Raw genomic sequence first — 144,179 nt, 5'->3', positions numbered from 1 at the left:
AAGTTTCATCTTCCACTGACGAAGGCAGTGAAAGTGAGCCATTATCTGAAGAGATCTATCATACTGATGGGTTCCCTATTTCACGAATAAAGTGGTCTGATGTACAGGGAAATTAAACAGAGGAAGTGTAACAGGTCAGGTGTATCAGGACATCATTTTGCACCAGTATGTCCACCTTTTCAGGGGTGCAGTGGTTCCCACCATCCTTCTGATGGATGATAATGCATGGCCCCACCGAGCTGCCATCATGGAGGAGCACCTTGAAACAGAAGATATCAGGCGAATGGAGTGGCCTGCCTGTTCTCCAGACCTAAACCCCATTGAACACGTCTGGGATGCCCTCAGTTGACGTATTGCTGCAAGTCTTCAAACCCCTAGGACACTTCAGGAGCTCCGACAGGCACTGGTGCTAGAATGGGATACTATACCCAGCAGCTGCTCAACCACCTGATCCAGAGATGCCAACCCATTGTATGGCCTGCGTACATGTGCATGGTGATCATATCCCATATTGATGTTGGGGTACATGCGCAGGAAACAGTGGCGTTTTGTAACACATGTGTTTTGGGATGGTTTTCTCAGCTTATCACCAATACCGTGGACTTACAGATCTGTGTTGTGTGTGTTCCCTATGTGCCTATGTTATTAGCGCCAGTTTTGTGTAGTGCCACGTTGTGTGGCACCACATTCTGCAATTATCCTTAATTTACGAGCATGAGTGTAGATACACACAAACACATACAAAAACAATACTCAGAGAACCATTACAAATTCACACACTACCCATTCTTGATGTATGCCAGTTTAGGTTGACCCTTTTTTCATCCTTGCCTCATATTGGGAATTCCTTTTCACTGTCCACATAGTAGTTCAGACAGTTCTCAGTCTCATCATTATTGCCATTTTTTTCCTTCGGTGCTGAGCAATACATTTCCTGGCAGTCCTCATTTTATTACATCCGGTAGTTTACACATTTTGTACAATATATTTCATTATTTTGAATCTGAAACTTACAAACAGGTATTAGCATTTGGTAACAAAAACCATTTCTTTTCAAGATGACATCAGGTAGTATAAACATTATAGATATTCAAATTAGGCATCATATTCATGATAAATTCATTATTACGAGTTTACAAGAGAAGACGTCATGCATTAAGAGTCCCAAATTTGTAATTTTCTCTCCCTACTTTCTCATCCAGCAAAATTTTTCCTCCACAGTTACTATTCAGACTTCATGACTTTACACAAAGTTAGGTTATCACATACATTAAGATCAACACAACATTATTAAATACATTGCAAGTTATTTCTGCCAATGTCTGTGGCACTAGAAAAACATCTCACATTTATTTTATATACATTTAGCAGGCCCATTTCCCCTGCCTTTATCACAAACTTTTTTTTTTCATCATCATATCTAACCCTTTCAAAAACTTCTAGACATATTATAGCATTCTTTTCATCTTATTTTCATTACTCTTCCAAACATATAATAGGTTCTACTCATTTACATTCAACATTTGTTTTCCTGTTACCTCCTTTGCTACTGTACCCACTTTTCTTACTCATGCCTATCTATTCTAACAGGGAAAAAGGAAAGATGATAGATTCAGTTCATAGTGACAGAAGAGGAAGATTGACAACACAAAAAGGTTGTCAACAACTCAAGCACCTGGTGTTCATCAGACATGTAGCATTGCATAGATTACAATGCCCTCTGAAGGTTTCAGATCATTCACTTCTATTGAGATATAGTTTTAAGCCTACAATATTGTGCATCCCTAACACTTTCTTCGACTTTGGGTACACTAGGAAGTATGCATTGGCATGTGGAGTTCCTTGCACTTTGAGTGGGCTATTGTAAATATATTTAAATTTATAAATTTCATGAGTTTTTCGTGAGTTTTTACTAAAACTAAGTCACCAATTTTGAATTTAGTTGTCTTAAGTCCCTTATTATGTCTTTTGGATCTGGCGTCCGCCTTTTCTTTCATTCTTTTTCTAACCAACTCTTTTTTTTTTTTTTTTTCAATTTAGGTCAATAACTACAATAGGTGGAAATTGCAAAGTTGCTTCAATAACACATTTATTTTTGCAATTTAACAGAATTTCTTCAGGTGTAAAACCTGCAGTTTCATGATAAAGTGTATTCATAATTTTCTCAAAATCTCTAATAAACCTGACCCAGGCCATGTGATTATGATGGCAGTAGGTTCTAAACAACCTGCCTAAGTCACACATGTATATTTCTACAGGGTTACTGGCTGGGTGATAGGCTGAAATATATTTTACTTGTACATCATTCTGTTCCATGCTTTCTTTCCATATTTTAGATATAAATTGAGGTCCATTATCAGATAACACCGCTTTTGGTTTACCAATCTTATTAACCCTTTGCCTTACGATTTAAGTTCCGTTAGCGTGAGCCGTAAGTGGCTGCAAGGTACAGATGCGCCTTTCGATTGCCAGCACTTACACATGCTAAGGCTGCGGTGCACTATGCCTGGTGGCGTCCGAAGTCATGCAGACGCCCTCGGGATTTGTAAGTACGTATGTGTGACACCAGTAATGTGACATTTCTACAGGTATCATAAATAATGACAATTACTTGCCCATTGGAAATGAACATTCATTGTCTCAAATGCAACAATATATTCACAAATGTTTTATTTCCCTTTATAAGCAAACATACATTGATGAAATACATCTCAATAATAATATTCACAACAGTGCAATAATCTAAGACTGTATAATATTTTGTTCAAAACATTCTGGGACCTGTTACGTTAGTACGTTGGCAAACATATTTTCGAACGCAACGTCTTCACAATGACATGTACACAAATTTAATAGTCTTCGATTGTATGATATCGCAAGACAATCTGGCACATGTAATGCAACCTTGCACTTTTTGCATTCCCACGTTATTTTGCTGCATCATTTATGCTTTCTGCACACTACACATCTCGCAGGATTTACTTTTGATGGTGTTGTACAAATATGTTTGGGAAAATGCGCCCAATGTTGCGTGTGTAGTCTTTGTGGTATATCGTCGGATGCTAATCGTCCCTTCCGATTATATTCCGATAAAGGTGTAGTTTTCAACAACGATTCTGCAATGTGAATCCTATATTCTGCGTAGTTCTGTCGTTTGCTGCAATGTATTTTGTAATACAAAAAGTATGTGTTAAATAAAGCAACATCAAATAGGTAAAAGAATACCTTGCGGTATCGTTTCATACATTTTCTCATCACAGGGAAGAATGCGAGTATCTGATCTTGGCGATCAATTCCAATCATGCCTCTAGCGTTTTCGACGACACATTTCAGTTTCCATGGTGCATTGTGGAGAGGTGTGTCTGTGGAAATCATTTCTGCTGTTGAATGTTTTGTGGAAAGCATGTAAACGTCTTGTTTATCTTTCCATTTTAGTGCCAATATTCCATTGTAGCTCCTCACTGTACATTCTCCCTTCTTTAATTTTGCCTTCAGGAAGTCTGTGCACATATTTTTTCTGTTTGAGCGCACTGTTCCAATCACATTAGCTTTATTGGTGAGGAGAGTTTTGAGAAGTTTCGGTGAAGAAAACCAGTTATCTAAATACAGAGTATGCCCTTTGTGTAACACTAATGTGATAGTTCTAGAACTACACTTTCAGAGGTACTACCACAAGCATCACATTTGTCACTACCCGTGTATATCTTAAAATCATAGCAGTATCCTGAACTTGACTCACACAATTTATAAATTTTAATACCAAATCTCACTCTTTTAGATGGGTTAAATTGTTTGTAGGATAAGCGCCCCTTAAATTTCATTAATGATTCATCAATGGCAATATTCTCTTGCATTGTGTACATTTCCTTAAATTTTTGCTTGAACATATCTATGACTGGCCTTAGTTTGTACAGCTTATCTGTGTTGTTGGCTAAACTGTTATATGCTAGATGCAGAAATCTACTTATGTGCAGAAATATCCTGAACAGCATCGTTTTCCTAAATATTGGCGTTTTTATAATAGCCCTCCTAGACCAATACATCTGAATCAATGGTTTCCTTACTTCAGCCATGATTATACATAGCACAATGTATATTTTTATTTCATTACAGCCGATAGGAGACCACCTTTGGTCTATTTTTTGTCTCTTCTGTTCACTGTAGAGTACGTCTTGTGCATATCTATTCATCTCAGTTACAATGTTTCCCCAAAATGTACTATTAAATATTAAATAGAAAATGTGTAATTCTCTTACGCTTGAACTCACGTGCTGTAAAGCTGCTTCCTTTATTCCAGGAATTTCTGTATACATCCAGATTGTTGGTTCATTGTCTTCCTTTTGCCACATCCATGACTGATTGTTGCTGGTAGGTTTGCTCTTCTTTGTCAGTATCATCTTCAATCACCAGCCGCTTACACCGTTTTCATACAGGAGGTAAAACGTCGCTACCACTGTCAAAATACCTGCAAAATCATTGTTGGCTATGCCACCACATGTCTCCCTTTCCTCATGAATCCATTTGCTACATGTCAGGAACATTGTGAAAGTATTTTTGTAATGTCAGCGGGTCCAAATGCGGCGAAGAACACTTCGTATATGTCGCGTGTACTCGATCAGCTCGGCAACGTGTCAGAGACGTTCTGTTTACATTTGGTGCAGCTGACCGACGACGTCTCTCACACGACATGCGGTTGTTCAGCGCGGTAGTTGATGTTTGGCCAGGTTGGCAAGCTACGTCTCTCACATGAGTTGCGCTTGTTCGGTGCGGCAAACATATCATGTCTCTGATACGTCTAGGTGATGTTTGGCCAGGTCGGCAACTACGTCTCTCACACGACATTGTAAGCTAAGGGGTTAAAATATTCAGTCATTTAGCTGAAAACTGCGTTTGCAGTAGCTTTTCTAATAGGGAACAATTTAATAAATTTAGAAAAGACTTCAAAAACCGCTACAGTGTAATCAACATTTCCAGAAGTTCTTGGAAGATCTCCATACAAATCTACTGACGACAGATCAAAAGTATCTTCTGGGATAGCATTCTGCATATAACCTTGGTTAGCAACTTTTGCTCTTTGACAAACATCACATGACTTAATCCTATCAGGCATTTTCTTACTGGCACCCACATTTATTGTTCACATCATTCAATTTTTCTATACATTTCTTAGGACCACAATATCCCAAAGTGAGGTGGAAGTAGTCTATAACTTCAGTTTCAAATTGTAATGGCCAACAAACTTTCCACTCCTCTGTACCTGTATTTTTCCTTCTGTGCAATATTCAATTAAAGATTTCATAAAATTTACCAATTTTGGGGAATTTGGGATTATTGAAATTTATTTTTACTGATTTTCATACTTCGTCTTCGTTTTGATGGAAAAGCATGCTCCTGCAAATTTGTTCAATATTCTTCCTACCCTGAACTACTTTAATATACCTAATGTGAAATTTACCGTCTTCATTTCCTTCTTCTGGTAAATTATTCATGCCCTCAGGCAATCATGACAAAGCACCTGCTACATAATTATCATTGCCTTTAATATGCAAAATTTCATAGTCAAATTGCTGTAAATATAGAGCCCATCGACTTAATCTGCTGGTAAATAAATGACACTCTTTCAAGAAAGTTAATGCTCTATGATCAGTATGGATAATGGTTTTGTGCCCCCATAAATAATTTCAGAATTTCTTTAATCCCCATATAAAAGCTAATGCTTCTTTCTCTGAAACAGTGTAATTCTTTTCATACTTAATTAGAGTCTACTTGCAAAAGCTATCATCTTGTGTTCTTGATTATTTAATTCAGTATTTTTATAGAAAATTTCAACTCTGACACCATTCATTCACACTAATGCCTGTAATCACATGGAACGGTTCACTCAAAACTGGGTGATGTAAAATATTCCTTCTTACCAATTTGATTGTTAACTCTTCAAAATCCTTTTTACATTCATTTGTCCAGATATATGCACTGTTTTTCTTAAGTAAATGTGGACTATTAAATGTTTGCCCCTTCACATATTTGTGATAAAAACTGCAAAGACCTAGAAATGCTTTCAATTGCTTTCGGTTCTTAGGTAGAGGGCATTTTTCTATAGCTTTCAATATTTCTGGGTCTTTTCCAATCCCAGACGTAGTTACGATATGTCCTAAAAACTTTATTTCGTGTTTAACAAAATCACATTTCTTCAACATCAAAGTCATCCCTCCTGCATGAAGAGCAGTGAACGTTTTATTCAACAGCTCGCAATGTTCTTCTCAACTCTCAGTGGCAATTAACAAGTCATCAACGTAGATGAGTCTAGTACAAAGTTCCCTATGCATCATGGAATCCAATGCTCTAATAAAAACAGAGACAGAAGCATTTAAACCAAAGGGCACGACTTTATATTGACAGCATTTCCCTGCAAATAAGAATGCTGTACATTTCCAGGATTCTTCAAGTAGTGAGATCCGCCAATATTCTGCAGTGAGGTCAAGGCTAGTTAAATATTTTACATCATGTAATTATTGTAATAAATTGTCTAAATTTTCTGGTTGGTCTACTTCTCTCCTGACAATTTTATTCAGTGTCCATGCATCAATAACTCGCATGCCACAGTCTCTTTTACTTACTATAATAAGTGGACTATTATATTCACTGTTGCTTCTTTCAATCACTCCCCATTCTAACATTCTGTCAATTTCTACCTTCTGCTTCTTTCTTCGCTAGCGGTACTGGATAGGGTCTTACAAAAAATGGATCATGTTCAAGTGCATCAATATGGTATTCAAAGTTCTTAACCATACCAGGTTTATCAGAAACACTTCCTGATTAATATATAGAATGGTAAATAAATCATCTTTTTGTTCAGATGAAAGTTCTTGGATTTCATCAACAGTTTCCCTAAAACTGTCAGTCTTCACTTCAGTAGACATTAAGTTTTTCAAATCGTTAATTTCATACAAGTTGGACAACCCATCGTTTCCGGGTTTCAATTCTAGCAACATTGACTCTACGTTAGTATCATGTACAGTTTCATTTTCTGCAAATTTAATTTCCAAAGTATTAGATTCCATATTAATTTTATCAATTTCATTCCCAGAATCTAAAAATACTCTTTCTTTGTCCAGTCAGTCAATACCTAGGATCATTTCTGCACTTAATTCAGGTACAACTAAGAAGTCATGTTCAAACTTTTTCCCTTGTATCTCAAATTCAATCAGTACCTGCTTACAAACGGGCTTACTGGATTTGCCAGTTGCTCCTATAATCTTTAGTCCATTCACAGACATGACGACTACTCCTGGTTTACTCGAGATATTCTCAAAACACGACTCTGAAATGGGACTAATTTGAGATCCAGTGTCCAACATTACTTGTAAAACAATCCCACAAATTTTTATTGGGATAATGGTTTGTTTAATAACTAGGGTGACCAGATGCAGTTGTTTAGAAAGGAGAACAAATAGCTTCAAAAAGGAGGACAAAATAAGAAAAAAAGAGGACACATCAAAGGGGTCAACTGCAGATGTGGATACCACCTGTCAGTTTTGGACAAGTCACATGACTGCCGGGAATTACCGGTAAAACTAGTAGTTAATTGTTACTGATGGTCAGGTGGTGGTTAACTGAGCAATATAAAAAAATTAAAAACATTGATTGTGGTGACAGCGTGGCGTCAATTGTTTTATGTCAACAACATGGAATTGTTTACAAAGCGAAAAACGTAAGACCGTTCACCTCCCTTAATTCGACGCACCGCTACCAACATCTACAATTCAAGCAGCAGCTGACGACATGTAAACTGCACTTTAACCTTCTGAATACAAATAAATTGAATGACTATGAAACAATGAAACAAAACCATGACAGTTAATCTGTCGAGTTATTTCTTACCTTTATTGGCCACTGAGACGTATGTTCCAGCTCCACATATCTTACATTCCGCTTCAAATTCATTTCTCCCTTCTTAAAGCCAGATATTTGCAGGAAAGGACATCAGAAAATGTACACTTTCGTTTAGGCATAGCCAAATATTTTACGTAACTCACTCAGTTAAAAATTACACTCACTGATCACCCGAGCACTACAGGAAGCCAAGCCAATACAAAGCGAAGATACAAAATGAAAATTTTAAATAATCGATATTTGCATTCGCTTATAACCAGATCAACGATAACATCGACGATCCTTGTGCTACCTACTAACACTGCCTTCATGCGAGTTTATCACGAAGGCTGTGCCAATAGTTAAAGTATTTAAGAAAAGAGCAATAGAATGGGACGAATTGTAAATTTAACTGTATTATGCTCAACTTTGGGAAAAAGCTGGACACTGTAAAAATCCACCTGGATCCCGGACAAAGAGCTAAAATGGAGGACATGTCCAGATTAATCCGGACGTCTGGTCACCCTATTAATAACCCTATGTTCTGTTTCTTCCCACAACAAATCCTGTTCGATCATTATGTCATTCCAGGAAATGTTACCCATGGACCTTCCCTGTATGTCTAGCAGCTTTTTTGGTTTCTTTATCTCTATGTCTTGAGAGATCTGTTGCAGTTTCTGCCCTTCTATAATGTTATCAGGCGGTTCTTTTGGTTTTGGAATTTCAAATTCCTTCTTAACAGTAAGTGAAGCTTGCACCAGGTCTGTAGGTTTTTGCAAATCATTCGCCAACACAGTACTATCTAGTGGTTCTTTCAGTTTCAGTTCGGTTTCACTTTCTGGATTTTATTTCGAAAAAATTTCATCTCTTTTCTCATATTTATTTTTGGTAAAAGTGTATTCATTTCTGTTTGTTTCTATGTACTCTTCCTCACTTGAACTATCACTGAGTTCTTCTTCATTATCAGATTTGAGTAAGAATGCGATTTTTAAGCAATGAGGTAAATCACCAATGGATGTTTTAATAGCTTTGGTTTTCTGATTATCTTCCACATATAGTGTTTGATTTATGTTCTCAGACACTTCTTCAGTATCACTTTGAATGTCATCGGCTTTTACTTCATATTTTGTATAATTGTCATGTACGTCAGTAATTCGCTTTCCATCTTCCTCCCCATCATTATTTTTGAATGATTGTGCAAGATTCATACCCATTTTTACTTCATCTATACCATAGAGGATCTCTTCCTCCACACTAAATTTATTTATACTGGCCATGACATTATTTTTCCTGTTACTCCCTTTAATAATGGTCGCTCGCATACCTTCCCCGGCCCCTTCATTTCTTTCATTTTTCTCTTCTACTAATATTGCACGTGTACTTTACGCAGCACTTCCTATCTTCCTTTCACTTCTACTTACTAAATTCTCATCTACTACTATGCCTTCCCCTTTTATAACATCATTGGTTGCATAAATATTTCCACTTTCAGTCACATCTTCCTGCTCCATTTCATTCCATAACAATGCCTTCTTGCACAGTTCTGCTTTCTGGTTATCTCTGTTACATAACACGTTCGTACTGTTCCCAGTTTTGTAGTCATTTACTCTCGAAACTGGTCTACTGAATTCTTCGATACCACTTGTGTCACTTGTTACAGCCATCTTGTGCGCACGGTGGCCATTTGTCTGCTGTGGGCACCAACCCTTTAACTTGTCACAAGATCCTGACCTGTGCACACCACCGTCTGTCACCACTCCGTGTGCCCCGATTAATGCTGTGTTTTTACTTTTAGTAACTTGTTGTTTGCATTAATTACTCTCATTATATGAGAATGGTTTCTTTACCTTGGGCCTGAAACTGCTGTCTGTGTGAACCTGGCCCTTAACACACACGGTTTTTAGTTTTCTGGTTCACCTCTATCTTGAAAATTTCGTGGCGTGAACCCCCTACTGTGAACCGCAACATTACCTCTTCCTCTACCATGACCTCTCTGTACTATGTTTACTCAAAACCTTTCATTTTCTGTTTGTTCCTTGTGGTCATTGTTTTCTGTCGATCGGTTAGTACTGTTCGGACGGAATTCACAATTCCTTTTCCAATGGTCCTCATCCTCAACTCTTTCTAAAAATGCCAAAAAGCTTCTGCGGTTACTTCATACATATCTTTTTGAAACCTCAGGGAGTTTTTTCCATAGTTCCCACACAATTTCGGATTCAGTTCATCTAGATTTTAAATGAATTAACTTTCGATACCATGCTTCAGAAAACTCTTTCATGGAATTTCTTCGTCCCGACATCATACATCCTAGCCAGAATAAATTATCTCCAGAGGTAAACCTGTTTCTTCTCTGACCAATATTCTTCAATGAAATTTCGTTTGAATTCTTCAAATGACATTTGATTTGTCTCTAGGTTTAGCCCCCATCTTTTAGCATCGCCTGCTAAAGCACTGATCATTATATTAGTTTTTTCATGGTCTGTCAAATAATTAGGAAAATTTCTTTCGCAGTTTTTCACAAAGTCAAGAGGATGCCAACCATTATGCTTTTCAGCAGGGTTGAACCTTTCTTCGCCCTCTAATAATTTACTGTAAACTACATTCTCATTGGCATGATTGGGATTTTCTTTTATTTTTTTTTCCAAGTCATACACTTTGCCTTGGATTTTGGAAGTGTTGTGCTTGCACTTCTTTTCACAAGTAGCGAATTGTTTGCATAATTCCCTGCTTGTTTTTGTCTCTGATTGTTTAATTTGAGCAAACTCGGTGTTACACTCTGTTAATACTTCGGATTTCGGACCGAACATCTTTTCGTCATCCTTCATTACAACTAGTGATTCTACTTGGTCTTCAATTTTTATTATTTCTGAATCAAATCGCTCATTGATGTCATTAATTTTTCTTTGAATATTAGCAATATTAGCAATATTACCGTTGATAGCATCAACTTCAAATTTAAGGTCTCTAATTGCATTACTCACCACACCTACTTTTGTGTCCACCTTTTCGATTTCTTTACAGATTTTTATTCCTTGCATTTCGATCTATTTACTCTGTGTTTGTTAGAGTGTCCTAATTTGGTTATTAATGTCACTACTATGAGCAACTATTTGCTGACCCTGTGCTGCAATCTGCGCAGACAATATTTTTAACAAATCTGTCATAATTGGTGACTTTTTGCTTTTCAATTCTCCTGCACCTTCGTATTCAAACGCTACTTCTCATGGCTCAGTTATTTCTCTTTTGATCTTCGGTGAATCAAACATATTCATTGACTCGTTTGCAAATCCACTATCTTCAGTTGGATCGTCTTTCTTATCTTGTCTTACGTGTGCTACATTCATGGTTTGAATTTGGTCATTTACATTTGTGTGGTATTCCACATAGGCTTGTTGTCATTGTATGGCGGCATCTATGAGTGCACCTGCTGAACTACTATTAGCTAGTGCACTTAGCACACACTCATCCTGCTCATCTTCGTTCATTTCCAGTTTTTTGTCCATCTTAGTTATTGTTATGTTTTTATATCTTTAACTTTCAAACTTAGGTAACTTTCTGTTATTTATTTTTTCTTTTGTGTTACATGTTTGTGCCACTGGACGTTTTGTGCTTGATTTACTTTTATTTTTCGCATAATATTTAAGTTTTTTACAGTCTCTAACTGTAAATTTAAATGACATCCTGTCACGCGGTACCACATATAACACTACTACAACGTTTGTTATATCATTATACAGTTTATCTAGTGACGATAAGATTTTGGTTCTGTGATGGTCGCCAAATATAACATTACTACAACGTTTGTTATATCATTATGCAGTTTACCTAGTGACAATAAGATTTTAGTCCTGTCACAAGGAAGCCAAATATAACACTTACTGCTCAACAGATAGTACTATAGCGGGAAAAGCCAAATACAACACTATACTGCACCGTTTGTTATAGTGGCACAATGTTTACTACCAAATATGGTATTATGTTGCAGTAAATGTTACCCTCTGGGAGGATAGAAGTAAACTGACCATGAGTCAGCTAATGGATTTGGATTGTCGAACCAGAACTTAATATAACAGTAGAAATCAGAAAGCTAAAGATTGAAATTTGGAAAAGTTCTTAAGTAACCAAGTTAGCTTAAATGAAATAAAAATTGTCACCAGCCTAATTAGGCATAGTAATGTGGAACATTATTTTTGATTAATCTGTATAGAGTTATGATAAAGGAAAGCTACTATTGCTTCTTACCCAAAGAAGTGCAATGAACTCTACCATAACCAGACAGGTGGTACAGTGATGCTAGCAGTTATAAATAGTATATGCAAGTTCTCATGGAAATCATTAACGACTTATTTCTTCTTGATAGTAATTACTTTGTTATATATGAATTATGTGATCATCAAAAGTTATGAAAGTCAGCACTTAACCTGAAATTGGACATGGACATAGTCCTATTTCAACAGTTACTTTCCAAATAGAACAAACATAATCAAAAGTCACTTGAAACAGGATTTTTACACTCATTAACAAATAATATTATTTCTACTTTTATGGATAAGGGCAATTACAGTAACTTTATCTTTCATAGCCAAAGACTTAGGTGGAGGCCCTCAAACTGTCTTTCCTAATTTTACTACACAAAGCACACAAAACTATAGAATTTCTTCAAAATGCAATTAGTAAACTCATTGTTCAAGAAAGTTTTCTCATATTAAGCAACACAAAAGTGAGGCCCTTAAACCATCCATTACCATAAAGAAAACTAAACACAATTTTCTGAGACAAATTGTGAGATGCAAATTTTGGTATTATTCTTTCACTAATTTTACTCACCTTACAGGACTTTTAAAACAGTTAATGTCAGTGATCTTTTATACAGTTCCTTAAGTATGACTTTAAAAGCAGTTTACTTTAACTAACCTCAAAATAATGTGCTTGCTTTTGTCATTAGCATAACCAGTAAGTTTCACCAACATAATTAAATGCCGTTAATCTTGGAAACACAAATACTTTGAATTAAAACAAATCAAACATTGTGAAGGTTTTCATAAATGCAATACTAACTACTTCCCTTGAGTTTAGTGAAACCCACAGTGTTTCTATATATCTTGTTGCATTCAGAATTAAGCAACACCAACAATCACTTATTTTCGACCATTTTTCACATACAGGATACTCAGATGTTAGCAATTATGTTGAATAGATCCTAAGAAGTATGATGAGAGGAACCAATTCAAGGGTCAGACACATTGTTTAACATAATTTGCCTTATTATTGCATATTAAACAACATTTAAATGTACTGGTCCATAATCTGACCTCTTAGATTTGCTGAAGTGATGGCGCAATATTGGTGGCGAGTACATAGTGGCTACCTGGTCTTTCCTCTGGATGTAATTTGCTCTATTACTTTCTTCTTAGTGACGAAATTACCAACTTTAGAGCCTTTTACAATAATAGAGCACCATTTTAGAGTCGTACACACATCCGAGACCTTTCCATATTAATCCAGGTACTGGATGCCTCATTCGGCACTTGCGCTGTTCACTCACTTGCTCCTCAGGACCAGACTTTCCAGTAGCTAGCTGCCGACTGACTGTGGTCTCTCACTTGGCACCCAGACTGAGTGCCACATCCATCTTTTAGCCTGCGCCGACCACATTTTGGTGCGCGCCAACTCACTTCCGTTACAAGTGGGAAATACTGTTACCTTTCATTTTATGCAATGGAAGTCCCTAGGTATGAACCAGCTTATACATAGTTGCAAGCAAACATATTTCATAAAAACCCAACATTTAAACACATTAATAAGTCAAAATACCATAACCATGATTAAATACTATGAACCTTCCTGGCAGATTAAAACTGTGTGCCCGACCGAGACTCGAACTCGGGACCTTTGCCTTTCGCGGGCAAGTGCTCTACCATCTGAGCTACCGAAGCACGACTCACGCCCGGTACTCACAGCTTTACTTCTGCCAGTATCTCGTCTCCTACCTTCCAAACTTTACAGAAGCTCTCCTCATATCAGCGCACACTCCGCTGCAGAGTGAAATTCTCATTATGATTAAATACTACTTTTCTCCAATTAATACAAAGAATTTAAATGGTAAGGAAAAAACATTTTACACTTCATTACAATAGGTCAAAGACATTACATAGTAAAAAAAAAAAAAAAATACATACTTAACATTAAACAGAATTAATCAGTACAAAATATTTACAGAATTAATTATGGTGTTAGAAATCCATTGCCTGGCTGCCACAGTTTTATTCTGTTATGGGCTTTTGTGTTTTGCTGGCGCCTTAATTCTACCTTGCCTTTTCTCTGCGGGGGTGTGTTTACATGTTTTCAAAGTTTTTCTTATAGTTCTTTTGCTATTCAGTGTTTTCAGGAGGGTGTTGCAGAATTTTTCTTTGCTTGTGTACTTATTTTTATTGCTTGCATTGTCTGTTTATTACATTTGCCTATTCCAAAATGAGCTACCCACCTCTCCCACCCCCTGCTCAGGCACCTTAGCTGCAAGCGATGGATGCAACGCAGCCAACACAGATGTTTCAGTTTCAGACGCTGCAGATAGCCATGCTGCTAAACACGGTACAGAAGCTACTAACCCATCAAGCCACAGGCAACACCTGTAGCTTCGAGTGCCTTTTCGCCAGTTTAATGAACAAGAGGAATGGCTTGAGTGATTGCAACAGTATGAAGGCCACGTAATTGCTCATAACATACCAGGTACTTTGAAACTACATTACTTTTTATCCACGGTAGCAAGTACAGTCTTTCGCCTCATTCAGAAATTGTTCCCTACTATCACTCCGAGTGAACTTTCCTATGACCAGGTTGTTGATTCGCTAACTAACTATAATGAACAACAAGTGAATATGGTGGCAGCTAGGTACCAATTCTTTCATTGCAAGAAAAGGTCAGAACAAACTTATCATGAGTAGGTAAATATTTGCAGGCTATGATGAGGAAATACAAATTCAAATGTGGCTGTGGTGCTTTATATTCTGATGTTATGTTGTGTGAAGCGATCATGTACAATGTACGTGATGTCAGACTTAAGAGACCAGATTTTGAAACAATCAGATTTATCATATCATAACAAAGTGCAAATTCTAGATCATTATGATACAGGTGCCGTGCTGACAAATTTGAGCAGCCACCAATTTGTCGGTTTGAGCCATCCCTCGCTTGTGATCGGCCCATTAGGCAGCAACAGCATTTTCACGCCAAGACACATGAACAGTTCTATAAACAGAGAACAGAATTGGTGCTATTTACAGTATAAATGCCAACACTGCCCGTCCAGACAAGCACAAAGTTACGCATGTGGCAAGAAAGATCACATCCAATCTGTATGTTTGCTATGGAACAAACAAAAGAACTCTGCTCACTGATAAAAATCTAGTCACAAGGCCCATGTAATCAATGCAGTGTGTTCAAAGCCTGCTGCAGGGATTAGCAAAACTAGCAAGCGAACAGTTTCTTCAGTGCTACGCCAGTCCAACTAAGTTTTTATTCATTTGTATCTTAGTGGAAAATGTGTGAAATTTCAGGTGAACACGGGTGCCTTTGTTACATTGCTGAATTGTAACATGTATGAACTGTTAAGCTCCGCATGCCTGTCTAAAACTAGCACACACCTGATGGCTTATAATGGACAAGACATTGCTGTTCTCAGAAAATGTACTTTGCCTGTCATGTATCGTTTGCATACGCAAAGTGTGACTTTCACTGTGATACAATTATGCGATTTTGAGAACATATTTGGGCTTGATTCGTTTGGCTTTAACATTCAGGAAAATGTGAAGTCAGTAACTGCATTCAACGCAAAAGACAATCTAACTAGCTTACTGAAAGAATTCCCTGAACTTTTTTTGGCTGATTTAGGCAAGGCTAACAATTTTGTTGCACATATCACTATGAAAGACAACGCTTAGTTGAAATTTTGCCCAGCCAGAACAGTTCCCATTGCATTATGGGACAAAGTCGCTGCTGAACTTAAAGAACTGCAAGATAGAGGAGCAATTGCACCCATACACACTAGTCAGTGGGCAAGTTCACTGGTTTTGCTCCCCAAACCTCCAGGTCACATTTGCTTTTGTGTTGACTTTAAGTGTTCACTCAACCCACAGACTGTGACTGATAACTTATCCATTGCTATATCACAACATGAGAATCTCAAAGCGTGTGTGTTGTGAACACTCATTTGGGCTTGTTTAAATTTGTTTTTCCCTTTTGGCAGTGCTTCTGAACCTGCCATTTGCCAACGGTATTTGGCACAGCTTACTGCTCAAGTACCAAACTGTTCAAACTATTTGGACGATATTGTCACAGCAGGTTGTACACCACAAGAACACATTGCAAATTTGCATACTTTGTTTTGTGTGTTATTTGAAGCAGGACTAAAGTGTCGACTGGACAAGTGTCATTTTTTAAAACCTAAGTTGGAGAATCTAGGTGATGTCATAAACAGTCAAGAAGTACATACTCTTCAGTTACATTTTTTAGCCATACGAGACCTGTCAGTTCCTCGCAATGTCACAGAATTCCAGTCAGTTTTAGAGAAAATGCACTATTGCATTCAGTTCCTATCGAATGCTGCACAAATCGCTTGCACCAAAAGAACATCCCCTTCGTTTGGACAGATGAGTGCCAAGAAGCTTTCCCAAAACTTAAATGGTGCATTGCTCAGTGATTGGTTCACTTTGATCTTGACAAACCAGTTGTGTTGCTAGTTGACTCCTCCTTACGGAATAGGTACTTTCACTCAGAGTTGGTGATAAAGACAGGCCTATTGCTTTCACATCAAAAGTGTTGTCCAAAGCTCAGTGAAGTAATTCACCAATAGAGAAAGAGGCATTGGGTATTGTGTATGGTGTCATCAAATTCCACCACTATCTGTACGGTAGAAAATTCTACTTAGTAACTGATCACAAGCCATTGCAGTACTTGTTTCATCCGACGAAGCTGGTTCCTGTACGAACTGCCCAAAAATTGCTAAGATGGGCGTTGTTGTTGTCTCAATACCAGCACAAGAGTGTGTATTGTCTGACAACTCAACATGTTAATGCGGATGGACTTTCACATCTCACAATTGGCCCTGATAGACTTTGACACTTCTGCTGCATCTTGATGTCACATCGATGCTCACGTTTCTTGATTGCTTCAATCCTTTCCTCTGAATTATAGAAAAATTGCAAAGGCCACGAAAGCTGATTCAGATTTGAACATTTTGCTAAAATACATTCGCACATGTTAGCCTTACTCATTGCATAGAATACAGAACTCTGTGGTGTGCCGATACTTTAGCATAGCCATTGCCTCACTATACAGCAAGGTGTGATTCTTGTTCAAAATGACAGAAGACGGTCACGTGTGTCTATCCCCAAAGTTTTGCAAAGAGAAGTGTTGCAGTTACTTCACCAAGGACATTGTTCGTACGAAACAATTAGCGCATTGACACTGTACTTGGCAGGGTATGGATGCCGAAATAGAACAGATGATGTCACAGTGGCACGCATGAGTGGAAAATCAGTCTGCTCCACCACAAAAATTCTCTGCTCGGCTCAAGTCGGAATCACCATGACAACATGTGCACATAGGCTTTGTAGGACCTTTTTGAAACACTCATTGGTTGATTGTGGCAGTCTCTTATAGCTAGTTTCCTTTTGCTGTGCCAATGAACTCAATAACGCCACATAGCACAATTCAGGCATTGTCCTCAATTTTTTTGCCTCGAAGGTTTGCCTGAAGTTAGTGTCAGACAATGGCACTCAGTTCAGGTCAAATGAATTTGAAACATTCTGTGAACATAATGGCATACACCATCTAACTAGAGCACCATTCAGTCTGCAGTCCAGTGGCAAAGCAGAACATTTTGTCAGAACCTTCATGCAGTAGATGGCCAAACTTCACCCGGCACACACCTGGGATTAAGCATAGCAACTGTTTCTCGCCCCCTATCATTCGCATCCATGAGATGGATCATCGCTAGCGGAATTGCTTCACGGCCACTGCCATCGGACACTACTCCACCTGCTCCACCCTCCTATGCATTCGACACTGAAGGAAGGTCATAAAAATCGCTTTGTGCTGCATGATATTGTGTTTTTCAGGGTTTTTAGTGGCAGAAGATGGTGGGCGCAAAGTGAGTTCCTTCATCAACTTGGCGCATACATGTAACTCATTTCAGGTCCAGATGGATTATAGTGCCAGCGACATAATCAAATTCGACAGTCATGGGCATAGTCATCCTTCTGTATCTCTTCCCCCAGGTTCACAGATCCCTAGGACAGCACAGCCACAGCAGCCACAACACTGTGAGATGGCCCCATGGAGACAGAGCCTTTGCCTCCTCTTGTCCTACTGGTGGAGCTGGACCTGCCCACGCTGCAGCAGCCGATATCTTCTACATATGGGTAAGGGCCTCAAGAGGTGGACACTTACCCTTCTGGGTGTTTTCTGGGGAATGTTTCCACCAGAGCGCAAGCCAGATGGTGGGATATGACCGATAGTCTGATGTTCCCTACAGCCACAGCTTCCAGTCCATCACAGCGTCCACCCTCCAGTCTCCCCTCCCGTTGTCTTGTTCCTTATATGACGATGGTCCTTCACTTTGGGGGGGGGGGGGCGAATGTTATGGCATAAAGCCAAGTGACGGCACCCCAGTCGGGAACAATAGAGAAGAGATGGCTATGAGAAGACGTCAGCCAATCGCATGCTGACACACACGACAACGTGACAGTAGTGGCACCTATGTGAAGAGGACATTAGAGCCACAACCGACTGGTGACGCCCCAGTTGAAAAGCAGCTTCAAGATTAGGCACTTGTATAGTAGTGTCAATTCTTGTCAACTCACTTGTTTGTTCTATGTAGCACAGACTTGGAACTGTTTATACTGAACAAGTTTGCTAACTTTGTATGTCACCCTTTGCTTGCGACACGTGTGTGTAATTGCGAAGTTATGTTTTGTATCTTTTTGTTTGGTAATAAAACTCATTAATACGATTTGTTTGAATTGTTTATCTATCGAACTGAGTTCGTAGTATTCCTAGACTCCACATAACTGATGACGGGGGGGGGGGGGGGGGGATGCGGAGACATAATAGAAGGTATTAACAGTTTTTCTACTTCTGGTTACTATGGTTTGTGTTCTATTACCATTACCATTCCTGTTATTATTATTATTATTATTATTACTGTTGTTATAAGTACTATGGTTCCTCCTGTTATCATTCTGTCTATTTTGCTGGTTGTGTTGATACTTGTTAACCCTGTCCTCTTCCTCAGAACCTTTGTCAGGTTTATTAACATGTTTCAAAAAATTCTCTAATGAATCATGGGGGCCGCAAACAAGGCCCCAATGAGCCCTCATTGGTAGACATCTTTTCAAGGCATCAATAAGAATAAGATGGTCAAAAGATTTTTCCAGGTGAGGTGTGTTTCTCAGAATATTCTTGCATCAAGAGATTACCTGATCTGTACCTATTAGATTAAAAAATGCTCATTTGATGCCCACCAATTTACTTTCGGACCAGAATTTCTTCAAAAACATCTGTTCGAATTCATTAAATGTTATGTTTGGCTTTACAATTTGATTAGCTCCTGATAACGCTTCGCCATTAAGGAAACATTTGGCTCGTTTAATTTTTGCAGAATCAGGCAAGTTCAGAGGGAAACTATCCCTACGTCGCTATAGGAAATCCACTGTGTGTATTCTGAAATCCCTGGGGAAGTATTCAAGAGATAAATTGTTACAAAATTTCTGCCAATTTGCAGATGTGACACATTTGTTTCAACATCACTTAATTGGGTGTTAACACTGATAGTATGGCTATGAATTTGATCATTATTTAATTTTGGTTCCTGTTTGATGATTTAATTTTCCTGCTTTATACATTCATGTATAATTTTGAATTCAGAGTTCCTTCTAACTACCTCAGCATGAATAACATCTTCAACACTCTCCACATGCAACCATACGTGATCAATCTTATCGTTTACTGTTTGAATTTCAAGGTCAGTCAACTCATGTAATTGATTAAGTTTTGAAAGAGAGTTTGCTACTTGTTCCTGTGTAGCCTGAATTTTCCTTTCCATTGTCTTAACAGTGTCATTTAGATTAACAATACTCTTTTTTAGGTCATTGTTTTAACTTGTAAGTTCAGTCTTTAAATCATTATTCTGACTTGTAAGCTTATGATCCTAGAGTTGAGACTGACTTGTAAGCTTATGATCCAAGAGTTGTGATAATCTTTCTAATAAACCAAGGGCCTGTTCATTTGGAGAAAATCCTAAGAAATGTGATGCCTCAGATGACTGTTGCAGGTTCAGTGTCAATAATTGAGTATACGAAACCTCTCCAGTTGTATCAAGATTTTCTGTGCTTGCCCTATTTGAAGATAATATTGGGCACAAAAAATGAAAATAAATCTACCTAGCCAGACCATCGCCACACGTAACCTCACAATTATCCTGCATATCAACTACCACACGACATAAGAAAGTTACAAAAATGATAGTCTGAGGAAAAGTAATTTAAAACCTGTACTTATCTCAAATGTGGTCCAATGATGAGTTGCCACACCACACTTTCTGTCTCTTTCCAACTGTTGCCTGATAATTGATAATCACACGTCACAATTAGACTCTGAAATGTAGTGCAAATATCTGTACACAGACTTACACATATCCCAGCTCAGTGACACCATATTAAAATGCCAACCTTAAATGTGTGAGAGGAGGGAATCATTTTAATTACCACTGATGCTGAATGAGAGAAAAAAAAAATACAGTTTCTGGAGTTCTGTCTATGGTTGTACAGTGGTAATAGTGAATTCTCAGTCATACCACCAGAGCAGTTTGGACGTTCACCTTTCACAAGCATAAAGACTAGAAATTTTCAATCACAGTAAATGAAAGTTCACATAACAAATTAGCTGCTCCATATGATGAGATACTGAACTTTGGTATCCTCGGGGTCTGTTGTTTCAGAAAGTCCCAGAATTTGGCTTTGCTGATGTACTAATATTTAAATAAAACACAGGGTATATCACTTTTCTTGTCTTATGTTGTGACCAATTATCGTGTGCATTAGTGGACTATACAGTGGCCGTCTGACAGCCTCTGAAAGACTCTCACACAAACAGCTTCTGTACAACAATAATGACTGACCTCAAGGGTCACGTGCCATTTCCTTTTATATAAAACTAAACAATTGAATACATTGTTAAATGTAAGATTTACAAAATAACAATTAAAAGTCATATTGCCCTACATGTTCTGATATTCAATTAGGAAAAGTTTACTTAATTTCATAAATTTCAACGAATTTTACAATACAACAATTTAAATCACAGTTCAGTTAATCATAAACAAATCACTTTGAATAAAATATTGTTAACAGCATTTTCGTTTGCTCTTGAGTAGAGCTATGATTTTAAGTAATCATACTAAATAAACATTGTAGCTTTTCAGAAATAGGGGAGAAGTAAATTTCGAAAAATATGTGGTGCAACATGACTGCACATTTCGTATCACGAAATTTCAAAGTTGGATTACTAACGAATGGCTTGCTCCCTTTAGTTGCTAATGTAAATCGAGTAGTGTATTAACATGAAATTTAATCTGAGATAGTAAGCTCATTTGTAGTAATTTTTTAAAGGCCAGGTTACGATTGGAACTGGGTATAGACATAACAGTGTAAGTCAAGAAAGTTAAAAATTCGAGCTAAAATGACCTCTTCAGAGAATATTAACATGAGGAAGGAATTTCACACAAGGATGGGAAGATAGTTCCATTTCATAGCCAAACACATGAAGTTATGCAGGCTAAAGTCTGACAAACCCAAATAATGGCAGAACTTTGTAAATTATATAATAGGAAAAACAGTCAAGTGAATGTTACAGGTGAACTAAATATTAACATAACTTTAGGAGATTTTTCTGTGGAGCTGAGGATATTGCTCCTGAGGAAAGCTGCTACTCACCATATAGCAGAGATGCTGAGTTGTGATAGACACAACAAGAAGATTCACACAATTACAGCTTTCGGCCATTAAGGCCTTTGTCAGCAATAGAAACAAAAACATACACACACACACACACACACACACACACACCCCTCACTCATGCAAATGCAACTTGCACACACGTCTGCAGTCTCAGACAACTGAAACCACACTGCAAGCAGCAGCACCTGTGCATGATGGGAGTGGCGACTGGGAGAAGGCTGGGGCGGGGAAGGTGTGGGATAGTATGGTGGGGGTGGCGGACAGTGAAGTGCTGCAGTTTAGACAGAGGGCAGGAGAGAAGGTGGGAAGGGGGAGGGGGGGGGGGGAATAAGTAGCACAAGGGGGGGGGGGGGTGAAAGAAATTAAAAGACTGGGTGTGGCGGTGAAATGACGGCTGTGTAGTGCTAGAATGGGAATAGGGAGGGGGCTGGATGGGCGAGGACAGTGACTAACAAAGGTTGAGGCCAGGAGGGTTACAGGAACATAGGATGTACAGCAGGCAAAGTTCCCACCTGTGCAATTCAGAAAAGCTGGCATTGGTGGGAAAGATCTATATGGCTCAGGCTGTGAAGCAGCCATTGAGATGAGGGATATCATGTTTGACAGCATGTTCAGTAACAGGGTGGTCCATTTGTTTTTTGCCCACAGTTTGTCGATGGCCATTCATGCAGAGAGACAGCTTGTTGATTGTCATGCCTACATAGAATGCAGCAGAGTGGTTGCAGCTTAGCTTGCAAATCATGACTGGTTTCACAAGTAGCCCTGCCTTTGATGGGATAGGTGATGTTAGTGACTGGACTGGAGTAGGTGATGGGAGGAGGATGTATGGGACAGGTCTTGCATCTAGGTCTATTACAGGGGTATGAGTCATGAGGTAAGGGATTGGGAGCAGGGGTTGTGTAGGATGGACGAGTGTATTGTGTGGGTTGGGTGGATGAAGGAATACCACTGTAGGAGGGGTGGGAAGGATAGTAAGCAGGACATTTCTCATTTCAGGGCACGACGAGAGGTAATCGAAGCCCTGGCGGAGAATGTAATTCAGTTGCTCCAGTCCCAGATGGTACTGAGTTATGAGGGGAATGCTCCTCTGTTGCCAGACTGGGACTTTGAGAGATGGTGGCAGACTGGAAAGATAAGGCATGGGAGATTTGTTTTTGTACAAGGTTGGGAGTATAATTACGGTCAGTGAAGGCTTCAGTGAGACCCTTGGTATATTTTGAGAGGGACTAATCGTCACTGCAGATGCATGACCATGGGTGGCTAGGCTGTACGGAAGCGACCTCTTGGTATGTAATGGGTGGCAGCTGTCGAAGTAGAGGTATTGCTTGTGGTTAGTAGGTTTGATATGGGCGGAGGTACTGATGTAGCCATCTCTGAGGTGGATGTCACCATCTAGGGAGGTGGCTTGTTGGGTTGAGTAGGACCAGGTGAAGCAAATGGGGGGGGGAAGTTGTTGAGCTTCTGGAGGAATGTGAATAGTGTGTCCTCATCTTCAATCCAGATAGCAAAGATGTCATCAATGAATTTGAACCAGGAGACGGGTTTGGGATTCTGGGCGTTTAGAAAGGATTCTTGTAGATCACTCCTGAATAAATTGACATAGGACAATGCCATGTGGATGCCCATAGCTGCATCCCTGATTTGTTTGTAGGTAATGCCTTCAAAGGAGAAGTAATTGTGAGTGAGAATATAGTTGGTCATGGTGACTGGAAACGAGGCTGTTGGCTTGGAATCCATCAGCACTGGGAAAGATAGTGTTCAATAGTGGTAAGGCCATGGGCATTAGGGGTGTCAGTGTAAAGGGAGGTGGCATCAGTAGTGACAAGCAGGGCACGGTGTTATAAACGGACAGGAACTGTGGAGAGTCGGTGGAGGAAATGGTTGGTATCTTTTATATAGGAGGATAGGTTCTGGGTAATAGATTGAAGATGTTGGTCTATGAGGGCTGAGATTCTCTCAGTGGGGGCACAGTAACCAGCCACAATGGGGCGTCCTGGGTGGTTGGGTTTATGGACTTTAGGAAGCATGTAGAAGGTGGGTGTGTGGGAGCGGTAGGGGTAAGTACAGAGATGGACTCTGGGGAGAGGTTCTGGGATGTGCCCAAGGATTTGAGTAGTGACTGGAGATCCCGCTGGATTTCTGGAATGGGGTCGCTGTGGCAAGGTTTATAGGTGGAAGTATCTGACAGCTGATGGAGTTCTTCCACCACGTAATCCTTGTGGTTCAAAACAACGGTGGTGGAGCCTTTGTCTGCAGGTAGGATTATAAGGTCGGGATCAGTTTTTAGACGGTAGACCGGTTCCTTCTGCAGATGTAAGTTTAGTATGCATGTTGACAGATTTGGGGAATTACGGTGAGGCAAGGTTCGAGGTTAAGAAATTCTGGAAAGTTAACAGGTGTTTGTTTGGAGGCAGTGGGGATGGATAACGGTTGGATAGAGGACTGTACTGAGTTAGGCATGGTTCAATATTGGTCTTTGGTTGAGTCTGATTGGTTGGGTTGGAGGTCTTTAACTAGTCCTGCATGACTGAATTTGGGAGTGGGGTATAAAAGGTGAGGCCTTTGGATAGGATTGACATTTCTGTGGGACTAAGGCTTTTGGAGGAAAGGTATTTCTCTCCTTTCCGCTACTTACGTCCCCCCCCCCTCCCACCTTCTCTCCTGCCCTCCATTTAAACTACAGCACTTCACTGTCCGCCACCCACACCATTCTATCCCTCCCCCTCCCTGCACCAGCCTCCTCCTTATCACCACCCAGTCGCCACTCCCATCATGCACTGGTGCTGCTGCTCACAGAGTGGTTTCAGTTGTCTGAGACTGCAGACATGTGTGCAAGTTGCGTTTGCATGAGTGTAGTTGGTTGGTTGGTTGATTGGGGTTGAAGGGAACAAACAGCAAGGTCATCAGCCTCTTGTTTCAAATGTGGTCCATTCAGACAGTTTGACATCCCAGAAAAGTCAGAAACATAAAAGGTAAAAGGCCAAAAAATGTAAAAGTGCAGTTGTGTTGTCAATGTGTGTGTGTGTGTGTGTGTGTGTGTGTGTGTGTGTGTGTGTGTGTGTCTATTGCTGACAAAGACCTTAATAGCCACAAGCTATAATTGTGTGAATCTTTTTGTTGTGCCTATCATGACTCAGCATCTCTACCATATGGCGAGTAGCATCTTTCCTTCTCTGATATTGTTACATTCCATTCTTTGATATTCCTCCTGAGTCAGCTGCAACCTCCCCCCCCCCCCCCATCCCCCATTCCTCCAACCATCCAATGCCCTCGGCACTTAGCCCCTACTAGGCAGCAGTACCAGTGAGCCAATGTCTGCAGAGTTCTGTGTGGTCAGGTCAGGTCTATACTTACTGGATTGAAAAGAAATTCCCAGGCCAACAGTGAGTCACACAGCCTGCAGGGAGATGTTAAATTAAATGTCTCACGGATGGTGCACCACGTACAGCCACATTAGGGTTTCACATGACACATGGCAACGCTGTAGTCGGTGCCACAGTATACAGTTACCACCACAGCTTCAAGCTGCAGTTTTGTCTGCATTTCTATGACTACTGCCTACATTATTGTCTCACTACCAAGGACAATATGACTCAACTTATTTACTCTCTTATCTTGTATGGGCTATTAGAATGATTTGACTTTCCTTTGTGATAACAATGTATCGTGTCCCTGGACTTGAGTGTGTATACAGTTTTGGATTTTTATTATTTTCAGCTGACAACCAATGCATTACAGTTATCAGGCTGTCCGATATCTGTATCTGAATGTACAATGTGATGTTGTACAAAACTAGGATGCCAGTCTTTTGAACTTTCATTATTTTGCTAAGGAGTTTTCTTAAATTCACAGGCAGCCCCAGTTTAGTAGTATGCAGCAGCTACTCAATGCGGGGAGCAGCCAACCAGACAGTAATGTCTAATTACTTCTGGAATATATATTGCTTACTTACTATGGTTGCAGTTTTCACAACCAACTGCACCTCTGTAACCGGTTACGTCATCTCAGCACATAGTGCACCTAGTTCAGTTTTGGATTTTTTTTTCTTCTCTTGCCAGATATGACAGCAACAGCCACATCGATTACTGCCAGGAGCCATGTGTGCCAAAAGTTCACAGGTGGTTGCATGTCTCATGGACCCTACCTAGTATCGACACTCTTGCCAAGACCTTGGGCAGACTGGCTCCTGTCCGCAAACGGACAGTCCTGTGTTGGAGATCTTTCCATGCATCCCACAGGCATGAATAAATTTCTATATAGGAAGTTCAAAAGGAAGTATTAGCTCATTTGCTGATTGCACACCCTCTCATCCATCCTTGACATAGATTCTCTGAATTAGCACTTGCAGGGTATAATAAACATCTTTCTGGGAACACTACGTAAGATTAGTGTAGATTAGATTAGATTAGCTGTACTTTTTGTTCTAATAGATTTATAGTGAGGAAATCCTATAGAATGTATAACATGTCTAAAAACAAGAATCCACAGAAAATATTTACAAAGAAGGAAATATATACTAATGTTACTTCCACAGGTCCCAACTGAAATGGTCCTCATGGATGCAGAATAAGTAAAAAAATCTTAAACAATTTTCATTTAAAAGGTAATAGTACATTTATCACAAAAAATGTAAATGTTCTATACACTGAGATGCATATGAGTACTATTAAGACTATTGTAGCCATGCATCCTCAAATAGGATAATCATTTTGCATCACTTTTTACATTAATTGCATTAACACATTGAATTCTTAGATTATAGCAGCCATGTATCATCAAACAGGAATATAATTTTACAACACTTTTTTTAAATTCATCACATTACTACACCGAATTTGTACAGAAATCAGACTGTACATTAATATTTGCACTATCTGATATTATTAACAATATAATGGAAGGAAACATTCCACGTGGGAAAAATTATATATAAAAACAAAGATGAGGTGACTTACCGAACAAAAGCGCTGGCAGGTCGATAGACACACAAACAAACAAACACAAACATACACACAAAATTCAAGCTTTCGCAACAAACTGTTGCCTCATCAGGAAAGAGGGAAGGAGAGGGGAAGACGAAAGGAAGTGGGTTTTAAAGGAGAGGGTAAGGAGTCATTCCAATCCCGGGAGCGGAAAGACTTACCTTAGGGGGAAAAAAGGACAGGTATACACTCGCACACACGCACATATCCATCCACACATACAGACACAAGCAGTCTGCTTGTGTCTGTATGTGTGGATGGATATGTGCGTGTGTGCGAGTGTATACCTGTCCTTTTTTCCCCCTAAGGTAAGTCTTTCCGCTCCCGGGATTGGAATGACTCCTTACCCTCTCCTTTAAAACCCACTTCCTTTCGTCTTCCCCTCTCCTTCCCTCTTTCCTGATGAGGCAACAGTTTGTTGCGAAAGCTTGAATTTTGTGTGTATGTTTGTGTTTGTTTGTGTGTCTATCGACCTGCCAGCGCTTTTGTTCGGTAAGTCACCTCATCTTTGTTTTTATATATGATATTATTAACACATATACATAGTAGTTCTTCCATGGATTAGTAAGCATTGGCCACCAATAAATCCTTTATGCTCCTCTTAAATTGAACTTTATTAGTAGTTAAACTATTATGGCCACTGGCAAGATATTGAAAATGTGCGATTCTCAATAATGGACAACTTTCTGGGCCAAAGTAAGCGACTATAATCTTTGTGGTGGAACAAATATAATGGGAAGCAGTAGTTATTTAAACAGGCCTTTGCAGGACATTCTTGACTTCACACCACAAATAATTATTATTACAAATAAAACTTTAGTTTGCCTTAATGAGTTGCCCCGAAAAATAATCTCATATAATACTGTGGAATGAAGGTAAGCAAAGCATCTGCACTGCAAATAGAGGTTTATTTAGCCACTTCACTAGTTCTGTGGTATGCTTCTCCCATTTGGATTTATTATGAAACTATAATCCCAAGAATTTAACACTATCAAATTCTACTATCTGCTTGTCATGATATTTTAGGCATGTAACAGGGAAGAGTTCTCATAAGTTCTAACCTCCATATAGTGTGTGTTTTCAACGTTTAATGACAAAGAATTGACTAGGAACTGTTTGTTAATGTCCAAGAAAATTTTATTAGCCAATCTTTCTAAGACCACACTTGTTGTGCTATTTACAGCAATGTTTATATCATCTGCAAATAAAAGAAACTTGGCATCTGGTATTGTTACTGTTGTAGACAAGTCAAAGTAAGAGCGCTAAGACAGAACCTTGAGAGGGGTCAATTGTAATTACTGTACTGGCCCGAAAAAAAAAAGAAAGTGAGTGAGTGTGAGTGTGTGTGTGTGTGTGTGTGTGTGTGTGTGAGAAAGAGAGAGAGAGAGAGAGAGAGAGAGAGAGAGAGAGAGAGAGAGAGAGAGAGAGAGAGCATTTGCAACAATACAACCAGCATCTGTAACCAAAATTGGTGGCAAGTTATTTTACTAAGAAACGATGTTAACTTTCAGCAGTATTTAATGGGCGTTAACATCGTGCAAGTCTGTCAATATTGCTTCATTAGCTTATAATTCAGTTTCAGATGAAAACTGGTAAGAAAGCTGTTCTATGCCACAATGAGTGACTGTTCAGACCTAAAAGCATCATCAAGCCAAGGAATCCCGTGCTATTGTGCCAAAACCACAACCAACAGAGACGTTGGAAGAAAGTATGGATTGCACAAATCTAACATAAGACATTGCAATGCTTCAGAAGAAAAATGAGAGAAGGGAGTTTCAACAAGAAAATCTTTCAGGGGACTGAAATGTGGCAAATATTTGGGACTTAAAGAAGTTCTTTCCTACATGCAAAATAAGAAGAAAGATGGGGTACCTATCTCATGAGAAATAGCCCAACTGAAGGCCTCAGAAATCGTAAGTTATAAATGTGCCACAAGCTTGGTTTCTGCAGAGAAATGGCTCTGCTCTCCAATGAAGTACTGTACTAGCACAGAAAATACCAACAGAATTCGATGAGAAAGTAAAGTTCTATGTACTGAGTTGGCAGAAAATCCTAAGAAATTTTGGTCTTATGTCAAAGCGGTAGGTGGATCAAAACAAAATGTCCAGACACTCTGTGACCAAAACGGTGCTGAAACAGAGGATGACAGACTAAAAGCCGAAATACTAAATGTCTTTATCCTAAGCTGTTTCACAGAGGAAGACTGCACTGTAGTTCCTTCTCTAGATTGTCGCACAGATGACAAAATGGTAAATATCGAAATAGACGACAGAGGGATAGAGAAACAATTAAAATTGCTTAAAAGAAGAAAGATCGCTGGACCTGATGGGATACCAGTTCGATTTTACACAGAGTACGCGAAGGAACTTGCCCCCCTTCTTGCAGTGGTGTACCGTAGGTCTCTAGAAGAGCGTAGCGTTCCAAAGGATTGGAAAAGGGCACAGGTCATCCCCGTTTTCAAGAAGGGACGTCGAACAGATGTGCAGAACTATAGGCCTGTATCTCTTAACGTCTATCAGTTGTAGAATTTTGAAACACATATTATGTTCGAGTATGATGACTTTTCTGGAGACTAGAAATCTTCTCTGCAGGAATCAGCATGGGTTTCGAAAAAGACGATCGTGTGAAACCCAGCTCGCCCTATTCGTCCACGAGACTCAGAGGGCCATAGACACGGGTTCCCAGGTAGATGCCGTGTTTCTTGACTTCCGCAAGGCGTTCGATACAGTTCCCCACAGTCGTTTAATGAAAAAAGTAAGAGCACATGGACTATCAGACCAATTGTGTGATTGGATTGAAGAGTTTCTAGATAACAGAACACAGCATGTCATTCTCAATGGAGAGAAGTCTTCCGAAGTAAGAGTGATTTCAGGTGTGCCGCAAGGGAGTATCGTGGGGCTGTTGCTATTCACAGTATACATAAATGACCTTGTGGATGACATCGGAAGTTCACTGAGGCTTTTTGCGGATGATGCTGTGGTATATCGAGAGGTTGTAACAATGGAAAATTGTACTGAAATGCAGCAGGATCTGCAGCGAACTGACGCATGGTGCAGGGAATGGCAATTGAATCTCAATGTAGACAAGTGTAATGTGCTGCGAATACATAGAAAGATAGATCCCTTATCATTTAGCTACAAAATAGCAGGTCAGCAACTGGAAGCAGTTAATTCCATAAATTATCTGAGAGTAAACATTAGGAGTGATTTAAAATGGAATGATCATATAAAGTTGATTGGTGGTAAAGCAGATGCCAGACTGAGATTCATTGGAAGAATCCTAAGGAAATGCAATCCAAAAACAAAGGAAGTAGGTTACAGTATGCTTGTTCGCCCACTGCTTGAATAATGCTCAGCAGTGTGGGATCCATACCAGAGAGGGTTGATAGAAGAGATAGAGAAGATCCAACGGAGAGCAGCGCGCTTCGTTACAGTATCATTTAGTAATCGCGAAAGCGTTACAGAGATGATAGATAAACTCCAGTGGAAGACTCTGCAGGAGAGACGCTCAGTAGCTCGATACGGGCTTTTGTTGAAGTTTCGAGAACATACCTTCACCGAGGAGTCAAGCGATATATTGCTCCCTCCTACATATATCTCGTGAAGAGACCACGCGGATAAAATCAGAGAGATTAGAGCCCAGACAGAGGCATACTGACAATCCTTCTTTCCATGAACAGTACGAGACTGGAATAGAAGGGAGAACCGATAGAGGTACTGAAGGTACCCTCCGCCATACACCGTCAGGTGGCTTGCGGAGTATGGATGTAGATGTAGATACTGGTTAATTTCCAGTAATGTGTCATCAAGTTCCCAAAATGTCTCTCAGTCCCTTTTTATCAAGCTGGAAATGCTGACAAAAAATGCCAGTATTTTCTGACATGCTGAGGAAGACGACAGCATACATGAAAGGGACAAAAAATATCCCATTAAGAGGGACTGGGAGTAATTGTGATATCAGCTGTTATGGCCAACGGGGAAAAGTTATCTCCTTAAATCATTATGAAGAGGAACACTGCAAGCACAGCAAAATTTCTTAAGAAGTTAGTGATTTGCTGCCAGGAAGAAGACTGTATGACAATGCAACAGGTTGTTGACTGGCTCTCTACTGTTTGGAATAACAGACCTCGGAACCACTTTCTCAGAGAGCTATGTTAGTTTTGGATGCTTTGAAAGGACGCCTAGCTGCTGAATGTGGCCATAAACAGTCCGTTCACGGACAATCTATGAAAAATGTATTCAGATGGGTCCCTGGAAGAAGACCATGCCCTTACACTGACTGGTAAGATTAAGAAGCCATCAGTAACCCTTCTGTGCAAGTGGATTCTTGCTTCATGGTCGCCAATATTATCAGAGTCCATCATCAAGAGGTTCAAAAAATGCTGGATACTGAATGCACTGGGTGGCAGTGAGGATAATGTGGCATATTGTAGGAAGAGAATGAAGAAAATGATGAGAGAGTTAGAGTGAAGAAATGAGTACCAGTACTTATAGTGATGACACAGAATAGTACAAAATATGCTACCGGTATGTGAAGCACCAATATATTATCCCATATGTGAGAACAAATGTTTATGGTACATATCTATCCCTTACACGTAACTACAAGTAAATTTCTGGTAACATTTCTCTTCTCAACCAGAGTACTGTTTATTTCCACAAAAAAATATATATTTTTTAATTTATTCTTCAAAATTTAGTTGGGAGAGGGGGCAGATTATTTGTGTTGATGGCTTATTATTGGGTCAATATGGTAGTTCCCAGTCAGATATGCCTGATATTTAATACATGTCTGTTTCCTATAGACACACTCTGTTCCCTTTCAGAGATATAAGCTTTTAACCATTTTGCAGCATTCCAATATTCCACTTTACTTAAAAGGATGTAGTGATTTATCAGTCAACTGCCTCTGACAGATCACGAAATATACCAGTAGCTTTTAATTTATTGTCAAATGAATTAAATACATTCTTGCTGTATGTGTAGATAGTCAATATTGAAACCCTTTAGAAATCTGAACCGTGGCTTTGACAACATATTATTTGTTACCAGATAGTTAAAAAGCCTTTTCTAAAATTTTCTAAAATTCTGGAAAAATTGAAACTGGACAGAAATCTGATGGTGTTTCTTCATTTCCTTTCTAAAACAGTAGCTCAACTTCTGCATATTTCAACCACACAGGAAATGTTCCATTGATAAATGGCTGGTTACACAAATAACATGTTACTAAACTCAGGATCACACTCTCAGTTTACGTTTGTTGGTATTTTAGCACATTCACTAGACCTTTTTATTCCAAAAATTTTATGGTGGACAATACTTCTGATGGTGTAGAGAGGGTCTATTCATATTACAGAATTATTTGTAATGACATGTCTGAGACATTCCATGACAGCATATACTGAACCTGACAATCCATCTTTTCAGTAACAATTATGAAATGCTTGTTAAAAAGTATTGCAACACAGCATTAATCTGTTAACCACATATCATTTATTCTTAATGCTATCTGCTCCTCTTCCTCTCTGGTTCTGCCAGTCTTCTCCTTCACTGTACTCCAATTGTCTTAATGTTGCTATAGGATGTGCCAATCTTTTTCTCATAATGTATTTGTTTCGATGTCTGTATTACTAACTTCAAAACTGTTTTCAAATAAGGTATACACTTTATTAATGAACTTGTTCTTTCATTCATGCCATAAGCACTTTATACGTCACTCCCTATCTTGTTTTGGAGGAGATTCCTAGATTAATCAACTTTTAGCTTCCTGACTACTCTCCTGAATTCATATTTATTAGATTTTATATCATGATCAGTATTAACATGGAACAAAAGGAACAGCACATCACGGGGTAAGAGGCCATTGACAATTAGGTCACAATATAATTTTGTTCATTAGACCTCTCCATAATGATGGTATTAACGGCTGTTTTTGACCAATTAGGTAGCCTAGTTGGGAAGTTCAGAGTAACAGTTAAGTTGAACGATAATGTTACTGACTATAATTAATTCTCCTAGGAAAAATTTTCAATAAAAATCTACATAAAAATCATCTTCATTTTTTGCTATTAAATAGTCCAACAGAGCATAAGGTGATTCATGAACAGATTTAAAGTACTTGCCAGTGCTCAACATACACTTGCTATTGCGAAGGATTTATTATGGAACTCCACTTCTTTCACACATGCTTCCATATGCAGCTCTAGGCAAAATATGTGAATGTCAAGGTTCTTAAATTTATGACCACTCATGATGAATGTCACAGTTACTCCTTTCTCCATTGCTGTTTTACAAAAATGAGATGGTAACCTCAATCCTATAACACTTAACAGCCTACATCAGTAGTCACATGATATTAATAGGGGGGCAGGTTATATAAACTGGGTTTAATGACTAATTCATTGAAGCAGACATCATCATCATCATCTGCTCTGCCCACAGGCAGGTTTTCACATGGCAACTCAATGCTCTCCTGTCTTTCAACATACTGAATGATCAAAAAGTCAGTATAAATTTGAAAACTGAATAAACCACAGAATAATGTAGATAGAGAGGTACAAATTGACACACATGCTTGGAATGACATGGGGTTTTATTAGAATAAAAAAAATACGAAAGTTCAATAAAGCGTCGTCTGGTGATGATGGTGAGCTCAGCCGCCACTTTCGTCATGCTTGACCTTCCAGGTCCCCAGACCTCAGTCCGTGTGATTATTGGCTTTGGGGCTAACTGAAGTCAAAAGTGTATCGTGATCGACCGACATCTCTAGGGATGCTGAAAGACAACATCCGACGCCAATGCCTCACCATAACTCAGGACATGCTTTAAAGTGCTGTTCACAACATTATTCCTTGACTACAGCTATTTTTGAGGTATGATGGTGGACATAGTGAGAATTTCCTGTAAACATCATCATCTTTGCTTTGTCTTACTTTGTTATGCTAATTATTGCTATTCTGATCAGATGAAGTGCCATCTCTCTGACATTTTTTGAACTTTTGTATTTTTTTGGTTCTAATAAAACCCCATGTCATTCCAAGCATGTGTGTCAATTTGTACCTCTCTATCTACATTATTCCGTGATTTATTCAGTTTTCAAATTTATGCTGAGTTTTTTATCACCCGGTACATTTCAGATCCAGGTGATTTTCACTTCTCTTTATATGCCGTCTATATCTTATGTTTCCTCCTCCTCTTCTTCAACCTCCTCCCACAAACCACACCTTCCAAAGTATCTGTTATCAAGCACTCCCTTCTCAATGTCTCATCCAGTTTTTCTTCCTTTCTCTTAAAACTTGCAGCACTCTTCTACTCTCACCAACCCTTTCCAACACTATTTTCCTACTCACTCTTTCCATCCAGCTTATCTTCTCCATTGTCCTCCATATCCACATCTCGAATGCTCGAGCTTTTTTTTCATCTTCTCATCTATGTACCTGTTTCTGTCCCACAGAGTGCCACATTCAAGGCAAAACACTTGCCAAGCCTTTTCTTGGCACCTTTATCTAGTTTGCCACTAACAACCTCCTCTTTATAGTGAATGTCTCCTTCACAATTGCAATGCGAATTTTCACCTCCTGGTGGCTTCTCAGGTCCTCAGTGATTGTACTTCCAAGATATGTAATTGGTCTTACTTGGCTAGTAATAATTTGTCCTATCTTAATATTTGCAATCTCCTTTCTGTGTTGATCACTATATTATTTGTTTTTGCAATATTGATTCTCGCCTCATGCTCCACACAAGCTTCACTCAAATCTTTTAGCATTCTATTTGCAGTTTCTTCACTTTCTGCCAATAATACCATGTCACCAGCAAATGTTATACATTTTATTATCTTCCCACCAACACATATTCCTCTTTTTCCATCTAAGCCTTAATCTGAATTGTTCCTCCCCAATCCATCTGTCCAACTTAGTATATAGCCTTCTGTTCAGTAATCTGAGCAATACTTTTGTTGCATGAGAAATTAGACCAATAGCCCTATGCTTTTCACATGTTTCAGCATTTCTCTCGTCTCACTTGGTATCATCACCATCGCAAAAAAAGTTATTAGACCACTCCCCTTTGTTGTATATCTCATTACAGGTGTAGACTAGTTCCTTCCTTCCCCCGTTTTCCGAACTCTTCAACTCTTCTTCTGGCAAAGTATTGATTCCACATAAGGTCCAATTCTTCATCACAATGCAGATAAGTAGTTTATTAATTTTACTTTTTAGTTCTTAAATATTTTGATACCATAAAGATAGCCAGCATTTCACATTGCATTTGGAGAAAACAATACTGCTGAATGCTACAAATTTTAATAAACAACTGTTTGTGCTGATATGGCATCAGGAAGGGGATCTAACCATCAACTGTCCCTAAAACTGCTAAGTCCAGTATAATAATGCTGACCTCTTAGCGAAACACGAAAATGCAATGAATAGGAGGAAGAGTAAGAAGAAGAAGGAGGAGGAGGAGGAGGAGGAGGAGGAGGGGGGGGATGTGGAGAGAAAATTCTCAAAATGAAGATCTATTTCAATCCTATCCTCTCTTAAAGCTTTATTTCTTTCTGTCCTCCCTACTCTAAAACAGGTTTTCCTCTGATACTTGTAACTAACTTTGTCATTTGTGACAGTGCCTACCCCTGTTAGGTTTCTTCTATTGGCCCAGCCAGTTTAAAGTTCCTGCCCTGTTGAGGTGAAGGCTATGCCTAGTACAATCCCATCTACTGACAGATATAACTTCATTGGTGTGGAAAGAACTATTTCATAATTAACCTGTAGTACACAGAATAATCATCGACAATGCAAAGCAAGCATTGTAATTGCAGAAATTGAAAATATTTTATGAAACATAGTATTCTGTTGCTATTGTTGTGGTTGTGGTGGTGGTCTTCAGTCTCAAGATTGGTTTGATGCAACTCTCCCATTAATCTTTCTGTGCAAGCCTCTTCATCTCTGCATAACTACTGCAGCCTAGAACCATTTGAACCTGCTTACTGGCCTGTATTTCCTATCCACTCTACTTCAGTCATTATCAGTTATTTTTCTGCCCAAACATCAAAACTCTTCTACTACTCTGAGTGTCTCATTTCCTAACATAATTCTCTCAGCATAATTTGCCATAATTAGAGTACATTCTTTTACCCTCATCGTACTTTTGTTGATGTTCACCTTGTACCCTCTTTTCAACACACACATTCCACACACCCATCTTAAGGTCCTCTGTCGTCTTTAACAGAATTACATTGTCATCGGAGAAACTAAAATTTCTATTTCTTCTCCCTGAACTTTAATTCCATTTCCCAATTTCTTTGTTTCCTTCACAATTTACTCAATGAAAATATTGAATAAAGCTGGAGATAGGTTACAAGCTTATCTTACTCCCTTCTCAACTACAGTATCCTTTCATTTCATTTGACTCTTACAAATGAAATCTATTTTCTGTACAAGTTCTAGATGATCTTTTACTCCTTGTATTTTGCCCCTAATACCTTAAGAATTTCAGAAAGTGTACTCTAGGTAACACAGTCGAAAGCTTTCCCTAAATCTACAGATACCATACACATAGATTTACTTTTCTTAAATTTCTCTTCTGAGGTACACCAAAGGGTCAGTATTGCCAGACATGTTCGTACATTTCTCTGGAACCCAAAATGATCTTCCATAATGTCAGCCGGCACCAGTTTCTCCATTCTTGAGTAACAAATTCCTGCCAGCAACCACGAGTTATTATTCACTCCTGTCAGCATCTTCCTTCTTTGGAATTCAAATGATTACACTTTTCTTAACATCTAAGAGTATTTCGCCTGTCCCACATATCTTACACATCAGATGGCTGGTTCTTCCAAGGATCTCAATAATTCTTATCTGCTCCAGGATCCTTGTTTTGTCTTATGTTTAGGTGCCCTGTCAGAGTATCATATATCTCCCATCTCATCTTCCCCTACTTATTCTCCTCTTTCTATAATATTTTCCTCAAATTTGTTTCCCTTATATAGACTCCCTACATATTCCCTCTACCTTTCATCTTCATCTTCTCTGTTTAGTACCGGCCTGCCATCTGAACTCTTGATATTCATACAGTTGCACAGACAATATCTATCTTTCCCTTAGTCATGCATGCTTTTATAGCCTTGCAATTGTCCTCTACTCATTCCTGCTTAGTCATTTTGCACTTTCTGTCAATCTCATTTTCTTTTATGTCTTTGTCCATTTCACCTACTGCATGTGCTGCATTTTTATGTTTTCTCATTTCGTCAATGAAATACAATATCTACTGTGTTATGTGAAGATTTCTACTAGGCCTTGTCTTTTTACCTACTTGATCATCTGCTACCTTCCCTAGCTCATTTCCCAAAGCCATCCATTCATCTTCCACATCATCATGATTTATCCCCATGCAACATGAATCAAATTAACTAAATAAGTAAATAACTTGTTTTCCCCTGTTCCAGTCAATCATTGCCTAATGCTATCTTTGAAACTCTCACCAACTTTCAATTTCTCCAGGTTCCATATCCTTAATTTCCTCCCTCTCTGCAATTTCTTCAGTTTCAGTCTAGTCCACAAGTGTCCCTGGAAATATTTTGTAGTTTAAAATCTGGTTCTGAAATTCCTGTCTTTATCAATACACAATCAATCTTAAACCTTCTGGAATCTCCTTACAACACTAATATTAGGATGGAAATATGAAGAATTTTATTAAAAAATCACACAAATAATAACAATAATTTATGCTGATAACAGTCAAAGTTGTTTACAACAGTACAATTAAAAAGACGTATATCACTGTTTCATTTTCTTTTGTGTGGGTCCCAAATCTTCTTCATCCATGTTCACTTCCTGGTCACAGATGTTTGTTATTGACACTTCATTACTTCTTCCTGGTGATGTATCACTTTGTATACACGCAATGATCTTGCCACAACGTCGGCCATCTGTAGAATAAAATCAAGGAAATTATATTAAATACAGTAAAAATCACTGCCAAATACTGCTGCAGTCAGAAAGGAAGGGAGGAACATTACGGTTTGACATGGCACTGACAGTGAAATCCTTATATATGAAGCACGAGTTCTGATAGGTGGAGGACAATGAACAGAATTTGCAGTTTCAACCCATATGGAACACCCAATCACTGGCCTTAACTGATTTTGTCACTAAACGGAATACCTAAATCTGCATGGTTGGATTTGAATTTAAACCCCACCATTCCCACGTAGGTGTACAGAGTCTTGTTCATTGCACCATCTAACTCAGTACTGCTGAAGCAATAGAGTCCTGCTGACATACGAAAGAACAGTCTGTGCCATATATGCTATTTCCCCCACTACGGGTGGGGGCAACAGGATAACGTGACAAAACCCAGTGCACAGAAGCTTCCCAACCTTAAGCAAGATAATCCACATAGTCCAAAAACTGATGTATTTTGATTTTTATTCATACATTAAACCAAAATGAATGAATAGTAGTTAAAGACTCACAGTGTTTAGAATTCAATACAGTTTCCACTTCTTGTGTCAGCAGCATGGTCCATTTCCCATTCTCTTGTTCAACAAGGAATACAGCAGATGTGCAAGCAGTATTTGTGGCAATAATATAAAAGTATATTGTACTTCATACCCTGTTGATGAAAGACATTTTTATTGTGTACATGAACACAACGTTGGTTGACTGGTTGATTTGGGACAGGGGACCAAACAGTGAGGCCATCGGTCCCATCGGATCAGGATGGATGGGGAAGAAGTCAGCTGTGCCCTTTCAAATGAACCAGCCCAGCATTTGACTGAAGTGATTTAGGCAAATCACAGAAAACCTAAATTGGGATGGCTGAACATGGGTTTGAACCGTCGTCCTCCCAATGCACCACCTCGCTCAATGTAAATAAAAGGCTGCTTGTTCCATAAAAACACGGGAGAACTGCCGGATATCAGTAACGTCCTGCCACGATATTTCGGCGCAGAGTCTTCTGGCCATCTTCAGGTGAGTGCCACTGTAGTAGTACTGGCGAGTACGCGCTGAGCTCCGCTATTTAAAGCTGTACTGAGGTGACATTGCGCATGCGCTGCTCAGCATGCATGTTCATAATGGCTCCGTGCGCTGTGCCTCGCGCCCTCCACTGTGAAAGCCTGGCGTATCGATATCAGGTCGATTTCCGTCTTTATGCAGATAACTACGTCGACTACAAAGTTTCTCTAAACAGGATTCCAAGCAGAGTTTAGCTGATAACCGTTATCTCGATTGATGAGAGTCTCGTTGATAATCGAGCTCCAAAAGTTTGATGTATGGGCCAAAATTTTTGTGTCGTCGTAATTCATGGAATGCTCTGTGGAAATACAATGTTCGGCGATTGCGGACTTGGTGGGTTGGAGAAGGCGAGTATGCCGTTGGTGTTCCACAATGCGTTCCTGCACAGTTCGTGTTGTTTGCCCTATATATGATTTGCCGCATTTTGTAAACACCTGGTTTACGAAGGCCCAGGTCGTCTTTAACGGATCCCACCAGTGATGAAATTTTGGAAGGAGGGCGAAAGATGACTCTCACTTGATACTTTCTCAATATTCTGCCTATCTGTGAAGAAATATTCCCAATAAATGGTAGATAAACAGTCGACCTGAAGGCCCCTTCCTCTTCCTTGTTCCGTCGTTTGTAGGTCTTCATCACTCTGTTCACTTGCCTTGGTGAAAAGCCATTCTTCATGGAACAATCAGTCCGGGAAAGCTTTAAACATCATGAATAACTATGTCTTATCATATGAATATAATAGAGGGAAACATTCCACGCAGGAAAAATCCTTTCGTCTTTCCCTCTTTCCTGACGAAGCAACCATTGGTTGCGAAAGCTATGATTTTGTGTGTATGTATGTGTTTGTGTTTCTATCGACCTGCCAGCGCTTTCATATGGTAAGTCACATCATCTTTGTTTTTAAATATATGTCTTTTATCAATTATATAAAAGTTGCAAGACATCTTGAGGTCATAAGATACTGTTGGGAGCAAGGTAAGTGACAAAGCACTTGTTTAGTTAGACAAGAAAGAAGAAGAAAATCATCTGTGGCCTTTCAGATGAAAAATCTGGACATAGCCCTGAAGTGGGTTAAGGAAGTAATGGAAAACTAAAATCTAGATGGGTTTTTATAATTTTATGCCTACTATTTTCATAGCAAAAACAGTGGTTCAACAGCAGTACACCAGTAGGATCAGCAATGGTTTTTATTAAGAAACCATTCCATGACCCACTTGACACAATTCAAGTACATAAAATGTAACAAACAGCGAAGTAACACTGGTAGTGAAACTAAGGGTATGCAATGCATAGAATATCTATCCCACTATCTTGCCTGAATATCCTTTTAAACAAATAATTATACCTTGCATAGGCAACAGTAACAGTATTATTGAAACAAAGTAAGACAATGAGTGTATTTAGGAGAATATATACTTATCTAATGACAAAACATGAACAACTAAACCAGGTCAGATCACACTTTAAAATATTGATGACTATCAATATCATATATGAATCAGCCTCCATAATCGGGTACCAATAATCCATACTGAATTTGAAAACCTTATTCAATGACCTCATCCCAAGGCTTAACTTATTTCTGCTTTAGTTGGTCAGCATTTATAGCGGAGCAGGTTAGTACCCAGGACGTTGTGTAACATTTGCTCAATGAAGTAACACAGTTGCGTCTTAAGCAGGTAGTGAAACTGAATGAAGAAGAGAAGGTGAAAATTTTGATAAGACTTGATCTTGAGGCCTTATCCCTGGTGTGTAGTACTATAACTTGATCACCTAACTTTCTGAAAAACCTGCCGGCTGCATACGTCACAATGTTTTTCAAGAACTGAAAACAGTAAAAGCTCCAGGACAGTAGAGTGAGGAGAAGCTGTTAAGGGAAACACATTGTAAATTAGTGGGTACAGCATACAAAGTTATGAGATGGTATGAAAAACTGAGGGATGTACTATGTCATTGGAAAAGAAGTCAGTATTACAGGGAACAATAGAACGATATCACACAGAAGAGCAGTGAAGGTCTTAAGCAGTTTATGGATTGGATTAGGAGAATAAATGCTCAGACTTGTGAGTTCAGAAGAAATGGAAGTGTGAATGAGGCAATAACCTACAAAGCACGGTCGTGTTCTCTTTATAAATTACCAGGTCATAGCTAACTGTTTTACTGGATGGACAGCAGTAGTACCCTCTAGGTGCTAAAGCAGAGATAACCACACTGCCACAAGCAATTTCCGAAGGCCCAGGAAGCTAGCTAAACATATGTGGAAGCTAGCCACAAAATGTGTGTGGTCCCTAAAGTTAAGATTCCCTGGCTAAGATTCCACAGGAATGGGGAAGGTACTCTGGATTGCTGCTGGCACAAAATTGCCAGTGCACACATAATGTATGCTAGAGATCCTGCCAGAGAATGAAGAACTGGACAGGAGGAAATGTTTTATGGGGCAGAGCATATCATGTGCTGTAGAAGGGCATTTAGGTTATATAATGCCTGTTGCCGCTGACAATTTTGGTGAAGAGAAAGGAAAGCTATAATGTGATAACCTAATAGCCAGTTTGGAAGTAGTAGAAGTGGATGAATTCAGATGGGAGCTAGATGCACAAAGCCCATACCAGGGAAACCACTCCATCACGTTATGAGAAAATCTGCATGCTTACAGAAAATGGACAGGAAATAATTTGTTGATTTATTAACATAATGTGCTGCACTGTTTGATATGGAAGACCCAGTACTGGCCGCCTCTATAATGTATCACTGTATACTGACTAGGATTGCATTGCCTGTTTATTGGAAGCAGTATCACCACCAAAAATAGGTGGTGGAGGAGAGTCACAGCCTGCAGTTGCATGACAATGTCACAGACACATGCACCAGCTCACAGGTCTCTCCAACTGTACATGTACCTAAAAGGTGCTGAGACAGAGCCAGACCTTATTGGTTCTGTTATGATTACCGTCACTTGTACCAGTGCACAACAAATCACAAAGATGCTACACAATCTGCGGCAATGTAGGTACTTCACCACTGTGACTTTACAAAATATATACCATCAATTACAATTAATGCCATAATATTGGAATCAAGTGAGTGGTAAAATACCAGTGGTTATAGGATTCAGAAAAGACCCTTTTTTAGGGTAGGGAGGACAGAAAGAAAACAAATTTTAAGAGAGGTTAGAACTGAGACAAACCTTCAGTTTGAGAAAGAAATCAAAAAACATAATTCCAGCTTATTACATCAACATAAACAGCCATTGGTTAAGAATTTTCAACTGTCAGCAGATATTTTAACTCCATCCAATTTTAAGTCAGTCAATGTGAAATGTCAGCTATCTTTATTGCATCAAAATATTCGAGGACTGAGAAATAAAATTAATGAATTAACTATCTGCATAGATGAATTAGAGTCTTCAAACCCAGCTGACATAATCTGCCTCTCTGAACATCATGTGACCACTGGTATAGAACTTTTAAGTGTTACAGGGTTTAGGTTAGCATCTCACTATTGTAGATCAGAAATGGAGAAAGGAGGAGTTGCCACATTCATCAGGAACTGTCATAAATTTAAGAACATAGACATTCATAAATTTTGCCTAGAACAGCATATGGAAGCATGTGCAACAGAATTAGAATTTCACAAAAAATCTTTCATAATATTAAGTGTATATCGAGCACCTGCAGGTAACTTTAATCTGTTTGTAAACCACCTTGAAGCTGTACTGGCCCATTTAACAACCAAAAACAAAGAAATAGTGGTTGCTGGTGATTTCAATGTAGATTTCCTTAAAGACTCTCCCAATAAGAACCTATTTGAGTTAGTAACACTATCATTCAACTTAATTCCCACAGTAAAGTTCCCCACTAGGATAACCACTTGCTCACAAACAGCCATTGATAATATCTTTATAGAAAAGTCAAATGAACAAAATTATATTACAAAACCAATAGTCAATGGCCTCTCAGACCATGACATGCAGTTCCTTCTGTTAAATGTTAATACTGAACAAGATATAAAATCTGTTAAATCTGAGCTCAAGAGGGTAATCAGTAAGCCAAAAATTGATTATTTTAGGACACTCCTCAGAGACATTCACTGGACTGATGTTTACAGTGCTCATGGCATGAATGAAAAATATAACATTTTTGCTAATAAAGTGCTTACCTTATTTGAACACTGCTTTCCCCCAAAACTTACCAAGGTTAGAGCAAAGTCTACAAAGAAGCCATGGATTACTCGAGGAATAGGTGTATCTTGTAAAACAAAAAGAAAACTGTATCTGTCAATCCGAAACATTTCCAATGTTGATGCTATAGCACATTATAAGAAATACTGCAAAATATTAAAGACTGTAATACGGATGTCAAAGCAAATATATTACAAGGAAAAGATAGTCATATCAGATAACAAAATAAAGACAATATGGGATATAGTGAAGGAGGAGACCGGTAGAACCAGACATGAAGAGGAACAAATAGCATTAAGAGTAAATGATGCATTGGTGACAGATGTGTATAGTGTTGCAGAACTTTTTAACAAACATTTTATAACTGTTACTGAAAAGATGGGGTTGTCAGGTTCGGTAGATGCTGCTATGGATTACCTTAGACCAGACATTTCAAGTAACTTCCATAATATGAATTTGACCCTCACTACCCCAACAGAAATAATGTCCATCATAAAACCTTTTAAATCAAAAACATCTAGTGGGTATGATGAAATATCAACAAAGTTAATTAAAGAATGTGATTCTGAGCTAAGTAACATATTAAGCTACCTGTGTAACCAGTCGTTTATCAGTGGAATATTTCCCGAATGGCTGAAATATGCTGAAGTTAAGCCACTGTTTAAGAAGGGAGATAAAGAAATAGCATCAAATTTCCGTCCAATTTCACTGTTGCCAGCATTCTCAAAAATTTTCGAAAAAGTAATGTACAGTCGTCTTTATAACCATCTTATCTCAAATAACATACTGTCAAAGTCACAGTTTGGATTTCTAAAAGGTTCTGATATTGAGAAGGCTATCTACACTTACAGTGAAAATGTACTTAATTCATTAGACAAAAAATTGCAGGCAACTGGTATATTTTGTGATCTGTCAAAGGCATTTGACTGTGTAAATCACAATATCCTTTTAAGTAAACTAGAATATTATAGTGTAACAGGAAATGCTGCAAAATGGTTCAAATCTTATATCTCTGGCAGGAAACAAAGGGTGTTATTAGGAAAGAGACATGTATCAAGCTATCAGGCATCATCCAACTGGGAACTAATTACATGTGGGGTCCCACAAGGTTCCATTTTGGGGCCCTTACTTTTTCTTGTGTATATCAATGACCTTTCATCAGTAACATTACCAGATGCCAAGTTTGTTTTGTTTGCTGATGATACAAACATTGCAATAAATAGCAAATCAAGTGTAGTCTTAGAAAGATCAGCCAATAAAATATTTGTAGACATTAATCACTGGTTCCTAGCCAATTCTTTGTCACTAAACTTTGAAAAAACACACTACATGCAGTTCAGAACTTGTAAGGGGTGTCCCAAGAGTATATGTCTAACATATGATGACAAGAAGATAGAAGAAGTGGACGGTGTTAAATTCTTGGGATTACAGCTTGATAATAAATTCAACTGGGAGGAGCACACCACAGAACTGCTGAAGCGTCTTAACAAATCTCTGTTTGCAATGCGAATTTTGTCAGACATAGGGGATATAAAAATGAAAAAGCTGGCATACTATGCTTACTTTCATTCCATAATGTCATATGGGATTATTTTCTGGGGTAATTCATCAAGCCAAGCTAAAGTTTTCCGGGCACAAAAACGTGCAGTAAGAATTATATGTGGTGTGAACTCAAGAACATCCTGCAGAAGCCTGTTTAGGGAACTAGGGATACTAACTACAGCTTCCCAATATATTTATTCCTTAATGAAATTTGTCATTAAAAATATATCACTTTTTCAAACCAATAGCTCAATTCATGGAATCAATACTAGAAATAAGAATAATCTTCACAAGGATTTAAAGTCACTTAGTCTTGTACAAAAAGGTGTGCATTATTCAGGAACACACATTTTCAATAACTTGCCAGCAGCCATAAAAAGCTTAACAACCAATGAAATTCAGTTTAAGAGAAGCCTAAAGGATTTATTGGTGGCCAACTCCTTCTACTCCATTGATGAATTTCTGAGGAAAACCAACTGATTTGTATATAAGTACAACATATCTTCTGCACAATTTCAGTGCAGTAATGTGTTCACTGAAAATTTGTGTGTGTGTGTGTGTGTGTGTGTGTGTGTGTGTGTGTGTGTGTAAGTATAATCTAACTTCTGCACCATTTCAGTGCAGTAATGTGTTCATTGTAAATAAGTATTACAGTAGTTGTATTACATGTTTCTTACCTTATAAATAAATAAAAAACTTTTTTATTTTAAATTCAGTGCAATAGTATTTGTAAAATGACTCTTAGTGTTCATTAAAAAATGACGATCATTCCACTTGGGACCTGTGGAATGGTACATTAGCTTACTTGTTTTAGTTTAAATATTTGTCATGTATTGTTGTTTTTCTGACATGTTCCACATCCTGGAGGACCTCCTCACTACGGATCAATTGGAATGAAAGTAAATCTAATCTAATCTAAAAAAAACATCTCCTCAGGCTATTATCAGTGTCATAGATTGCCTTCCAGGTTGAGAAGCATGCCACCTACACTACAGAGGCATTCTACAATATTTGAAGCCTGATAAGTGCATTGTGTACCTGGATGACATAATAGCATCTCTCAGTGACATTTAGGAACATACTAACCATTTGTGTCACTTAGTGGAAAGACTAAAACATGTCTGACTGAAATGAGCTTAGTGAAATGCCTTTCTCAATGAAATCAGTTATCTACAGCATGTCATCAGCAACAAATGTGCCCTGACCCTTGGTTACTAAAAGCAGTGCAAGGATCAAGAATTACCTACTCCTCTGAACGGTATGCTCCAACATACCACAGATACAGATACAGATATTGTGCAGTGCCCTAACAGCCTGCACATAGCTTTTTTGTAGTATCATTTACCCTTGCAACCATTAAGGAATGGAAACAATAACCTAATGGGACAGGTATAACTAAACATAACCTTAGATTTGTGTGTTATCATCATTGTATCAGGACTGTTGCTAGGCACAACTAAGAATACATGTCTCATGCTTAACATTGAGAGATGCTCAACTAAATAACTATGTACTATTTCTGTGAGTTATAAACTACAAATTATTGATTGTGTGTAGAATGATTACACACAAGCAAGTTTAGCATGTGAGTCTGGTGTACATAAAGAAATAATCAGGAATGGATTAAAGAAGAAAATAACCTTACAAGTTTTGTAAATTCAGTTGAAAATGATGTGGGAATGGACAGAAAAAGAACGGAAATAGCAAAAGACAGTGTATTTGATGAACATCTTTATAGATGGGTTTTAATAAAGCAAAGTGAAGGTGTACTACTTTATGAGCCAACTGATACAGCCCAAACTACAAAATTTCATTTTGATTTACATGGCAATTTGAATCTGCTTCACACTGTCCTGAAATTCTACATAAAGCAATTGTAGATAAAAATTTAAACGATCATTGGCTATATAATAGTGACAAAAGAGCACTTTATTATTAACTGCTTCCTACCAGAACTTTTGATGTAAAATATTCAGGAAATAAGACAGGTTTCAAAATGAATAAAAACAGTACTGTCTTCTCTGCCATAAAGAAATCAAATATTCATAAGTTAAAAACACTGTGCAGGCAACAGGAAAAGTCTGAGATACTTTGTATGTAAACATGTCATCACTATAGTTCAATTATATGCAAAGAATGCTTGAATGACATGTGAAATCTTTGTAGAGAAGATTCAAGAGTTAGTTCCATCAGTCAGAAAGCACCTCTCACCACTCAAGCTGAGAAAAGAAGCTTACTGATCTTGGATCAATGTCTAGTTCACCCACCTGCTCATGTATTGCAGTAAGAAGATAGAAAAATAAAACCTTCGTGTTTGCAAACACACACACACACACACACACACACACACACACACACACACACACACCATGTTAGTATATAAGGTTCATTATCACATTGACTGCTCACTTCAGCAGATAAAAAAAAATGAGAATGTTCTTGAAATTTGTAAATCTGACGACTTGCTTATTCAGTAGGTGTGCTGTGGAAAAGAATCAGTCTGACAAGTATTAGGAATTGCTTGAACAAGTGTTTCATTGAACAAAACACAGCAGATGAATAATGCACTGACACAGGTTTCAACAGCAATGACATCCAGTCTGCACATGAAGTTCTGTAGTATTGTACTGATCTTGAAGGCTTGAACTGTTGAGCAGTCATCAATGAGAAACTGAATTTAAAGATCACAGATGACAAATACATTACTGATGCTGTAATAAATGATGCTGCCAGTGGAGTCAAAAATGAGGAGGAGAAGGATGAAAGCATAGAATATGTTCTCAGTAAACGTGAAATATTGAATAATATAAACAAAATAATTATGTGGGTGGAAAGGCAAGGCGATGTAAACTATACTCAGTTGCTTTACCTAATGGACATAAAATAATACACATAAAAGAAAATTCATGACGTGACTATGTGAAAAAAGTTAGTGGTCTTCTTTACAGCAGTAGAAAAATAAAACTACACAGCTTGCTGACAGTGTTGTAAAAAGTCTGTATTTTGAGTGTATTTTATACATGGTATTGCTGTACAATATTTTATTTGGAGCTACTGTTGTGTTACAGTTTGGTCACCATTTGAGTGAAGTTTATTTAACTGGTGTATTTAGTAAATTTTTTAAATGTTTTATTTCTAATGCTCTTTAAATTTAAATACTGTACAAAATACAGAACCATATAACACTGCATTGTGCACTTTTCCAATCTTTCCATACTTTTTTTGTCATTCCACAGCTCACTCTTTATATACAGCAATTGTAGGGCTTCTATTGTATTACCAATAGGTCATAAGGAGGCTTTCACATAGCTGAAGAGTCATCTGGTGCCACAGACCGTTCTTATATAACCCAGCTACTAAAAGCCATTCATCTTGTCAAGTGATGCTAGCAAACACACTTATACATGGCATTCCATATTTTAACGCTACCTTTCAGGGCAACATTTAAATGTGCTTACAGGCCACACTACACTTAAACGGCTATGAAGGATCCCAACAACTGTTTAATGATGAGGTGCTGAAATCGAGCGAGTCTGAGACTGAAGTGGTACACTGCCTTAAAAAGCAATGGCAAATGCAGAGGTGTTGAGTCACAGTACACAAAAATCCTGTATTCATCTTCTCCATCACAGCATGACTTCTTTAAGTCATGACCTGCAGTTAAATCATTAATGGCTAAAATCCTGCCTGCACAAAGAATTAAAGTTCTTTTATCAATCTTATGAAAAACATTTAAAAATAGAGACAGTGATAAATTAGATTCATGCTTTGTCAGAGGGCACATGATCATCTAACAATAGCATGGAGGCACCAAGATATCAATGCACATCTCAAGCACGCAGTCCCACAGGTTCACCAGGCAGGTGGGTCAGTTGTTTTCTGGCTAGAATCACAACTACGGGCGAGTTGAGGGCTGTGCAGCATTCGGACAGGGACCTCAATGTATACTCTAGCACTACAGCCAACATTTTGACAATGGACTCATATTTCACCCACCTCTTGAACATTTTACTCCAGTATGTAAGGATCTAGAGAATGAAATGGCTTGTGGTTATCTTCTGACATGAAACTGACTGAGCAGGCTTGGGGTCAGTCAAGACTTGCTCAGCATCATCACTAGAACCCTCTTCACATACTGGGTGACATCAGAATGGCTACTGTCCAAGAGTGGGACAATCTTGAGCCGCAATGTCTCGACATAATTGTGGACAGCAAGCCATGGACGATTCAAGCGTGTTCCACCACATTGGAACAATATGGTGTTGAATGTCATCAAGAAGCCAGTTTTTGTTTCACAGATACAAACTTTCAAAACATTGTCTAAGGCTTATTCTCTCATTCCCCAGACCCCTTGAGTCTCAGACACACACACACACACACACACACACACACACCAACAGTCTCTGGCTAGTGAAGCCAGACTGTGAGCAGCAGCGCACGATAGAAGAAGCAAGCCATATGTGTCGAATATTAAAACTTCAGAAAACCGTCATTAGAAATATGCACAATGTAGGGCGAAGAAAATCATGTCACCCACTCCTAAAAAGTCTAAGTATATTAAGTGTTCCCTCACTATACATATATGAGCTGATTATCTTTGTACACAGTAACCCCTTATTTATTTGTAGCAAATCTTTTTCAACATGATTACAACACCATAAATCAAAATAATTTTGTGCTACCCACCCACTATTTGAAACTTTATGCTCAAACTCCACATTATACGGGTTTGAAAATTTATAACAAAGTGAAAGGAAGAGAATTGCTCAGCAAAAATTTAGAAACACTGAAAAAAATCCTTATATGAGAAACTAGTGCAGAAATGTTACTATTCAGTAGAAGAATTAGGACTGTTAATCTTAAAAGTCTGTTACTTCTGCAGAAAAATTATTAATTGCTTAATTAAGTAATTATTCAGTACTGTATATTATATTACTGGTATTATAATGAAAAATGTAAACCAGTTTTTGTGTTTTGACGAGTCTCCTGTACTTTAAGTCAATGGCTCGAAATTGTATGTTACGAGACAATAAACTTCTACTTCTGAGTGATGGAGAGAAGGAAGATGCTGGGACGGCGAGGGGGAAGTGGAAGGGGAGGGATAACAGGATAGGGGCGGGGGACGGTAAAGGCTGCTTGTGGGAGTGTGCAGGGATGAGATGGAGAAGAGGGTAGGGCAGCTAGGTGCTGTCGGCAAGTTAGGAGGAGGAACGGGGGTGCATGGGTGATGAGGCAGCAGAAAAGGAGAGAAGTAAAAAGACTATGGGTGTGTTGGTGGAACAGAGGTTTGTGTAATGGTGAAATGGGAACAGGGAAGGGTCTAGATGGGTAAGGACAATGACTAATGAAGGTTGAGGCCATGAGGGTTACAGGAATGTAGGATATACTGCAGGGAAAGTTCCGACCTACGCAGTTAAGAAAAGCTCTTGTTGGTGGGAAAGATCCAGATGGGACAGGCTGCAAAGCAGTCACTGAAATGAGGAACATCCTGTTGAGCAGTCCGCTCAGCAGCAGGGTGGTCCTTGTTTCTTGGCCAGTTTGTCAGTGACTACTCATGTGAACAGACAACTTGTTGGTTATAATGGCCACATTGAATGCAGCACAGTGGTTGCAGCTTAGCTTATCGATCATATGACTGGCTTCACAGATAGCCCTGCATTTGATGGGACAGATGACGCTTGGACGGGACTGGGGTAGGTGGTGGTGGAATGATATATGGGATAGGTCTTGCATCTAAGTCTATTACAGGGATACGAGCCCAGAGGCATGCGATTGGGAGCAGGGAGGGGTAGGGATGAACAAGGACAATGTGTAGGAAGGATAGTGAATACGACATTCCTCACTTCAAGGTACAATGAAAGGTAGTCAAAACCCTGGTGGAGAACATAATTCAGTTGCTCCAGTCCTGGGTGGTACTGAGTCATGAGGGGAATGCTCCTCTGTGGCCAGATGATGGGACTTTAGGAAGTGGTGGTAGGTGAGAGGAGATATAATGAATTGGAGATCTGTTTTTGTACAAGGTTGTCACCCAGTAACTATGGTCTGTGAAGGCCTCACTGAGACCCTTGGTATATTTTTAGAGGGACCACTCAGGACTTCTCCGTATGGAATGGGTGGAAGCTGTCTAAGTGAACATATTGCTTGTGGTCAGTAGGTTTTATATGGACGGAGGTACTGATGTAGCCATCTTTGAGGTGGAGGTCAACATCCAGGAAGGTGGCTTGTTGGGTTGAGTAGGACCAGGTGAAGCAAATGGCAGGGAAGGTGTTGAGGTTCTGGAGAAATGTGGATAGGGTGTCCTCACCCTTGATCCACATCACGAAAAAGTCATCAATGAATCTGAACCATTCTGGGTGTTTATTAAGGATTCCTCTAGATGGCCCATGAATAGGTCAGCATACGATGGTGCCATGTGGGAGCCCAAAGCCATACCCTGGAATTGTTTGCAGGTAATGCCTTCAAAGGAGAAGTAACTGTGGGTGAGAATATTGTTGGTCATGGAGATTTGGAAGGAGGTTTTAGGTTTAGAATCTGTTGGGCATTGAAAATGGCAGTGTTCTATAGCAGTAAGAATGTGAAGTGTAAAGGGAGATGGCATCAACAGTGACAAGCAAGGCACCTTGTGGTAAAGGAACAGGAACTGTGGAGAATTGATGGAAGAAATGGTTGGTATCTTTTATATAGGAGGGTAGGTTGCGGGTAATAGGCTTAAGATGTTGGTGTATGAGAGCAGAGATTCCCTCCGTGGGGGCACAGAAACTGGCCACAATGGGGCATACGAGTGGTTGGGTTTACGGACTTTAGGAATCATGCAGAAGGTAGGAGTGCAGGGAGTGGTAGGGGTGAGGAGAGTGATGGACTTATGGAAGAGGTTCTAGAATGGGCCTAAGGATTCGAAGAGACTGGAGACCCTGTTGGATTTCCGGAAAAGGGTCCCTGTGGTATGGTTTGTAGGTGAATGAATCTGGTAGCTGACAGAGTCCTTCTGCCAGGTAATCCTTGCAGTTCAAAAGAACAATGGTGGAGCCTTTGTCAGCATGTAGGATTATAAGGTCAGGGTCAGTTTTTAGGTGGTGGATTGCGATTCTTTCTGTGAATGTAAGGTTAGTTTGCATGTTGAAGGATATGAGGAATGATGGTGAGGCCAGGTTTGAGGTTAAGAAATTCTGGAAAGTTAACAGGAGTGATGTGGGGGCAGTGGGGGTGGATCACAGTTGGATGGAGGAATGAACTAATTTGGGCAGGGTTCAACATTGTCCTTTGGTTGAGTCTGATTGGTAGTGTTGATGGCAAGAAAATGTTTCCACTGTGAGGTTGCAAGAAAGAGAGAACGCCTTTAACAAGTCCCACATGACTGAATTTGAGAGTGGGGTAAAATGTGAAGCCTTTGGAAAAGACTGATGCTTCTGCAGTGCTAAGGCTTTTGGAAGAAAGGTTCATGACTGTGTTTCAGGTCCATTTGGGTTCTGGATTCTGTATGGTGGTGGGAGGGAGTTTTTGAGGGCGGGGTACATGTAGTAGGTCTGCGAGAGGGAGATGTGTGGGAGGTTTGTAGGTGGTTGTAGAGGTGGTGGATAGTGGCAGTCCAAGGCAGGACTATAAAGTGAACAGGGTGGAGAGGGCTTTTGAGGTGGTGTTGTGGATTTTGCTCTAGGTCGGGGGGGGGGGGGGGGGGGGGGCAAGAGTTTCAATGTGTGATACGAGATCCTGGAATTTGGGATTGAATAGCAGGATAATTTTGCTGATAGAGAGAGCTACTGCAAGGAAGTTTGGGCCTGATTGATATGGTTTTGTAGGACTATGTTGGTGAGGGTTAAGAACTGGTGGAATCTGAACAGATGTAGATCACTGTGGAAGGATAGGTGGCAGCAGGAGATTGGTAATTTGATAGTAAGGCCATTTGGGGGGATTCCATGAGCCAAGCAACAATGCAGGAATAGTATGTGGAACTGGGTTCTGGCTAGGGATAAGGAAACTTTTCTGTACTGACGCAGATAAAAGGAACAAGGATCATGGTGATGGATAAAAATGCATAAAAATAGGTAAATAACATACAAATATGCCTGAACAAATTCACAAAAATACACCCAAAACGTGAGAAAAATCTTGAAAAGGATGAAACAGATTAAGTAAGGGGAAACAAGATGAAATCTGAGGAAGTAAGCCGATAACAAAAGGCAAAAACCAACTGAAATTGGCTTGAATGCACAAAGAGATCAAAGAAAAAAATAAAATAAAAAGATTGTAATGTGGGTGGATAAGTGTGAAAAAGAGGAACAGATGTGACTAGATTAGATGAAGTTAATAGGTGCAGACTGGAACAGAGAGGAGAAAGGGTGGAGGGGGCGGGGGGGCTTGGTGGGTGGGGCAGAAGTTCATGTGGCACAGGAAGGTACAACAAATAATATGCAAAAATACTCGGAGTGACATAGGAAGAGTGATGAATTTGAAGGTACTGGTATAGGATATATGATAACGGCAGGAGTGATGTGGGACATGAGATGCTGCACCAACAATCAGTGCAGTCTTGTTGAAGTCTCTTATGCATGGCCAAGATGGTTCATATGGTGTGGCTTGTAAGCAGAGCATGCAGTTCGGTTTGCAAGGTAACAAGAGAAAAATACGAAAGAAGAGACACTGAGTATAGTAATGCATTAGAAAATAGTAACATGGGAAAACAGTACTGGGTTACAGGATGAAAGAAAAGCCTTCAGGCAGAATCAAACAATGGAAAACCCAGCACTGAATGTAAACACTATTATGAAAAGGATAGTTGCTACTGACCACATAGCAGAGATACTGAGTTGCACATAGGTACAATAAAAAGACTGTCAGAAAGTGAGTTTTCGGCCAATTAGGCCTTCGTCGGAAATACATAACACACATACACACACACACACATGGCCACAGTCACTAGCTGCTGAAGCCAAACAGTGAGCAGCAGTGCATGATGGGAGAAGCAACTGAGTGATGGGGATAAGGAGGCTGGGATGGGGAGGGGGAGGGATAGCAGGATAGGGGCAAGGGATGGTAAAGTGCGGCTTGTGGGATAGTACAGGGACGAGGTGGAGAGAGGGTAGGGCAGCAAGGTGCAATCAGGAGGTTAATAGGAGGGGCATGAGGGAGGGGGGGGGGAGGGGAGTAATGGAAAAGGAGAGAAGTAAAAAGACTGAGTGTGTTGGTGGGATAGAGGATTAAGTGGTGCTGGAATGTGAATAGAGAAGGTTCTAGACGAGTAAGGACAATGACTAGCAAATATATATAGGAAGATGGTATCGTACCATCTTCCTACAGATAAGGCTTACCAGCCAATGATCTTCTTCAGTGCAAATGCACTCACATTGCTCAAACTGTTACGAGAATCGGTAGATTGACTGCCACAAGTAATGAGTATAGTGGGCAGTGGCACTACAATGTAGTGTGTGGACAGTAATTTGGAAATGTGGGTCTCGTGGGGAGCGTGCTGAAGATAAATCCCTGTAGTTGCATTATCCTCTGTGTCCATGTTGGCTCAGTCGGATAGAGCATCTGCCATGCAAGCAGGAGATCCCGGGTTCGAGTCCTGGTTGGGGCACACATTTTCAACTGTCCCCGTCGATATTTATCAATGCCCGTGAGCAGCTAATGGTCTGTCTTTCATTGTAATTTCATGACTAACAAAGGTTGAGGCCAGGAGGGTTATGGGAACATAGGATATTAATTTTAAGGGTTCCCCTGAAGATACTTCCCAAGGGAGTAGGAGAAACTGATCAACAGAAAGTTCTTTACTTCAGTCTTAAATTCCAATACATTATGCACAAGACATTTGAGTATCTTACTCCTGCGTATCAAACATGTTATGGTGCCCAGTATCTACCTTACGTCAAATTTTTGTGATTAATTTTAATAGTGCTCTATAGGTGGCATCAAAAGACTTTATGTCTCATGAATTTCCATTCACACAAGAGAACTTTTTTGGACACTAGTTTCTGAAAGTAGGTAAGGAAATACTGGTTACTTAATAAGGTTGGTTTTTGCACCTTTCAAGAAGCACATTTGTAGAATGAAAAACTACATTCTGTACCTATTCACAGAAGTTGTTGCAGTTGCAAAAAGCTAACACTGTCATGAAAATTCAACAGCATCCAAAAGTTTGTCAGTAAGTGCTCCTAGGGAAAACATGCATACTTGGAAGTAAACTCTAAATTAGTTTAGAACAAAACACTATAATTACTGGTACCTGCATGTGTAAGTAAGGCTCTGCATGTAGAGCTAACTGCTTTCTTTGTCTGTTCCTCACTCAGTCCAAAAATTAGCCCTCTGAGTCAGTATTAAGGCAAAATATTAAACAAAAAATAAACTAAAAAAATTTCAATTTTTGAGGTCATGAGATGCAGATGTGCATCTAGAAAAGTATGATAAAATGCTAAGCCTCACACACACACACACACACACACACACACACACACAGGAGAGAGAGAGAGAGAGAGAGAGAGAGAGAGAGAGAGAGAGAGAGAGAGAAAGGGGGGGAGAGGGGGGGGGAGAGAGAGAGAGAGAGAGAGAGAGAGAGAGAGAGAGAGAGAGAGAGAATGTGCCCAAGTACCAGCTCGTCAGTGCTAATGAAGAACTTAATACAAATGTTCAGCGCTGTATAATTCTTTTCTACATGTCTCTCTGCTAATTAGTGAATTTTCTATTTTGTGAGCAGTGATCTATCATCATACACGTGATTATATGCTATTGTAGAGAACTGGTTGTCTTTCACTTTATTTCAGTTTCTTGGTAGAATTATGTTAAAAGAAGATACCTGTTTAAAATAATACTATTTGCACACTCACATAAACTCATTACAGTACAGATATATAACTCAAGCATTTGAAAGAAATATATGTTAATTAACAAAATGGAAAGAAACAGTAACGATAAGTTAAACAATATAGCCACCTAAAAAGTCTATGGTATTTTCTGTATCCGGAGAAAAATTTTCACTCAGTGCAGCTGAAAAAACATTTTCAAAACAAATTTTTAGAAAATACTATTTTCAGTAACTTGTAAGTATACATCTCAGTGTTAAAGAAACATAATAAACAGCACAATGACAGGGAGGTAATCAACCACAGCTTGCTGATGCTAAAAGTACTTAGAGGCCCGCCACAAGACTTCTTACCAGTAGGTTCAATAAATACACGGGTATTATGTAAATATTCTGTGAACTAAAATGGAAATCCCTGGAAAGAAGATATTCTTTTTGCAAAATACTATTGAGAAACTATAGAGAATCAGCATTTATGACAGAATGCAGAATGGTTCTCCCATCACCAATGTTTATCTCACGTAAGGACCACGAAGAAGAATAAGAGAAATCAAACATTGTACAGAAGTTTACAGGCAATCATTTATGCCCCTCACTCCACTTGTGAGTGGAACAGGAAAGGGAACAACCAGCAGTAGTACAAGATATCCTTGCCATACACCATATGGTGGCTTACAGAATATGTATGTAGAACTACACTGATCAGCTGGTACGTCTGCCTTCGGCACATACAACAGCAGCGATGTGTTGTGGCATGGAGGCAATGAGGCCTTGGTAGGTGACTGGAGGGAATTGGGACAGCATCTACACACACAAGTCACCTAATTACTGTAAGTTCCAGGTAGGGGGGCGATGAGCTTTGACACCACATTCAATCACATCCCAGATGTATTTGATGGGGTTCAGATCTGATGGGCTGGAGGAGAGCACATCAAGTGCAACTTGCCGCTGTGTTCTCGAACCACTCCATCACACTTGTGGCCTTGTGACACGGTGCATTAACTTGTTGAAAAATACCACTGCTATCAGGAAACATGATCGTCTTGAAGGGATGTAAGTCATCTGCAAGCAGTGTATGATACTCCTTGGCTGTCATGGTGCCTTGCATGAGCTCCACTGGACCTATGGATGCCCACATGAATGTTCCCCAGAGCATAACAGAGCTGCCGCCAGCTAGTCTCTGGGCCGCAGTGGCAGGTGTAAAGCAGTTGTTCCCCTGCAAGACTAATGCCTTCCCATCAGCATCTCTACTCTGCATATCAGACTATGCAATGCTCTGCCGCTGTGTCAATGGTCACACGCTCATTTCAGTTGAAGTTGCCGATGTCACGGTGTTAAGGATGGTACATGCACGGGTCATCGGCTGTGGAGGCCCATCGTTAGGAGTGATCGGTGCACTATGTGTTCGGACACTTTTTGTACTCTGCTCACCATTAAAGCCCGATTTTAGTTTCGTCACAGTTCACCACCTGTCCTGTTTTACCAGTCTGCTCAGTCAACAATGCCGACACCTGTAATGAGGGGTGGCTGCCCAACCCCATGATGTACGGATGTGGTTTCACCATGTAATGAAGACACTCCCCACAGCACTCCTTGAACACCTGAAAAGTTGTGCAGTTTCTGAAACGTTTGTGCTAAACCTCTCGGCCATCATAATCTGTCCGTGGGCTAACTCAGATATATCGCACACCTTCTCCTTTCTACACACAGACAGTACGCTAACTGATACTAAATGCACTGTGCATTTGTCTGACTAGCAGTCCTTCCTTCCCACGTGATGCTGCTGTTGTCTGGATGGGTTTATATCGATTGCAGGTCGGGGGTCATAATGTTCTGGCTGATCAGTATATATTCCGTGGACAATAAGTGTCATGTTGTAACAGGACATCATTAAATAGCAATCTACATTATTCCATTTGATAATAAGCAGTAGTGAGTTTAGAGAAGTCTGACTAAGACGCACTAGTGACAGCTGTTCTCTTTACCAACAGTGTCCTATGATCATGGGTCATAGCTTGTTGATACCAAACAACTTACTTTTTTACAGTTTTCATAACCACCCATAAACATAACCTCTTTAGTTGTAATGAAGAGACGTAGCATCTATCCTTCATCACTTTCTTAATTTTCAGTTGATGGAAATGATTCCCAGTATTTCAGAGTTCTGTAGATTCTGTTAAATATACATGCACATGCACACACCTACCCACACAGATGTATGTTAATACAAACAGAAATATAAATTATATAATACCCCATTCCATGCTAGAACTGAGCTATGAATTACAAAAACTTAATGCTACGTATGCTGGACTTTTAAAAAGAAATGCAAAAGGATACAAGTTCACTATATCATATGGCCCTCTAATATATTTTGATTCTCGTGCGCCACTTGAAATTATGACATTCTGAAATAAAAGAAAATAATTGTAAGAACAGCTTTCATACCAACTTTGAAAACTAGATTCCACCATAGTCTCCATTTTATATGTTAATAAGATAAACTGCTCTTAACTGCTACACAATTAGCAGAGTAGTTAATAATATCTACTTTGCCCTTCTTGTTTTTACTTTTAAGAGTATAGAGGAACTCTGAGAGTAAAAGGATTACATATGGCTCAATCATAAAACAGTAATTTGTACAGCAGCATTCAGTGACATAATATAATGTAAATGCAGCTGATAAATTACTATTCCTAGTACTTGTGCTAGAATAAAAATTACACCATTAAACTGTTAATTACCACAAGCTGACTTTTCAATAATCACTCAACATGAATAGATGTTTCCAGTTATTTGTCATACATGAACAGATCAATATACACTTTAATTCACTGAAAATAAAATATTTTAATTTCTAATTGTATTCTTCATTTAACACAAAAACTGAAACAAAAAAATATACCTACCATGTAAAGTGGCTAATAATTCATTTAAAAAACCAAAATGGATTAAGCAACATGACTTGGATTGCACATGTTTTTAAGGAGCAATCTGTCATTGGTGAATAGGAAAATCTTTTGCAGCCAAGATAGCTCTGTGTTTTATTTTAATCAAAAATGACTGGTTTCGACAGAATCATGCAGAGTTTTTCCTGTGACATGCTTGCGTCACAAATGGGCCTTCTATGGTGCACCTCCACTCCTGGGCACGCAATTAGTGCAATGCATATTTTATATGTTCTTTTTATATGTTTGACAAGCCAACATGATGTCATTTCCTATGAGTGGGAAGTGTTCTCATTGTAACGGTGACATAAATGCATGTTGATAAGAATTTTCCGAAGATACAATGATAGCAGCAAGATTTTGATGAACCAATCATGGTGAAATAAAATAAAATACCAAGTGATCTTGGCCACAGAAAATTTTCCTATTCAACATGAGTTAGTGTTTCCATTTTTACAAACTCACAAACTCATTTCATACGAATGGTGGGTTGTTTTTTCTGATTATACCACTACTGAGAGAACATTAAACCCTACACTGCAACTGCTCAGCAGCCAAAACTAGTAGTCTCCCAGATACCTTCCTTAACCTTTTACATACTGAGTAATCTGTAATTAAACTTTCAGTTTTTACATCCTAAGGCCACTTGATAACTCTGAGGTATCAGAAAATATTTTCAGAAAATTAAATATCTTTAATCCATTGTAAAAGACTTAAAACATTAACAATATAATGCGTGCAACTCAAAATTAATTTATTTATTTTGTTTACATCTCTGACCAATGACGTTTTATTCTGGGGAAAAAAAATTTCAAGCTTGTGAGGGGTTGTTACTTTGGGAGTAACTTCCACGTAAAATTTAGCATTCACAGTTTGTCCAGAAGGCACAACCTTCCATTGAACCACACCACAAAGGGTCAAAAAAGCAAATGAGCACAGTTTTGACCCTTGACTTTTGACCCTTGGCTTGCTTCGGACACGGGGAATTGGTGGTGTGCCACTCAACGCTCTGGCGTTTGGTCTCCAGGTCGTACACAAAACACCAGGACTCGTCACCGGTAATTACATTGTGAAGAAAATTTAGGCTTTCTTGGACACAGTTCAGAATTACCTAGCAAATTTGCACATGATTCAGTTTTTGTTCGTCACTTAGGATTTTTGGCACAAACTTAGAGCACACCTTTTGCATGGCCAAATGCTCAGTAACAAATTTTTCGGATGATACCGTACAACATCCCCAACTCATCAACGGTCAGACAAATGTTTAAGTGCCAGTCGGGGTGCAGGAGTGCCTTCACTTTGGCCACATTTTCATCAATCCTTGAAGCTGATGACCAGCACGCCGGTCATCTTCGATGAGCTCCATCCCCTTCCGGAACAGCTTGTGCCACTCTAACACTGTTGACCGTCTCAGGGCAGCATCCTCATAAGTGTTCTTAATTATTCTGAGGGTCTCAGTTGCGGTTTTCCCCGAGTTTCATGCAGAATTTGACGGCATAGCTCTGCTCGAGATTTTTCTCTATCTTGAAATGTGACTGCACTACTGAACGAAGGATCACAAAAACTGACGTGCTCTCTCTTTGCTTCCCTGCAGGCGACTGGAAAAAATATCGGTCTCTCCGGAAGGCTCCACACTATCACATACAAGCAGTCCAACCCTCTCCATTGCTCCATTCGTACTACAGAAATTCAGCCCTACTACTTAGTGATCACACCCTGTAGATATGGTGTTATTGTGGATTAGATAGGATGAAGAGGGAAAGAGACAATGGGAACTGGAAAAAGATAACAGGTAATAAGCAAAAGGAGAAAGCAACAGAAATCACATTTGAGGTTCTCGTTACAAATCAATTTCACTTATTACCTGAAATAGGAGAGGAGCCTCAAACAGTTTTTGAGCAAAGTAGAGTACCACTGGCACTTAGCAACAAGTTTAAGGTTACGTCGGTACAAAATTCAAGTAGAAAGAAAAAGAGTCCTGCTGCTAGCAGCTGTCGTGGAAGAGGTACAGGCCAAATGCTACTGTTAAGCTAGGTGTAGACTACCAGGTCACAAGCATCATGAAACCTAGTGCCAAATTTAGCCAGGTGACAGAACATACGGTGTTTTGTGTAGAGATTTTGATGAAGTGGAAAATTCTGAAGTGTCTTTCTAAACACCACGTAACCACAGGGATAGAAAAGTTAAATATCTGGGATTATAGACTAGTGTCATTTTTGTGTAGTGTGAACATGGAAAAAGGAGGAGTTGCAACATATGTAAAAGTTGGACACAACCTCAAAAAACATTGAAACAAGCAGCTGTGGTGTAGATCAGCAACTACAAGAATGCACTTTTGAGTTGTTATTGCAGAACATTTCTTGTGTACTTTTAACAGTCTACAGATACCGTCTAGGAAACTTCCAGCTTTTTATGTTAATGACTTACCACTTAACATTTAACAAGCAGAATTGGTAGTTTTTGCACACGATACTAGTGTTGTAATAAAATCCCTTAAAGAGAAAAAACAAAAGAAGAGATTGCAAATGATGTTTTCCATAGAATTAGTAAGTGGTTCTCAGAAAATGGACTATCCCTAAATTTTGGAAAAAACACATTGTATTCAGTTCTGTACAACAATTACAGTCATATCAATAATTGGTGTAGCATATGAACAGGAGTCAGTAAATGGGGTAGAATGCTCCAAGTTTTTAAGTGCATAAACTGCCGAAAACTTGAAGTGAAAGGAGCATATTACTATGCTTCTCAAACAATTAAGTTCAGCCACTTTTGCCCTTTGTATAATCACTAATCTTGGAAACAAATGAATTAACCTCCTGTATGATGTATGTGAGAGGTTGATGTATGTGTGAGTTGCGTTTGCATGAGTGTGTATGTGTGTGTTTGTCGCCTAATTTTGACAAGGCCTTATTGGCCGAAAACTATATTTGAGAGAGTCTTTTTGTTGTGCCTAAATGCGACTCAGCATTTCCGCTATATGGTGAGTAGCAACTCTCCTTTTCAAAATACTGTTACATTCCATCCTGGATTTTCCATTGCTTGAATTAACCTCCTGACATATTTTGCATCCTTCCACTCAACAATATCTTACAGAATAATTTTCTGGGTTAACTCATCACTTAGAAAGAAAGTATTGATCGTACAAAAGTGAGCAGTAATAGAAATATGTAATGTTCACGCACAAACATTATAAAGGTACCTCTTCAAGGGGAGAGGCTTCAAACTGCACTATCACAATACCTATATTTACTAATGAAATTCATCATAAATAATCTATCACAATTTGAGGAGAACAGTGATATCCATACCTATAACACTAAAGGAAGAAACGACATTTATTATCCTTTGTTAAAGCTGTCAGCAGCTCAGAAGAAATCAATATACAGCAATAAAAAATTTTAGTCACTTGCCCAGTACCACAAAATGTCTGACAGGTAGCAAAGCAAGTACACATATCCTGTAAACTGGCTGCTCCACTTCATAACTATGAGAACTCCAGATACATTATTGAGCTACCTATCACACAAGAAAAAACAGTTAGTAGTTTGTGGAGATCTCAACACACATTTCTTAAAAGATTCTTACAGGAGAAATTAACTGAATCAGTATTTGGTCATTTCAATCTTCCAACTTGTATGCAGCAAGATAGCAGGATCCTAACTGGTAACACTTTTTAAAGGCAGTGCTCAGGCTAAAACAATTAATGTGTACCAAGTACAAGAGGCCCTAAACATCATATGTACAATAATACTAGGACAAAGCATGGATGACTACTACACATTGTGCCAACAAACTTATAATATATGGGAGAGTAAGTGGATACATACGTATCATGGGAGCTGAAGTTGGGAGGTGAACAACTGTGCCAGGTGAAGCTTAAGACTGTACAGCAAATGTACACCAAAGACCTCAAGTAGGGTCAAAATATACTGCTCTGTGTCACTAAACATTTCATTTATAAAAAGAGAATGTATGTACGCTTTTATAAAATATGAAGAAGTAACAAAATCTAATGTAAAACTTACAACAATATGGAAAGGACAGATTGTTACTCTTTACACAAAGCAGACGTCCAGTCACATGCAGGCAATCTGAAAAAGTATGCTAGAACTGTTCAGCTTTCAGACTGTTTTAGTGTGCAAAAACAACTAAGTATATGCACCCATGTCAGAACACTAAGAGAAAAAAGGAGTTAAAAGCAAGTGCACCTTAAGCCCAACTGACAAAAGGAAAGACAGCTAAAAAGAAGGACTTACCCTCAGAAAAAGGTCCATAAAATACACTTTAGAGACAATGGATGTCCTGAACTAAGCATTAAATGTCGTTTGCCATATTGCTACGATGAATAAAAAGTAAAACATGGTCAACAGCCCACGCGTCATTCATTAAAACAGCCGACAACTGAGACACAAACATAAATTACAATGTAAGTGGTTAAAAAAGGGCATTCAGTCAGGAAATGGCAAGCTGCCAAAGGTTGATGACAATGAGAAAGAGTGGTGGGGGATCACCACTTACCAAATAGCAATGGCTAAAATCACAGTAGCCAATATGCAACTTAGCTAAAATAATTTACTCGCAGCGAGAGGGCCAAGAGGAGGTCGGCCAAGCTGCTGGGAGAGGTTCAATTCCTCGGAGCTCATTTCCATGAAGGGAACACCAGTGGTGTTGCCAAAGTGACAGATGGCAACATGGAAGATCATCGGAAGGAATGGAAGAACTAGGAGACTGCAGCCTTGGCAGTAGTGTCAGCGGCCTTGTTTCCCATCAGACCGATGTGATGAGGGACCACATAAACATCACAGTGGCTCCATCAAGAGTGAGCAAGTGGAAGCTTTCTTGGACCCATTGCATCGCGGGATGGACGGTGTACAGCATACAGAGGCTCTGAAGAGCACTGAGAGAGTCGAAGCAAATTACACAATCTGAAAGCCTGTGTTGCCTGAGAGATGGTGAAGAGCTCCGCTGTAAATACTGAGCAGTGTTCCAGAAACCGATACTGAAATGACAAAGGCACACCCGACACCACGGTCAGTCTAAGAACCAGCAATGTACCCAAAGGTACTATCGCGAATTCCTGTGCAAAAGTTGAGAGACATATGGTGATAGAGCGAGTCTGTAGTAGTGTTCTTAGGAAGCGAATGAAGTCTAAGCTGAACATGGGCCACTGCATGAAGCCAAGTTGGTGAAGGGCTCATACCCATCAGGTAAGTGGCAGGTAGTGTCAAGTTAACCCTTTCACAGGAGCATTTTTTGTAGCAACTCAGTGAAGATAATTTTTTTGCTATCCTATTAGAATTGTGAACAACTTACTATGTAAATTTTTTGATAATTTTATTTTTGTGATTTAGGATAAAAAACTATGGTAGTACATATATCACCACAGCACCTTTGTGAGGTATTAAAACTGCGGTGGTAAATGGATTTCCACTTCCCTTTTGTGACTTTTTATGTGTTGCCATTATATTACACATAAAAAAATTAATGAACAGTGTTTTCGGTTTTTATTTTATGTTTTCTTTTACTTTATTTTAAAAATATTTGTTACCAATATTAAAGTTTACTTACCAAAATGTGAAAACAATCCTAGAAACTTTATCAAACAAATGTATGAGCTGATACAGATAACAATGGATGTATATGGGAGAAGCGAAGCAATGTACTCTGACAACAGAAGTGATCGCATGACAAACAGAAATTGATTGATTAATTGTTGTAGCAGTTTTCACACACCTGGTGCAGTGTACTACCAACAGATGTCAGGCGTTGACAGAGGTGTTAAGATGTATTCCCAAAAGCTTTGGGACATACCTAAGTTGGTTGTTTAAGTGCTTCCCAAGGACCACAAATGAGAGATTCCAGAAGCTACTTTGGCGGTAATCATAGTATACTTCCCAAGCCCCTCCCAGAAACTACTTTGGTGGTAACCATACTTCCCAATAACCATTAAAATACCGTTGTTTGGTGAGATATATGCTTTCCACAGTCCTAAAGGCTATATTTCACAATAAACAGAAACTACAGCTGGTGCAGTGGACTGCCATTAAATGCCAGTAGTGTACAGAAGTGGTAACACAAATTCCCATAAATGCTGTACAGAAATACATATAGTGGGAAATATATCCCCTACAGCCCATGAATGGGTTAAGCTGCCAGAGCAATAGCCAAAAGCGAACCAGAAGGTAACAGAGAAGAGGTATGTGCCCCATACTGGCGGTCAAAGGAGTTGTTGAAGAAGGAGGCAAGGGTGGATGGCCGGGCATGGCAGACAAATGGCATGCGTTTCCACTGAGGAAAACATCACATCAGTATGACAATGGTAGTTTGGCAGCTTCTGCATACAGACTCTCAACCAGGCTACTGTAAAAATCACCAGTGGCCGAACAGATGCCACAATGGTGGATTGTATTTAGATGGCATAAGATGGACAGATGTCTAGATGGGTAAACAAAACACCCATAGTCTAGTTTCGATCACACAAGGAGGAGGAGGAGGAGGATATTAGTGTTTAACGTCCCGTCGACAACGAGGTCATTAGAGATGGAGCGCAAGCACGGGTGAGGGAAGGATGGAGAAGGAAATCGGCCGTGCCCTTTCAAAGGAACCATCCCGGCATTTGCCTGAAGCGATTTAGGGAAATCACGGAAAACCTAAATCAGGATGGCCGGAGACGGGATTGAACCGTCGATCACACAAGGGATTGGTACTGTTAGGCGTCGCTCATACTAAGGCGACATAAGATAAGTGATATGTAATAAGAAATATATTGTGACGATACATTGCTAGGAAGGTTCATGACAGCGGGCGATAAATCGGTGTGACATGGGCAATAAAAATGTGGTGTGAACACAAGTCTCATTACTTCAGTTACATATAAGAGCTCAAGTGAGGAAGACATTGTAGTGGCTTATTGGCTCAGGCATAGGATGAGAAAAAGGAAATACTGGGCACATCCCTACAATCTTACAAACGTGCACCACAGCTCAGCTCAGCTCTTGTTTCTCGAGAGCTGTCACAACATGAATCAAAATTCAGCGAGTGTTATCGAATGAATCCTGAAAACTTCAATTTTCTGAAGTGCCTAGTGTCACAAACCCTTGAAAAGAAAAAAGATACACACTTCAGGAAGGCTATTTCTCCAGATGAAAAACTTCTGATTACTATAAGGTAAACAGAAATAAATGTAAACAGTAGTATTAATGAAATTGAGAAGTTTTATTTTTATAGTGGTTAATAATATTTTACAAATTGTACCAATTAGTTTCACTTTCTTGTGGCAATGGGGTAATCGGATTGAGTCCCGAAGTCAATGCAATATTGCTCACGTCAGACTGAGTTTGTGAGATGTCATTATGGGATGATGAACTCAAAGTAGAAGGACTGAAACCAGCTGAAACACTGGATTCCACATTCTATTCTTTGTCTTCTTCCAACAACTTATGTAAAAAGATACGTTGTTTTTATTTTGAAAATCCTCCTCTGATGCATGCTAAGATTTTTCAGATCAGGTAAAAGAGAAAGTAGGAAATGCTGATCAGCATCTTCGTCACTTTTATTAGCAGATTTTTTCATTTTCATCTATTCTATAAAAGCATCGTCGACTTGGTCTTTTACCTTTTGTTTTTCGTGTGTTTCACTTGAGCTTTTACAAGAGGGTTTTTCAAGTAATTGGGCGGAAGAAGCTTTGTCAGGCATTTTCTCTTCAACAAATGTGTCGCTTTTATCGTTTTGAGTAATACTGGACTCCTCTACTCCTGTATGTTCAACACGAAGATTGCTGGACGTATTTCCTCCTTTCAAATATGGTTGCAGAAAAGCTCAATGCTTAGTCAAATAATAAGTTTTCTTTGAGTTCTGGTTAGCACCAGACTTTGGTGGTCTCAGCGAATGCACATATGCTGTTCTGATATTCTTCCATTGCTCTCGACAGTTCTTTTCTGAGACAAGATTTTAAAAAGTAGACATCAACAGGATTTATTTAAAAATTTTGTTTGATAAAATGAAAACACAGTGAGACTTATGCAACAATTTATTATTTAAAACCCTCAATTTAGTTAACATATATGTTATAGCTCTAATTTTGTTTTAATTGTAGTGTCAAACTTGTTGAAAACAAAGAAAAAAAATTTTTGTAACTTTTTCTGGTATCTAGCTACTGGAAGCAGTTTTCAGGACCTTTCCTTGCAATGTTACAGAGGTAAATCAAACGTCAGTTACATTGTTCATTTGACTTGTGCTGCTATATGGTCTCACAATTGCTGATATGCCACAACCAATGGAGGAAACTTGGAGGCAAACATCAAAACATTATTATGAGTTATAGAATTTACCAAACTGTATTGGTTCTCTCAATGGCAAACATTTCTGCATTCAGTGTTCCCCAAATACTGGGTCCACAATTATAATTATAAAAGATTCTTTTCAACAATTCTAATGGCTTTGTCTGACGCAGATGGAATGTTCACCGCAAGAGAGGTTGGAGACTATGGACAGAATAGTGACGGTGCTGTGTTCCACAAATCAACACTTGGAGAATTATTGCACAGTAATAAATTGAGAAAACCCGAAGCAACTCCCTAGCCGGATGAGGCAAATGACAATCCTTTTCTGTTCTACTTTGTGGCAGATGAATCATTCCCTCTCTAGCATTATATAATGTGGCCCTTTCCAAAAAGAGTTTTAAATGATGCGAGAAGAATATTCAACTTTCGACTATTGAGAGGCAGAAAAAGTGTGGAATTCAGGTTTGGAATGCTAACCTCAACATTTCGTCTTTGACCAACCAATTTATACCAACAGAAGTAATGCTGTGCAGACTATTAAGGCAGCATGTGTGGTTCATAATTTTATACGCAGACGAGAAGGCCAATCGTATGTTCCACAACAATTGAATAAGTGTTCTGTGATACCAGCATTACCAGATAAAAGTGCTTTCAGTCAAAGCAATAATTTGAATGAAGCAAATCGCTTATGAAATAAACTAGGTGAATACTTTCTGAAACCAACTGGTGGAATCCCTACACAATGGAGATGTGCAGGTTTACAAGACCAAGCCATTTAGTACAACAAATTCTATATATACCTGTAAACAGTTCAAATTAAAATTAAAAAATATGAAAATATAAAATAAAACAGTTGGGCATACTTTATTATTTGTTAATTTAAAATAATGTTAAGTTCTTAAATTTATCATGTTAATGAAAATTTAATTTGAAGGAACATTTTTGTAAATGAATTATACTTAATCTTTGAAATATAATTGAATTACTTATTTCGTGTGAGGATTTCAAAATATTTACAATATGAGTTAATAATATTACAATTTAATTACTTATTTGTCTTTTACGTAATAAATAAATAAATCATGCACTTACCTTCTTTTATTTCTGATGAAATTTCCCTCCATGTGGCATTCATCATATCTGTCTTACTGTATGCGGCAATGGAATAATTCCAGATGCACTAACAAGCTTTCACTAAATTAATGAAATGAAGTACAGATTGTCTTCTCTTCTTCCCATCACGTTAACAGCTCGAAATATCGTACACTACTAATTGCCACAGAGACCGGCAAGCGGCACTCGGAGAGACATGTCACTTACGATATGTCGCACAATTGCGCCGCTGTGAACCTTTTCTATCGCCACCCTTTAGATTTCAAGTATCTGTCCATTCGGGTGATGTATTGTAGGTCGCTTTGATATATCGCTTATCTTATATCACCTTAGTATGAACGGTGCCTTACAGCATAAAGTAAAGAGCTGGCATGCCAGTCAGAAATGGCAGAATAGAGAAGGCTGTGAGAGGAAGTCAGCCAATCGCACGCTGACCGGATCTCCCTCTAAGATGACAACGTGACGGCAGCAGCCCCTAGGTGAAGAGGACATAAGTGCATGCATGACTGGTTGCAGCCCAGTTCAGGAGTAGCTTCAAGACTAGTGACTTGTACAGCAGCGGCAGGACTGTTTATACTGCAAAACATTGCTTATTTTGCATGTTGCCCTTTGCTTGCGACACATCTGTGTAACAAAAAGTTAAGTATTGGAACTGCTCCTTTTGTAATAAAACTCATTAATACGATTTGCTTGAATTGTTGTCTAGTGATCGGAGAAAGCAAGTTTCCTAGACACCTCATATTTGAGGACTAGACAGGATTTAACATTTGGCGATGAGAGGTCGACAGATCCCATAGCAGCAACCCAGTGTCTTACAGTGTTTTTGCTAATCAGTGTTTTCAGGTAGGCATTGCAGAAATTTTCTTTACTTTTGTGTTTATTTTTATTGCTTGCATTTTCTGTTTATTGCATTTGTCTATTCCAAGATGAACAACCCACCTCACCCACCCCTGCTCAAGCACTGCCTTTTCGCCAGTCCAGTGAACAAGAAGAGGAATGGCTCGAGTAGTTGCAACAGTATGAAGCCCATGTAATTGCTCACAACGTACCAGGTACTGTGAAACTACATTACTTTTTGTCCACAGTAGGAAGTGCAGTATTTTGCCTCATTCAGAAATTATTCCCTAACACCATTACACGTGAACTTTCCTATGATCACATTGTAGATTCGCTGACTAACTATTATGAACAACAAGTGTATGTGGTGGCAGCTAGGACCAATTCTTTTGTTGAAAGAAAAAGCCAGAACAAACTTATCATAAATAGGTAACAGATTTGCAGGGTATGGCAAGGAAATGCAAATTCAAATGCCCTTTTGGTGCTTTATATTCAGATATTATGCTGCATGATGCGATCATGGACAATGTACCTGATGTCAGACTTAGAGAAAAGATTTTGAAACAATCAGATTTATCATTTCAGCACATAGTGCAAATTCTAGATCAGTGTGATTCAGGTGCTACAGGCATAATATGAGTGACCATCGATTTGTCGGGTTGAGTTGGACCTTGCTTAAAACTGGCCCAATAGGCAGCAACAGCCCGACTCGCGACACCACGTAAACAGTGGCGAACAGAATTAAGTTGTGCCCTCAGTGCTATTCATGGCACGAACACCGAGACTGCCCATCCCAACAAGTGCAGTGTTACACTTGTGGTAAGAAAGGTCACGTATAATCCAGTTGTTTTCAACAGAACTAACACAAGAATTCTGCCCACTCACAAAAATCTAGTCACGGTACCCATGTAATCAATGCAGCGTATTCAAAGCCTGCTGCAGGCATTAGCAAAACTAGCAAGTGAACAGTTTCTTCAGTGATACGCCAGTCTAACAAATTTTTTGTTCATTTGCATATTGGTGAAAAACATATGAAATTTAAACTGGACATGGGTGCCCCTGTTACATATGAACTGTTAGGCTCCCCACGCCCATCTAAAACTAGCACGCACCTGACAGCTTATAATGGACAAGACATTCCCGTTCTCGGAAAATGTACTTTGCATGCCATGCGTGGCTCGCATATACAAACTGTGACTTTCACTGTGCTACAATCATGCGATTGTGAGAACATCTTCGGCCTTGATTTGTTTGGATTTAACATTCAGGACAATGTGTTATCAGTGACTGCATTCAAAGCTAAAGACAGTGTAGCTAACTTGCTGAAACAATTCCCTGAACTCTTTTCTGATGGTTTAGGCACACATATCACTATAAAAGACAATGCTCAGTTGAAATTTTGCCGGGCCACAACTGTTCCCATTGCATTACGGAACAAAGTTGCTGCTGAACTTAAAGAATTGCAAGATAGCGGGGCTATTGCACCTATACAAGCTAGTCAATGGGCAAGTCCACTGGTTTTATTCCCCAAATATTCAGGTCACATTCGCCTTTGTGTTGACTTTACGTCTACAGTCAACCCACATACTGTGATTGATCCTTAACCACTGCCACGCCCAAAGTATCTCATGGAAAGATTAGACGCTGGTCTCTACTATTCAAAAATTGATTGTGTGGCGCATATCTTCAGGTACCACAAGATGAAGAATCTCACAGCGTATGTGTTGTGAACAATCATATTGGCTTGTCTGAATATTGTTTTTGCCTTTTGGCAGTACTTTTGCAGCCGTCATTTTTCAATGGTATTTAGAACAGCTGACTCCTCAAGTACCAAATTGACCCAACTATTTTGAGGATATTGCCGCAACAGGTCTTACAGCTGAAGAACACATTGCAAATTTGCATGCTTTGTTTCATGTGTTATCTGATGAAAGACTAAAGTGCAGACTGGACAAGTGTGATTTTTTTAAACCCGAGTTGCACTATCTTGGTCAGGCTATAAATAGTCAAGGTGTACATCCTCTTCAGTCAATTTGTTAGCCATATGTGACCTCCCAGTTCCTTGCAATGTCATAGAATTGCTGTCAGTCTTGGGCAAAATGAACTATTATATTTGGTTCATACCAAATGCTGCACAGATCACTGCTCCATTGCATTGCTTGTGTCCCAAGAATGTTCCCTTTGTTTGGACAGATGAGTGCAAAGAAACTTTTTAAAAACTTAAAGATGCATTGCTCGGTGATTGATGCTTGGTTCACTTTGATCCTGACAAACTAGTTGTGTTGCAAGTTGACACTTCCTCACATGGAATTGGTGCAGTGGTTTCGCAGATTTGGTGATAAAGACAGGCCTACTGCTTTCACATGAAATGTGTGTCCAAAGCTCTGTGCAGTTATTCACAAATAGAGAAAGAGGCATTGGCTATTGTGTATGGTGCCACCAAATTCCACCACTATTTGTATGAGAGAAAATTCTACAGTAATGGATAACAAGCCATTGCAGTCCCTGTTTCATCCAACGAAGCCATTTCCTGTACGAACTGCCCAAAAATTGCAAAGAAGGGCTTTGTTATAGTTTCAATAACAGTACAAGATTGTGTATCGTCCGACAGCTCAACATAGTAATGTAGACACACTTTCTTGTCTTCCAACTGGCCCTGATACAGACTTTGACGCTTCTGTTGTATCTTGTTGTCACATCGATGCTCACGATTCTGAATTGCTTCAATCCTTTCCTCTGAAAATTGTACAGGCCACGGAAGCTGATTCAGATTTGAACATTTTGCTAAAACACCTTCACACAGCTTGGCCTCGCTCATTACATAGCATAAAGAACTCTGTAATGCGTCACTATTTTGCACATTGACATAGCCTCACTATATAGCAAGGTGAGATTCTAGTTCAAAATGACAGTGGACAGTCACATGTGTTGATCCCCAAAGTTTTGCAGAAATAAGTGTTGCAGTTACTTCACCAAGGACACTGAAAGGTTTGCTTGTGCAAAACAGTTAGCACGTTGACACTGTATTTGGTAGGGTATGGACACCCAAATAGAACAGATGATATCACAGTGTCACGCTTGGCCCAAGTCGCAATCACCGTGGCAACGTGTGCACATAGACTTTGCGGGATCTGTTTGAAACACTCGTCGGTTAATTTGTGGTAGACTCTTACAGCAAGTTTCCTTTTGCTGTGTCAGTGAGCCCGACAACGTCACATAGCACAAATCAGGCATTGTTCTTTATTTTTTGCCTCGAAGGTCTGTGTGAAGCCATAGTGTTGGACAATGGCCTTCAGTTCACGTCAAATGAATTTAAAACATTTTGTGAACGCAGAGGCATACAGCATCTAACTAGTGCAGTGTTCCATCCACAGTCAACCCAAAGTAGAACATTTTGTGAGAACCTTCATGCAGCAGATGGCCAAACTTCACACCACACACACCAGTGATCAAGCACTGCAACTGTTTCTCACCTCCTATCGTTCGCATCCAGGAGATGGAGCATCGGTGGCACAATTGCTTCACGGCCGCCGCCATCAGACACTGTTCCACCTTCCTCAGCAACCAGTGCCGAAGGAAGGCCGCAAGTATCATTTTGCGTCACATGATATTGTGTTTTACATGGTTTTTAGCGGCAGCAGACGGTGAGCAAGAGGCAAAATCCTTCATTGACTTGGCGCATGCATGTATCTCATTTCAGGCCCAGATGGATTGCAGTGCCACCATCACAATCAAATTTGCCACTGTCATGTGCACGGTGATCCTTCTGTATCTCTTCCACAAGATTCACAGATACTGAGGACAGCACAGCCACAGCAGCTGCTAGAGGGTGGCAGCACGACACTGCAGGATGACGCCATGGAGACGGAGCCTTCATCTCCTCCACCTCCTCTCATCCTACTGATGGAGCTGGACCCGCCCACGCCACAGCACCAAAACCTTCTACATCTTGTTATAAGCCTCAGGAGGTGGACATGTACCCTTCTGGATGTTTCCCAGAGGCTGTTTCCACCAGAGCGAAGGCCAGATGGTGGAGTACGACTGGAAGTCTGACGTCCCCTGCAGCTACAGCTTCCAGTCCATTACGGCATCCACGCTCCTGCCTCCCCTCCTGTTGTCGTGCTCTTTATATGATGATGATCCGTCACTATGGGGGGGTTACGGCATAAAGTCGAGCATCAGCACACCAGTACACCAGCCAGGAACGACAGAACAGAGAAGGCTGTGAGAAGAAGTCAACCAATCGCACGCTGATCGGACCTCCCTCCAGGACGACAATGTGACAGCAACGCCCCTAGGTGAAGAGGAGATAAGCGCCACATCCGACTGGTTGCGGCCACATTCAAGAGCAGCTTCAAGACTAGTGATTTATATAGCAGCAACTTAGGATTGTTTATACTGAAGAATATTGCTTATTTTGCACGTTGCCCTTTTCACGCGACATGTGTAAAGCAAAGTTAAATATGGTAATTGCTCATTTTGTAATAAAACTCATTAATATGATTTGCTTGAATTGTTGGCTAGCGATCCGAGAAAGCGGGTTTCCTAGACACCTCATATTTGAAAGCTATCAAGCTTAGAAAGCTACCAATTGTGTTTACATGTAGGTGGGGTAGGGGTCAGAAATAGGTGGGGCAGGGGTCAGCAAATGGATAGTACACGTGTCAGAGAGAACAAACCACTTGAGATGACGGGCAAGCTGGGCAGTGCATAAAGATAGGTCCAAATGGGAACAGGAGTCCGAAAGGAATGTGGGTGCTTGTCTTAAGGCAGATGGAGTGAAGTTGGTTGAGAAGGTCGGCCAAGAGGATTACCTCTGTGACAGATTCTGGGAGAGCGCCAAAGGGGATGGTGTGCATGGAAGTCTGTCCTGGTGACACTGAATGATGGAAGGATGTAGGTGGTACAAAGAGAAAAGGTGAAGAGAGGAAGGAAAATATGGACTGCAACAGCTTGCAGCCGGGTGTTCAGTGAGATGGTTTAACTATGAACATAATTCTGGATGAGCAGCATGACTTCCACATGAGATGGAATGCTATCCTTGGGGTGGGGAATGGGGTGGGGGGGGGGGGGGGGGGGGGGGGGGGGGGATGGTAAAATTGTATCAGAAAGAAACGCGAGATGTCAAAGTGGTCATGAGGATGCAATTTAGTTTCCTGGAGGCAGAGATCAAGTGGATGCTATGATTCCAAGAGCAGCCGTAATTCCTCCTTGTTGGATCTAAGACTGTGAATGTGTCATTGGGGGTGGGGGGTGGGGAGTCATGATGGGGAAGGGGAGGGGGGAAAAATGAAGGGGTGTCACCTCAGCAGTTGCCAAGTGCCAACTTTTAAAGACTCTCTGCTACAGGGCGCAGAGGCTGGAGGAACCTACTCCATGGGATCTACAGAGGCATCTGTGTTCTCTCGGCTGGTCTGTAGATTCCACATGTGCACCAGCGACATGGAGGTCGGCTGGATGAGGGTATCACATGGCGACATTGATGAAGATGATATCCAAGTTGACGAAGGAGAAGACCATTTGCCTTTGTTGGATTTCTTGGAGTCTTTGCAGTTGTCAGATGAAGATTCAGAATTTTTTTTTGGCTGGAGGGGCATAAAATGCGTTCGCGTGAGTATTCTTTCCATCCCGTCAGACCTGCTGGATGCGTAGCAGATGATTTTGCTGTGTGAGGTGAAAATTTGGTGGCTTGTTGCACAGCTGGAGGAGAAGGAGACGGTGATGCTACCAGGACACTGGGCAATTTTACAAGTGTGGTGGTGAATTTAAGGTCGCAAGTCTGCGTGGCCATGTCCTTTGTGGAGTGAGTTTGTAGCAAGAATGGGACTGTAAGTGCCACGTGGTAAAACGCATGGCTTCCAACTAGCCATCAAATTGCGAATGATAGGGTAACCCATTTTTCCTTGACCTGGATCTCCTGGATGGCCTGCTCATCGAGATACATAGAACATACTTGGAAGGATGCTACACTGTCATTTTGTAATTGATACAGTGGGGAGACGAATGCAGGCATCGTCCTCGTGAGCATCCCTTCCAAAGTAACACTTTTGGCCAGGTTTCAACAGAACATTTGAGAGTGGCTGTAGTGGTGACACTGGTAGCAGTGCATTGGTTCGAAAAGTATGGTCTGCTTTGATCCTTGATGGAAGCACTACTCCATCAAACATGAGAAAAAGAGTGCACGTGAGCAATAAGGATGCATTAAACTCTTTATCACTCAATGGACTGCAGTGATGCCCTGATCAGAAAGATAAGTTTCGATTTCTGCCATGGTCACACCATTGAGCAGCCTAGTGTAAATAACATCATGTGAAGAATTCAGCATTTGATGGGCCTCGACATGAAAGGATAGCCGTGGAGAAGCGAAGTTGCAAGCAGTTGTTGTGCTGGAGAATCACAATTAGTCTTCAAAAGCAAAGTGTCATTGCATAAATGAGAGCAGAATTTCACAGGGCAATTGCATCAATACCTTTCTGAATAATAAGTGGATTAACTGCAGCGAAGCCACACGGGATTAGCTGAGCGGTCTAAGGCGCTGCAGTCATGGACTGTGCGGCTGCTCCCGACGGAGGTTCGAGTCCTCCCTCGGGCATGTGTGTGTGTGTGTGTGTGTGTGTGTGTGTGTGTGTTTGTCCTTAGGACAATTTAGGTTAAGTAGTGTGTAAGCTTAGGGACTGATGACCTTAGCAGTTAAGTCCTATAAGATTTCACACACATTTGAACATTATTGAACTGTAGCGAAGGACTGACCGTCTTCAGTATGTGAAACCACGAGGAACCAAGGTGCAGCTGGGAGGGGGTCTTTGAATCATTAGTCTCATTCCATTTATGTTTAGTAGACGTAGACTGAGAAGAAGGTGATTGGCTCATTGCAAGAAAATCCCCCATGATTGCCAGTATCTCCAATGACATACTCCTTCTAACTGCCCCCCCCCCTTCCCCTTCAGAGGCGGGCTCACCTGTCTTAGGTTATTGTCACACCTCCCAAACTCCTGACAAAGGGACTAATTGGCAATCTGGGAAGGTAACAGCTCAGCAATCACTTCTCCCTGGGCCTGGCATGTACCAGGGATACATGTGAACCCTACCTGTTGACCCGGGCTGGGAATTACATGTTACCCAGCCACCTGTTCTGTATCAGACATGTGAGCAGGCCTTCAGGAGCACACAAAGAGGAAAAAATGGAACCTCAAATGCCGAAATAGAGGAAAGATAGGAGAAGGGGAATGAGGAAAGGGAAATAAAAAGGAACGAAAAAACAGTGGAGGGACTGTTCCGGTGTCAGGCCCCAAGGGAGGGGAAAGGGTAGCAGAAGGGTAGACACGCAGCACGGAAGGGAAAAGTGGTGAAAAGGCTGGGGGCCCATGATGCCAAGCGCGAATTCACCAAAGCATGGTGAGCCCCCTTGTGAGAGGAGACGGGGAGAACAGAGGGGAGAAAGTGGGGGAAGAGGACTGCATACATGCATCAGAAGGCTATAAGGCGTGTGTAGTACTGGAATGGAAGCAGGGAAGGGGATATCCCAAACCTACAAGCTCCTTCTTGGTCCCCAAAATTAACTATATCCTCACATACAATTACTTATCCTTTGAAGGCATCACTTACAAACAAATACTTGGCATAGCAATGGGCACCTGCATGGCACCATACTATGCAAACGTGTTCATATGCCATCTACAGGAATCCTTCATAGCCACCCAGAATCCCAAATCTCTTATCTCATTCAGATTAACTTATGGCATCTTTTATGATCTGGAATGAGGATGAGGGCACCATGCCTACATTCCTCCAGAACCTCAATACCTTCCCTCCCATTCACTTCACCTGGTCCTCCTTAGTCCAACAAACCACCTTCCTAGGTGTCAACCTCCACCTCAAGGATGGTACATCAGCACCTCAGTCCACATCAAACCTAATACCACTAACAACACCTATACTTTGACATTTATCACCCATTCCATCCCAAGTGTCCACAAACAGATCTCTGGTGCCTTGTCTCTGCAGCCACCTACCAACCCCCAACCCTCACACGTCAACTGTCTGATCGCAATGGAGCACTCTTCTTGTGACTCAGAAACACCCAAGACTGGAACAACAGAATCACATTCCTTGCCAGGGTTTCAACTACTTCTAACATGTCCTGAAATGAGAAAAATCCTCCTGACCCCTCAAGCAGTGGTATTCTGCCATCCATCCAACCCACACAATGTCCTTGTCTGTTCCTACCACAACCCTGCTTCCAATGCCTTGCCTCATGGCTCGTATCCCTGCATTAGACAGAGTATGCAAGACATATACCACTGTCTTCCCACGGCCATCCAATCCAGTCCCATCACAGGCATCTCCTATACAGTCAAAAGTGGGCCATCTATGAAAGCAGCCACGGATCTACAAAATTGGCTGTAACCCCTGTGCCAAGACTACCAATAAGCTGTCTGTCTGCATGAATGGACTTCATCAAATTGTGGCTGAGAGACAAGGTGGGGCCACCCAGCTGCTGACCATGCTGCTTCAGTCTGATGACTGCTTCACTGCCTGTGTCACCAAGGTTGCTTTTCAGAACAACACACATGGTAACTCTCGCTACAACATATCCTTCATTCCTGTAACCCAGCTGACCTCAACCTGCTCTACTCCTTGTCATCCACCTGCCTATCCTCTTCCCTACTCCCCCTCCAGTATTACACGCGCCTTATATCCCATCAATGTGAGTACATAGTCCTTATACCTCCCCCCCCCCCCCACCCCCTCCCCAACTCTACAGCAAAACATTCTGATACCCACCCAGCAGCCCTATCCTGTCCTCACTACATTCCTACATGCTCCTGTAGGCCATCCTCTCCCTCTTACCCTGCCCTACCACTATTTACCCCAGGTTGATTGCTACTCACCATACATGCAGTTGCAGTCAGGCCTTAGTGTCCAGAGACGACTGTACCTTGTGTGTGACTGTACCTTGTGTGTGTGTTGGTTTTGTCTGTGTGAATGTGTGTGTGTGTGTGTGTTCTCTCTTATCCAAAAGCTGAACAGTTCTAACATGCTTTTTACTGTGCCTGTCTGTGACACAATGCCTCCTCTATGTTGTGAACAGCAGTCTGTCCTTTCCATATTGTTGTTATTCCTTCCTGGACTTTCCACTATTTAATAAATAAGACTTACCTTAGACTTCCCAAATGTGTGGTACATATGTGCCACATATATAGTGTTTCTTCTGGCTGTTGAATCAAGAATAGCAGGTGCATACATTATTTCAAAGAAAGTTCCTCTTTCCACTGCTAGGTTATACATTTTCCGGTTAATTCGTATAGAAGTTCGGCTTTCACAATCTAGAGATATAATATCAATATCCAGATTACTGCAGGCACTCTGAAATGTTTTAGATATTTTCAGTTAAGTCAACTAATAAGATTAATTTTGATATTTAATTCATTCACACACTACTTTCTATGGCAATGAATGATATAAGCACAATTCAAAAAATTGCCTCCAAAATTATTTATGGATGAATGAGTTATGGTGGGTCAATGTTAGAGACATTATTTCTTTGGCACCATTCCATACTATATTGATATAAATACTTAACTCATTCAAGCATTTATAATAGTACAGAATGCTGTACATAGTGTGATTGCACAAAAGAGCTTACAGTCCATTCTACCAATGCTTCATGATGGTTAAATATTGAATATGGTTTTCCCTTTTAAAAACAGGTAACTGTCCAATACCATGTTATCATACGGATAGCATGAAGCAATTTCCCAGTGTTAGCATGTTGTTTATGTTATAAAAATAAAGTAACATAACCACAGATCAAGTAATAAAGGGTACAAAATGTATAAGGAGAATATCTTATACATCAAATGTTAAGCTCGGCAAAACATATAGATTGTTTTAAAGCAAAGGGTGCATAATGTGTGAATGTGACAGAAAAACTTCCTCATGCATCTACTAATTTCTCTTAATGGTAGGTATCACAGCCATGAACATTAGGACACAGACTTTTCAGCCAAAGCTAGATAGATAGATATTCAGTGATCACTGGCCCTGCAGAACATGTGCTGCTTCCACAAACTGCCTCCATTCCTTCCTGTTTTGTGCCCGGCTCCACCAGGTGTCTTCAATTCCCAGGGCTGCTAGGTCCTTCGCCAGGTGGTCCATCCAGTGCTGCCTTGGTCGTCCAATGGGGCGTTTGGTTTTTGGTTTCTACACTACTGCCATCTTCGCCTGTCTTCCATCTGGCATACAGGCTAGGTGGCCCACCATTGTATTCTTTTGCTCTTTATCTTCTGTAGGATAGCTGGTTGTCGCATCAGAAGGTAGATTTCCTCATTTTTCCTCCTCCTCCATTCTCCATTACCTAAAACTGGTCCCCATATCTTCCTCATTACTCTTCTTTCAAATATTAATAGTTTATCCCTTTCTCGCTTAGTCATGCTCCATGTTTCTGAACCGTACATTACTGCTTGGCATATCACTGTGTCATAGATTTTCATCTTCTTGTTCACTGAGATCGATTTAGAGCCAAGCGTCTCTCTAAGGGTATGCATGCATTTTGTTCCCACTGCTATTCTTTCCTTGATGTCAATTTTTATGTTGGTGCCCGTGGTAAACCATGATCCCAAGTATTTGAACTGGTCTACTCTCTTGAACCTCTTGCCATCTATCTCAAGAAATTCTATCTGCTCTTGTCTTCTTCCTAATTGCATGAACTCTGTTTTGTCTCGATTCACTTTGAGCCCTACCTTCCGTGCATAATTGTCCATTTGCTGATACATTTCTTTCAACACGTGCTTTGATTCACTTAATAGTACTATGTCATCTGCATATGCGAGACAATTGAAGTTACCGTCCATCTCTACTCCAGCCCACTCCTGTTGCCTGCACTCTTTTACTACTTTCTCTAAGATGACACTGAACAGAACACATGAGAGCATCCCCTTGTCTGACACCTGTCTCAATCTCAAATGTTTCTGATGTGGCTCCTCGGAAACATACTGCTGCCTTTGACTCTTCCATACAAGCTTGCGCCATTCTCACTAGCTTCTCAGGGATTCTTAAGTCCCGCATTGCATTGTATAGGATATTCCTGTGGATGCTCTCATATGCACATTGAAAATCGACGAACAGGCTGTAGATATCTTTATCATATTCCCAATGTTTTTCAAACAATTGTCTTAGTGTGAAAATGTGATCTATTGTCGATCAGTTTGGTCGAAAGCCAGCTTGGTACTCCTGTGTGTTGTTCTCTAAGTTACCGCATTCCATTTTGCTTCCCTTCTTGTACAAAGCTAGTTGTGTAAATAAGAAGAGGTCTTAATACACAAGGCTCTACCCAAAATATCCAAGAATTTCACTGTACTGATCGAACTAGTGGCAGTACAACATTCTTCTGCCAGAGCTCTCGAAGTACATGGCTTTGCTACTGTGTAATAAATTTATGTCATCTTCGGTGCACACCGTTGTGACTTATAGTGGTGCATGTCAGGACACGTTTCAGTGCTTCTGCAAATTGTGAAATGGATAATGTAAAGCAGCAATGGATTTGCATAAAATTCTGTTTCAAGTTGATGAAAACTGCATCCAAAACCCACCGCATGCTGACAGAGGCATTTGGTAAGAATGCACTGAGTCAAGCAAGATCATGTGAGTAGTTCAAGTGCTTCCAGGAAGGCCAAGAATCTGTGGAAGATGACAAACATTCTGGTCAACTGTCACCATGCACAACATCAGAAACAAACATGAAAGTGCATGATGTGAATCACGAAGACCGAAGTCAGTCAATTCACAATTTCTGTAACACACTTAACCTGTTCTATGGTACATGTCAATTAATTCTAGCCATTGAACTGAACACGAGACAAATTGTACTAAAGTTTGTCCCTTGCCTTCTCAGGATCAACAAACGAAACCCCAGGATTCATACACGCACTGGGCTACACTAAAGAGTTTGAGAGTGTCCAAAACTCTTATCCAGAACCATAATAGATAATGTATCTTGGGTCTACAGTTATGACTCTGAAACAAAGCAGCAATCGTCACATTGGAAAATGCCATTTTCTCCAAGGCAAAAAAAAGCTCAACAAGTTCACAGCAACATGAAATCAATGCTGATTTCCCTACCCCCCCCCCCCCCCTCAATGTTTTGGGAATAGTGCATAAGGAGTTTGTTTCACGTAGTCAGACTTTCAATGGGCAGTTTTACTGCGAGGTTTTGAGGTGACTGAAGGAAAATGTTTGTTGCAAATGTCCAGAGTTATCCAAACAGACAGACTGGTTGACACACCATGACAACACATCTGCGCAAACCTTGCTTGCTGTGAAGGAATTCCTGGTCAAAAACAATATGGCAATGGTCTTCCACCCTCCCTACCTGCCAGACCTAGCCCTGAGCGATATCTATCTGTTGCCCAAGATGAAAATTGCATTGAAAAAGGTGATTTTTTGACTTGATTGAAGACATCCAAGTGGAATTGCAACAGGTCCTGAACACCCTTCACCCTGCAGACTTCCAAGAGTACTTCCAAAAATGGGACCAATGCTGGAATCATTGGATACATGTTCGAGGTTAGTACTCTGAAGTTGATGGGGGACATAAGTACAGTTTTCTAATTTTTACAATGAAATTCTAAGATATTTTGGGTAGCACCTCATATATACAGTACGAGTGGGAAAATGTTGCCTTCATTCATCTACTAAATGCATCATCAGCCCATCTATCCCACTGCTACTATCACAAATCAATATACTCAATATCAATATACTCATATATTATATTTAGTGCAGCTGTTGCTCAGCAAAGTGTGTGTGCACAACTAAAAACCTATTGCACACTTTTATAACCAGCCATAGTGGTTGCCTTCAAGTGGGCGAGCTTGCTACACACAACAAAGTGAGAAATTTCAATAACTGTTGATTTCCAACAAGCGCCATTTGGTTCCACGTCTTCTCAACACAGACTCCTCTATGATTGACCACTAGAAATCATCTTCATTCATCCTCTTCTTCTGCATCCTTTCTGGCCAAAATCTATACTAGGATCCTGTATTTGCCCCTCACTGTCTGGACTTTATCCTACTTCATTTCATTACATTACACCCCTCCCTCCCTCCCTTTTCCTTTCCCTTGTTTATTTCTTCTATTGTTACTCTTCTTGTACTTAACCCAGTTCCTTTCTGGGCCTATTATGGCTTCTCTACCTCTTTCCACACAGATTTCTTAATAGTCTTCCAATATTTAGTTTGTTGTCCTTCCCTCTCCCCCTCCCCTGCTACCCACAATCCCAAACCCTACAGTCTTGTGGATGACCTAACACTTTCCGCTTGCGAATGTAAGAGCTTCCCCACCTTAGATGAGATGATTATTCAGCCACCAAAGTCACAGCACTGCCCCCCCCCCCCTTTAACATAAAGTAAAGAATTTTCTTGGTTCATCTCTCATCCGTTCACCTGGTTACATATGCCAGTCACCTCCTTTTCATTGCCATTCCATTCACCTGGTTACATGTCCCATGTCTCCATTTCATTTTCATTACCATCATAACATCTTCCACCGTAGCCTGTTCCCTAAACCATTCGTTTGTTTTCCTGCCTTTCTTGATAGTTCCCAATATGCATATTTCCATTGATCATTGGGCACCCCTTGATTTTTGAATGGTTTTCACATTAAAAGTCTATGTCTCACGCTGATAACTCAAATATACACTGACAATAGACTTTTTCAGACACTTAGGAATTGCCAATTCTGACAATTCTACTTAATTTTAAAAAAGTGCTCTGCATTATTACTATTCTTTGTTTATTTCTTTTTCTGGTGATCCCACCATTCTCTTTAACTACCTTAAATACAAAAACTCATCAACTTGTTCTATGACTTCACTGTCAATGTCTACTTTTTTCTGTATGTTTTTAATGTTTTGTATATTATCTATCACAGTTAAAGATGCTTACCAAAATTACAAATTGATTTGGTAATGGGCCACACTTAGGTTGTTGTCAGGCTGTGATTTGTAAATGAATTACCAGTAATGATCCTGAATTGTATTTACATGAATTTTATTTCAGTTCCCAGAGAGTGCCTATGGGCTGGTCTACTTAGTTTGTTGACAAAGGAGGTGGACAATATCTGCACCACATTCTCTGGCTGTGTGGGTAGGTCAATGTTCATCTAGTACTGCACAGTATTTGTACTGTGAAATATACCCCTGTCTTCTTGTTGAAGGATAGTGTATGCATCATATGTTTCACTTAGTCACAGAGAGTGTCCACTTGTATTTTTATCTGAGAAAAGTATGTCATACTTTTATGTGAAGATTTTTGTAATATAAATCAGTTGCACAGCACATTCTGGATGCTACCATATTTCTACATCTGCGTCTACATCTATACTCCACAAACCACCATGAAGTGAATGGCAGATGGTATGTCCCATTGTACCAGTTATTAGGGTTTCTTGCCATTCCAATAATGTATGGAGTGTGGAAAAATGATTGTTTGAATGTCTCTGTGCATGCTGTAATTATTCTAATATTGTCCTCACGATCCTATGTGTGCGATAAGGAGGGGGGTTGTAGTATATTCCTACAGTCATCATTTAAAGCTGGTTTTTGAAATTTTGTTCATAGACTTTCTCAGGATAGTTTGCGTCTATCTTCAGAGAGTGCCAGTTCAGTTCCTTCAGTATCTCTGTGATGCTCTCCCAAGGAGAAAAGAAACCTTTGACCAGTTTTGATGCCCTTCTCCGAATACATTCAATATCCCCTGTTAATTCTATTTGGTAGAGATTGTACACACTTGACCAATATTCTAGAATGGGTCACAAGAGTGATTTTTAGGCAATCTCCTTTGTAGACTGATTGCTCTTCCCCAGTATTCTACCAACAAATGGAAGTCTACCATCTGCTTTACCCACGACTAAGCCTATGTGATCATTCCATTTCATATCCCCACAAAGTGTTACACCCAGGCATTTTTATGAGTTGGCCAATTCCAACAGTAACTCATTGATATTATAGTCCTAGTATACCACTTTTTTTCATTTTGTGAAACTTGGTGCACAATTTTACATTTATGAACTTTTGTAGCAAGTTGCCAATTTCTGCACCACTTTGAAATCTTATCAAGATCTGACTAAATATTTATGCAGCTTCTTTCAGACAGTAAATCATTATGGATAACTTCATTATCAGCAAAGCATCATTAATATACAACATGAACAACAAGGGTCCTAACACACTTCCCTGGGGCACACCTGAAGTTACTACCACATATGAAAATAACTCTTCATCCTAGATAACATACTGTGTTCTTCCTACCAAAAAGTTCTGAATCAGACGCAAATTTCACTTGATATCCCATATGATCGTACTTTTGACAATATGCATAGGTGTAGTACTGAGTCACATGCTTATCCAGGATCAAGAAATACTTTATCTACCTTACTGCTGAGATCCAGCACTTCCAGTATGTCATGTGAGAAAAGTGAGAGTTGGGTTTCACAAGATTGATGTTTTCGGAATCAATGCTGGTTGGCATTGAGGAGGTCATTCTGCTCAATATACCTCATTATGTTGTCAGCTTGGAATATGTTCTAATAATCTACAACAAATCAATGTCAAGGACATGGATGGTAGTTTTGAGAATCATTTTACTACCCTTCTTGTAGACGGGTGTGACCTGTGCTTTTTTCCATGAACTGGGTATTGTTTTCTGTTCAAGGGATCTAGGATGGATTACAGTTAAAAAAAAAAGGGGCTAACACACTTTCAAATTCAGTACAGAATCCCATAAAGATTCTATAAGGTCCTGGAGCTTTGTTCAGTTTTAACAATTTCAGCTGTTTCTTAACACTACTGACACTAATGCTTCACTTATCTTTTCAGTGGCACGAATTTAAACTGCGGCAATTCTCCTAGGACTTCCTCTGTAAAGGAACATTTGAAAATGGAGTTAACCATTTCAGTTTTTGCTTTGCTACCCTCAATTTCAGTTCCTATTTCATTCACTAGGAACTGGATGCTAACTTTGGTGCCACTAACAGCCTTTAGATACAACCACAATTTCTTTGGGTTTTGTGGAAGATCATTTGACAAGAATCTGCTATGGACTGAACGCTTCAAGCATTGCTCTCTTGACAGGCATACACAGAGTGCATATTGTGTCCTTTCGCGTCCATTACTGTCATTTCCCCAAGGTGTACCACAATTTGTCATATGTTTCAACTGACAAGCAGTATTATAGTGAAAAGTGATTAACCTGTGGAAAATAGGCAACTGAAATGGAACTGCCACTGGTTATTAACTACAATGCCATCTATACTACCGAAGTAAGTAAAATAATTTATATTTTGACATATCTTGCCACACAGCTATCACTCAAGATGATACATCAAAAATATTTTTATTTAACTTCTTGTCAGCTGACACACACTCATTCGCTAAAGTCATTTCACTCCTACCGCTGGACCGTGGCAGACCTTATATAATGCGTACCTAGACTCCTCCCTATTCTCCTCTGTAAACACCTGTCTTGTAACTGCTGCAAAGCAGGCAAGCTTTAGCAATGCACAATGCACTGGATTTCCTGGGACACTGAGGGTCAAACAGTTGGCTGTGCTTTTCAGTCCTGCCCAGAACATCCCTACCAATTTACCCACCAAAATTCCCCATGCATCACTCGTTATATACAATCTTCCTTACAATAAACCACAAGCATAAAGCTGTCAGCACCAGCATTCAGCTATACTGCATCACAGATGTCTGTTTCACGTTGCCTTTCCTTCCTCTCCAGTCTGAAATACTGACGATTGAGCCTTACACTGTAGTTTTTCAGATTACAAATGCCAGTTTTGATTTCTCATGAGAACCAGGATTTACTCCTCTTAGTAACAGACATTTGTTCTTAGTGCATGTACCATTACTCATTACCCTACTCTGTTTTGGTCATGAGCTTGTCCCTGAAGCCTCATGTTACTCTGGTAGCGATTTGCTGTTTAACAGCTCCCATTGTGGTATCATCACACCCACTCTTAAACTAAATTACCCTTGGTGGTACACTCTCGATGCCACTCAGTTTTACTGATGACCATCTGTTACAAACATTTGACAACCACATCACTTATGATTCTGATTCTTATTGGATGTTAAGCTGACCAAACAGCTAAGGTCATTAGTCTCCTGTTCACCCCCAAGAACAGAAGCAGTGTTTGGTTTGGTTTGGTTTGGTTTGGTTTGTGGGGTGCTCAACTCCACTGTCATCAGCACCCGTGCAAAGTCCCAATTTTTACACAGTCCAATTTTTACACAATCCAATGTAGCCACTGTCACGAATGATGATGATGATGATGATGAAATGATGAGGATAACACAATCACCCAGTCCCCAGGCAGAGAAAATCACCAACCTGGCTGGGAATTGAACCCAGGACCTGATAATCCAGAGGCAACAATGCTAGCCACTAGACCATGAGCTGAGGACCAGAAGCAGTGTACCCAATCTCTTTGCGTACAGAGTACATTCTGTGTGCAAGTGTGAGAAAATATTCTAAATGTTCGCGCAGCATGTTTCCAAGGTGGAACATGGGAATCACCCTGGTATTCAACTAGTGGGATGTGGAAAACTGCCTAAAACACCACATCCATGGTCACTGGCACACCAATACTTCATTGTTAATCCACCACGCAGATTCAATCCAGGACTGGCATACCTTCACATCACGGAAGCAGGTCATGTTGACACATATTTCTACCTGGGCTATAGCAATGAACAATGCACTGGATTGCCTGGTACACTAAGTGATACTTGGTATAAGAGACCAGACGCATTTTGTATAGTAGATGGCCTTGTACATTGCATAATTTGTTTTCACCTTAAAGGGGCTAGGTGACAACTACTATAACAGGGACTAACAGTAGATAAAACACTTTCACATTTACTGCCCCTATTGCGCATACTGCTCCAAAATCTACACCCCTGGAAATGGAAAAAAGAACACATTGACACCGGTGTGTCAGACCCACCATACTTGCTCCGGACACTGCGAGAGGGCTGTACAAGCAATGATCACACGCACGGCACAGCGGACACACCAGGAACCGCGGTGTTGGCCGTCGAATGGCGCTAGCTGCGCAGCATTTGTGCACCGCCGCCGTCAGTGTCAGCCAGTTTGCCGTGGCATACGGAGCTCCATCGCAGTCTTTAACACTGGTAGCATGCCGTGACAGCGTGGACGTGAACCGTACGTGCAGTTGACGGACTTTGAGCGAGGGCGTATAGTGGGCATGCGGGAGGCCGGGTGGACGTACCGCCGAATTGCTCAACACGTGGGGCGTGAGGTCTCCACAGTACATCGATGTTGTCGCCAGTGGTCGGCGGAAGGTGCACGTGCCCGTCGACCTGGGACCGGACCGCAGCGACGCACGGATGCACGCCAAGACCGTAGGATCCTACGCAGTGCCGTAGGGGACCGCACCGCCACTTCCCAGCAAATTATGGACACTGTTGCTCCTGGGGTATCGGCGAGGACCATTCGCAACTGGGGTATCGGCGAGGACCATTCGCAACCGTCTCCATGAAGCTGGACTACGGTCCCGCACACCGTTAGGCCGTCTTCCACTCACGCCCCAACATTGTGCAGCCCGCCTCCAGTGGTGTCGCGACAGACGTGAATGGAGGGACGAATGGAGACGTGTCATCTTCAGCGATGAGAGTCGCTTCTGCCTTGGTGCCAATGATGGTCGTATGCGTGTTTGGTGCCGTGCAGGTGAGCGCCACAATCAGGACTGCATACGACCGAGGCACACAGGGCCAACACCCGGCATCATGGTGTGGGGAGCCATCTCCTACACTGGCCGTACACCACTGGTGATCGTCGAGGGGACACTGAATAGTGCACGGTACATCCAAACCGTCATCGAACCCATCGTTCTACCATTCCTAGACCGGCAAGGGAACTTGCTGTTCCAACAGGAGAATGCACGTCTGCATGTACCCCGTGCCACCCAACGTGCTCTAGAAGGTGTAAGTCAACTACCCTGGCCAGCAAGATCTCCGGATCTGTCCCCCATTGAGCATGTTTGGGACTGGATGAAGCGTCGTCTCACGCGGTCTGCACGTCCAGCACGAACGCTGGTCCAACTGAGGCGCCAGGTGGAAATGGCATGGCAAGCCGTTCCACAGGACTACATCCAGCATCTCTACGATCATCTCCATGATCTCCATGGGAGAATAGCAGCCTGCATTGCTGCGAAAGGTGGATATACACTGTACTAGTGCCGACATTGTGCATGCTCTGTTGCCTGTGTCTATGTGCCTGTGGTTCTGTCAGTGTGATCATGTGATGTATCTGACCCCAGGAATGTGTCAATAAAGTTTCCCCTTCCTGGGACAATGAATTCATGGTGTTCTTATTTCAATTTCCAGGAGTGTAAAATTAGAGTTTTAGCATCAATTGCAATTGTTCTTTTTCTTAAGCCTCCTTTGGTAAATAGAATAGGAATTTTAAAGATGCCTTGGACAAAAGGAGAAGTATTAACAAAACTGTATTAGTTATAAGATTCACCCCTCCATACTCCTTTCTTGTGGAACCATTGACAGAATTCGATCATTTGGCAACTCATTGAAAGGTCCCTCTATAAATTTGAGGGTACCGATGACCTAAACCACCAATCATCATTTAAATTGGACCTCTTTACTCTTTAAACACCACTTGATTTACCTCTAATGCCCTCCAGATGGAGTGTTGCATTTCCTATAGAATATGGTTCATAGGGCACAAGCAGCCTGACAGGCATCATCAACCCTCAGCAGCCACAAATCTGCTCAACTTTGTAAGAATGATTCTTTAATGACAATTCCCCTGTAACTAATTGTGCCCCAAGAAGCACTTAACGACTATAAATATTGTAAATCTTTGTCCCTAAATACAAAATTAATTATTATACAATAACAACTGTTACGCTCCTGCAGCTTGTACGGCTTCTATCAATGAACAGTCTGTCCGAAAGAGCCTTCCACAATTCACTACTTTTGTAAACTCGTTGCTCCAATTCTACAGAAGGGGGGCGAGGAATGCACAATGGGCGACCCAATTGGAGGGGTCGGGAACAAAATATCCAAATTTTTTATTTCCTGGATTGTTCCAGTAATTATGTTTGATACCGTTGAGAAACAGCTCACAGCATTTTATTGTCCCACCCACTAGGCTTAGTAGGGTTCTCATGGTGAGGATTGCTGGTGGAGAGATGCCTTGGCAAAGCCTTGGTCACAATCCTTAACCAGTACGAGAGTAGGAAACAATCACATGTTCACAGATCTGGGCAGCTGAGGGCCAATGCAGAGAATTTCCAGTCTCTTGGCTGCTGTCTTCTGACATGTCCCTCCCCTGCTCTCCTAGGTTCCCTCCAGAACTCTGGCCATCACAGCCCCTCTAAACTCATGACAACTTCTTTAGGTGCACCATATGCATCCCTTATGAATAAAATAAATGCCAAGGGATTTTTACCAGATTAAATTTGGTCCTCATTTATCCAATTATGTAACTATCCTGGATGCCCACCTATCCGTCACTCTTGTCCCACTCTGCACATTGATGCACGCACGCGCACGCACACAGTATGTGCTGAGAACACCCGTGGGGAAACAACAGTAACGATTTTATTCCCAGTTGCAGGCCACAGGATTGGCACATGTGACTCACAGGGATTGGTGCTGATGTAAGATTTGAGAAAAGGGTAGTTGGCTATCATCTGTTCATCCAGATAGGATACAAGACACATGGCAGATATAGGATTCAGGAGAAGGATAGTATCAATTGCAGGCGATGTTTAAAAGTTAAAAACCAGTTAAAGCAAGTTACCTGAAATGCTGATTGTGTTTTTGGCACAGCTGCTAGGATCTTATACTTCTTCAGGTTTTTCGACTGATTCTGAAACAAAACCATTAGAAATTTTAACATATCAAAATCATGAGTATTACACAGTTCTTCCTTTTGTTTATCATAATTTTTAAAAGCTACTTTTAAAAAATGGTAGCTCAGAGAGACACAATTTTATTTTGATAAACAACAATAAGCAAATGTACACAAAAGAACCACTTACTAATATGGTTTGCTGTAACACTCATAAAGGAATCAAACAGTAAGTTTTCAGACCTAGCAAGTCCTCTGTCAGGGAAAATACTAAACAGAAAAGTATGTCATGAATGACAAGGAGTACCAACTATCAGTACGGAAAACTGTGGATATGGGATTCCCTGAAAGCAGTTTCTTTGGGACACATTTTTTCATGTAACACATACTTGATTTTCACAGCAATGTTCAATCAAGAAAATCTCTACTTTTTGTACATAACAAAAATTTAATCATCACTATGTCAAATTTAGAACTGAAATAAATAACAGCATGCATAACCAAAATTACAAGCCTTTCACCACTGTTGCCTTTATTTATATTAAATTTTTAAAGCTGAATGTAAAAGTCATCAGTGGACAATCTGATATCCAAAACTGGTTTAATATACAGAAACTGATACTTAACTTGAAAAAATAAAGTGTAGAAATTTTGAGTTTTCAACAACAATCATAACCGCGCGACTGATACGGTCGCAGGTTCGAATCCTGCTTCGGGCATGGATGTGTGTGATGTCCTTAGGTTAGTTAGGTTTAAGTAGTTCTAAGTTCTAGGGGACTGATGACCACAGATGTCAAGTCCCATAGTGCTCAGAGCCATTTGAACCATTTGAAAAACAATCATAAAAATATGCACTACTTTAATATAATTTTAATCTGACAAAAGATTGTAATAGTACACAACATACAATTTCTTGGGATCAATACAGACAACAGGCCACACCAGAATGGACACACTTTGAACATCGAAAGCCATGAGTAACGTTTTCTTTACCCAAAGGATATTAATCAAAACTGCAGTGAAGAGAATGCAAAATTTATCTACTATGCTTACATGCAACCTTTTGTAAAGGTAAGTTACACTTCAATGTTTTCCCTACTGTGAGACAGTTTGTTTAGATTACAATCACCATCATTTTTATTTATGTACTGCTGTATCTTCATTAAGTGTTCACACAAACCATGTAATTCTTCTTTTATGTAGACTCTTTCCCTAATGCAACTTTTTTGGTGCTGGAAACTGTAAACTTCATTCAAATTCTTAACTTTCTAGCAATTAAGAGACAGCATTTCTTCAAAAATAAGATTGTATTGATCCTTCACTTACAAAACAAAAACAATTCATAAAGATTCGTATTCATACAAGCACTATAAAAAAATTACATCCATTCTGTTTAACATTAATGATAGTTCTCTTAGCCCTTTCTGAAAGACAACATTATTCTTAATGTCATGGCGTGCACAGTTCCATGGCATGCCTCACATCTCCAGGCCAGGACATGGCAGCATGGAATAAATTGCTAAACCAGCAAGTCCCGTGAATTGTAGTAAAGCTGCTATCATTGTCCTTGTGCAAACCTGTGGCATCCATCAATATTTGCGCACTTGCCAAACAGTATGCCTTTTTAGACTGACAAACTATAAAAACATATCTAAAAACACAGATGATGTGACTTACCGAACGAAAGTGCTGACAGGTCGATAGACACACAAATAAACACAAACATACACACGAAATTCAAGCTTTCGCAACAAACTGTTGCCTCATCAGGAAAGAGGGAAGGAGAGGGAAAGACGAAAGGATGTGGGTTTTAAGGGAGAGGGTAAGGAGTCATTCCAATCCCGGGAGCGGAAAGACTTACCTTAGGGGGAAAAAAGGACAGGTATACACTCGCGCGCGCGCGCGCGCGGGCGCGCGCGCGCGCGCCCACACACACACACACACACACACACACACACACACACACACACACACACACACACACACACACACACACACACACACACACACACACACATCCATCCGCACATACACAGACACAAGCAGACAACTGGTGCTATGTCTGCTTGTGTCTGTGTATGTGCAGATGGATATGTGTGTGTGTGTGCGAGTGTATACCTGTCCTGCCTGCAGGTGAGTGATGGACGTACATGTGTTTGACATAGAACAGGCAAGCTGCTTATTCCAGAGGTCACGTGCAGATGATGCAGAGGTCCTATCTCAGACTTCATTATATGGGGGTGGTGGGTGGGGGTAGGGGCTGGGGGTGTGGGATGGGGGGAGTGGGGTGGTTGGTGGGTGGAGCAGCATCAGTTGCTTAGTAAAATCTCGGTTACATTTGGCATTTCTGCTGGGTAAAGTGACAACTGCCTGCTACATGTTACAGCAGAGGTTCCCAACCTTTCTTAGACTATTACTCCTGAGTGCAACCATACCTCAGCTTCTCGGAATCAGTGCAAGCTAACTTAAGTCCATATTCCAAAGTAGCATCCAGTCCACGTCCTATCAAAGTTCCTCAATATTAACACCTTAGTGAAACTCCATTGCACACTCTACAGATTTCATTGCAACTCACTCAGGCATTCCCCGGGTCAGCTTACATGGTCTCATCAGAGGGCATTTCTCTCGACAAGTGCCATTTGAGTCATGGCTCCACGGCAGTCGACAGTAATGTTGTGCAAGTTACCCTGTTTCCTTAGTAACATCGGGTGGCGCCACTACACAATCGGTGATAAATTATGGAATATTGCAATACGGCTTCTGAAAGCCAGGCTTTCACGATATGTTTAGACAGCAGTTACAGGATAGTCTGAAAGACTGCAATGATAAAGAGAGAGTGTTAAAAAACTAAATAAAAATAAAAAAGGTTACTAAGATAAACTTATGAACAGTATGTAAATTTGTATAGAAAAGAGTCTTGCGGTTCACACCAGGAACACAGTTTATTTTGCCCTACATCCTGAGCATGCTTCCTTATGCCAGAGTTCAACCAAAGACCACTGTGTGTGTGTGTGTGTGCGTGTGTGTGTGTGTGTGTGTGTGTGTGTGTGTTTTGATCAATACAGCATACAGTCTCACTCTGCAGCTGGAGATGGCCTCATCGCCACCAGGCTGGTTCACTTCATGGTGGAAATGTCATATCAGAGTAACTGTTGTCAGCGTGTGTACAGCAATGTATAGATATACTTTTTTAAACTATGCATTTTATGATTGTTTTGTTCATTGGGCAGTTTGCTTTTTCAAATGATGAGTTAAAATTTCAGGCTCCTGCAATAAGTAAAGGAAATACCTCTATGGGGTAGTATGAATCACTTTCATTCGCTGGTGTATATTTTGCATGCTGTGCTTTGCATGGTTTATGGTGTATACCTAACACAGTTTTATTATTTGTGCCTAGATGTTCCTTAAACCAAGTATAGAAACTGTTTGGGCTGTCCTATGTAGGGTTTTTTGCACTCTATACATTTTATTTTTTATGCTACAACCCCATAAATATGTAGACACCTGTGGTTGGTGACAATCTCATTAAACTTGTTCTGGGTATACTGCCACACAATCTTATAAAATTATTCAAATGCTAAAATACTAAAAGATCTTACATTTCCCCCATGTTGAAGTCACATTTCCCCCACGTTGAAGTCACATTTCCCCCACGTTGAAGCAGCTTTTCTCAAGGTGTAAACTGATTTAGCTGAAGATGCTTCAATAGCTACACTTAATTTTTCCACATCATAGTCAATACTATTGTGTAGTCTCAATTTAATGGAAACTTGTGTATGAAATTCTATACTGAGGTTTTAGAAAAAAATTTCAATTTTTTTTATTTCCTCTGTATGGAAGCATTGTATTTTTTGTATTTCTGTTGCGTATGACTTAGCCTCTTGGAAATCGTTAAATTTTGCTTTCAATTATTTAAATCATTTTGATTATGTCAGTCAGTACAAAATCATTGGCTGTTGCAAGCTGCTTAAGCATGTCTCGTATGTGCTGCTTTTCAATTTCTATCAAGAGTGGTTTCAAAAGTCTGTTACTTCTGCTGCTAAACAAAGCCATCTTGTGTTGTATAGCATGGGAGGAATTTGTGCTCATTATGTTATCTTAAAAGCTTATTTACCATACATTTTGAGCATCTGCCCTCCATTATTTTAGATATGATTAGTCTAAAACATTTAAAGCTTTATATTGATCATGTTCAATTGTAAAGATGATTTTTAGAATTATAACAAATGATCTGAATGAAGTGGCGCAACTGCTGCGGCACCATGAATAAGATGGCACCTGTTGAGAAGAGTGCCCTCTGGCAAGACCACATACGACGGCCCGGGGCCTGCCTGAGTGAGTTGTGATGCGACAGGCATCAAAACAAAAATAGGCTGCACAATTTCAATGAAATAAATTCAAAACAAAAACATGGAAACACCACAACCTCTAAAGCAGATAAAGTAAACCTGTTAATCATTATAGACAAACAAGAATGTATACAGAAAACTCAGAAGTTTTTTATGGAGAATGGTATAGAACACACGGATTACAATCCTGGAAAGATGATTCAAAATAACCTAAAAAGCGAACAGTGTGTGACACAATTTTTATTTGTTCCTGCAGAGAAAAGTAACTTTATAAATATGAACCCCAGAACACACATAAGAAAAGTGCAAAAAACATTGCACAACAGACCAAAATACTAGTGTAAAGAAGCTGACTCAGGACAATGGACTGAATTGACAGTGTTCTTGAAGTGAAGTGCAAGAGATTCTTCTATTCTAATTTAACTTTATATACTGTCCACAAACTTTTCTTTGTAACTGTTTTATTTAAAACGTAATGACTCTAATCCTCTTGATAAGACACATATGAAGTGTAACATCTCCTAAATGTACATCCTTCCATTCTAAAACTGAAACCAACTAGTTGCTCCGCAAATATAAGTGTAACCATACACACTGTTTTCTTTACCATGTGCATGTTTCAGGTTAGTTAGGTAAAATCAAACACCGTATGTCTCTAATTTATTTTAACATATCTGAAGTAGTTCAACAAGGAACAAAACTTCTAATAAATGTGACAGGGCATTTCATTAAAGGACATTATAGCATACAACTGTAACAATCTAACTCATTTTTGTAATCCACTGCAATAGCAGTGCATCAAGCAGAACTGTTGACTATGCTGTCTGGTGAATGTGGATCTTATTGTTCATATCAGTTTTAAAATAGTTCTCACAATTCAGATAGAGTGGTGAATGTTTTATCAGAAGAGTTCCCTGAACTGTTTTTTGAAGAGTTCCCTGAACTGATTTATCAGAAGATTTCCCTGATATTTAAAGATTGAAATTCCAAATTTCTCTGGCCCAATTTCTGATTTATGTGAGAGCAAGTTTTAGTTTCTAGTTTTCAAAATAAAAAATTACATATTTCGAATTGCGTAACACTTACTAGAGATTATTCCAAGTTCAACTAGGATTGAAAAATGGATACACATAGACAGGAAACAGATAATTCTTATTTGTTAAAGAAATAATGTTCAATTGTAATACTATGTAGCACAGTAACAGCAGACAAATTTAAAACTTCATTCACACAGAGATAATTCATAATAGATAAATAGTAAACATTATAATATCATTAAAAAAAGAAAGTAAGAAGGAAAGCAACAAACTGATAAGGCCCTGATGTCAATGTGATAGTCAAAAGACCACCATAGGTTTGTTAAACTAAGTCAAATGTCAGTACATAAAAATGTGCACAAAGTTACGGTATTCATAACACTAGAGTCACAATTGGAAAGTTATAGTTTTAGCAACTCATAACACTTTTATACAATAAATTGATAATAATTCATTAGTCACCAGACCAACAAAGAGCTACTCTAAGGCAACCAACCTAACACAATAAATGAAATTTATGCAGTGTCAAGCCTTTGAACACAAGCACAAACACAGTGTGCTGGATTATTTCTTATGTAGTGGTCGATTACTATCTAAATGTAAGTCAACAAGTGTGTTGCCCAAAGGTTAAGCTCAGGCACAGCATGACCCAGAAAGAAGTTTGATGGGGTCGTATCTATGATTATCACCTGGCACTGTGTGAGCTGGCTGTTGTTTTCCAGTCAAAATTATATCTGTCAAATGAGGCCATCATATCATAGCATATGGTGAGTGCGCATCTCCAATTGTTATTCAAGGGGACTGCACATCTTCACTTCACCAACGCAGTTATTCATCAAAGTCATTTATCTGAACTTACGGTGTGAAAATTAAGTTCAAGTTTCCCCTCATTTCTGGCAGTCCATAGGATGTTCACAATGACAAAGTGACAATGTGTGACAGAAGAAAGAGAATCTCTGTTTGTTGTGTGATTGCAGTTGTGTTGCTCCTTTAATTCTTTCCCAAAAGCATATCAAAGGTTATGTACTTTCTTCCCTACACTGTCATGTCAGGCTCCAGATATTTCAGTTTTCCTATTTGGAAAACTTAAGAGACTGGCCCCCTTTTTTCACTGGACTGGAATACGAAAAACATTATAGATCTAAATGAGCAGAAAGATCCCGGTAGCCTTCAATAAAAGCCAAAGGTGCATTAAAAAAGAAAAAGATATTGGTAACAATACGAGAGAAGGAAAGTTGCTACTCACCATATAGCGGAGATGCTGAGCCGCGATAGGCACAATAAAAAGATTCACACAATCATAGCTTTCGGCCATTAAGGCCTTTGTCAGCAGTAGACAAACACACACACACACACACACACACACACACACACACACACACACAAGCGCAGCTTACACACACACACACACACACACACCTGCAGTCTCAGAGAGCTGAAACTACAATGCGAGCAGCAGCAGCACCAGTGCATGATGGGAGTGGTGACTGGGTGGGGGTAAGGAGGAGGCTGGGGTGGGGAGGGGAAGGGATAGTATGGTGGGAGTGGTGGACAGTGAAGTGTTGCAGTTTAGATGGAAGGTAGGAGAGAAGGTGCGGAGGGGGGAGGGGGTAAGTGGCAGAAAGGAGAAAAGTAAAAATAAAAGAAATTAAAAGACTGGGTGTGGCGGTGAAATGACGGCTGTGTAGTGCTGGAATGGGAACAGGGAGAGGGATGGATGGTTGAGGACAGTGACTAACAAAGGTTGAGGTCAGGAGGGTTACGGGAACGCAGGATGTACTGTAGGGAAAGTTCCCACCTGCGCAATCAGAAAAGCTGGTGTTGGTGGGAAGAATCCATATGGCACAGGCTGTGAAGCAGTCACTGAGATGAGGGATATCATGTTTGGCAGTGTGTTCAGCTACAGGGTGGTCGACTTGTTTTTTGGCCACAGTTTGTCGGTGGCCATTCATGAGGACAGACAGGTGGTTGGTTGTCATGCCTACATAGAACGCAGCACAGTGGTTGCAGCTTAGCTTGTAGATCACATGACTGGTTTCACAAGTAGTGGTGGTGGTGGTTAGTGTTTAACGTCCCGTCGACAACGAGGTCATTAGAGACAGAGCGCAAGCTCGGGTTAGGGAAGGATTAGGAAGGAAATCGGCCGTGCCCTTTCAAAGGAACCATCCCGGCATTTGCCTGAAAGGATTTAGGGAAACCACGGAAAACCTAAATCAGGATGGCCGGAGACGGGATTGAACCGTCGTCCTCCCGAATGCGAGTCCAGTGTGCTAACCACTGCGCCACCTCGCTCGGTTTCACAAGTAGTCCTGCCTTTGATGTGATAGGTAATGTTAGTGAGCGGACTGGAGTAAGTGGCGGTAGGAAAATGTATGGGACTGGTCTTGCATCTAAGCCTATTACAGGGGTTTGAGCCATGAGGTAAGGGATTGGGAGCAGGGGTTGTGTAAGGATGGACGAGTATATTGTGTAGGTTCGGTGGACGGCAGAATATCACGGTAGGAGGGGTGGGAAGGATAGTGGGTAGGACATTTCTCATTTCAGGGCACAACGAGAAGTAATCGAAACCCTGGCGGAGAATGTAATTCAGTTGCTCCAGTCCCGGATGGTAGTGAGTTATGAGGGGAATGCTCCTCTGTGGCCGGACTGTGGGACTACGGGAGGTGGCGAGAGACTTGAAAGATAAGGCATGGGAGATTTGTTTCTGTACACGGGTGGGAGGATAATTACTGTCAGTGAAGGCTTCAGTGCGACCCTTGGTATATTTAGAGAGGGACTGCTCGTCACTGCAGATGCGATGACCACGGGTGGCTAGGCTGTACAGAAGGGACTTCTTGGTATGAAACGGGTGGCAGCTGTCGAAGTGGAGGTATTACTGGTGGTTAGTAGGTTTGATATGGATGGAGGTACTGATGTAGCCATCTCTGAGGTAGAGATCAACATCTAGGAAGGTGGCTTGTTGGGTTGAGTAGGACCAGGTGAAGCAAATGGGGGAGAAGTAGTTGAGGTTCTAGGGGAATGTGAATCAGGTGTCCTCGCCTTCAATCCAGATAGCAAAGATATAGGTTGTGTAGCAGCAGGCTCAGTTCAGGTGACTGTTGATGAGAAAATTGTGCGAATTGTACAATTATCAAAGCGAGCTGCACAATGTATTATTGAAAAAAGTGAGACTCACACAAGCAAATGGATTGCCTAAATTGCACAGTTCTGGCAGTCAGCTGCATGCATAAACAAACAAGACTTTGTATGGCTGGCATTCTGCACCTCTTTAATGCTTCTCCAAGAGCAAAACTGGTGCACTGTTCTATGAATCACCAATTCTTTCTAGCAATGTGAGAGTTGTACTCACATCTGGTGATGGACCAGGATTAGTCTCTTCATTCATTTCAAAATAAGAAAACAAAACAATGAGCAACAAACAACCCAAAGCATTTAGTAACAGGTAGTATGCAATTGCTTCCTTAGGCTGGCAGTGTTCTAAAAATGGTGGCATACTTCTAGTGATATCTCATGCAACTATAGTTCAAAACATCCCCCACCTAAAACTGCCACATGAATGTATTTGAATAACATTTCTGTATTGTGTTTCTGCCCATTGGTCAACACAAGCTTTAAGTTTATGTTCATTGTGATGTCTGCAGCAAATCATCCTCACTACTGGTTCCACCTGCCTTTTCATAATTATAATAGCATAAATATAGACTAAAATAGTTTTACTCTTCTGGTAATAATTTAAGGTTTATTGTAGTTCTCTCTCTTTCAAATGGAGTACTTTGCTATTACAAATATGATATCGCTTTGGCCTTCACACCCACTTTCATTCACCGACACCAACTGAAGAAATTAGTTCTTACCTACATCTTTTCATTATTTGTATGCCACTTGTTTATTACTGGAATCATATATTGCAAATTTACTAATTCATGTAAGTTTATGCTCTTACTATGGCATTTGTCTTTGACTGGGGGTTCAACTTCCTACATATGCAATGGGTTTTTTTTTCCAAAAAGCTAATTTCAGCACTGCTTTCTATGCGAATAACCATTATGCTTTTAATAAGGCACTCATGAACATTTGTTTAATATAGCTTTTTGTTCAACACTTCCATTTCATTATAATTTGTTACCTGGGTACCTTCCCAGTGACAATGTAATCCACCTGTTACAATAATTTTGAGGCATAATGTAATCAGCATTTCATAATAATTTTGCGGCATACTTCCACCATTAACTTGAAGTAACTCATGTCACATAGAACAATAATAATGATGTAAGGTTTATTTTTGGCAACCATTGTTCTAATTATTACAAAACAGAATGAAATGACAAATAGTGTCTCACCCCTTTTTATACATGGAAGTACATTACAATACTTCATAAATGTGAAACAATAAGTTTACTACACTGTCTCGGCTCCAGTGGAGTAAGAAATTTTTTCAATTTCACAAAAAAAGCCATTTCATCTACACTGCAGCTTAAGTTATTAGTTTCATAAATTGTAGCTTTGCTTACAATTGTTTTATGGTCATTTGAGTCTCTTTGTATTAGACTAAAATTTAGGAGCAGAAAATGTAATTACTATTTCATTCATTAACTAGAAAAAATATGAAACAAACAGCCACACTTCTCACCACTTGGAGCACTAATATCACTACAGCTGTCAAACAGTAACTACTTCTATAACAATACATGTCATTAGTGTAGATGTTAGACTGTATTTTGAAACACACACTCAATTATAGATTCTCCTGTAACAGGTTGGACGAGGTAGTTCCTCTGATCAGAAGAAAGGAAGTATTAATACATATTTAGTGAAGCACCATGAGTTTCAGTCTGACCTTCAGTTGTTGGCTGCTTCACTTTTCTAGTTTTCTAACTGTAACAACACAGTGACCACCTTTAGCCAACTACATTAAGTAACACTGGCATAGTTGAAATGTGCATAAATGTTTACTTAATGAATCCGATGCTGAATTTCACACTGCTGAAATTAATCCATCCTTTAGGACTCTTTGTACTGAAGAGCAGTACTTCTATAACAAAATACTCCCTCCCCCGTCCCCCACAAGCGCGCGAACTTGCGCGTGCTCACATGCACATGCACACGCACACACAGGATTGTATGTTCAGCTGGCACAATATACACTGAAGCGCCAAAGAAACTGGTATAGGCATGCATATTCAAATACAGAGATATCTGAACAGGCAAAATATGGCGCTGCAGTCGGCAATGCCTATGTAAGATAACAAGTGTCTGGTGCAGTTGTTAAATCGGTTACTGCTGCTACAATGGCAGTTTATCAAGATTTAAGTGAGTTTGAATGTGGCGTTATAGTCAGCGCATGAGCAATGGGACACAGCATCTCAGAGGTAGCGATGAAGTGGGGATTTTCCCGTATGATCATTTCATGAGTGCCCCCTGAATATCATGAATCTGGTAAAACATAAAATCTCCAACATTTCTGTGGTCAGGAAAAGATCGAGCAAGAACAGGACCAAAGATGACTGAAGAGAACTGTTCAACATCACAGAAGTGCAACACTTCCACAAATTGTTGCGGATTTCAGTGCTGGGCCATCAACAAGTGTCGTGTGTGAACCATACAATGGAACTTCATCGATATGGTCTTTCGGAGCTGAAGGCCCACTTGTGTACCCTCGATGACTGCACGACACATAGCTTTACACCTCGCCTCAGCCTGTCAACAGTGACATTGGACTGATGATGACTGGGAAACATGTTGCCTGATCAGACAAGTCTCGTTTCAGATTGTATCGAGCAGACGGACGTGTACGGGTTTGGAGACAACAACAAACCCTGCAAGTCAGCAGGGGCAGTTCAAGCTGGTGGAGGCTCTGTAATGGGGCGGAGGCTTTATAATGGTGTGGGACATGTGCAGTTGGAGTGACACGGGCCCCCTGATATGTCTGGAATTTACTCTGACAGCTGACAAGTATTTAAGCATCCTGTCTGATCACCTGCATCCATTTATGTCCATTGTGCATTCTCACAGACTTGGGCAATTCCAGCAAGGCAATGCAACACCCCGTACATCCAGAATTGCTACAGAGTAGCTCCAGGAACACTCTTCTGAGTTTAAACACTTCTGCTGGACACCACACTCTACAGAAATGAACGTTATTGAGCATATCTGGGATGCCTTGCAACATGCTGTTCAGAAGGGATCTCCACCCCCTCATACCCTTATGGATTTATGGACAGCCCTGCAGGATTCATGGTGTCAATTCCCTACAGCACTCCAACTAGTAGATTCCATGCCATGTCGTGTTGTGGCACTCCTGTGTCCTCACAGGGCCCTTCATGATATTAGGCAGGGGTACCAATTTCTTTGGCTCTTCAGTGTAGCAGCACTAGTGTGTGAGTATGTGTGAGGGGCAGGAGGGTGAACACGACTTTATGCATACTTTGGCTCATTAAAGGATCCATCTTTTCATTCTTTTTCTGTGCATGTCAGACGGTTCAATGCCTCCATTATTTGGTAAGTTCTCTCCTTCACTCTTAAATTATTTCCATTGAGCTAGAACTTTCCTCTTGATAAAGATACAATTATTTAATAGTGAAAGTGTGGCTGAAATAATTTACCTCAAATAATTTCTATCTGCTGTATATGAAATTATAATTTAAAAACTATATATGGAGGGATCAGATAAGTGTTCTTACTCTTATTGTTGGTGTGGTCTTCAGTTCATAGACTAGTTTGATGCAGTTCTCCTGCTATTACAGTTTTCTAAATAATCGGAAACAGTTAAGATCCTTTATACTAAAGTGGAACAAGACTTGTAAATCACTGCCATGTATTTCAGACTTTGAAAATTCATGACAACAGAGTAAAGTGTGATGCTAATGAAGTTTTGTTTTTAGAATGTTTAACAGTCATGTATGATTAGATTATGACTCTTTGATTACCAGGAAGGATGTTACTAAAATATTTTCACAAAGCAAGGAATACTGTACACATACCAGCATGTGAAATTGTTGCTGATCAGAAAATGGAAATGTCAGCCTGTGTACTAAGGTCAATTTGTCACCAAATTCCTGAAACAAAGAATTTCTTTATTGTGCACACAGAAAATGATAGCTACAGTCATTCACTGTTCTAACTAATATTTAGCATGTAAGATACACAAATCCAATAGATAAAGAAATTTTAACCTATAAAAATTGAGTTCTTCAGTTCATATCAAAATGTTTTCATGCTTTCACAGCAGACATCAGAAAACTTGAAGTCAGAACTGTTGCTCACAAAAGGGAATTGCAAATTATTACGTTTAAACCACATGTAACCTCAACATGTGTCAATTATATGTGAACTCTGAGACATTCAGAATGAAAAGTTAGTTCCAATCCAAAAGACATGGAAATGAATCTTTTCGACAAATTAAAACTATGAACAAGACAACTCAAAGATATCGCATACATTCTTTTTCACCATCAAAGTTTAACATAAACTTTGGCTAAACAATATAGCATTGCTGGTATCTCTATATCTGCTCTGCAAATATGATTGCAGTCAAAACATATGTTTTCCATTTCATATTTGCATGTTGTTGCTTCATGAGTAGTTTCCTAGAAACAACAAGAAAAATTACTAATTGCGGCCTAATGAAACACATGATTACACTTCTCTGTACAGATTTTAGTTGCACTGATATCTACAATTTGCTTTTCAGTAACAGCATGTATTACATACAATCCATCATTAAAAAGTATGCATGATTCTTACACATAGCAGGAATGATGCATTCAACTTAGACGGATAGTATTTTCAGAATACAGAAGCACATTACAAGAATTATATCTGATCTTAATTGCAGAACATCCAGCAGGAAGTTTTCAGTAACCTTGGCATTTTGCCAACTGTTTCACACACATGTACTCACTAATTTCCACAACTATTCCTCTTTGATCAAAATATAGTAAAGCATGCATATAACACTAAAAGCACTAAACCTCCACAAATACTTCAAGGGTGTAACATTAGTATAAAAAGGAATCAGGTAAGTAGGCACACATGTATTCAACAACCTCAAAGAGTATATTAAATAAACTATGGGTAATGTGGTGGAGTTTACAACTGAACAAAGACCTTTTTGTTGAGTAACCCCTTCTACTCCACTGAAGAGTATCTTCAAAGGATTTAGTAAAATTCATGTTTTAGTTTATTTAGTAATTAGTATTACAATACAATTATATTTCGTGTAATCTTATGCAATGTCACTTCATTTCTCTTAAATAAATCGTACAACCTTGACATATTTCAACATCTCAAAGATGTGGAATGTGACTAATGTAAGGTAATGTGCTGAGCAGATGGGAGTCCTATGACAGACTCCACAAATAACAATGCAAGAATTGGACAAATTATCTTTGAATGTCTTCAACAATACCTTAACAAGTGCACTTATTTCTAGCGGCTCTGGTACAATATCGGTAACTTCACGTATTTCTCCTTTCTTCTTTTTCTTCTTCTTTGTGTCACTGCCTAGATCTTCGATTTCATAATTGAGAGCTACAGTCTTGTAGCCATCTGAAATAAGCCACAATAACACTTTTAAAAAATTAAGACCAAAAGAACACAAGACGTAGATTATGTTGTTGATGTAATTTAAAATTACTCCTTTGCATTCCCAAGATGTTTTATTATTATTTCAGTTTTGCATATTGACATGTCACATCTAAACTTTATTTTGCACTACCTTCTGCTTTGTCACACTTTAGTATGATGTTTCTGCCATTCTTTCACCTGCTTTTTTTAAAGAGGATTTTCAGCCCCAGAGCTTAATAGTAGTTTGTACACTTTTACAAGATCTGTCCAGAAAGTACATGCCACTTCGTTCTACCACCACCATAGCATTAGTGTCGCAGTTTTGCCAGCTGAAAATTTATCATCAACGTGTGGAGATTTATGGTAAAAATTTAATGACTGATGGTGAAAACATGGGCAAGACAATTCAATGATCAATGAACCAATGTTCATGATGAAGCACAGAGTGGCCAGCCTTCTGTTGTCAATGATGGTTTGGTTGAGAAAATGAATAAGAAAATACATGAAAAACAGACTTTTCACAATAAGAATACTCGTGATGACTTTCCACAAATTTCAGAAACTCTTTTTCTTAAAATTGTCACAAATCACTTAAATTTTTACGAATTGTGTCCCTGTTGGTTTACAAAAATGCTTACAGATGTTCACAAAATGAAGCGACTTGGGAGTGCCTTAACATTTCTTACCCGAGACAGTGATAAGGGAGACAAGTTCTTAAGCAAAACTTGGGTTTGTCATGTCATTCCATAATCAAAACAACAGTCGAGGGAATGGTTGCTAAAACAAATCAACAATTAGTTGTGATTTGTTTATCTCAATACAGCAGTATATGCAAGCTGGTTTTGTTAGGACTTACACAATATATAGAATCAAATCTCGAACTTTATTGTGTATATGGAAGGACAGGGGGGGTGGGGGGGGGGGCAGGGGGCGGGGGGTCATAGAGCTTTTGTATCATTTCCAAATTCTCGTAAGTAAATGAAGGCATTTTCTTAATCTATTACAATAACAACTACAACAGTGAGAAAATTATCGAGACTGTGAAGCCTGGAAGCTATGCTGCAAAAAAGAATTTTTTTTATTTATGTTAAAAAGACACAGATGTAACTTGCGGACATTGGGAGAGGTGGACTGTAGCACCACAGCTCTCCTTACCCTTCCCCCGTATTTGCCTCTGTGCATATGCCATGATCTGACTATAAGGAAAGGACAACAGAGAGGCGTTTCCATCAGTTAGCACATGGTTTTGAGGTACTATGAGAAGTACAGTCATGTCACAACTATTGTTGAATTTTTAAACTGATTTAACATGAGTTCATGGAGAGACAGTGTATTTTGTATTAACTACATGAAACACTTTTTCCCTGGTTCACAAAACTTTATTATCTTCGTATGACTTTGGTTTCGGATTGTAAGCCCACTTTCCAGTACAAAACTGTTCCCAAAGATGTCAACTAAGTGAAGATAAACACATCACTTCTCAGACTATTGCTTTTCAAGGTAAACTGTAAAAGTTATCTCTACTGACCATTTGTCAGAGTTACATTTGCGTTTTAAAGCCTTATGACATCCATTGGAATAATATTTACTGTCATTAAGACTAAACATACAATACAATGGAGTTATTAGCACAGGGATAATTAAACTGAGTATGCTCATTCAGTAGTAAATGTGGGGATGCACTTATCTTTTTTTTCTTTCTAAGTGAGTGAGCTTCCCCTCTACATCTGTTACATAATTGTCTTCATGATTTAAGCAATGTGCAGCAAAGGATCTAGTGTCTTTGACATTCAGCTTCAATTATGTTCTCTGAATTATGCAATTTGCCTTTCATAGGTAAAATTTCTGTCCCACGGACACAGGTAGATGTTTCTTCAGTTCAAAAGAGAAACACCTTGTCATCAAGTGAGATGTATAAGATCATATGCCAGGAGTGGCAAACCTGTTATAGAAGTCAGACTGAGTGGTCAATCTCTACTAGGCTCAAAGAACACAATACACAATGGAGATTAAAGAAGGCAGATTCATCCTTTTCTGAACACTGCTTACACCATGATTACAAATATGTAATTTATGTAATTGAAGTACAAGTCACACAAAGGGAAAGGGTGCAAAGCACACTCAACGAGAAATATCAGAAATTAAAAACAGGTATGTTCATCCTCACATTTACTACTGAATCAGTAGACTCAGCTCAATTATTTACCCCTTTTAGATTATGTTGCACCTTCTATGTAGGAGTGGAACCTTGGTGCCTTGATTCATAAACAGGTAATCACGCAAATATGGGGTTTTGTGTTCTTAGTGTTATTGCAATGTATGTTTAGTTGTAGTTGGAATAATATTACCCTAATGGATGTCATAAGATATTACTATACAAATGTAACTGTGTCAAAATAGCCAACAGAGAGTGTGATGACATGTTCACTTAACCAGCACCACATCACTTTCAGTGTTCACATTTGATGCCATTGGTGAGAGAACGAAATGAGAGCTCCTACTTTCCTTGCTGCCAGCATCACTGCAGAACAAGTGGGGACAGCTGCATGTTAGCAGCATGGCCCGCAGTCTCTTCCATCATTCACGCTCCATGAAGGTTGCACTTTAAGGTTAGAACTGTTAATCGATTGTTATGACAGATTTGCTTGTTACTGGATTTGGCCTTTTCCAGTTGTTTCTGTCCACCTGTCTGTGTCACCGCCAGTGTTTGAACACAACAATTATATTTACTGAGTGCTTTTATTTGCAGTAAAACTGTAGATTTCTACAGCTTTTGGCAAGATCAATCTGTTTCCTTTTTTGTTCTGCAAGCGCAATGGATCTGGTGTTGATTCCGTTGTTACAACAGCAGCAGCAGCAGCTCGAAATGCAACAACAGCAATCAGACTTCTTCATAAGTTGTTTATGACTTCACAGGGTACTGTGATCTTCTGCACACACTCGTGGCACACCAACCTGCACTCCCAGATTTTCCACTGTTCCAAGAGATGAAGGAAGAGGGGGACATGTACTTACTGTGGTTGCAGCAGAATTATGCAGCATTTCTGGTAGTGGACCTGACTTTATAAAAATGCTTTTTCTTGTCTTGGATCGAGCCCAAAATGTTCATTTTCTTCTGAAACTTTTTCTGTTAAAGGACCCTGTAACATTGTCATTTTCTCAAATGCACAAGTTTCTCAATGACTATTATCTTAAGCAAAACCATGCTGTGATTTCCTACAGAGATGTTCACCAACGACAGAAACCTGGTCAATCGTGTCAGGTATGGGTAGCCGACCTCCGAGAGCTAAGTCAGAAATGAAAGTTTATCTGTGCTCATTGTCATCAGTTCTATGCAAGCTCTCTGATTCACAATGTTGCTGTCTATTCGGCTCTGGACAGAGAGGTGCCTCAGGAGGCATTGCATTTGAAGATGCCACAGTCAAGGAGGTCCTGACTATCATTCAGTGTCACAGGCTGTGACTGAACAGCTTTAGGATGTAGTGGGAGTAGTGGTGGGGCATTGGGATCTGTAGCAATGGTATAATCCACTGACACTCTCTTCATTTTCTTCATGGTCACATCATTCACCCTTCGAATATGGCTCTTTCCACCACAGTTCCCCCTCATGTCTTGATTGCTTCCAAGCACACACCCATAGTCACATAAATGTGCACACTGCACAGCCTGCCATAAATAAGGCCATGCGGTGTCTCTGTCATGACTACCTGTGTGGCCAGTCCTTGGATGCAAATTTCCTAGAGGTTCATAGTGTAATGCAGATGCTCAGCCAGGAGGCCTCAGCATTTCCAGCAAGATTTAAATTAAACTGCAATTTCAGCAATAGCCATTCCATTTCCAGATTGATACCAAGGCCTGTGTGTATCTCATCAATCTTGAAAACTACCACTGCTGGGGTCACCCTTCTCTTTCCTCCACCAACTGCCATTTGGTTGGTCATGGTGATCAGCCAATTTCTATTCATGGCCACTTCAAAATGTGTGTTAAGTATCAGCATTTCAAAAGGGGGCAGTCACATTTTTGCCTGTCAAAAGTGCGACACCACAAACATTTTTGGTCGCAATGTGTTCAAAGCACTTTGTTTTCAAATTCAGGATGCAGCGCATCTCCTATCTGACTCCCTCTCATTCCAGGCATTACAACAACCACCACCATGAGTTTGGTCATCTTTTTCACTGTGATTTTGTGCTGCAAAAGACTATAAGGAGCACATCACCCTTAAACCAATGGTCGTTCCCAAATTTTGTAAGCTTGGCAAATTCCATTTGCTCTGCCACTGGCAGTTAAGAAGGAATTGGTCAGGTAGTATGATCCGGCTATCACTGAACCTATTCCCTCCAGCCAGTGGGCTATGCCTCTGGTAGTTATCTGAAAGTCTACAGTGCATTAATTTCTGCAGGGATTTTAAGTCCACCACTAACATCTGTAGATGATAAAAAACCCATTCTCTGTCTGGGAGAAATACTCAAACAACTGGTGGGCAACGAGTGTTTCCTAAAATTTACTCAGCAGAACTGTACCTGCAGCTTCAGCTGGGGTCTCCATCTCAACAAATTGTAGCCATTAACAATCCCTTTGGGTTGTACCATTTTATGCACCTGCTGTTCGACATTGTAAGCACTCCCACCATTTTTTTGAGATTTTTAGACCAGTTAATGTGAGGTTTTCCATGATGTGCAAACTATCTTGTTGATATCAGTGTCACAGATTCCTCATGGCAGGAACATCTAGTTAACCTCTACATTCCCTTCACTAAATTGCAAAGGCGAAGTGCAATCTGAGAAAATTAAAGATTTTTAGACAGAAATTATATATTTGAGACATCTTCTTTTGAAGAACAGTGTGAAACCTACAAAGCACTACATAGGAACAGCAGAACATAAAGAAAGTTTGTTAATTTCAGGACAGAATAATATATTATTCAAAATTTCTCACTAATAAGGCAGACATAATTATCGGTTGAACAAGTTGTGAAAAAATGATGTTCCTTTCATTTTGTTAGCAGCCTGTGACAGAGCATTCACCCACACAAAGTCGCTGCCATGACTTGGCACCTTTACACCAGGTTGACACTCATCCCAGCAACGAATACTTGCCAATAAAGGGTGAAGTGGCATTAGCTCACAAATACTGATGGCTCTGAGCAATTTCTTGAGTGTGCCTCCAAAACACTGAGAGCCACTGTACACAATTATTCTCACACCAACCATAGGCCATCTGTGGCACTGTCTGGGCCCCCTTCACGACTTTCCGACAGGATCATGCAACATCTCCAGCGTTGGGCTTTGTTTCTGAGTGAGTGCATAGCACTATGAGAGATCCATAGCACAGTATGCTGCGCTGACACACCTACTCATGGGATCTGACCCAGCCATCACCAAAGCTGAAATTGTCAATCTCTATATCAATGCTCACTTACAGCACACAGTGCATATACTTCTAATGATGGTCCATTGCACTGTGCAGGCCACTCAGCAAGATCCTGAGCTGCAACAGATGGTCGATTTCATGTGCAATGGTTGTCCCATGTGCCTGCCTGCAAATGAGCCAGGTCTGTTCTGTACTTATTTTCTCCTCTGTCATCGGCTGGCAGTAGTCAACAACACTCTCCTCCTTGGCACCAATTTGGATGAACCGCAGGTCATCAAGCTTTCAGTCCTGCAGGGTCGTATCCTTGTTCTCTTACACCATGGCCACTAGGTCATGACCCAGATGAAGGTTCTCGTACTGCATTTTGTCTATTGGTCTGGCATCAACTGAGCTATTGAGAGGATCATCTGCGAGAACAAATAGTGTGCTGAACAGCAGGTGGCGCCACCACGAACTTTTCCTCTATGGTCCACACAACATCAGCAGTGGAACCAAATTCACGTTGGCTTTGCGAGACCCTTCTGTCACCACGTGGTTGATGGTGGTCGATACATTGTCCAATTATCCATACACTGTGCAGATTTGTTTCTCCACCATGATAGCTACAGTGTAGGGTCTCACCCACGTCTTTGTGACTGAAAGGTTGCCCCAGATGACTGTGTCTCAAATAGCCACAGTTCACATCAGCATTGTTTCAAGATTTCTGTGCCAGAAATGGTATTGCATGTCCACACCACTTCATGCACAATCAAACGATGAGGCAGAGAGTATTGTGTGCACCTTTAAATGCAGTTAAATAAAGTGCTTGGCAGATTCGTCAGTAGACCCAGTAATGACTCTGCTTGTCAGCACCTACAAGACCGCACTGCTGCGTGGCAAAAGCCCTGGACAATGCAGCCCCATGCCGATGTGCACTTATGCCTTTCACAATAGACCCCAGGCAGCCTCAATTGGCAGCCTGGAAGGTCGATGGTGCGAGTGAGGTGCAGCAGCGAAGTTCACTTTGGACACCAGTAGCGAGTCACTCTCCCACCATCAGATCCAGCAGTGCCTTTGGTTTTGTTTTGTTTTAGGACGTAAAAACAACTAGGGTCAGATGAGGCCATGTCAGAACCACAAAACACAAAGAAAACCAGGAGTTAAAAAAGACTACACACGAACACCAATTGACGGAAGGAAAGACAGCTATAAACAGTGACTGGAGAAAGGTCCATCAAATATGCCACAAAGATTAAATGTCCTTCGCCACATTGTTACTACAAATAAAAAGTAAAACGTGGTTGACAACCCGTTTGTCGTTCACTCAAACAGCCAATAATCAGACGGCAAACATAAATGTGAACACAAGTGGTTAAAAAAAGCTGTTTTTGTCAGGAAATGGCAAACCGTCAGAGGTAGAGGGTAATGAGCACATAATGTAGAGGGGGCACCAGTTAAGAAATGGGGATGGCTACAAAGACAGTGCCCGATACGCAACCTAGCTAAAATGGACCTTGCAGTGAGAGGGCGCAAGAGGAAGTTGTCCAAGCTGATGTTAAGAGGTTTAATAGCCTGGAGCTTGTTCCCATGAATGGAGGACGAGTGGTGATGCCAAGGTGACACTATCTGTTGACAGTGGCAACACAGAAATCATTGGAAGGAATGGAAGAACTAGCAGGCCGAGGACTGCAGTATTGGGAACAGTGCCAGCAGCCTCGTTTCCCATCAGACTGTCATGAACAAGAACCCACATAAACATCATAACGGCTCCTTCGAAAGTGAGCAAGCAACAGCTCTCCTGGATGCATTGCACTGATGGATGAACAACATACAGTACACTGAGGCTCTGAAGGCCACTGAGAGAGGGTTGTTTGGGGAGGGAACCAGAAAGCAAGGTCATCGGTCTCATCGGATTAGGAAAGGATGGGGAAGGAAGTCGGCCGTGCCCTTTCAGAGGAACCATCCCGGCATTTGCCTGGAGTGATTTAGGAAAATCATGGAAAACCTAAATCAAGATGGTCGGACGCGGGATTGAACCGTCATCCTCCCAAACGCGAGTCCAGTGTCTAACCACTGCGCCACCTCGCTCGGTGCCACTGAGAGAGCCAGAGCAGATAACGCAAGCGAAAAGCCTGGGTCACCGGATGTACTGTGTGGCCTGATACAGGTTGAAGAGCTCTGCTGTAAATACTGAGCAGTGGTCTGGAAGCCGATATCGAAAAACGTTGGTACCAATGACGAAGGCACACCAGACACCACAATCAGCCTGACAGCCATCAGTGTACACAAAGATACTACAGCAAAGTTCCATGCAAAGGTTGAGGAACTTATGGCAATAGAGTGAGGCTGGAGTTGTGTTTTTAGGAAGCAAATGAAGTCCAAGGTGAACATGGGCCACTGCACAGAGCCAAGGTGGTGCAGTGGTTAGTAAATTGTGAGACTTGAGAATGGGCATATGATTAGTAAAACTGAATAGTTAAAATTTCTAGGTGTTCAGATTGTAAGCTGTCATGGAAAACCCACATTCAGGATCATGTTCAAAGTAATGCTGCCATTTTTACTATTCAAACGATATCAGAAGTGAGTGATCGTTCAACGCGAAAATTAGTCTATTTTGCTTATTTTCATTTGCTTATGTCATATGGTATTATATTTTGGGGTAACTCTTCCCATTCTGTAAGGATATTTTTGGCTCAGAAACAGGCGGTTCAGGGAATAGGTGGTGTAAGTTCACGAACCTATTGTCAACCCCTGTTCACGAGTCTGGGTATTTTGACATTGTCCTCTCAATATATAAACTCCTTACTCTCATTTCTTGTTAACAATATTAGCTTATTCCAAAGAATATTCAGCTTTCACTCAGTTAATACTCAGCAGAAATCAAACCTGCATTTGAATTGCACTTCCTTAACTCTTGTGCAGAAAGGTGTGGGAGTATACTGCTGCATCCATTTTCAATAAGCTACCACTAGAATTCATAAATATTAGCAGCAATCCATGTGCTTCCAAATTGAAACAGAAGAGTTTCCTCATGCATCATTTCTTCTATTCTGTCGAGGAGTTGCTTGAAAAATTAAGGTGATTCTTGTTGTATTGTTGATTGCATTTACGTAAACTTATGGCTTAACTTTTCACAGGTTCATAAACGTTTTATTTTTATCTGTTATTACTTTTATCTTGTAATTTCATGTACTGACACATTCCATAGTCTTGGAGATTTGCTCCTCAATTTGGTCCTACGGAACTTGATGTGTAAATAAAATAAAGAAAGAATGAAATGGTTGGTGGTGCACGCCGGTGACACAGAGGACGGCTGGGCAAGGGTATCAGGTGGCAACACTGTCAAAGAGGATCTCCGAGTCAGTGAAGGAAAAGACCGTTTGCCTTTGTTGAACTTCTTTGAGCCTTTCCAGTTGGCGGAGGAAGACTCAAATGTTTGTTGGCTGGAGGGACGTAGAAAGTCTTTGCGGGAGTATTTCTTCTGTCCTTTCCAGCCTACCGGTTGTGAAGCAGGTGACTTCACCCCGTGAGGTGAAAGTTTGTGGCTTGTTGCACAGTTGGAGGGGGAGACCGGGATGCTACCACGACACTGGGTGATTTCACAACTGCAGTGCTAAATTTGAGGTCGCACGTCTGCGTGGCCATGTCATTTGTGGAGCAATATGCAGCAAGCAATAACAGTACTGTAGGCACCAGATGGTAAAATGCAGGGTTTGAGATCAGCCAACAAAATGCGACTGACTGGGTAAGGTACTTTTTGCTTCACCCAGATCTCTTGTATATCCTGCTCATCCAGATACACAGGACAATCTCAGGAGGCGGCAGCACAGTCGCTGTTGCAGTTGATACAGCGGGGAGGAGGAGGCAGACAATCACCCTCATGACACTAGTAGCGGTGCATTGGTTTCGGAAGTTACGGTCATACTGCAATAACTTCATGGCTTGCTTTGATCTTTAATGGAAGCACTACTCTATGAAAAGTGAGAAAAAGAGGGCATGTCAGCATTAAGGATGCATCTACTTTTTTCATCACCCGATGGACTGCAATGGCACTCAATGGACTGCAATGGCACCCTGATCAGAGAGGTACATTTGGATTTCTGCCTCAGTCAGACCACCAAGCAGCCTAGTGTAAATAACACCACGGGAAGAATTCAGCGTGCAATGGGCCTTGACACTAACAGAATAGCTGCGGATGTGGAAAGCTGCAAGTAGTTGTGCTTGAGAATCAGACGTAGTCTCCAAGAGCAAAGTGCCATTTCATTAATGACAGCAGGATTTCACAGGGCCAGCCATTGCATCAACACCTTTCTGTATAATAACAGATTTATCGTAGCAAAGAATTGACTGTCTTCAGTGTGTGAAAGCACAAGGAACCATGGTGCAGCTGGGAGGGTCTTCGAATAGTTAGCTTCCTTCCGGTTACGTTTGGTAGACACTGACGGTGAAAAAGATGATTGGCTCATTGTGAGAAAATCCCCTGCGACTGCTAGCATCTCCAATGGTACACTCCTTCCAACTGGTGGTCACCTTCATAAGGATGCTCAACCACCTTAGTGATTGTTCGCACCTCAGGTCACACATCCCAAACACCTGACAAAGGGAAGAATCGGCAATTTAGGAAGGTAGCAGCTCAGGCAATCACCCCTCTCTCAGCCTGGCCTTTACCAGGGGATACGTGCGAATCCTACCTGTCAACCCAGGGCTGGGAATTACGTGTTACTCAGTCACCTGCTACACGTCAGACACAGGGGCTGCCCTTCAGGAGCGACCAGGGAGGAAGAAGAAAAAGAGGAACCTCAAACGCCAATGCAGAGTAAGAATAGGAAAGGGGAAGGAAAAAAAGAAAGAAGGAACGAAAGACAGTGGAGAGACTGTTCTGATATTGGCGACTGAATATGCAGAACACACTTCCATAAACATCCCAGACAGGTTCCCCAAGGGAGGGGAAAGGGAATAGCAAAGGCTAGACATGCAGCACGGAAGGGAAAAGATGCTGCAAAGACTGGAGCCCCATGGTAGCCAAGCACAAAACCATCACAGAGCAGTGAACCCTCTGAGGGCAGTGCCCTCGGTGGGCACTAACCCATCACACCCACAGCCACAGCAGACGCTGGTGGGCAGTCCACTCATAAGCATCTCTTCATTCCAGGAGCCAGGTGGTATGAGGTGCCATCATTTGAGGAGCTGTAGGGTTGATCTCAAGATGTGGCCACCAGCCACATTGAGCCTACTCTCAACTTTCAATGGTAGTGCATCTGTGGTGTAAGCCCCATCTGTTTGGCCTCCCACTTTTTTCCACTGATAACTGTGGTGCCAGTTCTCCTAAGGGTGGAGAGTTGTGACAGTGTGTCCACATACACAATAACCATTACATGAAATTAGAGCATCTGCTTCACTAATTCCTAGCACTACCGTTGGCTGAGTGGGGACAACTGCAAGCCAGCAATGTGGCCTGGACTCTCTTGCATCATTCGCATTCTTTGAATGCTGTACTTGTCGATTATGACTGCTCAGTGATTGTTATGATAGACTTGCCTGTTACTAGACTGCTTCTGCCCATGTGTCTGCATAGTCACCGGTGCTCATTCATGACAGTTGCATTTACTGTGTATTTTCTTATTTGTATTTAAACTGTACATATTACAGAGATAACTTTTATGGTTTAAAACTAGAAGTGATAAATTAAGAAGTTGACAGGTTTTTATCTTTGTTTGTTACCAGCTTTGGTAACATTTTTGTACTGTAAAATGGATTTAAAACCAGAAATCTAGGTTATACAAAACAATAAAGTTTTATGAAACAAGGAAAGAAGTGTTTTGTTCAGTTAATTAATATTAATGATTAATTTTTAGAAGAATTCTAGTGCTCATTTTTATCTCAGCATAAAACTACACCATTCCAGTAGTACACTCACTGTCTACCAGAGGAAATATGCATCTGACTGTTTATTGCTTAGATTCACGTTGTTTGCCATATTTAAGAGGTAACAGGTTCCAGCTACCAGAATTGGGGAGAGGTGCCTCAAGATATTGTGGGAGTATGAAATACGGTGGCTTACGGAGTGTGTATGTAGATGTATATGTACCACACTGGAGTGCACACTCGCCAGTTATGAGAGAAACAGAAATCACACAGCCAAAAACAACAAAAATTCACTCATAATTATCTATTCTGCAGGAATGCAACAACTTCAGATGAATTTACTTCCTATGTACAGCTTATAAGATACTGCTGCTGTTAGGATAGCTAACACCATAGTTGAGGATATATTTGAATTCCAAAAAGCAAGGTTTACAGAAGGAAAAGTCAAACATTGAGCAACTGCATATAATGAGGCAAGTGTTATCAATGAGCCGGGAATTTTGCACAGATATTCACTGCCTCTTTGTGGACTTCCAAAAAGCACGCAAGCAATATAGCAAAAGCTGAAAAAGGTGCAAGTTCCAAGATAACTAATGAAACTAGCACAAGCTTGTGTTCAAGAGACAACATGCATACTGAAAGTGAATGAAAAGCTGTTTGAGAAGTTCAACCTACGTGAATCATGTAATATTAATAGCACAGAATGAGCAAGATCTGGTTCAGATGGTAAGAGTGTTCATGGAAGAGGCAATGGAGCAGACATGAAGATGAATATGGATAAGATTCAATACCTCACAGCAAGCAGAGAAAACAATAACAAAGCTTCAGATGTGGATGATAAAGTCTCTTAAAGTGTGAAAGAGTTCTAATCTCTTGGGCAATACAAAGTTGAAGGAATAAGACAGACCAGGAAATAATGGTAAGAACTCAACCATTAAGTAGGTCAATATTTACACTCAGAAAGTTATTGAAGTCTTTGATTACACTGAGGTCCACAAAGATTAGGATGCACAGGACTGTAATACGACCTGTGGTCCTAAATGCAGGAGAGACCTGGACTCCGACCCAGAACAAAGAATAACAATTGTTGATATCTGAGATTGCTGCTCAGACATATATTTTTGGACCAGTAAAGGATACAGACAACCAGAGAAAAAGCAAAAACAGTGACCTACAGGAGTTGTATAAATCACTGGATATTGTTGCAGTGATTACTGAGAGGAGACTGAAATGATAGGGCCACATAATTCAGCGAGAAGGCCAAATCACCAGGCAGATGGTGGAAGAGAAAATCAAAGGTAACAGACCAGGGCAAGATAGATTGATAGGATTACACAGGATATGAGTATGATGGGACTAGCTGTAGAAGAATACATGACCGAAGAAATGGAAAAGACTGATTGGCAAGACCAAAGACTGACTGCAGTTTGTGTGGCCACCATAGTAAATAAGTAAATTACCTATTCTCCATCAAAATATGCTGTCTATTAAAAATAAAGTACACTAGCCTGAAACTGAATAATAGTCTCTGAACAGCATAGTAGTATATATTAGGCAGCACTGAAGCAAGAGACACTGAAATACTGTACACAGTCTTGTCCTTCTATGAAACAGCAAGATGCTACTGCAAGACTAAGTTGAAAGGTGAGGGATCGTGTATTTACATCAAAAGCGGCACATATTTTAATGCTAAAGAAATTCTGATAGCAATTTGTGCTGATAAACATTTTGCGCTATCAGCCGTTCAATTAATGAGCTAGGCATCCTTAAAAAGTTAATCATTTTGTGTGTGTACATTCACCTAGTGGTAATATGAACACTTTCTGCAACAACTTAACTTAAATCTTGGAAATGAATATCAATATCAGCATTGAGGGTGAAATTAGTTATAAGTTCCTAAACATTCTAAACATTTTTGGAATGGTATGAATACAGTATCATAAAGTTCAGCATCAACCTTGTTGTTGTTGTTGTGGTCTTCAGTCCTGAGACTGGTTTGATGCAGCTCTCCATGCTACTCTATCCTGTGCAAGCTTTTTCATCTCCCAGTACCTACTGCAACCTACATCCTTCTGAATCTGCTTAGTGTATTCATCTCTTGGTCTCCCTCTACGATTTTTACCCTCCACGCTGCCCTCCAATACTAAATTGGTGATCCCTTGATGCCTCAGAACATGTCCTACCAACCGATCCCTTCTTCTGGTCAAGTTGTGCCACAAACTTCTCTTCTCCCCAATCCTATTCAATACTTCCTCATTAGTTATGTGATCTACCCATCTAATCTTCAGCATTCTTCTGTAGCACCACATTTCGAAAGCTTCTATTCTCTTCTTGTCCAAACTATTTATCGTCCATGTTTCACTTCCATACATGGCTACACTCCATACGAATACTTTCAGAAATGACTTCCTGACACTTAAATCAATACTGGATGTTAACAAATTTCTCTTCTTCAGAAACGCTTTCCTTGCCATTGCCAGCCTACATTTTATATCCTCTCTACTTCGACCATCATCAGTTATTTTGCTCCCCAAATAGCAAAACTCCTTTACTACTTTAAGTGCCTCATTTCCTAATCTAATTCCCTCAGCATCACCCGACTTAATTAAACTACATTCCATTATCCTTGTTTTGCTTTTGTTGATGTTCATCTTATATCCTCCTTTCAAGACACTGTCCATTCCATTCAACTGCTCTTCCAAGTCCTTTGCTGTCTCTGACAGAATTACAATGTCATCGGCGAACCTCAAAGTTTTTATTTCTTCTCCATGAATTTTAATACCTACTCCGAATTTTTCTTTTGTTTCCTTTACTGCTTGCTCAATATACAGATTGAATAACATCGGGGAGAGGCTACAACCCTGTCTTACTCCCTTCCCAACCACTGCTTCCCTTTCATGTCCCTCGACTCTTATAACTGCCATCTGGTTTCTGTACAAATTGTAAATAGCCTTTTGCTCCCTGTATTTTACCCCTGCCACCTTTAGAATTTGAAAGAGAGTATTCCAGTCAACATTGTCAAAAGCTTTCTCTAAGTCTACAAATGCTAGAAACTTAGGTTTGCCTTTCCTTAATCTTTCTTCTAAGATAAGTCGTAAGGTCAGTATTGCCTCACGTGTTCCAGTGTTTCTACGGAATCCAAAGTGATCTTCCCCGAGGTTGGCTTCTACTAGTTTTTCCATTCGCCTGTAAAGAATTCGTGTTAGTATTTTGCAGCTGTGGCTTATTAAGCTGATAGTTCGGTAATTTTCACATCTGTCAACACCTGCTTTCTTTGGGATTGGAATTATTATATTCTTCTTGAAGTCTGAGGGTATTTCGCCTGTTTCATACATCTTGCTCACCAGATGGTAGAGTTTTGTCAGGACTGGCTCTCCTACGGCCGTCAGTAGTTCCAATGGAATATTGTCTACTCCGGGGGCCTTGTTTCGACTCAGGTCTTTCAGTGCTCTGTCAAACTCTTCACGCAGTATCATATCTCCCATTTCATCTTCATCTACATCCTCTTCCATTTCCATAATATTGTCCTCAAGTACATCGCCCTTGTATAGACCCTCTATATACTCCTTCCACCTTTCTGCTTTCCCTTCTTTGCTTAGAACTGGGTTTCCATCTGAGCTCTTGATATTCATACAAGTCGTTCTCTTATCTCCAAAGGTCTCTTTAATTTTCCTGTAGGCGGTATCTATCTTACCCCTAGTGAGATAGGCCTCTACATCCTTACATTTGTCCTCTAGCCATCCCTGCTTAGCCATTTTGCACTTCCTGTCGATCTCATTTTTGAGACGTTTGTATTCCTTTTTGCCTGTTTCACTTACTGCATTTTTATATTTTCTCCTTTCATCAATTAAATTCAATATTTCTTCTGTTACCCAAGGATTGCTACTAGCCCTAGTCTTTTTACCTACTTGATCCTCTGCTGCCTTCACTACTTCATCCCTCAAAGCTACCCATTCTTCTTCTACTATATTTCTTTCCCCCATTCCTGTCAATTGCTCCCTTATGCTCTCCCTGAATCTCTGTACAACCTCTGGTTCTTTTAGTTTATCCAGGTCCCATCTCCTTAAATTCCCACCTTTTTGCAGTTTCTTCAGTTTTAATCTACAAGTCATAACCAATAGATTGTGGTCAGAGTCCACATCTGCCCCTGGAAATGTCTTACAATTTAAAACCTGGTTCCTAAATCTCTGTCTTACCATTATATAATCTATCTGATACCTTTTAGTATCTCCAGGGTTCTTCCATGTATACAACCTTCTTTCATGATTCTTAAACCAAGTGTTAGTTATGATTATGTTGTGCTCTGTGCAAAATTCGACCAGGCGGCTTCCTCTTTCATTTCTGTCCCCCAATCCATATTCACCTACTACGTTTCCTTCTCTCCCTTTTCCTACACTCGAATTCCAGTCACCCATGACTATTAAATTTTCGTCTCCCTTCACAATCTGAATAATTTCTTTTATTTCATCATACATTTCTTCAATTTCTTCGTCATCTGCAGAGCTAGTTGGCATATAAACTTGTACTGCTGTAGTAGGCGTGGGCTTCGTATCTATCTTGGCCACAATAATGCGTTCACTATGCTGCTTGTAGTAGCTTACCCGCATTCCTATTTTCCTATTCATTATTAAACCTACTCCTGCATTACCCCTATTTGATTTTGTGTTTATAACCCTGTAGTCACCTGACCAGAAGTCTTGTTCCTCCTGCCACCGAACTTCACTAATTCCCACTATATCTAACTTCAACCTATCCATTTCCCTTTTTAAATTTTCTAACCTACCTGCCTGATTAAGGGATCTGACATTCCACGCTCCGATCCGTAGAACGCCAGTTTTCTTTCTCCTGATAACGACATCCTCTTGAGTAGTCCCCGCCCGGAGATCCGAATGGGGGACTATTTTACCTCCGGGATATTTTACCCAAGAGGACGCCATCATCATGTAATCATACAGTAAAGCTGCATGCCCTCGGGAAAAATTACGGCTGTAGTTTCCCCTTGCTTTCAGCCGTTCGCAGTACCAGCACAGCAAGGCCGTTTTGGTTATTGTTACAAGGCCAGATCAGTCAATCATCCAGACTGTTGCCCTTGCAACTACTGAAAAGGCTGCTGCCCCTCTTCAGGAACCACACGTTTGTCTGGCCTCTCAACAGATACCCCTCCGTTGTGGTTGCACCTACGGTACGGCTATCTGTATCGCTGAGGCACGCAAGCCTCCCCACCAACGGCAAGGTCCATGGTTCATGGGGGGGGGGCATCAACCTTATACCATGTAATTACAGGTATTGATGGAGGAAAAGTGTATAGTTTTTATAAAAGATCTTGGTCTCTCTGCTCATTACTGTCAGATAATACAGCTCAAGAGAAGCTTGGTAAAACCTGCAAAATTGCAGTCTTTGAATGGATCTTCACAAAATAAAAATTGCAAGGGCATACTGCCCTCCAAATCTCTGAACACGGTACACTCACCAGTCAACATTAGTGTGACACTGTACTCCTTCCCATGTGCACAGGCAAGAGTGTATTTGGCCCCAACTTCATTTTTATGGAAGACAATGTCTGATCACATTGAACTGTGCAGGTGGAGACGTTCTTAGAAGAAGAGGATATTCAACAAACGGACTGGCCTGCCCATCCCCCAGACTTAAATCTCATTGAGCACTTGTGGGACACGTTGGGGAGACATAATATTGCAGCATGTCCACAAACAAAGACAAACATTCAGCAGTACTCAACTCTGTTGGTGTAGGAATTAAACACCCTACCACAATCTCGTAGTAAGCATGTCGCAGAGCACGCGCTGCTATCCATCATGATGACACATCCTATCTCATCTTTTGTAGAATTCAGGGGCCCATAATAAATTGTGGAAACTTCAGTATAATTATTGCCTCTGCATAGAAGTGTCATTTCCATTCATCTCATAGCGTATTCCATCAGTTACCTTCTGTTCTATACCATAGCAGTTTTTTCTATGTATGGTCCAAGTTTCACCAAGCTATGTTACCTGACAGTGACGCATCATGCAGAAGGTACTTGCATCGTTATACATTTAGCAAAAATTAACCCTTTAGTTACATCTGAATTCTGAGGATACTTGTAATTCTGCTAGCAACTGATTGTAGTTTTGAGAAAAAAAGACTATCACTGGCAACTGCCAGATTCTCCGCTGTTGTATATCAAGCAACTCTAGAGAGGACATTAAATGCATTTGTGGTATTGAACCATGCAACAGGATCTTTGGCTCCACCATATGATGTGGTTGCTGTACTGAACAACACAAATGAGAGACAGATTGAACTTCATACTTTCAATGTGTTCCGAGTCAACTAATTCCAAGGAACAAAATACTAGCAGGTAGTTTTTAGACATTCCCACATGTCACATCCACCCCTGGTTGTGGTAGGACCATCTTACTCCCACAGAGTTTTTATGCAAATAATGTCCTGTGTATACACAAAATTTGGGGAAACTGGTTCAGACATTCCTGAGTTATGGTTTTATGTTATGCCTTTTCACTCCAAACCCTCAGCATAGGAAGCTATAGAGGTGCTACCGTCATAGTAAATTTTTCCCAACAGTAAGTGAAACTGGTAGAAATTCCTTCACATATTACACAGTTATGCCGATATGTCACTGTCAAATCTTGTACTGAAACATCACTGTGACTGTCACCAGTAAGTCTATGAACCCCAAAAATTATGGATTCAATACTAACATCAGTCACCATTGAATCATAGCTTCTTACAATAATACATGTATTACAGACATCTCCTCCTCCCCCATCTCTCTATCACCACTTTTCCCTCTAAACGACCATCTCCCTGCTGTCTACAAGCATATTCACTTCATCCCTCTCTATGACCATGTTCATACCCCACCCCCTTTCTGTTCATCTCCACTTCCACCCTCTCTCTCTGTCAATTTCCTCTTTCCCCGTTTCTCTGTCCACCTCCTTCCCTCCTCCCACTCACTGTCCATCTCGTCTTCGATCCTCTCTCTCACTGTCATTTTTCTCTATGCCCCCTTCTCTCTGTCCATCTCCTCCTCTAGCGAAAAACCAATTCTTGAATACAGCAAGAAGGTTCAAGCAGATGTAGGCTGCATTAGTTATGTAGAAATGAAGGTGCTTGCAGAAGACAGACTACTGAGGAGACCTGCATCAAACAAGTCTTCGGGCTGAAGACCACCACAAGGACAAGAAAAACACATTCATTTTTGCTCCTCCTACATCTACTACCATACTCTGTAAACCACAGTAAATTGCATGACAGGAAATACATCCCTTGGTTCCAGTTATTATGACCTTCTCCTGATGAAATTGCCAAGATACTCTTTTAACCACAAAACATACAACTATTACGTGAGATTTACAATGAAAACAGTTTTGCTGAGTACTGTATTTTCATCATGCCTGAAATAATAAACCTCTGAAACCGACACAAATGGACGTTCAGAATTTCATCATAGTATACAATTTCTAATTACGACTTTCATACATATGAATTATTAATTACGTTAAAGTAATACAGTAGAGTCTTAATGCGAAATCGTTATTGCACACTTTTGAAACTTGTGATTCATTCGGTATTTGACTGTTTCATTGTGGTTTTGCTAGAAGCAACACTCTGCTTCTGCATTAGAGAAAAGAAGACACACTGAAACTATGTCTAGACCTTAAGCCCAAGCAATTCTCTGCAGTAGGAAATACCGATGGCCTCCTGCTAATTTGATTTAGCCAGCTGTGTATAGCTATAATGCACGATGTGTTTTCGCTAAACCCATACTGAAACAGGACTTTTTTTCTATTTAGCAGAACTGACTGTTACATATGTACTATAAAGTCAGCTAACGCCAACATTCTTTTGGTTTATTATTATCATTATTCTCGTTTGGGCCCTACTAGAACTCGCGCTAGGTGCAGCAATGGGCATCTCGGGTTTTGTTTTAGCCAAGCTAAGACAGGACTAACCTGTTCTCCTTAGGAAACGGGATGAGTATTCTGTTTCAAGCAACCGTCTAAAAAAAGTACGTCAAATTACAAACACAGTATTGTCTGAAACAGATTATCAACTGGACAACATTTGTTTACATGTTATAATTTATAAGAAGTAAACTTACAAGTCACAAGTGTATCGCAGATGTCACGTAATCTTGTCACCTCTTGTTCGTTTATGGCGATATTTAAATCATAGAATGCTTTGTAGTTGTTCATTTTTGTCTTCTTTATTCACGGCTGTATATTCACCAAGCACATGTGACACATGGTGACTGTATACAAACAGAATATCGCTCCCAAACGGTGTTGCCAACACTACGCACAAAGATCTCGCTGCTCTATGCAACACAGCCTATGCAAGTCATGATATCATCACTTGTAACTATTTCTTAGCCAAATAGCAGATAAACATTTTTTGCCGCTATCACGCTTATATATAGAGATTACTGTTCCTTGTACAGTACATTCTATTTCCTCACGGCTGTGATGACACGCTACACTCTACAGTCTTGTTCATGGCGGTAGATTGTTGAACTAGTGCGTCTTGCGTCTAGGATGAATTGCTTGTAATTGGAAATTGAAAATACAGGGTGGGGCAAATAAGAGTGGCACTGAGAACAGAGTTCCAGGGTGCAGAGAAACACAGCAAAGGATCCTGGTCAGCAAGATGCTGGTTTTTGTACCATGGGCCACAGCACCTGTTGTACGTTGGTCCATGGCCCAAGGTACAACATGATGTTTTAAATATTTTTGTTTCGATCTCCTATTTGTTTACTTTATTTATAGGAAAATGCCACCAATAAAACTCGAAAAACCAGGAAAAAGGTGGACAGTGATGCACTCTCTCACGCTGTAAAGTATGTTTTATCCAATAAAACTAAGGTTAGATCTGCAGCAAAGAAGTGTGGACATTCAAGAACTGCCTTGACAAGACATTTTTTAACTATGCTGGGCAATGAAGAAGACAGATTTGAATTTGTATCCAGAAACGATGTAAAAAATAGTGTTTTCAGAACAACAAGAAATGGAACCAGTGGAATACTTCAAGCAAGCAGCAAGACTGAATTATGGACTGACAAAAGGAAAGCATTGAAACTTGCTTATGATAATGCTGTAGCCAATGATGTAAGTATTCCAGATGCATGGGATAAAAACAAATCAGGAGGTTTAATGTGGTTTAGAGGTTTCATTCCCTTTCGTTAAGAAAACCAGCAGCAACAAGCTTGTCTCGAACTAAGGTCTTCAGTTATGCAAATGTTTCTGAATTTTTTAACTGTTATGTCAAGGACTCATTTTCCACCAAGCAAAATTTAAAATCTTGATCAAACTGGAAATTCAACTCTAATTCCACCAAAAGTTATTGTGAGAAAGGCACCAAGCAGATTGGTAGCATGACTTCTGGAGAGAGAGGAGTGAATATTACGATGATAGTTGCTGTCAGTGCCATAGGAAATCGTGTTCCACCGTTGCTAATATTCCCGTGTGTGCACTTTAAGGACCACAGGTTATTCGGATCCCCAGCTGGAACTATCGGACGAGCAAATCCATCAAGGTGGTCAAATGAAGAACTCTTTCTAGATTTTTTAAACCATTTTATATCATGTGAGAAGCCAACTGTCACAGAACTGGTCCTGGACAACCACGAGTCTCACATATCTTTGAACGCAATTGATCTATGCAGGACTAGTGGTGTAGTTTTATTAACTTTGCCTTCGCATACATCGCACAAACTGCAACCATTTGACTGCACAGTGTTTGGACCATCTAAAGCTTTCTACAACACTGCCATGAATGGATGGATGTTGACTAATCCTGGGAAACCAGCGTCAGTTTATGATATCTCAGGCATTGATAGCGTTCACCAAGGAAAATACTGAAAAGGGCTTTAAGATTACTGAAATTTGTCTAGTAGATGAGAATATTTTTGGTGACTTTGAATTCCTGAATGCAAATGTTACCGATAGACCTTATGAGTCTGATGAACCAAAGGAAATTGAAGAAATTGTCCACACTGCTCTCTCAACTGGGAGCACAGTTGACAGAAGATAATCATATATCATCAGAAATGTTGCGTCTATATCCCAAAGCAGGACCACGGAAGATAACTTGTGGACAAAGTGCTGGAAAGACTAGAATCCTAACGGATACACCAGAGAGAAATGAAATTGAAAACAAGAAAAAAGACAAGAAGAAGAATAAATTCCCAGTCACACGTTGTCTGGAATTTCCAGACCCTTCCTCTGAAGACGAAAATTGTGAAATAAATTTGAACAATACAAGTGGTGATGATCTGGAAATATTAAGATCACAGTTCCTCGAAAACGAAATTGATGATTTTGAAATTGGAACAGAGCTGAAAGAAGGAGAATATGGTGTGACCTGTCTTGCTGGAAAAAAGAATATTTCATACTATGTATCAAAAGTCATTGGTAATGAGTATGAAGTTCAGTAACTAAAGATAATTGGGAAAAGCAATAAATTCTCTATGCCAAGACCGGACACCTTGTACCTATGGAACATGTTGTACTGAAGCTTCGTAAAGCTTCCTCTGTTGGAGCATCCCATAGGCAAAGTTCATGGTTGTATTTCCCTGTAGACTTCACCACAATGTATGATGTAAAGTGATGCATAAAGAGTGTCATGATGTATTATACTATACACTAATAAAATGTATGGTATTGATGTAATAAAAACTGTATATTTGTGTTTTATTTAAAAATATAATTTAATGGTCCAAGGTACAACGTCCTCTATTTGTCCCATCCTGTACATCCCAGCAATTTCCATGTACAAGCAGGGGAGCTGATGTATTCTTCCTAGGGGTTTTGCTATGGTTGCTGCTTTCCATTCTCTCCAGGTTCTTTCTTCACCTACTAACATTTACTTTTTTTCCCATTTTCTTCCCAATCCATATTTTCCTTCCATCATGGATGACACCTCCTCACTTCCAAACACACACACACACACACACACACACACACACACACACACACGCGCACGACAGCACACCATGCAACTCGGTAACTTTCCTGCAAGTATACGATTATCGAACATGAGGCCCTGAGCATTTTCAGTGGATAGTATACTACTTTTCTTTTTGTGTAGCAAGTCTAACATCCTACTGGTCTATATAGTCCCCTCCACAGGCCTAGCAGTTTCAGAGCCCTGTAGTAGGGACTGCCAGTGGCACAAGTCCATCATTAACGTAATCTCTGGTCATGCTTCAGTGGCCACTGATGCAGGGTCAGTTCGAGAACATTTTCCCACACAAGCGAATTGTTATTTGCCCCCCCCCCCCCTTCCCCCTCCATTGCACACTTTCTCCCAAGTCAGTTTCGCTACTAACTGTGATATACACTCTATACAAGTCTTGAACTTGGGTGGTCTTTCTGCCTCTCTCAGTGTGGCGCCCCAAGCCATCACTGTGATACTACACTACTGGCCATTAAAATTGCTATACCACGAAGATGACGCGCTACAGACGCGAAATTTAACCGATAGGAAAAAGATGCTGTGATATGCAAATGATTAGCTTTTCAGGGCTGGTGGCAACACCTACAACATGCTGACATGAGGAAAGTTTCCAACCGATTTCTCATACACTAACAGCAGTTGACCGGCGTTGCCTGGTGAAACGTTATTGTGATGCTTCATGTAAGGAGGAGAAATGCGTACCATCATGTTTCCGACTTTGATAAAGGTCGGATTGTAGCTTATCGCGATTGTGGTTTATCGTATCGCAACATTGCTCCTTTGGTTGAGATCCAATGACTGTTAGCAGAATATGGAATCGGTGGATTCAGGAGGGTAATACAGAACGTCATGCTGGATCCCAATGGCCTCATATCGCTAGCAGTGGAGATGACAGGCATCTTATCCACGTGGCTGTAACGGATTGTGCAGCCACATCTCGATTCCTGAGTCAACAGATGGGGACGTTTGCAAGACAACAACCATCTGCATGAACAGTTCAATGACGTTTGCAGTAGCATGGACTATCGGCTTGGAGACCATGGCTGTGGTTCCCCTTGATGCTGCATCACAGACAGGAGCGCCTGCGATGGTGTACTCAACGACGAACCTGGGTGCATGAATGGCAAAACATCATTTTTTCAAATGAACCCAGGTTCTGTTTGCAGCAACATGAAGGTCACATCTGTGTTTGACAACATCACGGTGAACGCACATTGGAAGCGTGTATTTGTCATAGCCATACTGGCGTATCACCCGGTGTGATGGTATGGTGTGCCATTGGTTACACGTCTCGGTCACCCCTTGTTCACATTGATGGCACTTTGAACAGTGGACATTACATTTGAGATGTGTTATGACCCGTGGCTCTACCCTTCATCTGTTCCCTGCGAAACCCTACATTTCAGCAGGATAATGCACAACCGCATGTTGCAGGTCCTGTACGGACCTTTCTGGATACAGAAAATGTTCGACACATGCCCTGGCCAGCACATTCTCCAGATCTCTCACCAACTGAAAACGTCTGGTCAATGGTGGCCGAGCAACTGGCTTGTCACAATACGCCAGTCACTACAGTGGCATCGCGTTGAAGCTGCATGGGTAGCTGTACCTGTACATGCCATCCAAACTCTGTTTAACTCAATGCCCAGGCATATCAAGGCCGTTATGATTGTTCTGGGTACTGATTTCTCAGGATCTATGCACCCAAATTGCGTGAAAGTGTTATCACGTCAGTTCTAGTATAATACATTTGTCCAATGAATACCCATTTATCACCTGCATTTCTTCTTGCTGTAGCAATTTTAATGGCCAGTAGTGTAATTCAGGAGGGTAATACGGAATGCCGTGCTGGATCCCAATGGCCTCATATCACTAGCAGTCGAGATGACAGTCATCTTATCCACATGGCTGTAACGGATCGTGCCAATTAGTCCTGGAATCTACCGCACATAGATAGGTGTGTCAGTTGAAAGTCATTTGTCACAGAGAATTAGGATCTTGGCTTAATCATCAGATTGTGTGGAATGTGTATTCTCCATCACAAAATCCTTAAGCTCAAAGTGTGCTGCAAACCAATGGAGTGAATAACTACTGACGCATGACTGCCATTAGTGGGCAATCTCTGGAGTGCCTGCCACTCCTTACGTGGTAATGACATGGTCCTTGACCTTGTAATTGAAAACAACTCAGTGGAATGGGTATGTCATCAGGGAGTATAAGTTCCCAAACAAAAAAGGGACATGGTACCAGAGTAGTGTAAGCTGTAATACAGCATGTTTTTACAGTAATAAAAAATCAAGAAGGATTATTGGTTAGGCATTGCTTCCCTACATAAACGTAGGAAGAACAGATCAACCAGAAACAGCAGTCGTTTGATTCATGAAAATGGTCCTAAATGGCTTGGATAGGAATGAAGTAAACTGTTGGATACTCTTAGATTAAACCAAAGCCTTAGATCTAATTAGCCATGACTTACTGCTTAGTACGGTCTTGCTTAGATTGTTATGGGGTCAGGGGACTGTCCTTCAAATGGATCAAACCTTATCTCTCTGATAGACAATAGAAAGTACTGGTGACCTACAGCATTATATCTCTGAGGCAATAAATGGTTTAGGGATAACATTTTGGTCATAGATAAGGGAAAAAACAGTATGAATGTTTTTAAGTAAAATTATAAGTAAAGCTAAAAGAAGCATAAAAGTGAAGTTTGGTAATCATTCTATTGTGCAAGCTCCATCCACAAAATTTCAAGGCGTGTAGGTGGATGAGTAAAAAACTGAGTAAATCCTGTTATGTGCTGAGAATGCTTCCTACAACTACTACATCCAAACTCTGCAAATCACCGTGAGATGCATGGCAGAGGGAATGTCCCATTGTACCAGTTATTAGGGTTTCTTCCTGTTCCATTCACAAGTGGAGAGCAGGAAGAATGATTGTTTGAATGCCTCTGTGCATGCAGTAATTATTCTAATCTTATCCTCATGATCCATAGTTAATGTCTGTCTTCGAGAGTCTTCCATTTCAGTTCCTTCAGTATCTCTGTGACACTCTCCCATGGATTAAAACAAACCCATGACAATTCATGCTGCCCTTCTCTGTATACATTAAACATTCCGTGCAAGTTCTATTTTGTATAGGTCCCACACACTTCAGCAGTATTCTAGAACTGGTCACATGGGTGATTTGTAAGCAACCTCCTTTGTAAACTAATTGCATTTTCCCAGAATTCTATCAATAAACCAAAATCTACCACCTGCTTTATCCATGATTGAACCCTTGTGATCATTCCATTTCATATTCCTGCAAAGTGTTACACCAAGGTATTTGTATGAGTTGGTCAATTCCAAGAGTTACTTATTGATATTATAGTCAAAGGACACTACATTTTTTTTTCATTTTGTGAAAAGCACTATTAATATTGTCTTCATGGCCATTAATGAACAACATGATCAGCACTGGTCCCAACATACTTCATACAGCTGACAATTACTCTCCACCCAAGATAAAATACTGTGTCCTCCCTAACAAAAAGTCGTCAGTCGAGTCACAAATGTCACTTGATGCCCCACATGATCATACTTTTGACAATAAGCATAGGTGTGGTAATGAGTCAAATGCTATTCAGAAATCAATAAACACTGCATCTACCTGCTTACCTTGATCTGAAGTTTTCGGTATGTGATGTGAGAAAAGTATGAGTTGGGTTTCATGTGATCGATGTTTCTGAAATCCATGCTGATTGGCATTGAGGAGGTAATTCTGTTCAAGATAACTCAGTATATTTAAGCTCAGAATATGTTCTAAGATTCTACAACAAATTGATGTCAAGGATAGATGTATGTTTGAGCTCAGAAGAGTGTGACCTGTGCCTTTTTCCAAGAACTGGGCATTGTGTTTTCTTCGAGGGATCTATAATAGATTAAAGTTAGAAGATGGGCTGACTCAGCCATAAATTCAGTATAAGAATTGGACATGGATTCTATTGGGCCCTGGAGCTTTGTTCAGTTTTTAACAATTTCATCTGTTTCTCAACATCACTGACACTAATACTTATTTCACTCATCCTTTCAGTGGTACAAGGAGTAAATTGGGGCAATTCTCCTTGGTTTACCTTTGTAAAGGAACATTTGAAAATGGAGTTTAGCACTTCAGCTTTTGCTTTGCTGCCCTCAATTTCAGTTCCTGTCTTATTTGCTAGGGACTATACACTACCTTCGGTGACACTAACAGCATTTACACATGAACAGCTCAGTGTCAGTTAGACCATCAGTGAGAGAGCACTTCAATTTCCTGCTGCTAATAAGGTGAGTACACCATTCGTTTGTTGCATATCTTTACGAGCTTCAAACAGGAGTGACTGCAGTAATGTATAGGAACTGTGATTGTTGTGTACAGATGTGAGCTGAGTTGGTGACCCTTCACTCACAGCTCCAGCCGGCTTTGGCTTCCATCACACAGCTTGAGGCTGCTGCCAAGTGGCGTCACTGTGGGGGATCGGATGCGAGGGACGTCGAGCACATCCCACGTGTCCTCCAAACGGTCCACTGCTGTGGCCACCCCGGGCACTGCCTGCATTGAGGTTGACCCCTCACCCGTGGTCGAATGGGAGATCATTTCAAAGTCTGGCATGCCGCGAAAAACTTACCAAGGGGCCGATCATAGGGCCTCCCCGGTTCATTTGACGAACAGGTTTCGGGTATTATCTGTGGCTGATGATGTCTCTGAGTCGGATACAGTCATCCACCCTGTTCCAAAGGAATCTTCTCGGCCCGCAAGGTCTGGGCATTCACAAACGGTGGGTTTGCTGGTAGTTGGGAGCTCATTTTCCATAAAACTAAGTGGTACTGACTCTAATCTGCCAGTTTGTGGTAAGTCTAACTCATCAGCAAGTTTTATGATTTCATTAGTCTGATATTTGTTTCGAAGTTTATTTAGATGGAGGCCATGAGTCTTATGAAAGCTTTTACCATAGTCAGTTATGTCTACAAAAGAGAAATTTTAAAGTATTTACAAAGTTTCCTTATTTCTTTATTTACTTGTGCCACTTCTATGTTCATTCACAACCAGACTGGAAGATCATGCCAAAATTGTTAAAGCAAGAAGAAACACAATTTATGGAACACAGCACTTTGTAGAGCATTAGGCAAGATACAATACAGGTTGTGCATAGCACTGCACACATTGACTGGACAGCAGTAATGCAGGTTGCAGAATAGGCCTAGCACTTGGTGGTGATCACTTAAATAACATTGTTTCCTTCGCAACATACCAGAGTATGCCTGGAGGCCAACCCAGGTGGCCTCTATAAGTGGGCCTCTGAGCTGTATGAATGCCCAATCTCCGAAATCATGCACATCTTGAGTGAAGATACATCACTCTTCTCATCTATGGGGATGGGAAAATGACATAAATACATAAAAATACTTGGCACAAAAAAATACATGGTAGAGAGAAATTGCATGGTACTGAAAAAATGCACTGGAACTGAAAAACACTGCTACCGAAAAAGCAATGTTACCATGAAAAAAAAAGCACTAACCTCACAAGGCACTGAGATTATGAGTTATGGTAAGCACCAATGATGTTCCTCACAGCAGTTTCATTGCCTGATGATGGTGGCTGCTGCAGCATGTGGTGGGCAGGCACCGGCAAGTAGGAGCGGAACTGATGACGGGCAGGTTGGCATGTTGTCTTCCCTCTCGTGAGAGGCCATAGGGAAGGACCAGGGATAGTAACACCCCGTTGAGGTCAGCAGTCAGTGCTGGGGGCAGTAATAGGGGCATCATAGATGACAGCCACACAGGACCCAGCGACAGAGGTGGCAGTGGCTGCAGCATCAGATGCAGCAAGGGTTGCACTGGCGATGGCAGTCGAGGAGTGGGGGCAGAGTCAGGAAATCCAGACAGTGATCTACCAGGCAGTGACTCCTGTTGCAATGTGAACTGAACCATCTATGACACAGGAACATGCATTGGCAGTGGCAGGGGTAGGGGAGGTGATGGACCCTCCGAAACAGACCCCACTGTACGTGGCTGGAGCTGGTCAAAGTGACGGGATGTCTCCAGACAGGAGTGCAGACAATACACAGGCACTGCTCCCAATGATGCTTGATGATGGTTGGAACCCAGTTCAGCTGGCGATCAAAACCACAAGACCAGACAGGCGTACCTGGCCGGAATCATCTCAAAGCCAGCTATGCCGACAAATGTGACATCGGATGCAGCAGGGGAAGGAGGGTATATTGTTGGTGTCCACGTAGCAGCGCAGCCAGGCTCTTGTCCCCCACCAGAGTGAAACAGTAAAAATTCAATAAAAGGTCTAAAGCAGCTTCAGGGGACCTGCCAAATACATACTTCTGCATCTGAGTTTTAAATGTCCAAACCATGCATTCGGCCTCACTATTGGATTGAGGTTGAAATGGGGGAGCTGTAAGATGACAAACACCACTAGCCTGACAAAAAGATGCAAATTCTTGAGAAACAAACTGGGGGCTGTTATCGGTAACCGTGTTATGTGGAAGACCCTCAATTGCAAAAATCTCAGACAGGGCCAAAAGAGTCGCCGCCACAGACAGCAAACCATGTACGTAAACTTGGAATAGGCGTCCACTACAATGAGCCAATACGGATTTAGGAAGGCCCAAGCAAAATTGAGATTTAGATGCTCTTACAGGCACTGTAGCATCGTCCAGGTGGAAAAAGATGCCTGCAGGTCCACCTGTTGCTGAACACGGGGAGTGCAAGCAGTAATAAGCCATGTGATGTCCCTGTCTATGCCTGGCTAATACACATGCCAGTGGGCCAAAGCTTTGGGGCCCCTTGTGTTTTTCTGGCCAACCGTGCCACACAAAAGAGAGGACCTGACTAAGTACAGGATCTGCAGCAATGTGTGATGCTATCGTGGTACTAGTGATGAGAAAACCATCGACTGTGTTCTGGTTCTCATTTTCTAAATAAAAAAAAAGCAACTCATCCTGGTCGAACACCACGTCTGGCCCAATGGGAAGGTGAGATAAGGCACTGGTCTTGATGTTGTGCTGTTGGCTGGTAATAGATCTTATAATGACAATCGGAGAGGAGGTGATCTCATCATTGCAAACAATGTGCTGCCTTGTCCAGCATAGAAGCTGAAGAGTTAAAAAGAGCAACCAATGGATTGTGATGTGTGATTAAGTGGAACTTTGAACTGTACAAGAAGATGTGAATTTCTTGAGTGTGAACACAGTCACTAAAGCCTCCTTCAATCTGAGAATACTGCTGCTGATGTCTTAGAAGCATAAGCAATCTGTAATTCAGACCTGTCTGCTTATTTGTGTGCCAACACCACCCCAAGATGAAGTTAAGGGGTGTGTGAAAAACCTCGAAACTTACGCTCTCAATTGATGGCTGAAAAATCTGAGATTTGGCAAGATTGGACTTGAGATCCACAGACTACAAAACAGAAAACAATGATCGGAGACTGCTAAGGTGGTCTTCAGTGGAAGAGCCTGAAACAGTGATATCATCAAGGTAACTTATGCAGCCAGTCACAGAGGCTGTCAGTTGTTCTGAAAAATTCTGGGCATGCTAGCGATGACAAGAGGCAAGCATTGAGATTGGTACAGGCCAAAAGGTGTATTGGCAGTGAGAAGGTGATTGGTGGCATCATGCAAGGGGAGAAGGAGGTACACTTCCAACAAATCAATCTTGGGAAAGTAGTGGCCATCTGATAATTTTTTGAGCAACTTATCAGGATGGGGCAAAGGGTATGTATCTATCACGGACTATGCATCAATCACGATACTGAAGTTGCTGCAGAGGCAAAGCTTACCGACTGGTTTCTTAACAATGACCAGTGGTGTAGCCCATTCACTGGAAGAAACAGGTCAAATTACATCAATCAATGCCAAATGGTGTAATTCATCCTCGACAGAGTTGGGCAATGTGACGGGCACCTGCCATACCTGAAACAAGTGGGATTGGGGGGACTCTTTCATGGTAATGAGTGCCTGAAACCCTTAAGCACAACCAAGCCCAGGGGAAAATAGAGAAGAAAACTCAGAGCAGGGGGACTCCAGCTGTTGATACAGAACTTCATCTGACACTAAATTTACCTCATCAACAAAGGAGAAACTGAAAGTGTTAAAAACACATTTAACCCAAACAAGTCTGCAGCATGGAGATGATTCCTAACAAGGAAGGTCAGAGGGTGAACAATAGATTTGTAAGAGACAGGAGTGGAGAACTGACCTAAGACTGGAATCTGCTGTTTATTGTAGCTAACCAACTTCCGTGGAACCCATGTGAGAGGAGGGGAGCCCAACAATTTGTTCAGGGAGACTGTCTGAGATACAGTTTATGTCCATTGGTACTGCTGTGTCCACCAAGTTTGAAGAGGAGTTACATACTGACGCAATGTGGCCTTTCTTTCAACAATTATCACAAACAGCCCAATGCTTAGGGTATGCAGCACACTCGTGCTGGATCATGCAGCACAGGCAAGGTGAGGGGGGCACACGGTCACTGTTGTGATGTGACCTGTAGCTGCTGTGGCCATATCCAACGCTGGATGCTGCCCCATGTGACGCTGAGTCAAAGATTGTACTGCAACAATGGCTTCCTTCTTGTCCTGAATACTTGCACTGTGCCTAAAAAGGTTTGACTGAGCATGCAGTGTCAGATGAAAGTTAAAGCTCAAGCTTTTGAAGATTAATAACAACTTCTTTGTCAGGAGATGACAGTCAGCTGGGAGAAAAATCTGCTTCCTTTACAGTGGCATTCCAGCTAGTCATCAGTTGGACGATGTTGCTTGGGATTCTACCACATTACCATTTTCCTGAATTTCACAAGCAAATCCCACCCTTCAATTGAAGTCACTGCCAATAGAAGTTGGAATTCTAGGTGATGTCACCTAACCAGTTACAAGCTCGAATTCCACTATGCAGAAAGCAGACCTTACTCCCAGCAGACAGTCATCTCCTGACTAAGAAAACAGTGTTAATCTTTGGAAGCTCAAATCTTAACTCTGATATGATGCAGTTCAAACACAAGAAGATTTTGTAGAAGAATGCCAACACAAAAAACTTTTGTGTCATATCAGATTATTCTTTGGGGAGAATATAATGTACCATGTTCACCAACTGGAATAACTGTGCATGAAATGTTTACAGCTCCTCAGCACATTAGCTTTCCTGCAGTGCTGCAGGATAAGAACACAAGTAGCAGAGATGAAACATCATATTCATTTGGTTTCACAGACAGGATTCTAAGAAGGACAAGCCATGCCACTGTAATAGAGAGGACTCAAAACACCAGGTAGGTCTACAATCTTGACATTAATTCACGTAGTTTATTTAACTGTCATCTCTTTCTGTTGACAGACTTGTCTGCATTTCATTGGAACTGGGCAGTTACAACAGCCACTGCTCAGTAGCACACCAGCCTAAGCAAAGTGACCATGAGGTAAATAAACAAGTTTGAATGCCTCACCAGAAGACATGGAGTGCCTGCAAAAGCAGGGGCTTAGAACATTCTTATCAATCTCTATGATCAATGTTTGAATGCTGAAACTATTTTGGCCCTGAGTAAATGTTTAAATTTTGGGTCAGTGCTGCAGCAACTGCCACATCATGGACATATCAATGGAGTGCAACAGTCTGTTAGGCACCTCTAACAAGCTGCAGAAGATGAGGTAAGATGAGCAGCAGGCTGTGCTATGGCTAAGGCTAAGCAAACAAAGTTCAACATCAGCTTTGCAGAGAGGCAAGGTCTTTGATTGTGTCTGTGGTCCTTAATTCTGCACGCACCATAAAAAAGTCAGAGTTTCTGATAGCACATATCACTTACTCAAGGGGGACCCAATGTCCACAAGCAGCAGGTAAATAGGACAGCTTTTAGAAAAACTCTAGCTTCCTGATAAGGTTGTTAAGGGCCTCATATCTCATACTGCCAGACCACTTAGACATGTGGTTTGACAAAACTACAAAAAGAGGGCATTCCACTCAGCCTAATCATTAATACCATAGTGTCTCCCAAATAAAAATTGATAAAACATCAGACAAAGTTCTGGGCACCTAAAGTCATCAACTGCAGCCATCACATCTGGAACTGTGGAGCTTTTGTTGAGATAATTAAAGGGTACTGTTAGTTCTTAGCAGCATTATGGTGAACCTAGACATGGTGTCTTTATCTAGAAAAGTATTGATAGTAGACACATTGGAACTTCTAACTGCCCATTTTCCACCTTGCATTATCTAACTTTTTCAACACATCTTGACAACCACTTGCTTTCTGTACTGTTGGAAATGTTATGAAATGACTGATGGTAAGGCCTATGGGCTCTCCATTATCATCAGACATTGCTACCTTCTTTTTGGAAGATTTTGAAGAACAAGCTTTATGTTCTGCTCCTCTCTGGCCAGTCTGTTTTTATAGGTATGTGTAAGATACATTTTTAATCTGGCCTCATGGAATGAGTGCAATGCATCAGTTTTTGGATCACTTGAACTCCATACATACTGCCATAAAATTTACTGTAGAAGTATAAATGACAGGCAAGTTGCCATTTTTGGATGTGTTGGTTGAATGTAAACTGAATGGATGGTTAAGTCATTCTGTTTGTTCATTTTGTTTTTAGGGCGCAAAAACAACTAGAGTCATACATGCCCATGTCAAAACTATAGAACACAAAGGCAGAGACGAGTTAAAAAATGACTACACATCAATCCCAATTGATGTAAGAGAAGACAGCTAAACCAGGGACATGGAGAAAGGTCTATAAAATACACCAGAAAGAAATGAAAGTCCAGAACTAAAATTTAAATGGACTTCACCATATTGCTATGATGGATAAAAAGTAAAATGCAGTGGACAACCCACTCTTTGTTTTCTAAAATGGCTGATAACTCAGACAGAAAACCCAAGCGGGAACATAAGTGGTTAAAAAATGGGCATTCTGTCAGGAAATGGTGGACGTTTAAAACTTGGGTGCAATGCATACAATGTGGTGGGGGAGCGCCACTTAACAAATGTGATGGCTAAAAAGCATTGCCCAATATGCAACCTAGTTAAAATGACCTCCTCATACCGGGAGAGATGATAGGAGGTCGTACAAGCTGATGGGAGAGGCTTAATAACTTGGAGCTTATTTCCATGAAGGGAGGACCAGTGGCAATGCCAAAGAGACACCACCCCCTGACAGATGGCAACACAGAGATCATTGGAGGGAATATAAGAACTAGTGGGCTGAGGTATGAGGACTGCAGCTTTGGTAGGAGTATCAGCAGCCTTTTTCCTGTCAGATCGACATGAGCAGGAACTCACATAAACAGCACATTGGCTCCATCAAGAGTGAGCAAATGATAGCTTTCTTGGACCCTTGCACTAAGGGATGGATGGTGTGGAGCATACAGAGGCTTTGAAGGGCCCTGAGAGAGTCAGAGAGATGATGCTGTTGAAAAACCTGTGCCACACGATGTACTGTGTGGCCTGATACAGAGTGAAGAGCTCTGTTGTAAATACTGAGCAGTGATCTGGAAGCGAATACCAAAAAACATTGGTGCCAATGATGAAGGCACACCTGACACCATGGTCAGTCTGAGAGCCACCAGAGTACACAAAGGTACTATTGAAAAGTTCCTTGAGAAGAAATAGAGTAAGGCTGGAGTAGCTTACACAAAGGTACTATTGCGAAGTTCCATGCGAAGGTCATGAAACTGTAGGCGATAAAGCAAGGTTGGAGTAGCGTGCTTAGAAAGTGAATGAAGGTCAAAGTGAACACAGGCCACCACATGAAGCCAAGCTGCTGAAGTGTTCACACCCACCATGAAAGTTGCAGAGAGTGAGAAGTTAAGCTGCGAGAACCAAAAGCAAACTCCAGAAGGTTACAGAGAAGAGGCATGCACCCCATACCGACGATCAAAGGTGTCATCAAATAAGAAGGCATAGGGTGTGTGGCCACGCACGGCAGACAGATGGCAGGCATACCTGCTGAGGAGAAAGTCACAGCTGTAAGACAGCGGTAGCTCAGCAGCTTCTGCATACAGACTCTCAACCGGGCTAGTGTAAAAGGCGCCAGTGGCCAAGTGGAGGCCACGCTGGTGGATAGTATTGAGATGACATAAGAGGGATAGATGTGCAGCTGCATAAACAAGGCGCCCATAATCTAGTTAAGAATGGACTAGGGACTGGTACAAATGGAGGAGGGTGGTTCGATCTGCACCCCAGGAAGGATCATTGAAGGCATGTAGGACATTGAGGGGCCTCGTACAGTGGGCTGCCAGGTAAAACATATGGAAGGAACAAGAGACTTTCCTATGTAGCATGAGCCACAGAAATTTTGTAGTTTCAATGAATGGAAGAGCAAGAGCCCCAAGATGTAAACATGGTGGGAGAAACCAACTGCATTGCCATAAATTCATACAAATGGTTTTGTCAGGGAAGAAATGGAAGCCATTGTCGATGCTCCATGAGTAAAGACAATCGAGACATTGCTGAACATGCCATTCAATGAGACAAGTCTGTGGAGAACTGCAATAAATGGCAAAATCATCAACAAAAAGGAAGTCGGAGATGCCCGGTAGGAGACAGGCCATTATAGGGTTAATGGCAATAGCAAAGAGGATGACGAAGAGGATGTAACCCTGAGGCACACAGTTTTCCTGGATGAGCCCACCCAAGATCACCTTGCAGACACTTATTTAAGCAACTTGAGATATTCACAGAACCTTCGCAATACATATATTCGCTTGTGCAATTTGTCATTAATAACCCATCCCAATTCATAAGTAACAGTGAAGTGCATAGCTACAATGCTAGAAGGAAGTATGATCATCACTATTCTGGATTAAATCTCACTTTGGCACAGGAAGGGGTGAATTATGCTGCCACAAAAACCTATTAAAAGAATTCTTGAATGACAACTCCTTCTACTCAATAGATGGGTTCTTAGATATGAAGTAGTAACTGTAAAAAAAATAAATAAATAAATAAATAAATAAAATAAAATAAAAAATTAAAAAAATGAAAATAAAAATAAAAATAAATAAATTATTTTGTGTAAAGAAAACTTACATTAAAGTGACACATTCCACATCATCATGAAATGTTGTATTCATGATCTATGGAACAAGGATTAATGTATCTATGTATGTATGAAGATGTCTGACAAGGCAGAGCCCACACAGATCTTGAAAACTTGGTCTGTTAAAAATTTCATAAGGAAATGGGGCAGGTGGCCACATAAGCCCCATGTGTAGAGAGTACGAAGGATACCAGTCCTCCAGGAGGTGTCGTAGACTTTCTCCAAATCAAAAAACATGGTCACAGTCTGGTATTTCCACAGAAAACCATTCATGACATGGGTGGACAAAGTGATGACTTGGTCAACAGCAGAATGGCGTGCTCAAAATCCACACTTTGCAGTGGTTAGTAAATTGTGAGACTTGAGCCATCTGCTAACTGGGTGTGAATCATATGTTCCATCATCTTGCAAACACAGCTGGTGAGAGAGAAGGAAAGTGTTTGTACTTACTGGGTTTAAGTATGGGCATCACAGTGACTTCATGCAAGCCTCTGGGAAATGTACCCTCTGCCCAGATGTGGTTGTATGTATTAAGCAGAATGTTCTTGCCCGCAAGAGAGAGCTGCTGCAACATCTGAATGTGAACAGCATCTGGCCCTGGGGCAGAGGATCAGGATGAAGTGATAGCATGATCTAGCTCCCTAGGTGGCTCTGCAGCACTCATGATTCTGAGAAGATAAGGATATCACCTGAGCCTCCTCCCCTTGTTTCTGATGGAGAAGGGCAGGGGGATAATGAGAAGAGCTCAAAATTGCTACAAAATGGTGGCCCAAGGTGTTGGAGATAGCATTAGGGTCCACAATGACATCATCTGATACTGTCAGGCTGGAAATGAGGGAGTAGATCATGGTCCTAGAGAGCCATTGGAGGTTGGCCTACACAACAGAGTAGGGAGCAGAACTGTTAGAAGAACTGGTGAATGAAATCCAGCTAGCTTTCTTGCTATCCTGAATAATGCAACATCACTGTGCACACATCTGTTTATAATGAATTCAGTTTGCCATTGTGGAGAGCACATCTCCATGCACATATTGCTTTGCAGCATGTCTCAGTCCGCCAAGAGACTGGGACATGGTGTGGTAAAGAGGAAATGTGGAGAATTGGCAAGTTCGGCAGTGGTAAGGATAATGTTTGTAAGATAGTCCACCTTGTATTACAACTGGGAAAATCACGTTTGTCGAAGGTTGCTAGGGAGTAGTAAAGCCACCACTTGCCCTTAGTAAGCTGCCATTTGGGTGTTAACTCAGGTGGGGTAGGAATTAGAAAATGGATAGCACATGGGAAATGGTTACTTGAGGAAGTGTCAGATACAATGGACCACTCAAGATGATGGGCAGCCTGGGCAGTGTAGAAGGACAGGTCCAAATGGGAATAGGTATGCAAGGAGTCAGAAAGGACTGTAGGAGCTCCCGTGTTAAGGCAGAAGACATTAAGTTGGTCAAGAAGGTCAGCCAAGAGGGCACCTCTCTGACAGGTGCTGGAGAAACCCAAAGGGGATGGTGTACATTAAAGTCACTGAGCAGCAGAAATGGGTGAGGTAGCTGCCCAATAAGCTGGAGGAGATCTGCCCTGCTGACATCGAATGACAGAGGGATATAAATAGTACAAAGGGAAAACGTCAGGTGAGGAAGGAAAAGGTGAACTGCAACAGCTTGAAGATGGGTAGTCAGGGAGATGGGTTGACTATCTACATCATCCCGTATGAGCAGCATGATTCCTCCATGAGATGGAATGCTGACCTCAGGGGAAGGTCAAAACAGACTGGGAAGAAATGCGAAAGCTCAGAGCAGTCATGAGGATGCAATTTTGTTTCCTGAAGGCAGAGTACAAGGGGATGCTGCAATTCTAAAAGCAGCCATAAATCCTCTTTGTTGGAGCAAAGCCTCCAAACATTCCACTGGATGGGTCATGATGAGGAAAAAATGAAGGAGTGTCACCTCAACAGCTGCCAAGTGCCAGCCCGTGAAGATTCGCTGCTACAGAGCACAGAGGCAGGAGGATCCTGCTTCATGAGGTCCACAGAAGCATCTGCTTTCTTGTGCTATTGTTCTGCAGAGTCCAATGCAGAAAAATGGTTGGTGGTGTGCATTACCGACACAGAGGCTGACCGAGCGAAGGTATCATGTGGTGCCACCATCAAAGAGGATCCTCAAGTTGGCAAAGGAGAAGACCGTTTGCCATTGATGGACTTCTTCAAGACTTTTCAGTTAGCAGAAGACGACCCAGGTGTTTGTTGGCTGGAAGGACATAGGAAGTCTTCATGGGAGTATTCCTTCTGTTCTTTCCGGCCTGCCGGTTGTGTAGCTGGTGACTTCACCCCTTGAGGCAAGAGTTTGATGGCTTGTTGCACAGCTGGACAAGAGGATAGTGATGCTACCTTGACACTGAGTGATTTCACAACCTCAGAACTAAATTTGAGGTCACATGCCTGCATGGCCATGTCCTTCACGGAGCGAGATGTAGCAAGAACAGTACTGTAAGTGCCAGACGATATAACGCAGGGCTTGGGACTAGCCAATAACTTGTGAGTGACTGGGTAAGGAACTTTTTCTTTTACCCACATCTCCTGGACAACTCACTCATTGAGATACGTGGGCAATCTTGAGATGTGGTAGCATGGTTGACATTGAACTTGATACAGTGTGGAGAAGGAGGCAAACAGTCACCCTTGTGCACATCCCTACCACAGGTACACATTTGGCTGTGTGTTGACAAGACATTCAAGTGTGGTTGAAATGATGACACTGGTAGCAGCACATCACAGTTGGAATGTACAGTCATACTGTGATAACTTCATAGCCTGCTTTGATCTCGGACGGTAGCACCCCTCTATCAAATGTGAGAAAAGGAGTGTGTGTGGGCAGTAAGGAGGAATCTACATTTTTCTTTGTCTCATGGATGGCAATGACACTCTGATCAGAGAGGTATGTTTGGATTTTGGCCTCAGTCAGACTGTTGAACAGCCTAGTGTAAATAACACCACAAGAAGAATTCAGAGTTCTATGGACTTGAATGAACAGGATAGTCATGGAGATGTGAAGTGGTAAGCAGCTGCTGTGCTTGAGAATCGGAAGTAGTCCCCAGCACAAAGTTCCATTCAGTAAACAAGAGCAGGATTTCACAGGGCCGGCAATTGCATCAACACCTTTCTGAATAAGAAACAGATTTGCCATTACGAAGGACTGACTGTCTTCACTACGCGAAACCATGAGGAACAGTGGTTCAGCTGGAAGGGTCTTTGAATCATTAGTGTCATTCCGCTTACATTTTGTAGACATTGACTGTGAAGATGATGGGTTCATTGTGAGAAAATCCCCCATGATTGCCAGCATCTCCAATTGAGTGCTCCTTCCAACTGTGGGCCCGCTGCCAGAGAGCAGTGCACCCACCATAGGTGATTGTTCACAAATCCCAAACACCTGACAGAGGGACCAATTGGCAACTTGGGAAGGTAGAGCTCAAGCAGTCACCCCTCCCTGGGCCTGGCTTGTACCAGGAGGTATGTGTGAACCCTACCTGACAATCCCGGGCTGGGAATTAAGTGGTACCCAGACACCTGTTACATGTCAGACACATGGGCCAGCCTTCAGGATCACACAGAGAGGAAGAATAAAAAGAGGAAACTCAAACACTGAAGCAGAGGAAGGATAGGAGAAGGTAAACAAAGAAAGGAAAAGGGAATGAAAAACAGTGGTGAGACTGTTCTTACGTCAGCAATGGACAATGTGGAACATTCCCAATAACATCCGACATGTTCCCCAAGGAAGGGGAAAAAGAATAGCAAGAGGATAGACACACGGCATGGAAGGGAAAAGATTCTGCAAAGCCTGGGGCCCCCTGGCAACCAAGTGCAAGTGCACCAAAGAGTGGCGAGCCCACTGGGGAGAGGTTATTCCATGCACAGTCAGTTTCACATCATGATCACCTCAGATCTGAACTGAAACAACTTAAGATTGTGTTTAGGAAATATGGATGTAAACCACATCAAATTAGAGCTGCATTTGATGATAAATGTAGGCAAAAATCCATCCAGATAATGGAAAAAGACAAACCCATAGCATTCCTTCAATTCTGTGAGGTGACCTCAAGCAAAAGTGGACACATATTGTGCCCATATGGTATTAGACCAGTATTCTGACTTCTGTGGAAAATTAAGGATTTGCTACATCCAGTGAAAGATAGCCTGGATATGAGAGTATCTTATGTCTATAGTATGACATGTAAAGGTGGTGAAAATAACTTAGGGCAGGCAGTCTGCACCGTAGCCAAGTGCTGTGCTGAACATAGATGACACATCAAATGTAGAAATCTTGAGAAATCATGGGTTAAGGAACACAGCCATATGGAAAGGGACAAGATCAAGTTTGGGAAAACAAAAGTCCTCTCCCATGTATCAACCTACTGGGATTTTGTAATCAAAGAAGCTACATAATTTTGCATATGCAATAACAGTTGTAACAGAGATGGAGGTTACAATCTGCACTGTGCCTGGAAATAAGCAATTGAGACAGTGTCTTCAAAGAAATATGACCAAAAATAATAACTTTTAAGGAGATAGATGAAGCTAGAGCTGGTCTATGTTCCCCTCTCAGCAATTAATCACAGGCCTTCCAAATAACTTCCGGGAATTCAGCCAGGTAACACTTTCAGTGACCGCCGATATTTCGGCGGGAGAACACCCCACCATTTTCAAGGCAAACTGCAACAGACAGGTGATGTACATGCAAATTTAAAACCTCAGTTCTTGGACTGAAGCAGGAAAGATAACACACACACTGAACACTAGTTCCACCAAAGTCAGAGACTACGAATTCACAGGTGAGGTAGCATTGAATCTGTCCTTCTGTTTTTTGACAAGGGAGAGAGCCAGATTCCAAACAGAATTTAAACAAAAACCTCCATCCCTGTTAACAAGGTTGCTTGCTAATTTAATCTCAACTGCCTCCTTAATAACACTGTCCCAATAGCTGGACGTGCACGCCAATATCTCGATGTTAATATATAACATGGGGTGAACAGTATGCAAGCAATGTTTGGCAATAGCAGATCTACTTGGCTGCTGTAATCATGTGTGTGGTTTATGCTCAGTACATCAGTCCTCCACGGTCCTGATAGTTTGACCAATATATGCCATGCCACATCTACAAGGAATACGATATACACCCGCCTTACGCAGACCAAGATCATCCTTAACAGAACTTGAAAGCGCTCTAATTTTAGATGGAGGTCAGAAAACACATTTCACATCATATTTCCATAAAATTTGACTGATCATGTTGGAAGTGTTTCCTACGTAAGACAAAAAGGCAGTAGATTTAGGTATCGACTCAGAATTATCATTAATCACCCAATGTACAGTTGGTCGATAGTGCAACGCACATTCAGTCTGTCTATCATTTTAACCATTTTGACAAAATGTAACTTGAAGATGGGACAAGATTGTGTTACTCTTTGAAAGTCTGAGTTTTAACTCCAATTAGTTGCAATCTGAACACTGAAAAGATTTTATACACAA

The 144,179-nt window shown here is 40.7% G+C and overlaps 1 protein-coding gene across 2 annotated transcripts; it reads right to left on the bottom strand.

The window, feature by feature from the left end:
* Positions 1 to 37,527: 37,527 nt before the first annotated feature.
* Positions 37,528 to 122,944, bottom strand: LOC124596294 (ribonuclease P protein subunit p30). 2 transcript variants are annotated; one of them, XM_047135388.1, is made up of 8 exons: positions 122,755 to 122,944; positions 103,261 to 103,400; positions 101,834 to 101,908; positions 89,417 to 89,485; positions 77,727 to 77,933; positions 57,728 to 57,795; positions 54,815 to 54,894; positions 37,528 to 37,789 (listed from the first exon to the last, which is right to left on the bottom strand). In XM_047135388.1, exons 1-8 carry the CDS (start codon positions 122,846 to 122,848, stop codon positions 37,638 to 37,640), a joined length of 885 nt encoding a protein of 294 aa, XP_046991344.1. In that variant the 5' UTR covers positions 122,849 to 122,944; the 3' UTR covers positions 37,528 to 37,637. The 2 variants fall into 2 exon arrangements, with proteins under 2 accessions (XP_046991344.1, XP_046991345.1); XM_047135389.1 differs by lacking the exon at positions 77,727 to 77,933.
* Positions 122,945 to 144,179: the final 21,235 nt, after the last annotated feature.

Source organism: Schistocerca americana, chromosome 2 (assembly GCF_021461395.2).
Source record: "Schistocerca americana isolate TAMUIC-IGC-003095 chromosome 2, iqSchAmer2.1, whole genome shotgun sequence".
Lineage (NCBI taxonomy): Eukaryota > Metazoa > Arthropoda > Insecta > Orthoptera > Acrididae > Schistocerca > Schistocerca americana.
This window is presented reverse-complemented; position numbering and strand designations above follow the sequence as displayed.

Excerpts from the sequence above, each read along its gene's own strand:
- LOC124596294 (XM_047135388.1), bottom strand. The coding sequence starts at position 122,848 with ATGAACAACTACAAAGCATTCTATGATTTAAATATCGCCATAAACGAA. Across the intron at positions 103,401-122,754 it reads CTGCGATACACTTGTGACTT|ATGGCTACAAGACTGTAGCT; the intron begins GTAAGTTTACTT and ends GGCTTATTTCAG. Across the intron at positions 77,934-89,416 it reads AAACACAATCAGCATTTCAG|AGTGCCTGCAGTAATCTGGA; the intron begins GTAACTTGCTTT and ends AAAACATTTCAG.